This window comes from Phascolarctos cinereus, unplaced genomic scaffold (genome assembly GCF_003287225.1).
Source record: "Phascolarctos cinereus isolate Bilbo 61053 unplaced genomic scaffold, phaCin_HiC Scaffold_3;HRSCAF=262, whole genome shotgun sequence".
NCBI classification, from domain to species: Eukaryota; Metazoa; Chordata; class Mammalia; order Diprotodontia; family Phascolarctidae; genus Phascolarctos; species Phascolarctos cinereus.
In genome coordinates this window covers 165,017,517-165,134,084 of record NW_027555736.1, presented here as the reverse complement: position 1 = coordinate 165,134,084, position 116,568 = coordinate 165,017,517, and the positions used below count along the sequence as shown (strand labels likewise).

The window sequence follows — 116,568 nt, the reverse complement described above, 5'->3', positions numbered from 1 at the left end:
TCAGGCCCCTGTCCTTTTTCCCTCGGGGGTAACAAATTGAGTCACCAAGGGGCAGCAGGCCACTGACCTCTGCCCAGCCCAGCTCCAGCAAAGGGAATATCTTGACATAAAATAAGGGGCCATCAGGACACTCTAAGCCTGGCTTGGGGCTAGAAGCCTCATATATTTCCCCTTATACCCATGTAAAAGTCCCCCATCCAGGCTTTCAAATGTCCCTCTCTTTCCCCTCCAAAAAAAAAGGCAAACAGAATGGGAGACTGAAGTCTGAATCATCAAAGCTACAAAGACCCTGGAGAAGAAAAAGGCCAGTGTACATTTTTTCTTAAATTAAAAAGCTCTTCTCAAGGCAAAAGCAGCTTGGGGGTTGGGCAAGTAGGAGCAAACAGGGATAGACGGGAAGGTGAAACTGTAGTTTCATAGTGTGGGTAGTCAGTGTGTGGGTACCCATAAAGGACAAAAGAGCCTTAGTCCAAGAGAAAATGTAGCCTCCAGCCCTTTTGAAGAGTATAAAAGGAAGCTGTGTCTCCCAGAGGACTCAGGCCCACATTTGTCTTCTGTGTCCCTGTCAAAAGGAGGTTAAAGAGGGATCCTGCTGCCTTGTCCCCTTCCCCTATCATGGATTGGATTGATAGGGGAGCCAAGTTCTTCTCCCCAGTGAGCTTAGTCAGGAACTCAGATGAAAATAGAATTTTCCAGGCTCTGCCCTGGGTCCTCTGTTGGCCTTTTCAAAGAAGCATGGGCTGGATAGCAGTGTCCTCTGATCTAGGTTTCTTGCTCAGCTATGCCTTCTCTTCTGGTTGGAAAGGGATGCAACACACAGTTCTGTCTCCTTTGATGAAGCCCACATCCTTACCCAAGGGCTGAGTTCACATTATGAACAAAGGTCAGTGATGGGGGTGGGGCCCAAGCCAAGATCTTTGCCCCTTGCCCCAAAGGGAATCTGACTCCCTCTTGTCTACAGACCCCAGCTCCTCATCTCCCTTTGAAAGCCTTAGCCTTACCTTTTAATCTTATTCAGATGCACCTTTGCCCCTTGCCCTAAAAAGAATCTGGCTCCTGTTTGTCTTCAGGACCCAGAAAACCCTTAAACTTTCAGGTTCCTTGTCGACTCCCCTTATATCCCTTTGAAAGCCCTAGCTCTACCCTTTGATCTTAGGCCTTTCAAACTTCTTCCTTCCAGTTCCTCTCATTATCTATTCCCATTGTCTGTTCAATCTCTCAGACTTTCCAATTGGAATTCTCACCTAGACTCATTTCCCAGCCCTCTTCTCTGGCCACCCAAAGTTACTTCAGTGTATAAAAATTCCACCCTGGCCCCCATTCAGACGCTGAGAATCTCAAGCTCAAAAGGCTGAGAACTTCTCATGCCCGCTAGTCCCCCTCCATGGGCGTTACTAGGCCTGAGAATCTCTCAAGCCCAAAAGGCTGAGTCTTTCTCATGCTCACTCGTCCTTACGGGTGTCACCTGGCCTATGAGATTTATCACTAATAAACTTTTCCTCTGGCTTGAAGAAGATTTGAGGTGAATTCATTCAGGCAGGGCCTGGTACCGCGATTTTGTGGTTGCAGCACCCCAAAAGTCCTAGACCTCTTCAGTCAGAGGTAGAAAATTAGAGATCATTATTCTTTCTTTTTGACCTCTCTAATCTTTCCTGGCCACTTGTCATATCTTCAGTGCTCCCTGGCTATGTGTCTATTGGCAGTTACAGTTAAGGGGGAAATATTCTTGCTGACATAATCCAAGCAATTCTCTACAAGGCCAGGACAAATAGTCTCCCTGCCTAATTGTTATGCCATTCATATCTACTACCCAATCAAAATCCTGGTAACTGTTGTCTACAGATCTCCTGGTCACTCCCCTTCCCTCTCAATGAGTTCGATACCTGGCTCACAATTTTTCTTCCCTCCCAAACTCCTGCCCTCACACTAGGGGACTTCAACATACATAGATTCCCCCTCAAACACCCTAACCATTCAATTACTCAACCTATTAATTTCCCATGACCTAATCCTCCACCCTACCTCAGCCATACAAAAAGATAAGTCTTACCCTTGATTTTGCCATCAGCCACAAATCTACCACCTCCATGTTCAAGAATTCTGAAATTCCCTTATCTGACCATTTGCTTCTCACCTTTCCCTCTAGCTTCCCTTATAAGACCCCACTCTTTGTCCACACCATGACCTCCCATCCCATGGCCCCTCAAGTCTCTCCTAGGACATCTTCCCTGCACTAGTCACTCTCCCATCTTTTCCCCACCTTGACCCCTTGTTAAACCAATTCAATTCCACACTGTCCTTTTCACTTGAATTTCCAGCTCCCTTAACATTTCACTGATTGCACCCTGCTAAGTCTCAACCTTGGATCATTCCCACAGTTCTCAGCCTTCACTCTTACACATGTGCTGCTGTATAACCTTTCTGATTGGGTCCACTATAAATCTATGTTACATAAACTCAGCTGGGTCCTCACTGCTGCTGGGCAATCCTACATCTCCCTTATCAATTCACCATCCCACTCTCCTCAGGGGCTCTTCCAAACCTTTTTTCCCTCCTCAAGCCTCCCCATGTCCCCCCACCCTACTCTCTCAGCTGAGAATCTCACCTCATATTTTACAGAAGGAAAAAAAATGAAGCCATTTACCGTAAGCTTCCTCTTCTCCCCTCTTTATTTTGCATCATTCATATACCTTCTGCCACAGTCTCCTCTTTAACCTCTGTTTCAGAGTGGCCTTTCTCCTTATCAAGGCTAACCCCTCTATCTGCTCAAGTGATCCCATTCCATTGCATCGCCTTCTACAGATTGCCCCCCTCTGTCACCCCCACTTTACCACTTATTTTCAATCTCTCCCTGACTACTGGCTCATTTCTTTCTACCTACAAACATGGTCATGTCTCCTGACGAAATCCTCACTTGATCTTTCTATTCCTGTTAACTATAGTCTTATACATCTTCTGTCCTTTGTGTCCAAACACCTTGAAAAGGATGTCTATGATAGGCACCACCATTTTCTTTCCTCTTTATCTCTCTTCTTAAGCCCTTACAACCCAACTTCTGATCTTATCATTCCACCAAAACCACTCTTTCCAGAGTTACCGGTGATCAAATCCAATGGCCTTTTCTCAATACTCACTCTCCTTGACCTCTCTGCAGCCTTGTCCTTGTCCATCCCTCTCTCCTTCTTGCTACTCTCTTTTCTCTAGGTTTTCAGGGCTCCCCTCTCTCCTGGTTCTCCTCCTACCTACCTGACCATTTCTCTCTCTCCTTTGCTGGATCTAAGCATTCTGTGTTGAGTCTTCTTCTCTCCTCCCTCTATCCAGGGGTGGGGAACCTGCAGCTTCAAGGCCACATGAGGCCCTCAAGGTCCTCAGGTACACCCCTGTGAATGAATCCAAACTTTGCAGAACAAATCCTTTTATTAAGGGGTTTATTGTTATAGACTGAGTTTATACTATTTCACTTGATGAGATCATCAGCTCCCATGGATTTAATTATTATGCTGATGACCAATTCTCAAATCTACCTATCCTGCCCCAAACTCTCTGCTGACCTCCAATCGCCTTTCAGAAATCTCAAACTGGATGTCCAATAGACATCTTGAACACAACACAGCCAAAACAGTACTCATTATCTTTCCCCCTAAACCTTTCCAATCTCCTACCTTCCCTGTTATTGTAAAGGGTAATGTCATCCTCCCAGTCCCTCAGGTTTACAACGTAGGTGTCACTCTGAATTCTTCACTCTCACCATTGCCAAAACCTGCCAATTTCACCTTTGCAACATCTCTCAAAGGCACCCTCTTCTCTTACACTGCCATTTCTCTGGTACAGGCCTTCGGTACCTCACACCTGGACTATTGCAATAGCCTATGGATGGGTCTGCCTGTCTCAAGTCTTTCTCCACTCTATCCTCCATTTAGCCATTAAGTTGATTTTCCTAAAGCATGGGTCTGATCAAGTCACCCCCCCCCCTTTTCCTTCAACACACACATACACTTAGTGAACTCCAGTGGTTCCCTATCATTTTCAGGAACAAATATACAATCTTCTTCTTTTTTTAAAATTAATTAATTTATTTTTAGTTTTTAACATTCACTTCCATAAGCTCTTGAGTTTTAAATTTTCTCTCCCTCCTTTCCTGCCTCCCTCCCCAGTGCTTGCAATCTGATATAGGCTCTACATATACATTCCTATTAAACATATTTTCGCATTAGTCATGTTGAAATATACATTCTTCTGTTTAGAATTCATAGTCCCTTCCCATCTCCCCAGTCTTCTTACAACTTATTCCCCACCACATACTCTTCATTCCAGTAACTGGCCCCCTTGCTATTCCAGGAACAAACTCTATCCTCTCAGCTGTAGGCATTTTCTCTGGTTGTCCCCCATGCCTGGAATGCTCTCCTTCCTCACGTCCACTCACCAGCTTCCCTGGCTTCCTTTAAGTCTCAATTAAAATCCTATTTTTTAAAAGAAGCTTTTCAGGGGCAGAGCCAAGTTGGTGGAGTGAAAGCAGCAACTTGCTTGAGCTCTCGCCCAAACTCCTCCAAATACCTATAAAAATGGCTCTAAACAAATTCTAAGGCACCAGAACTCACAAAAAGACAGAGTGAAACAAATTTCCAGCCCAAGACAACCTGGAAAGGTATATCGCGCTAGGCTTAAAACAGAGCACAGCGCAGCATGGGCACGCAGGCTACAGTGAACCTGCAGTAGGCCTCAGAGAACTGAATCATGGGCAGCTGTGGCAGTTTCCAGACTCCTCAATCCATGAATGCCAAAGACAACTTAGAAAGTCAGTGGGAAAAGTCTTTCTGCGGTGCTGAGAGAGGAAAGTGGGGTCTCAGTTCCAGTTCCCTGAGAACGTGGCCCTAGGGTGAGCAGCTGCTTCCCGAGCTTCCAGCCCACAGACTGAGGGGGAATCAAGTGGCTGATCAAAGTGGGATTGCAGGGATCTCTCTGCTCCTGTGGAGGCAGGAATCGCTTGCTTTGCCCGTGCTTGGATCTGGGTCACAGTTCTGGATGGGGGTCCTGGAGTGAGGAGGAGCACTGGCGTAGTGGAACTTGTAGTGGCTGTGGACAGGAAACCTTCCTCACAGTTCCAGGACAGAAAGGAGTGCTTGTGGTCACTAACAGACCAGAGCACAGGCCAGGAAAGGAGTAAACAGCTCGCCCCTTATCATACCACCTTTCAAGAACTGAAAATTTACAGGTCCCCACAAGTATCTCTGAAAACAGCTATATAAACCCCTGAAGCTTGGGACAGTACATTCTCCACATTGGAAGCAGACTCTTACCTTAACAAAGAGTTTAAAACTCAAGTAATTGGCCAGGATCATGAGCAAGCAGCGAAAAAAGAGTCAGACTATATTATCTTACTTTGGTGACAAAGAAGATCAAAATATACAACCAGAAGAAGACAACAAAGTCAGAGTTCCTACATCCAAAGCCTCCAAGAAAAATATGAATCAGTCCCAGGCCTTGGAAGAGCTCAAAAGGGATTTTGAGAAGCAAGTAAGAGAAGTAGAGGAAAAACTGGGAAGAGAAATGAGAGTGATGCAAGAAAATCATGAAAAACAAGTCAACAGCTTGCTAAAGGAGACCCAAAAAATACTGAAGAAAATAACACCTTAAAAAATAGCCTAACCCAAATGGCAAAAGAGGTCCAAAAAGCCAATGAGGAGAAGAATGCCCTAAAAAGAAAAATTGGCCAAATGGAAAAGGAAGTCCAAAAGATTACTGAAGAAAATACTTCCTTAAAAATTAGAATAGAGCAATTGGAAGCTAGTGACTTTATGAGAAATCAAGACACTGTAAAACAAATCCAAAAGAATGAAAAATTAGAAACAATGTGAAATATCTCATTGGAAAAACAACTGACCTGGAAAATAGATCCAGGAGAGAGAATTTAAAAATTATTGGACTATCTGAAAGCCATGATCAAAAAAGAGCCTAGACATCATCTTTCAAGAAATTATCAAGGAAAACTGCCCTGATATTAGAACCAGAGGGCAAAATAGAAATTGAAAGAATCCACAGATCTCCTCCTGAAAGAGATCCCCAAAGGAAAACTCCTAGGAATATTACAGCCAAATTCCAGAGTTCCCAGGTCAAGGAGAAAATATTACAAGCTGCCAGAAAGAAACAATTCAAGTACTGTGGAAACACAATCAGGATAACACAAGATTTAGCAGCTTCTACATTAAAGGACCGCAGGGCATGGAATATAATATTCCGGAGGGCAAAGGAGATAGGATTACAACCAAGAATCACCTACCCAGCAAAACTGAGTATAATCCTTCAGGGGAAAAAATGGTCATTCAGTGAAATAGAGGACTTTCAAGCATTCTTGATGAAAAGACCAGAGCTGAATAGAAAATTTGACTTTCAAATACAAGACTCAAGTGGAACATGAAGAGGTAAACAGGAAAGAGAAATCATAAGAGACTTATTAAGGTTGAACTGTTTACATTCCTGCATGGAAAGATGATATTTATAACTCATGAGACCTTTGTCAGTATTAGGGTAGTTGGAGGAAAAAAATTATATGTATGTAGATAGATAGATAGATAGATAGATAGATAGATAGATAGAGGGCACAGGGTGAGTTGAAGATTAAGGGGTCATATCTGGAGAATAAAATTAAGGGATGAGAGAGGATTATACTGGAGAAAAGAAAGGGAGAGGTAGAATGGGGTAAATTATCTCACAAAAAAACAGAAAAGAAAATCTCTTACAGTGGAGGGGAAATGGGGAAGGTGAGAGGGAATGAGTGAATCTTATTCTCATAGGATTTGGCTTAAGGAGGGAATAACATACACATTCAATTGGGTATGGAAATCTGTCTTACCCTACAGGAAAATAGGGGGAGAAGGGGACAAGAGAGCAGGGGGATGATAGAGAGGAGGGCAGATTGGGAAAGGGGTAATCAGAAGCAAATACTTCTGAGGAGGGACAGGGTCAAAAGAAAGAATAGAATAAATGGGAGGGCAGGATAGGATTAAGGGAAATAGAGTTAGTTTTTCACAACATGTCTACTATGGAAGTGTTTTGCATAACTGCACATGTACAACCTATATTGAGTTGCTTGCCTTTTCAATGAGGGTGGGTAGGGAGGGAGGAAGGGAGAAGATTTGAAATCTAAAGTTTTAAAAACATATGTTTAAAAAAATGTTTTCACATGCAACTGGGAAATAAGAAATACAGGAAATGGGTACAGAAGTCTATCCTGCCCTACAGGAAAATAGAAGGGGAAGGGGATAAGAGAAGGGGGGAGAGATAGAAGAGAGGGCAGACTAGGGGAAGGGATATTCAGAATGCATGCCATCTTGGGGGTTGGGGGAGGGGTGAGATGGGGTGAAAATTTTGAACTCAGAAATCTTGTGGAAGTAAATATTGAAAACTGAAAATAAATAAATTTATATTAAAAAAATAAATAAAAGCAGCTTTTCCCAACCCCTCTCAATTCTTGTGCCTTCCCTCTGGTATTTCCTATTTTTTCTATGTATGTTTGTTTGTTGTCTGCCCCATTAGATTGTGAGCTCCTTGAGGGCAGGGACAGTCTTTTTCCTCTTTTCATATCCTCAGTGCTTAGCACAGTGCCTGGCACATAGTAGGTACTTAATAAATATTTATTGATTCATATGTCACCTTAAAAAACTGTAGGTAGGAACTATATTTTGTAGGGTTTGTATAATGTAGATACTTACCATTGCTAACATTTATATATAATATTATTAAGATTTGCAATGTGATTTATATGCCGGGGTGAGTTGGTGAATGTTTAACAACAGGGTTGGGAGAAAGGGAAAGGTAGGAACACACAATTTGGAGTTTAATCTGCATTATTAACACTTTCTTATATCTAGACAATCAACAAAACAAATCAATCAAACCCTAATTTGAAGGTATTATAAATTTCTGAGGTGTAATTGCTTATACTGAAAATTTAAGAAGATGGTTCAGCACATCTCTGTATATGTGTGTGTACATATGTGTGTGTATGCATATACACACACATGCACACAATGTATGTTATAAATTATATATGCATATAGTATATAATATGTATATATATGCATATATGCATATAAACACACATGTATGCATGTGTGTATATACACACATATATACATTCTAATAGATCTCTGATCTCATCAACATGGATATTCTATCTAGTGATGAATATTGCAACTAATCCATCCCTTATCTTGTGTAATTCTCATCCACATCCTCCTGTAAATCCAGAAAATATGCTAGGCAACACTCTCTCCTTAGTTACTACACTCTTAGCTCCATCCTCCCTAGTGTTCCTGCACAGAAATATTCTCTATATACGTACACATGTACATGTGCATGCATGTATGTGTAAACATGTACATTACATAGTGTAAATAGTATGTGTATATATCATATACAATGTATATGCTATGTACTCATATACATATATGTGTATGTGAATACATCTATACTATATATAGTCTGCATATATACATATATGCAATGTATATGTTATCCATTGTATATGTACACATATACATGGGTATATATGTGTGTACATATATACTATATAGTGTGTATATATATGTGTATATATATATATATATATACACATATACATACATACATATATAGTGTATTATTACATTTGAGCCTCACACTAGCCCTGTGAAGTAGGTGCTACTATTAGCCCCATTTTACTGAGGCCCTGAGGTCAAGTGATTTGCTAATAAGGGTTACACAGCTAATAAGTGTCTGAGGTAGAATTCAAATGCTTATGCATTAGTTTTATTCATTTATGAGCCAGAAATGGGCTGACAGGAAATAGAATAATAATTGGTCAGTTAAGAAGCATTTACTAAGGGCCTTCCATATGCCAAGCATTGGGCTCAGTGCTGGAGCTCCAAAGAAAGGCAAAATAGATCCTACCTTCAAGGAGTTCACATTCTAATGGAGGAGATAACATGAAAACAACTATATACCTACCAAATACATGCAGTATAAATGGGAGGTGATCTCAGAGGGAAAGTACTAGCAAGAGGGGGAGGGCAGGGCCAGGAAAGGCCTCTTGTGGAAAGTGGGACTTGAGTCAAATCTTGAAAATAGCCAGGGAAGCCTGGAGGTGTAGGTAAGGAAGAAGAGCAATCTAGGTAAGTGGGACATCCAGTGAAAAAAGCACATAGTTTGAAGATGGAATGTCTTATGACTGGAGCAGTAAGGATTTCAGTGATATTGGATCATACACAGAAGGGAGCAGAGTATAAGAAGACTGGAAAGGCAAGAAGACAAGCTGGGCCTAAACAAATATAGAAAGGAGAGAAATGTGGAAACAAAAATGCCTGATTAATAATAAAGTTAAAATGGGGAAAAACAGGAGAATGGAGAATCTGGGCTTTGGGGAAAGTTACCTTCTACTGGCTACCTAAAAAACAATGTGGAATGATATTTCTGGGCAGGAGCATTAGAGAGAATGGAGCTAAGAATGTAGGGGCTGAGGAGAGAGTGTTTTCTAGCAAATTTTCTGGATTTATGAGAGAATATGGATGAGAATTACATAAGATAAGGATGGATTAGTTGCAATATGCATCACTGGAAGGAATATCCATGTTGATGAGATCACAGATTCATTGGAATATATGTATGTATACATATGTACACACACATATGTGTGTATGTTTATATGTATGCGTGAATGTGTATATATCCTTGATTTCTAACACTCTTCTGCCACAAAAAATATCCTTAAACATCAGATGAATACAATTCCAAAATCACAACATAATGAAATAGGCACTGGATCAGACTGGATTGGAGTCATTGGACCCAAGTTTAAATTTAGACTCAGCTACTTGTGTGGCCTTGGTTACTTAACCTATCTGGGCCTTGGTTTCCTTCCTAGCAAATAACTAGATCATTTCTAGTGGGAGGTTGGATTATATAACATTTAAGTTACTTCAAAAGTAACCAGTGAGAGAAGAGGGCCATAGGAGTGGAAGGAGAATGCAACTGAAACATAGTAGCCAAGTTTGAAAGCGCTTAATTTCTCTGGGCCTCAATTTCTTTATTTTTAAAATGGTAACACCTTCAAAGGCTTTGAAGAACACATACTTAATGTATACCAAAGTGCTTTATGAATTTTAAATGACCACACAAATGGAAGGTATTTGTTAATAAGGTATAAAGTAAGCTGGGGGCGGTGACCCAAAGTAATTAGTAGGTATTAATATGTCCCTCTCTCTATATGTCTTACAGAATGGAAATTATCACTCTTGGACCCCACTGAGGACACAGAATCATAGAATCTTAAAACTGAAAGGAGCTTCAAAGGTCATCTTTTCCAAAACATACATGAACAGGAATTTCTACAATATCTCTAGTATGTGTTCATTCAGCCTTTGCTTGGAGACCCTTGGTGACAGGCAGCCTACTATTTCCAGAAGTAGTCCATCCCATTTTTTGGATAGCTGTAATTATTAGGATGTTTTCCCTAAGCAGGATCCAAAAAGGTCTTAGATTTAGAGCTAGAAGGGACCTTGGACGTCATCTATGCCAAATCTCTCATTTTACAGATGAGGAAATTAAAATGCAGAGAGGTGAAGGATCCTACATAGGATCATAGGACTTGTCCAACGTCACACAGGTAGTAAGTACAGATCCAGTGTTAAATACCAAGTCCTCTGGCTCTAAATGCCATTGTATCATGCTGCCTATCTGTGGCAAAGCCCCCCTGAAATAAATGCTTACTTAGCATTTAGCATAGCTTACTATGCCTTAAACTTGAGTTTAAAAAAATCAGTTCCAAAACTACATGATTAAGAAAGAATAGCAAAATGGTAGCTCTTTTGAAAAAGTTCTGGAGATTTTAACAGACTGCAGGCTTAACCTAAGTCAATAGCATAGCTTTGGCAGGCAAAAAGATTAACATTTTGGGGGGCCACCTTGAGGGAGAATGACTATTATAACAAGTGAACTTATAGTCCCACTGTGCTCTGCCATGGTTAGACCACACCTGGAGAACCGTGTTCCATCCTGGGTGCCACATGAGAACAGTGTACACTCGAGCATACTAACAAGCTAGGCAATGTCCAGGGGAGGGCAATTATCATGGTGATGGACCTCAAGAGCATGTCACCAGAAGTAATATTAACATAGAAAAAAATATATGAGAGCTGCTTTCAAGTATTTGAAAAGCATCATATGGAAAAGGGATTAGAATTATCCTCCTTGACCCCACATGGTAAAACTAGGAACAGTGGGTGGGAAATGCCAAGAGGTAGATGTCAGCTCAATGTAAGGACTTCTTACCAATGAGAGCTGTCCAAAAGGGGCATGAGGCAATTGGGTTCTCCTTAGAAAACTGGAGACTTCCCTGACATGGGCGCTGTAAAAGGGGTTTCAGGCTAGTTACAGGTAGGAGGAAATTTTCTCTGAGATCTCTTCTGATTCTGTGAAAACCCTGCCAGAACCTTCCTTCTGTCAATACCCAATTCATATTTGACTTGCTTGGTTCAGTCTTTGGGCCCTAAACTGAACTATAGTCCTCTGGGGAGTACCTAGAGGAGATGAGTAAAAATGATGCAAGGGTTAGAAAATGTGCTTCCTTCATCTACAAAGGAATACTGTTCATTTCCCATTAGCAAGGAGGTATGCATTCTGAAAGATTTCTGAATCCTGGATTTTGTGCCAATCCATCTATAAACTGGCCCTATTTCTTATGTGGCCTGTGGCAAATGTTTTTAGGATAACTGTTTTAATGTGGTCTGGGACTAGAGAACAGAGCGTTTCTTGGGCAAAATTGGCTTGTCTGACAAATGAACTAGCAACCTCATTAATGCTTTGCTTTAAGCAACTAAGTTAAGTGGGCCAGACAGCTAAGCAGAGAATAGAGAACTGGGCTTATTTAGGAAGAAAAAAGGCTGAGAGGAACCTAACAACCCCTCATGCTCCTGTTAGTCCTTTGGACAAATGAATTTATCATCCGAGTTGGCAGTTTGAGCTCCTCACCCCATGATTCCTCCCCCTAGCCCAAATCCTCTCAGATCCATAGCCCATGAATTGACAGAACTGGTAGTTCCTTGCGTTACAATCTGAGGGATTCTTTCCCAAACATGTCTCCCAACTGGCTTGAAATTCAATTATTAGAGATTATTCCCATGGCTCTTGATGGATCATAGATTTGAAGTTGGACCAAGAAAGGGAAAAAGGGAACTAAAAAGGTATGAAGAAGTGTGGCAAGGACAAACTTGGCTGACCACCATTTTGCTAAGGATCACGTTTGCCATAGCTTCAGTACCTTCTGAAGGTTCCTAAGGTCATGGGGATCCAGGTTAGGAGGCCCTAACAATGTGGCTCCAGCATAGGATACAAATGAGTGCTCATTAGTGAGCTGTCATGGTTAGTCCAGTATTGGTTTCAGTGTTGGTCTTCAAGACTAGGGTTCTAAAATCAACGCAACCAAAATTAACAGGAAAGCAGAAAACTGGGGGAAAATGTTTGCAAGCAGTAGCTCTGATAAAGGCCTCATTTCTCAAATTCATAGAGAACTGAGTGAAATTCATAAGAATACAAGTCATTCCCTAATTGATAAATGGTCAAAGGATAAGAACAGGCAGTTTTCAGACAAAGAAATCAAGGCTATCTATAGTCATATGAAAAAGTGCTGTAAATCACTATTGATCAGAGAAATGCAAATTAAAACAGCTCTGAGGCACCACCTCACACCTAACAGAGAAGCTAATATGACAAAAACAGAAAATGTTGGATGTTGAAGGGGATATGGGAAAGCCGGGACTAATGTACTGCTGGTGGAGTTGTAAAATGATCCAACCATTCTGGAGAGCAATTTGGAACTACACCAAAAGGGCTATAAAACTATGCATACCCTTTGATCTAGCAATACCACTGCTAGGCCTGTATCCCAAAGACATCCACAAAAAGGGAAAATGACCTAAATGTACAAAAATATTCATAGCAGCTCTTTTTGTGGTATCTAAGAACTGGAAATTGAAGGGATGCCCATCAATTGGGGAGTGGCTAAACAAGCTGTGGTATAGGATTGCAATGGAATATTATTGTGCTATAAGAAATGACAAGCAGGATGATTTCAGAAAACCCTGGACTTACACGAACCGATGCATAGTGAAGTGAACAGAACCAGGAGAACATTGTATACAGTAACAGCAATATTGTTTGATGAAGACTTGGGAATGACATAGCTCTTCTCAGCAAAACAATGAACCGAGACAATCCCAAAAGACTAATGACAAAGCATGCCATCCACCTCCAGAGAAAGAACTGCTAGGTTTGAATACAGACTGAAGCATGCTATTTTTTCACTTTCTTTCTTTTTTCTTTTATTTGCGTCTTCTTGTACAAAATGACTAATATGGAAATGTTTTACATGATTGCACCTATATAACCTATAACTAATTGCTTACCATCTCAGGGAGGGGGGAAGGGGAGAGAGGGAGGGATAGAATTTCTATCTCAAAACTAAATAGAAATGCTTTTTAAAATGTTAAAAAGAAAAAACTAACTTTTTATTTCAGCGAGCATGACCTACCATTTGACCCACTTCTAATGTTCCCATGGGGGCTCACTTGTCCAGATATTTTCAGATAAAATAAGCTTTTACTGACTTAGCTCTGGCAGAAGACTACTTGGTCACAAGCGCATGCATGCCTCTCTCTCCCTCTGTCATGCATTTATTTCAGTCACGTGTGGAGGTTTGTGAGTAGTCGTGGTTCAGGAAAGTACCCCAAGAGATGTCCTACTCAGTTGAGAATTGACAGGAAACAATAAATGCAGAGAATATGCTCTCTAGGCACTAACTTTCCATTTTAATTAGGCAGCTCTTATGAAAAAAGGATTGTTTGGATTTTTATAAGACACTTAGTCAAGAAACGCCACCTGTCTTAAATGTCCCTAGAGAAGATGAGTCAGAGCTGATGTGTGCTACATCTTCTTCTTTTAAATAAAAACAGTATATATGGGTCTTCTGAATGGCTGCACTGGAAAGCAATCCAGTGATAGACAAATAACAAAAAAGAAATGCCAGGCACCATGCTATATGCTAGGGATATAAATACAAAGGAAAAAGAGGTTTTTTTCCTTTCCCCTCAAGGAACTTATATACTAATAGAGAGAGAACACACATATAGAGGAGTGGGGGGCGGGGAGAGAGTTTTGGCCTGAAGACAGTCACAGGGATGGTGAGTGGATGAATAAAGTAGTCACTTGTCATGGCCTTTCCAGGAGCACTGGCATTATTGTTTTAATTACCGTTTCCAAGCAAGAAGTAAAAAGCAGAGGCTATTTGAGGATGAGGGAAAAAGCAAGCCCCTGCAGAGCACATGGCAAGTTGCCCAGGTAGGCTTTGGTTTCCTAGTGGATGGCTAGATATAGATATAGGTATAAAATTGACAAAGCAGCCCTTTCCCATCAGAGTGACCCAGAAAAGAGAAAGTCCCCTCCCAAGGATATCTGTTTATTTGGCCATCAGTAAAACATAACAATCCTGTTCATTTTCATTATTGAACAACTAGTGTGTGCTCAGCTAGATGCTGGAGGAATAAATACTCTGGAAGCATGCTGCCCCCCCCCCGATGGATAAATAATGGACTCGGGATGTAGAGCAAGACAGACATTTTTAGACATGGATAAGTTATCAAAAGCCACGTGAAAAAAATGCTGCAGATTACTAATAATTAGAGAAATGCAAATAAAATCAACTGCACTTATACCTTATCCATCAGATCGGCTAACTTGACAAAAAAAAAGGGGGGGGAACCAAATGTTATAAGGGAAAAGGGAAAACAAGTACATCGAAATAGTGTTGTTGGAACTGTGAAATGGCCCACCCATTCTGGAAAGGAATTTGGAACAATGTCCAAAGAGTTATTAAAAAGTTCATACTCTTCAACCCTGAAATCCTACTACTAGGCCTAAAAGGATCAAAGAAAGAGGAAAAGGTCCTATATGCCCCAAAGTATTGATAGCAGTTCTTTTTGCAGTGGCAAACACTTGGAAGTCATGGGCGTGCCTAACGATAGGGGAATGGCTAAATAAATTATATCAATGTAATGGAAATTCCATCATGTAATGGGAAATATTGAAGTTCGGGAAGGCTTCAGAGATATTTGGAAAGACTTGTACCAACTGAGGCAAAGTCAAATGATCAAAACCAGGAAAACAATTTATAATACAATAATAGCAATATAAAAATGATGATGATGAAAAATGCTACCTACACACCTTCTGACAGAGAAATGATAGACTAAATATACAGAATGAGACACTTATCTTTCCCCAATACTTTGAATGGACCTGCCCTCTTATGATTTATCACAGGATCATAGATTCAGCACTGGACGACCATGGAGGTCTTCTAGTCCAACCCACTAATTTTAGAAATGAAGACATTTAGACCCACAGATTAAGTGATTTGCCCAAGGTTACACTGGAAGAAAATGACAGAGCCTGGATTTGAGCCAAGGTCTGTTTCACAAATCTAGCATCCTCTCTCCCATACTACACTGCTTCCTATTTTTCTGACTTGGTTTGAGTTCATAGTCATCTAAACAAGTAGGAATGCAGCTCTTCCTCCACCCACCTCTCCCCACCCTCCAAGTCAGTTGATATAGTCATTAAAAAAGAACAGAATGTAACAATAATACATAAAATACTTGTTAAGGATTTTTTTGCTCCAACCCTAGAAAAATGTAATCACACATGATGAAGTTTTCATGTGTAAACAAAATGAGTCTAGCCAGGAATGCTTCATTTTTTTGTACCACAGACCCCTGTGGAAGCCTAAGAACTCCTTCTCAGTATGATGTTTACAGATGCTTAAAATACGCTACATAGGATTACAAGAGAAACCAATTATATTGAAATTGTATTGGAATACATTTATCAAAATATTTTTTAAAAAGTTCATGGACCTTGGGTTGAGCCCTTGTTCAAAAAAAAAAAAAGAGCCCTTGATCTTATGTCCTATGATATCTTTAGAGGGTGTCAATCTCTTTGATTGGGAAACATCAAGAACCATAGATAAACATAAACATACATACATATATGGTTTTATATATGTATGTGCATATCTATACATGTATACATATGCACATGTAACATACATATTTGTATTGTATACATATATATATTTGTATAATATATATGCAGATACAAATGATATCAATATTGATATGTACTCCTTTCTTCCCCAATGAATTTAGTGTCTGGCTCACAATTTCTCTGTCCTTCATAATAGGGATCTTCAGTATACATGTTGACACTCTCTCAGACACCTTAACATCCCCGTTCCTCTATCTTCTTAATTGCTGTTATCTGCTTTTCCACTTCACCTCAGCCATAAGGGGGAGCTAGAGATGGTCATACTCTTGATCTTGCCATCATCCACAAGTGTGCCACTCCCATGTTCATGAAGTTTGACATTGATTTAACACAGGCCTGCACAACATATGGCGTGGTCCACTTGCAGCCCACCAAAGGATTTCGGGGGACCCTCAAAAAATGTAGAGGATGTAAAAGAAAATAAAGACATAACAAGCGCTTTGTCTCCGCCCTGCTTAACCTGCCTTCCGCTAGTCATTATTGTGCCCGTCATATAACTTGGTGGGTGGGTTGCCACTGCGCACTCTCCTGTTTGTCATGTGACCCTTGGCAACCAACCATCGTCTGTCTCTAGTCTGAGAGAAGGTAGAGTCATATCTTTTTGCTGTGTTTTCGGTTGTTACTAAATGTAAACAGTAAGAAAACCTGAAAAATGTATTAAAACTTGTACTGCTTAGCAAAGTAATTTTTTAAATATTAATGTGATTTCATGATAAATAAAAATCTTAAGTAATAGGTATAATTAATTGATGCTAATTGAAATTTCCCTTTTCTTATATGGTTTATTTGCAAAATAGTTTAAGTATTAATTATACCTTTACTTGGAAAGTGAGCCTCTATAAAAAGGCTATATACATATATATATATATATATATATATATATATATATACACATATAATCTTTTTAAATTTTGGCCTCTACCTACTGCTAAGTTGTGCAGGTCTGCTTTAACTAAAAATAACATTTTTATAACATTGCTTTCTCTCACCTTACCACCTCAACCCTTTTCTTTATCCCTATTTGACCTCCATTCTCTTCAACTCTGCAGCTCTTTTATAGTTCTTCACCCCTGCACTAACTAAACTCTCCTCCCTTCCCTGTCTTAACCCCTTTATGTACCATCTCAGTTCTATACTATCCTCCATCCTAAGATCCCTTGACCCCTTGTCCTTTTGCCAACTATATCTTGACAACCCCCAATTATGAATCACTCTCACCTCTTTCACTCTTATTCATGGTGCAACTGAACAGAGCTGGAGGAACAGAATGAATACGCTTCACAGGTGGCATTGGACAAAGATGCCAACAATTAAAATTCTATAAGATGACGCATACTTACCAACCATGCATCCTCCTCGTCATTTCATTTTTTGCTTTGCTGCTATTCCATTCTCCAAACTGTACCAGGGATCATGCCCAGGAAGAGCTAAGTTACTCAATACTTCTCTTCCTGGAACCATGCATCCTCATTTTCATTTTGTCATTTACTGCTCTGTTGCTAAGTACACATCTCACATCCCTGCCCCTCCCCTCATCTTCTCTAACTTCAACTTCCTACTCTGAGAATTATAATCAAATGCAATCAACTTTACCTTTGCTTAGAGAAGGGACACATCAATGGACTGCTCCATTGTTCAATTCACCATCTTCCAGACTTCCAAAACATGCTTCCCTGGCCACTATTACCCTATATGTGCTATCTTCCCTGGTTAGAATGTAAGCTCCTTGGGGGCAAGGAATGTTTTCCTTTGGTATTTGTATCTCTCACACTTAGCATAGTGATTTTGCACACATTAGGCATTTATTAAATGCTTTTTTTCCCCCATTCATTTATTTACTCACTGGTGGGCCCCATGAGCCAGAAGGGAAACCTGACTGTTCAGGTTTTCCTGTACATAGGCAAAAGTTCACATGTAAAAAACTAGCCCAGGTAGGGGACCAACCCACCTTGCATCTCTGAATAATAGATCAGGGTCCTACTCATAAAAGAGAAACCACAAATCAGCCTTACAACTCCATCACTGGTAACCACCTTTTCAAGGATACACTTGCACTCCATGTGGCCTGAACTGCTCTGCCCAGTCGCTTCTCAACCTGGGCCTTGAAATGTCAGAAAAGTTACCACTTACCCTAAAGCTCCCTTCACATTCTTCCTTGACAGCTAGGTGGTGCAGTGAATACAGTGCTGATCTTGGGGTCAGGGAGACCTGTTCCAGACCTGTGACCCTGGGCAAGTCATTTAATCTGTTTCAGTTTCCTCACCTGTGAAACAGGAATAATAATAGCATGTCCTTCATAGGACTGTTGTGAGGATCAAATGAGCCAACATGTGTAGAGCATTTTGCAAACCTTAAAACACATATATCAGTAATTATCATTCTACCTTCAGGACAGATGAACTGCTACAAGATATGTCTATAACGGATCAGGCATTGGTAAACATTTTGTACAAGTAATGCATCGGATCATTCTGAATAGGGAGAACATTCTAAAGAAGTCTGGGTGGCACTTACTGCTATGTGGCTATTGAAAGTTATCTGCTGACTCAGTATCCCGCCGTTTCCAGTCTTGCTTGTCCACCAGTATTAGGGGAGGTGCCTTCTAGTCCCCTGATAATTGGTCAAGTAGCCAAGTCATGTCCTGCCTGTGACCTTTGTACCCCTATCTGCCAATTGTCTCCTTCTTGCTATCTTGGGGAACTCTTCTGCTGAAGTGATTCTAGCTAAATTGCCTTAAAGTTACCTATAAACACTGTTCCTGCCTTGAAGCCATCCCTAATCTTCAGTGATCAGCCAGTCAATGTGTTACTGCCTTGACTACCCATAATCATCTCCTTTTAATTTTCTTTGTCTTGAGTTTTTCCTCTTTAATCAGGATGAAGCCCCAAAGGAAGAATTTTCCTTTCAACATCTCCACGAGCAAGTGATTTAAGCTTTCTTTGCCTCGGGTTCCTCATCCATAAAATTGTGATGATACCTCTAAGTACTTGTTTCATAGGGTTGTTGCAACATAATGAAATAACAGGCAATCGGGGTTAAGTGACTTGCCCAGAGTCACACAGCTAGTGTCAAGTGTCTGAGGTTGGATTTGAACTCAGTTCTTCCTGACTCCAAGGCTGGAGCTCTATCCACTACACCACCTAGCTGTCCCCTGGTTATTGTTTAAAATGCACTGCTTCTAGCCCAAATCTAGCTTGTGTAAAACTTGAGGGCAGCCTACAATTTTTTAGGACAGGTAGGTGGTGCACTGCATACAATGCCTGGAGTCAGGAAGACCTGAATTCAAATCCAGCCTCAGATACTAGCTGGGTGACCCTGGGCAACTTACTTAACCCTCATTGTCCCAGTTTCTTTATCTGTAAAATAAGCTGGAGAAGGAAATGAAAAACTGCTGAGGTCAGATTTGGGAGAGGGGTTCAGGTGTGAAAGAATTCACTTAGACTTTTTCTGTAGCCATTTATTTGGAGTTTTATTTAATATGTAAGCAGCATAGGCCCTATTAGCAAGAAACTAAGTGAGACCCCAATATTTGGGGGAATTATGCTTAGAGATTTCAGAATGGTGATGTCGTTTTAGAGCTTTTTATGGGGGTTAAAGATTAAAGAAAGGACTTTATGACATAGCGTGAGAGAGACAAGGGGAATTTATGGTTTAAGGATTTAAGGACAGGGCATGAGGACACAGGTTAAAAATGAAAGGACAGGGGTAACACAGGATAAGAGGCACAAAAGCAATTCTTTTGGTACACGTTTAAGATAAGGGGGAAAGGACTTTAGGATGCCTTCAAGTTACAGAATAAGCTATGGGGGTTCACAAAGTACTGGAAAAGCACCCCTTAATATTGTCCTTAACCCTTAGGGCACCATTTGTATCCACATCAAAACCACTCTAACATCTCTGCCAAGAAAGCCCTAAATGGGGTCACAAAGAGTTGGAAACAACTGAACAACAAAAATAATTTTCTCAGTGTTTCTATATAACATTCCTTTCACCAAGATTACATTGTAAAGGGTGTTCTGTATTCAGAGGAATGCAACATATTGGCAGTGACACCAAGATTTGTGGCAAAGGTCAGGAAACTCCTAGTGGGATGAGGGCTGTCTCCAATTTGTCTCCTCCCTTTTTTTCCTTCTTCCCCTCAAAGTGAAAAGGCAGCACATGGAGTAGAAAAGACCTCTAGATTTGGAGTCTGGGAATTTGGGTTTGCATCCTGGCTCTGCTCTTTCACTCCCCGTGTGATCTCCTGACTTTCCTCACTGATAGAATTGAAGAGACTGGACTAGATGATTTCTAAGAGTGTAGTCTGGGGAAATGCACACTGATGTGGGGTTGGAAGACCAGGGTCCAAATCCCAGCTCTGATAATTAAACTCCTGTGTGACCTTGAGTATACTACTTAAACCAATCATAATTAAACTCCTGTGTGACCTTGAGTATACTACTTAAACCAATCTGGCCCTCAGTTTCCTCATCTATAAAATAAAAGGGTTTTACTAGATGGCCTCTGAAGGTCCTCTCTCACTCTAAATGTATGATTCTGTGATAGCTTTCAGATCTAAGTCCTATAAAAATCACTGTCTTGGGAAGGGTCATTACCCCCTGGAGAGCTATTTTTAAATTGAGCTTACCACATTTTTCTGGACTCTAAGGAGAGTATTTTTGGAAGAAAAAAGTTTAACTTAGGGACTCTGACCTCTAATGCATGTGAAATTGAGCTTCCACTTTTGAGTTTACTGAACAATATCAGAGATGTGATTATGCTTGGGTGCTTATGCTTGGGTGCTTATGTTTAGGTGCTTGTACTCAGACCCCAATTTCTCCCTAGCCTCAGAAACACTGTCCCTTGATAATCATTTAAGCTCTGAGTGAACTAAAAACACCCCTTCCTGTGTCAAGCAAATTCCAGGAGCAGATAGAGCTGATCAGTATTCTTCCTGTTTGTTATCACTGGGCCCAGGATGTCTGGGACCAGATACTCTCTAGAATAATGGGATTTTTCTTATCTTGAGTTTCAATTGAGAACTAACCTCTCCTTAACCACTCCCTCATCCCACCCTGAATCCCCTAGTTAGCATATTTGACATATGTTTTATTGTATTTTATCCTATATAAACTTTAACTGTACCTCTCTAAGGTTGCAGGATCCTTTAAGAATCCTTGCCGGCTGAAACGCGTAACAATAAAACTTTGCCACCTTGGCTTAAAGAATGCTTGAGTCTGTGAATTCATTCCAGACTACCTGCCCTGTACTCCGGTCTTTGAGGGGTCACAAACTCTCAACCTCTCAGCCTGCAACAACATACTATATGTGGAGGGATAACATTTATTGCCACATGGAGCCTCAAAGACGGCAATACAATCTGCTCAATTTACCCATGGGAAGGCCTAGAATGAGGAAGTCAGGAAGCCCCACAGGTGGCAGGGCTAAAGTTTAATCCTGCTATTCTGACTTCAAATCTAGTGATCTTTTTACTACACTGTATCTTGTAAGAAAAGCTGGCTGGTAAAAAAACCCAAAAAAACAAAGACAAAAAACCCAACTCCTTAGCTGCTCGGTTCAATCCCACTAAACCTCTGAGGTCACATTCTCCTCCTACTTTCCTCCATTTGGAGACTGATCAGAGTACACCCCATAGCCAAAGCAGTTGGGGTACCAGCATTTAACAGTGTTGGGTCCCTGGACTACACTTAGAAGCTGCTGCTGCTTAACCTGCCTCTGCTGGCAAGAGCTACTAAGGAGACTTTTCAGAGCACTTAGATGCAATCCCTGTGCCCCAAACACCACTGGTGAGCCCTGCTGTGTCCTCCTAGTTCCACTTTTGGTTCTTTCAAAGGCTTTGCAATTTTCTCATAAGTATTTTTTTAAATCTCTTTAGAAGCAGTGTTTCTTCCCTCCTCCTTCTCCTACTTCTTTTTTTGGTACCATAAACTCCTTTGGCAATTCTGGTGAAGCCTGACAGTATTACAAAGGAAATCATTTATACTGAAATAGAATATTCAATATATTTTAAAAACCAGTTCACAGACCCCAGGTTAAGAACTTCTGATCTAGAGTCCCTGGCAAACATCTTGAGTGTTATGAAAATTATAAGCATGGAGAAATAACTAACATGCTTTACACACAGACATCTTTATGTCTCTTTTCCAGATTTGTAAAAGTTTCCTCACTCCATGCACCCTTTTAAATAGGAATTATACATGGATTAGGAACAACAAATTTTCTATAGATTGGTACTAGGGAGAGGGAGGTGGCTTGGAAAAGTGACTGGTAGCACAGGAAGCTAAAATTACAGATACTCTAAAAACCAATAGTTTCAGTCTCATCCATTTTGACTAGAGCAGTTATTAAGAAAGAACTAATTATCTCACACTACTCCTGGGCAAAGGTCTTTATGGACAGTAAAACTGTACTAAAGTCAGGCAAACAAATGGACCAATGGGAACAGAATGAGAAGTGTGAGTAAAAAGCAAGGAACCTAGATAATTCATAATTAAATAATCAATCCCTGAGTCAATCAGTCAATCAATTAAAATTTATTAAGCACCTACTACGTTCCAGGCATTATGCTAAGCACTGGGGCTACAAAAAGAGGCGAGAGATGGTCCCTGCCCTCCAGGAGCTTACAATATAATGGAGGAGATGACATGCAAACAAAAAAAAAATACATATATATAAAACGAGTTATATGCAGGATAAATAAGAAATAATTACCAGAGAGAAGGCACTGGAATTGGGGAAGGCTTCCTGTAAGTAGGATTTTAGTTGTGACTTAAAGGAAGCCAGGGAGGTCAATAGGCAAAGATTGGAGGAAGAACATTCCAGGCATGGGGGATGGCCAGAGTATGCCTGGAGCCAAGAAATGGGATGTCTTGATCATGAGACAGCCAGGAGTCCAGTGTCACTGGATTGAAGAGTATGTGTTGGAGAGTTAAAGTGTAATTAGACTGGAAAGGTAGGAGTGAGCTAGGTTATGAAGGGCTTTGAATGGCAGAGCAGTTTGTATTTGCTTTTGCAGGCAATACGAAGTTAATGAAGTTTATCAAGTGGTGGGAGGGGGAGGGAGTGATATGATCAGACCTGCAGAGTCATGACTTCAGAAAGCATGTACCATCTCTATAACGATTCCTAGATCTACTTAGCCAGCCCTAACCTCTCTCCTGATCTCTAGTCTCACATTTCAAAATGTCTGCTGGAGGGGCAGCTAGATGGCACGGTGGATACAGCATCGGCCCTTGATTCAGGAGGACACGAGAGTTCAAATGTGACTTTAGACACATAACACTTATTAGCTGTGTGACCCTGGGCAAATCACTTAACCACACTGCCCAGCCAAAAAAAAAAAGTCTGCTGGACATCTTAAACTGGATATCCTGTAGGCATCTTAAACTCAATATTGGGCCATCTCCAGTGGTCCTGATCTATATCTGGCCAGTGGACCCAGATAACTCTGGAGGAGAAAGCGAAGCTGGTGACTTTGCACAGCCCTCCCTCACTCAAATCCAATCTACTTGCAAGTCATGGCATCGGCTTCCTGATGTCATGGTCCTCTTCAAGAATGAAAAACAAACCACACACAAACTTAATAGGTCCAAAAGTTAACTCATTATCCTCCTCCCAAACTCTTCCCTCTCCTTGTTTCCTGTTATGGTCCAGGGCACCATCACCTTTCCATGCACCCAGGTTTACAGCACAGGCACCATTCTCAACTCTTCCCTCTCATCCTTCATATCAGATTTTTTGCTAAGTCCTGTCATTTCTACCTTTGTATTATCTGTCGTGTATGCTCCCTTCTCTCCTCTGACACTCAGCACTCTGGTACGACCCCTCAACACCTCACACCTGTATTATTGCAATAGCCTTCTAGTTGTTCTCCCTCCTTCAAGCCTCCCCACTGCAGCCCATCCTTCACTCAGGTGTCAAAATTGATCTTCCTAAAACAAAGGTCTATGTCACTCCCTCCTCCCCCATATAATAGTAGCTCCATATTACTTCCAGGATCAAGTATAAAATCCTCTTTTCAGCTTTCACAGTTCACAACCTGACCCACTCCTAATTTTCCAGTCTTCTTACCTTACTCACTTTCTACTTCTCTACAATCCATTAATATTGCCTTTCTTGCTGCTATCCCTCATTTCCCACCTCCAGGCATTTTCACTGGTTATCCCTCCTGTCTAGAATTCTCTCCCTCCTCATCTCCATCTTCTTGCCTCCCTGGCTTTCCTCAAGCCCCAGGTAAAATCCCACCTTCTACAAGAAGCCTTTGCCAATACTTCTCAATGCTAGTTTCTTCTTTCTGTTACTTCCAACTTATCCTGTGTTACATTTTGTTCATAGTTGTATGCATGTTGTCTCTCCCAATAGACTGTGAGATCCTTGAGAACCGGAACTAGTTTTTGTTTCTTGCCTTTTTTTTTCTGTATTCCCAGTACTTATTACAGTGGCTGGCACACAAAGGTGCTTACTAAATACTTGTTGACTAGCTACCATTTTAAAATTATGTAATTTCTCCTTTAATGTGTACTAGCATAATTATATTGCTTACCTTATCAAGGGGTGGGGGAGGGACAAGAGGAAGGGAATTTGGAACTCAAAACTTTAAAAAATGAATGTTAAAATTTTTTACATGTAATTGGGAGATATTTTCATGAAATAAATAAAAATATATTAAGAAAAAAATAAGTACCAGCACAGAGGCACTGTTGTACCAATGCAGAGACACACTGCAGGGGGCAGTGGGGAAGACACGATCTCTTCCTAGAAAAAGAACACCCATACTGTTTACCCATAAATTATAAAAATACATACTTCACAAGATTACAGTTCTCACTTGTGATCCCAAAGTCCTTTAAATCAAAGTGTGCAAAAGGCAAAACACAGATAACTTTATTTATTTCCTGGTCTTTTGGCAACTGGGGTTGAGGCAATTGGAAATATCAACTAGGAGTCCTTAAGTTCACTTCAGCCCTTCCTAAGACCAAAGCCCTGGACATAAGGGGCATTAAATGCAACAGACAAACTATATTCACATAGACATTGAGTGTACTGCTCATTAGTCACTTCATGCCTGTGTCCAATGTGGCAGGCACCATTACAAAATTGTGAGCTTGTTGTTTTAACTACCACAAATGTCAGCAAATTAGGACAGGCATAGGGTGGTAAGTATAAAGGTTTTGGAATGTGAACAGAAAGGCTAAGGAGGTCCCCACTTTCCTATATATGTGATCTCTTAGGACTTTGCTGGGGCATCTTTCCATTGGCCCTGAAATTCACTAAGCTGTCCACTCTTAGAAGCTGAAGTAAACAAAATCTGAACTGCCAATATCAGAAACATCAGTCTTCATCCTTTACTAGGGTAGTCTCTAAATAAGTACTAGATAAACCAAACTTAATATATAAAGGAAAACACACATGACCAAAGACCTGAAGGAACTGATGGTAACATCATGTAAGGAAATAATAGGTTGCCCTGAGAATCTGAATAGCTCTGCTGTAATAGAAAGACTTCAGGGAGAATGACTTACTCTACTTGGATCTATTTCATCTTCTGTAAATTAAAGCAGTTTAGGTAAATGAGCTCTCTTCAGCTCTAACATTCTGTGAATTGATGAAATATAAATAAAAAGACTGTAGTTTAAACTAAATGGTGTTTTGTCACGATCACACCAGCACTATAGCAACTTGATCTTCCGTGGGGTGCGGTGGGATGGGTGAAGGGAACCCACACCACTGATTTCATTGGTACAGAAAACTCCTGGTAAGGAAATTATCTGCTACTAGACTCCCTCTACTAATGCAGATCAGCAACTGACCTACAGTTTCAGCTGCTTTGTTCCCAAATCCAAAATTCAAAGTAACAACTAAGCTACTAACACCACAGAGAAGCTAGTATTTTAGGATTAATGCCCAGTTTTTGCACTGTTGGTATCCTGTGGCTGACTGCAGGTGTCATGTACACCACCTTCTGGTTGGTTTGTAGAAAAACAATTACATCTGTTGGGGGAAATGGACAGAAGTTGTTTGCATTCTGGGTAGTAACTACAGATTGAGAGTTTGGGGGGTCTACTCTAATTGGTTCTGTCAAAGCACAGCTCCCCTGCTCTCTTACCTCAAACAGCAAAATAATGCCAAATAAAGTAAAACTAAAATGGTGGAGAAGGGCAGTGGGAAGAAAGAAACTCATAACGAAAACCGGGCAGAAAAAAAAAATGGTAAAAACTAAATAACAAACAAAAAGAAAGATCTCATAATACACGAAGAAATGCTAACGGGTAAAAGAATTCTAGGAGAAATCTCAAGCAGTAATAATATAGAAGGAAGGAAGAAGGACAGGGAAAGTAGGGAGGGAAGAGAAGAGAAGGAAGAGAAGTATTTGTTAAGCACCTACTATGCGCCGGGCACTTTGTATTTGTATTCCTAGAGCCTAGCACACTGCCTGGTACACAATAAATTCTTATTAATTACATAATTATTAGTACAGTGGTACATGTACATAACTTATAAACAAACACACATTTATGTGACATACATGCTCAAAAATTACTAATAGGAGTGTCCAGCCAAAAAAGTTTATAAAGACTACCTTACTAGGATGGGGGTCTCCAAATTTTTTTCATTATACAAATTCAGCTACTATTTTGACTGCCTGAGTAAGGTTAGGTTACAACTTCACTGAGAGGTTGTTAAGGCCTGGGAAAGAATGTTGGGAGCTAGTACAGTCTTGGGAGGTGAAGGAGTTGAGGAGTGTTGAGCTGTAATGGATGAAGGACAGGTGAGGGCAAGTTGGAAATGAGCTCCATTGACTACCCGGGGAGTGTGTATGATTGGCTGATAATACATCCCTTGGGTTCTAGCCCCAACCCCCAATCCAAACTTTGGAGACCAATAGAATAGAAGACACCCAACACAAAGTCTAACTCAGGAGATTTTTTGAGGAGCTGCTGTTGGCCTAGAGCCAAAGCACCTTCAGCACACTGACTAGAATGCTATGGGTATTGTTCTGAAGGAATTTCAGAAACATTCAACAACATTCTTCTGGAAACCTGTTTCAGTGTTTAACAACCCTACAATCAAGATTTTCCCATATTTATTCTATATTCATGATGCTAATGAATAATTACATCTTCATCTATTTATAACTATAATAAATGACCAAATTCCTACAATCATTTTATTGGTTATGTAAGAGTCCCCACTAATATTTACATAGTGCAAAAAGCTGTTATTACTCCAAATTGATTAACAGAACACTTATCCTGAATATAGCAAAGAACCAAAAGAATTTTTAAAACCTTCATGTTCTAATTCATACTAAATTTATACCAGAGTATAAGTTTAAAGACATTAAATTATAGATAAATGTGGCATTTCATTAGGAACTATTTAAAATAATAGAACACACTATTACAGGCAACAAATGAACACTTTGAAGGTGAGATGTGCCAACAGTAAGTTTTCAGTACTTGGGATTCAAATTTCAAGTTAAACAGACATTTTGGTAGTTTCTGTGGTGTGTGGTTGGGTTGAAAACCCTATAGTTTTTCATTATGGCTTCACTCTGCTTGTTGAGGGAAAGAAAGGGAAGGAAAGGGTTTGTTTGTAAATAAATCTATTTCATTGCAATTTTTAAAAAAAATCATTAAACCTGGTCCATATTTTAAATAGATTAAGCTAATATTCTGAGGAGTTGGCACAACTTAGAGTAAATACTTAAAATGACAGTTTTTTTTAAAGCAAACAGCAGCTTTTCAACCAGTAATACTCTGTATACATATATTTAAAATAACATTGTATTAAATTTAAATTTTATGTTAAAGAAATTAACTCAATCGTGTATAGCTCATCACCCATTTGCACATAACATTTCCCACTCCTCCCCTATCCCACCCCAGCTTATGTTAAGAAATCAAACAAGTGCATTTTTCTGACATGAACAGTTTCTGAATATTTAATTGACAAACTCCATGAATTACCTTTTGACTAAATTTCTTTCCCAAGTATTGGAGGCATATAAAATACCTTTTCTGTAAAAATGACCTCCAGTCAGCTCCTTTAAAAACTGTTCTTTCAACTATATCCTCACATTATTTTCCCCGTATTTAGCCAAAAGAAATATATTACAGGATTTACAAATGGCTTAAACTAAAAATTAAAACTAATATGAACATTTCTTTTATGAGTAGTTATCTTCACAGCAAACAAAGCTACGTTAGCAAGAAAATCTGTTTTGGGGAGTGTAATAATAACCCACATAGTAAATCATATACTTATATGCTGAAACAGAAATATAACATTTCAAATAATTAATCCCAATAAAATAACCTATCCAAAAATTAGGAAAAAAGCTATGCTTTGAGCGTTGACAGAATCACAATTTCACTATCATGAATTCTCTTCCTTGTTCTTCAAACCTCTCCCCCCCAAACTCCTAATTTTTGGATACCAGACAACCTTCTCCACATACTGTAGTTATTACAATTATAACATTATTATAATTTATCAAAAGAAAAAAGTCCTAAGCACATTATTAATACTTAAGCATAATCTCTCAGCATGGTAGCACATCCTTTGCCAAATTTTGGTTTAGCCTCTAGAGGTGACCTGTCTCCTATTATAAAAAGGCCATGGTCCCTTGGGGTGTGTTGGCAGAATGGGTACCACAACTGTGAGAGGATCTATTGCACACATTATAGAACACTTCTGAAATCTATAGCAAAATTACAAGTAATTGGTGGTCTGAGGATTACCCGAACGTTTCCTGTATACAAAGTCAAAAAACTTTAAAATGACAATTCAAGTTCAGAAAAGATATATAAAATATAAGAAACCATTGCAGTATTTATCTCAAGATCAAGAGTTATCTGAATCACTGACACTGACTAATCAAAGGAAATATACATCACAGAAAGTACTAAAATCTTTAAATTCACTTTTTGAGGGGAAGAGAGATTGTCAGTAGTTCAAAACCTCTATCATCTCCCATACTGGCTAATATTTCTACATGTGTAGAGACAGTAAGATCTGCCACGTAACTATCCATGACTACAATTTTAAGAGGCGTCATTCCTTACACACGGCATTCTTAAATGCCCATTACTTAGTGCCTAGGAGTCTGTACTGGGGAACAAAAGAAAAGACAATAGTGTTCCCCCTTCATACAGCAACAAGGTTAAAAGATTATCAACATTTTTTAGACATATACGTCTCTCAACTGTATTTTCTATAATCCACAAATTTTCTGTGGGTCTCAAACACTCGCTAACATTAATCATTAACCCTAGAACGTTCCAAGAACTAAAAACTGTAAAATACCAAAACTAATACAGTAGTTCCAACGAGTTAAATAAATATTCTGCCCAATTCTCCTCTTCTGGCTCTGTGAGGCACAACCTGCCAGGCAGTAGTGTGGCAAGGAGAGAACTCTATCTCTTCCCATCCCTAGATTTCATGTTTGAACCAGTCTTATTGCCTACGTAGTTATAGCTGGTGAGCAAAAAGTTGATTTGGTTTTAAGAGGTGGGGACGGGATGGTCTGATTCTCCTACCATCACAAACCTGAAATGGTTCATGAGAGCCTGTTAGGGGTCTGACTAGAGGTGGAGAATTGAGCTCAGTAAGTTTAACTCCTCAAAGCAGGTAGTTTCTATGCACACATTGCTAAAGAAGGGCAGTGACATGAACTTTTTTTTTTTAAAGTGATCAGGGAGTAAATATACAGTACATAGAACTGCTTACTCTGGATCATCATCTGGTAAATTTCACTACAACTAAGACAACTTCCTCTCTTCTTCTATATTTGCTCTTCTGAATTTTAAGTCACCAGAATACCTGCTGCAGTTCTGTAAATGCCTTGTCTCTCTCCTCTATGTTAGTAGCTACGGTCTTCCTTCTTTATTATGCAGGAGATATATCACTAGGCTAGTGCAACTGACATGCAAAGATTTCAGTCTACACAAGATCTTATGTGCCAAACCAGATCCTTAACTCAAATTAAGAGGGTCAAGATCTAGAAACATGCAAGATAATATCAGCATCTATCAATATCCAAGCTTTGCCTTTGAATACTTTACATCAAGTGTTTCATATACAGTTACACTTAACTATTAAATATTTACCTGTCAAAACATGCCAAATTCTGTATAATATAGATCATGTACAACAGCATTCCTGAGGTATGTGAGTAAAAAACAAATATCAGAATGAGGGTGATCATGGTTTACTTTACCATAATTGTAGAAAATTAGTATTAGCTGTGACAAGCACAGACCATCATTGGTCACCATGGTTTAAGTTTCCTCCTCTATCATAAAAGTTTTAGAGGTATTATTTCTTCTCATTACAATCTGCATCTTTTTAAATGGATGAATAGCCTTTGAAATATGCTTCCAAAGGCCAAATAACAGCTTCATCAAACTTATCATGAAACATTTCTGGTACTAGTCATCCTTTTCCTTTCAATGGGGTGGGTTGTTTTCTTTTTGATGCATTATCTCCACTTTTTTTTATAGCAGCCAGAAAAGACCCCCCCCCCCCATTGCTTTCATTAGAACAACATGGGCAGAGAAATCAAAATTACAGTGGGATACTCTGAATGAAAATGCCGGTAAGCTGTTGTTGATCTTAAAACTTGTATCTTCTGCTTTCAAAATATGAGCCTAAATAGGCATTTTAAAATTATTTCCCTTAAAACTTATCTTTTAACATTAGTTTCTATCACAGAAAAAGCTGGAACTTATCTGCCAAAATTTTCATAGATAGCTCTTAAAAATACATTTTGATGTTAATTAAAAGCTAAGCTACAGATCATAATGAAACAAGTAACAAAGACAACTACAAAAATATTTCTGTTGGGAATTAAATACACTTATTAAACATTTAACAGTGCAAAATGTTGAGATGAAGCATAAAAGGTAATGGCTGCAACCCTTACAGTTAATTTTATGTATATATACATATACATATATATATATATACATATATATATATAGAGTACATATGTTTTTCTTTTAATTTCCTGAGTTATGCATTTTTATGTTGTAATAGAATCAGAATGCTCTTTATTAAGAGAACTGCAGCTCTTAGGTTTCTCTTGGACATTGCTTGCTTGTTTATCATCTGTCCATTCCTCACTGTCAGTTACTGGATCTGTCTGCTCTGGAACCTCTATTTCCTCTTCTCCACTTTGTTCTGTATTGTCTTCCTCTGCTCCATTAAGGGTTTTCCCAAGGTGAAGGGTTTCCATAGTTCTCTGGGTTTCTGAGACCCATGATTCAATTCTACTGTTGAGTTGCACTTCTACAGATATGGGTTCATGGGGGTAATCTTCATCATCATCATCATCTTCCTCCTCTTCTTCCTCAAGCATCCCTGGTACAAGAGTACTTGTGGTGCTGGTGATAGAAGAATTCAAAATATCTCGACAGCTCCCATCTAAAGACCCTGTCTCTGTACTCTGCTGTGATGCCCACTCGAGGTCATCTGGTTTCACTTCTTCTTTGTCACTCACTGTACATTTCCCAGGGTTTGTAGTTGAGGCAGTGCTGCTGGTAGTCACTGAGGGTAGCTGCTTATTAACAGGAACCTTGTCATTTGGAACTTTATTGGATGTTTCGGGTGCAAGAACTTTATATGAAGCATCTCTCTCATTTTCGGATGTTTCCAGTCCATCTGAGGTTTCTACCATGTTTCTCCAATTTGTTTCTGTAAGTAGCAAAACAGATATTTTCATCAGGAGGTTATTTCAAAACCTATCAACTCTCTATAACCCTAAGTAAGCAACAGGAACTGAACAAATTAAGGGTTGTGTTGGCTCACAATACAGAAATTAAGAATTTTAGTGTTGCAAGGGATTTCAGCAGTCCAACCTATACCCAGAAGAAGTTCCCACCATAAGATACACATCAAATGGTCATCCAACCTCTGCTTGAAGACCTCCAAGGAAGAACCGCCCACCACCAAGGCAGCCCTTTCCACTTTGGGGCAGCTCTAATTGGGAGAAAATCTTATCCTGACAAACAGCCTAAACTGGTCTCTGCAATACCACCTACTACTCCTAGTTCTTCCTTCTGGGGCCAAAGAGAACAAGGCTGATCCCTCTGCATCATAGCCTTTCACATATCTGAATATAGCTATCATACCCCCTTGGTGGGTTTTCCTTCTCAGACTAAACATCCTAGGTTCCTTCAACTAATCTCCATATGGTAAGGACTGAAGACTTCTCCTCACCCTGGTTCTCCTCCTCTGGATGCTACCCATTTTTTCAGTGTCCTTCTTAAAATGTGGGGTACAGAAATGAACACAATAACCCAAATTTAGTGTTATCAGAACAAAATACAGTGGGCTTATCACCTCCTTATTCCTAGAAGTTTTGCTTATACAAAGCATAAGTTACTGCTGCCATAATGGCAAGGTGCCTTTAGCTTTTCTGGCTGCCACATTACATTGCTGATTCATCTTAACCATGTCTCTCCCATTTTTTATTTGTGAAGTTGATTTCTGAACCCAATTCCCTATTGAATTTCATTTTTTTAGATTCACAGCAATGTTCTAAATCTGTTGAAATTTATCTAGGTCCTGACTCTTATCTTCTGGTATGCTAGCTATCCTTCTCAGCTCTGTGTCACCTAAAAATTTGATGAGCTTGCCATTTATGCTTTTATCCAATCAACTGATATAAATGTTACAACACCCAGGGAAAGTCAAGGCCCCAGAGGCACCCTGCTGGAGAGGTCCTGCCAAATCAACCTTGAACTTTTAATGACTATCCTGGGTCCCTGGTGATTTCAGCAGTTCTGAATCCATCCAGCTGTATTACTGTCCAGCCAACATCTCTCCACTTTTTCATAAGAGAAATATGAAAGACTTTACTCTATGCTTTACTAGAATCTAGGTAAAAGTTTGTTACAAAGTTGGGCTTTTATTGGAGAAATGAAAAGAGTTGTGAGTAGCAGCAGTGATAGTGGTACCAAAAAAAAAAAAAAAGAAAGAAAGAAAAGAGAATCAATGAAACCTTAAAATACAAAGAAGAAAACAGATGAAAGTTCAGAAGAGGACACATACAGGAAGGGTAGCATTTGTATTATTAACAATGTTGAAGCTGATACATACTTCAAAAAAACCCTGAACATTGTAGATTCATAGCTTCATAAACAATCCTCTTTTTTTATTGACCTTCTCTGTATACAGAAATATTTACATCTGTTAATTACTATCAAGTTCATAACTTATTTTTCTTAATCTAGGTAAAAAAGTGAAATAGTAGTCCCCCCATCTACCAGTTTAGAAACTCTATCAACAAAAGGAAATAAAATTGACTTGTTCTTGATGAAGCCATGCTGGCTCCTTTCAATATCTTAAGGATCCATAATTCCCCCAGTCTGGTTTACTCCTGTTATTGATTCAGATTTCAAACCCTCTGTGTCTTACAAAGCTTTACGAGTTACTATGGCCAAAATTTAAAAAAAAAATTATCTCATGGCCCACCCCTTCTCTGCACTTAGCTAAGCTCAATCTCTGAGCAAATATAGATATGAATATGACATAAAGTTTGCTGCTGAGCAGATGCTCAAGGCCATTCTAGCTTTGGGCCTTCTGAGAAGGTGCTATACAAAGAGAGCCTTCAAGAACCCAGGATACCCTGCACACCATGATGATGACACTTTGTGGTAAGACTTCAGGGGAGAGATCATGGTCACAGGAGGAAAAAAAAGAACTTCACATTTAATTAGAAGCTAATTTAATCTCATGCCATAAAACCAATATATGCATTAGAATAATAGAATCACAGGATTTTAGAATGAGAAGGATAATCTCATTGTCTAGATAAAAAAACTTAAAGCCAGCAAAATTAAGTGCCTTATTTAAGGCCACATAGCTCACTAGTTGCTAAACCAAGACTAGAAACTACACCTCCTAATTCCAAATAAAATGTTCTTTCCCTTAGCTAAATAAATGAATGAGTAAATTTTTGCATTAGTTTTATCCGCAGTAAGGCTCAACAAGTAATTCTACAGTAGAGAAGATAAATAAGTGAGATCAAGAAAAAGAATAACAGAATGTCATTGTTGGAGGGGACAATCTAATCCAACTCATACCTGAACAAAAATTTTGCAACATACCTGAAAAAAGGTCAACTGGCTTTTGCCTAAAGCTCTCTAGTAGGGGCAGCTAGGTAGCACAGTGGATAGAGTGACAGGCCCAGAATCAGGAGAACCAGAGTTCAAATCCAGCCTCAACTACTTACTAGCTGTGTGACCCTGGGCAAGTCATTTAACCCAAATTGCCTCAAAAAAATTTTTTAAAAAGGAACCCACTTCCCTTCTTAAGTAGCCCCTTCTACTTTAGAAGGTCTAATTGAGAGGAAATCTTTTCCTTACATCAAGCCTAAACTTGTCTCTTTGCAACTTTCAACTATTGCTTCCAGTTTTGTCCACTGAGGCCAAGAAGAACAAGCCTAACTTCTTCAATATGATAGCTCTGAAATACTAGAAGACAAGTATCATATCCCCCCTCCAAGTCTTCTCTTCTTCAGGATAATTATATTCAAATTAATTATTTTTTTACTCCAAAGGAGTCAGTACATGTACAGGGCCAGATCTGAGGAGGCTAAAATGGGATAAGGAATTTAGGTCAGAGTTTGACTCTTTCCTGTTCCTACCCTTAAGGGCTCACTACTCAGGATATTTGGCTCACCATTCTTCCATGCATAGGGAGGTTTCAGAACATTCTGACCAGATCCTTGAACCCTGATAACAAGCAGGTGTGTACAATAGAAAGTCACACATCATGTGGGAAAATTGGAACACTGATACATTGTTGGTGGAGTTGTGAAATGAGCCAACCATTTTGGAGAACAATTTAGAACTATGCCCAAAGGGCTACAAAAATGTGCATACCCTTTGATCCAGCAATAGCACTTCTAGGGCTATATCCCAAAGACATCAAACAAATGGGAAAAGGACCCACACGTGCAAAAATATTCATAGCAGCTCTTTTTGTGGTGGCAAAGAACTGGAAATTGAGAGGATGCCCATCAATTGGGGAATGGCTGAGCAAGTTGTGGTATATGAATGTAATAGAATACTATTGTGCTATAAGAAACGATGAACAGGCTGACTGCAGAAAAACCTGGAAAGACTTATATGGTCTGATGCTGAGTGAAGTGAGCAGAACCAATTTGTACACAATAACAGCCACGTTATGCGATGACTAATATTGTTAAACTGAACCCTTCTCAGCATTACGAGGATCTAAGACGTCTCCAGAGGCCTCGGGATGGAAAATGCTGTCCACATCCAAAGAAAGAACTATGGAAGTCAAATCGCTATCACTTATTTTTACCTTCTGTTGAGTTTTGTTTCATCTTTCTGATGGTTCCTCCTATTGGTTTTAATTTTTACTTACAACTTCACTAACGTGAAAATATGTTTAATGGGTATGTAAATGTAAAGCCTATATCAGATTTTGTGCTGTCTTGGGGAGGGTGGGGGGGAGGAAAAGGGAGAAAAAATTTTCAACTCAAAAGCATATGGAAAAAAATAATAATAATATTATTTTTTTTTTTAAAAGTCACACATGAGGGCTAGGGGGTATGGGAGTCAGTCACGAAGAATCTTGGGAATGCCTCAGGGGTGATTGTTAGCAACTATGCAGCTTTTACTATTTAAACTGTGACCCTCAGATGAATAAACAACTCAGTCTTCACTGACCCACCTGGCCTAGTCTCTTTATTTCGAGCTCTCCCATGAGATGCCTCACTTGTTGCAAGCAACAAATATAGTAAAGTAAAACAACAGAAATCAGGAGACTGGGCTCTGATATTATCTCTGTGATCTTTAGAGTATTATTAATCTTCATTTTACAAATGAGGAAGCATGAAGGATTAGTATTTCAGCTTCCTCATCTGTAAAATGGGACTAAGAATTCCTGCCTTACCTACCTCACAGAGATTTTGAGATGATCAAATAATCAAATATACGTAAAAATGACTTGGAAAATATAAAACTCTAAATAAATATATTATTATTATTATACAGAAATATTTGCTAAGAAAGTAGTGATCTGTCTCATGACAAAAAAAAACCCCATCGAATTATGGGTGAGTAAATGTCAAGAGAGACTTAGTGAAATAAAACACAACAAATAATGGCATTCATTTAAATAGCACTTTACAGTATTTTATATACTTTACTCATTTGATCCTTACAACAGCCTTTACAACGTAAGTTGTACAGATTATCCCTAATTTACAGCTGAGGAAATGGGTTGAGAGTACTGAAATAACTTGCCCACAATCCTATTGCCACAATATGAACAAGGGTCTTTTAATTCAAAAGCCCAGTCCTCTTGCTACTTACTATACCACAGTTAATAAACACCACCATTAGAAGAAAGGGAAATATATTACTTAGGAAAGAACTACCTATTTGATTATAGGTAAGAGATAATTCTTAACCAAATGAGAGAAGCAATTACAAAACACAAAACTGACAAATCTGATTACCTCAAATTGAAAAGGAGGGAATGAGAAGATAATTAATGAGTAAGGTCTCAGAGGAGAGAGGAAGAGATGAGATCAAAGGCATAGACCAAAGGCTCTGCAAGAAGGACGGAGAAAGAATGAGAAATGGAACAAGAAGCAAACCTTTATCAAGTTCATAATGTTATTTATTCTGGGTTTTATGTCTGATGTTCTTACAGGTTCATGCCACCTATATGTATCTACCCTTCTTTTAATCTTTTATAAATGATCTTTTTTTGGGGGGGGGGGCAATTGGGTTTAAGTGACTTGCCCTGAGTCACAAAGCTAGTGGGTGTCTGAGGTCAAATTTGAACTCATGACCTCCTGACTCCTAGGCCAGTGCTCTATCCACTGTATCACCTAACTGCCCCTATAAATGTCCTTTTAAAATATGAGTTCATCAGAAGATTACCTACGTAATCACACTGATTTCTTCAGATGCCTGATCCTTCTTGTTCATCCTGACAGTGATTGGTTTTCAAAATGCCTGTTTCTATCTCTTAGGGTTTTCCTAGCCATCTTGAGGCACATTTTTCTTAAGTAACTAGACAATTAAATAGATAATTAAATAATTCCATGTAATTATTGTTATCTTTTTCTGAATTCTTTTGAAATATGCCTTCCTAATGTCTAGCTTAAAGAGAATACCCAGTATTTGTCTAGACCAAGGGTCAGTGGCATTATAGCCCACATTCCTCAAATTTCAGTTTAAGGCCCTCATTAGGTGAGCAAATCTCTTGCTAAATATCTTCTTCACATCTGAGAAATGCACTTGTCTCTGGTATCCTAAGCCATGCACCAGCAAACCAAACCCTATTTGTGACTGTCCCTTCAGACAGCTATTTATTTTTCATATCTCTCTCCTTGAAAGGTTTTTAGTGTTTTAAAAACTGGACATAATAAGAATGTAAATAAAATATCTTGGGGGAAAAATCCTCCTCTTCCTTTGCTATGTAAGTTAAAAGGCATCAAAAGGAACTTAGGAAAATGGAGTTGGTAAACTAAGGTGGGTTGACCATTTATTCTACCAGTTTAGGGAATATGTCATTTCTCCTCTGAAAATGAGCCCTAATTGTCCTCCAAATTGGAAACAGGAACTTAGCAAACAACCCAAAGGGAGCAGACTTTAATAAGGAAAGATACAATGTTGAAGTAAAAATGGTGTCCACTAGAAAGATAAGACCAAGTATTGGCTCAGAAAAATAAAACTATACTGCTCCTGAACATGTTTATAGTGTTTTACAGTTTAAAAAAATGTTCCCATATATGGATTTTCATAAAAGAAGAGAACAAACTTTAATAATCAGTTAGTGATCACAATTTAGAAAAACAGGAAATATCTATGATGACCAGAGTAAAGATCTTTCCACATTCAAGGGAAATTCAAGAAATCAGAGCAAGACCCCAGGCGATGTAGGGTTTCAATACAGTGGTGGTAGTCTGCTGAGCCATGCTTACAGATGAGAAAACTAAGAAAAAAGGCTACATTGTCTCCCAGGATAGAACGTAAGTCTTAAGGGTAGGGATGGTTGTCTTTGTATCCTCACTGTCCAACACAGTGCCTAACACATACTAAGTGCTTACCTAAAGGTTTGTTGACTGATAAAAGCCTCCCTAATCTGGCTCCCACCTGTCTTATTTCATATCACTCCCTTCTACATAGTCTATTTTCCAGTCAAACAATCTTGTTGGCTATTCCATGAGCTCATCATTTTAGTACCTGTCTCTGTGCCTTTCTATAGGACGACTCCTGTGCATGGAAGTTCCCCCTCATCTCCAGTCTCAGCATCCCTAGTCTCCTTCACAATTCAGCTCAACTAACAATTGCTATTTGAAATCCTTCCTGACTGCTCCTCCTCTGTTGTTAGTGCTTTCTTCCTCTTCAAAATATCTTGCATTTATTTAACTGTATGTATAGCGTACCAATCCCAGCCCAGGAACAGGTAAATTCCTTTAAGTTTACTTAGAAAGTAGCTGTATTCTATACCTTGGGCAGTATAGAAGAAGGAAAGTAGTAGTATATCCAGAGTGGCTGAGAAGTAGGGAAGCAGAACTGATGATTATACTAACTCCAGGGTAGACTATGAAAATTAAGAGCAAGAGAAACAGAGTAGTAGTTAGCAATGGAGTCTGAAGCCCCAATCTCTTTGGGCCCTTCCCTCACACCAGCATTTAGTCAAGATCGTTACATGCTTAGCACTACTGCTAAGCACTGTGAAAGACAGAAAATAAGACCTTTGTCTTCAAAGAGTTTACAAGCTAATTGGGAAGACAAGACAAATATACATGAAACAAGTAAAAACAATTTAAAGGGTTAATATGTGCAATGAGAAGCAGCATGGTAGCAGATAAATGATTGGCTTTGGACACATAAGGCCTGAGTTATACTCTTGCTTCTGATACATACTAGCTTTATGAACATGAGCAATTCACTTAACCTCTAACTGTCCCAGGCACTGTTCTAAGACTAGTTCCTGATCTGCATCAATGGAGGAATTACCATACTGGGAATTCCTTACACCAATGAAATCTTAAGCAATGGTCCCTCTTGTCCCCCAAAAGTATGTAAGACATGAGGAGTCAGAGAAGAGGGTGGTGGGGGTAGAACAGTTAGGGATGGTTTTATGGATAAAGTGAGATTGGAGCTAGGCCTTGAAGTATGAATAGGTAAATAAGTGAAGGGAAAATACCAGCACAGACAGGAATGAATATTTGGTGTGCATATGGTAACACTGAATTTTTTTCAAGTCTACTTTCATACATCAGGGGCCAGTCATTCCTTGTGGTCCTTTGTACTGTTCCCAACTGTTATGTCTGAAAATGTACAAAACAAGGGTGTCCTATAATTCTGGCTGCTACAAGGGCAGAATAGAATTTCTATCCCACATCCAATGGTTCCCATCATTTACCTGGCTTTTTTGGCCAAAGCAACATTTTAATTTGAGCAAGTAGAATTTATTATTTTTCTTTCTCCTCAAACTGACTTATCAGTTCTTGTATTTTTCCCCCCTGGAAGCTTGACATTTTTTATGCAAAAGGGTTTAATTGTCATCTACAAACCTAGAGATATTACCACATAAAATATTTCAGATCACTTGTGAAAATGCTAAATAAAATCTACCTAGTGCTATCTCTGGGAACCTCAAGGTTTTATACTCTCCTTATTTAGTCTATTTGTATATGTAAGCCAGCTTCCATCCTTGACACCATCATTCCTATCAATCCTATTGTACCTTAAAAATAAAAGTAACATAAGATAGGGCAAAAGATTTTAAAAACTAAATAAATCATATCCACTGGTTCCTCCTGGACTATAAGCTTACTTACTCTCAACTGCTCTAGGTAGATTATTTTAGACCCAAATTTCACTTGCAGAAGCCATGAAGGTTTTCTTTTAATACAGAGGTTCTTAACCTTTTCTTGAATCACAGACTCTTGTGGCAAATTGGTAAAGCCAACAGACCTTCTAATTTCATAAGAATGTTTTTTAAAATGCATAAAATATAATAAGATCACAAAAGAAACCAATGACATTGAAATATAATCACAGAAATATTTTTAAAAACAAGTTCACAAACCCCATGTTAAGAACTCTTAGTCTAAAAGGTTATGTATATTTAAGTGATCCTGTTCTTAATTTTGGATTCCAGTACCTTGATCTATCCCTGTATGATCTTCTGAGGAATTTTCAAGTAGCTCTTAATTGGCAGAAAAATTCTCCTTACATCAGAATCGCAATTTTTATGTAATTTGCATACAGTGCTCCCAATAATATCCTCTGCAGCCAAGAACAAACCTAATCCTACTTCTACATAACAGTTCTTCAGAAACTTGAAGGCAATTACCATATTGCTTGAGCTACTATTAACAACTCTTTCAAAGAATTAATTTAGTCTTGGCTATAATTTTCATCCCTGAGTACTGCTTTTGTACTGTCATCAAAAAGTCATTTGTGGTTCTCCAGCTAGCTTCTAGCCTTTGAATTTCTCCTGTAACATGTCTGTCCGCTTTTTCTTGGGACATATTTATTCTGGAATTCCAGTAAGTATTTTTTAGTCTCCAAACTTTACTATGGGTAATATTTTTCTTGCAGCAACTTTCAATTTTTCCCTCTACAGAGTGTTCATATTTTATCGTATTTCCCTTTCCATGAATTAAAGCAATTTTCTGAAGACTTAAGATCAAAAAATTTAGAGCTAGAAAAGCCCTTGGGTATTTCACAATCTAATTCCATTATTTTACTTCTACAAGGCAAGGTTTTGTTTGTCTAATTTGCATTAATATATGTACTTTAAGAATAATAAAATTTCCATGTACAAAAACATTTATAGCCGCTCTTATTATGGTGGCAAAGAATTGGTAATTGAGGGATGCCTATCAACTGGGGAATGGCTAAACAAGTTGAGGTATATGAATGTAATGGAATACTATTGTGCTATAAGAAATGATGAGCAAGCACACTTCAGAAAAACCTGGAAAGACTTGTATGGACTGATGCTGAGTGAAGTGAGCAGAACCAGGAGAACACTGTCCACAGTAACAGCCACGTTGTACGATGACTAACTTTGATAGACTCAGCTCTTCTCAGCAATACAAGGATCTAAGACATCTCCAAAAGTCTCATGATGGAAAATGCTATCCATTATGGAGTTTGAATGCAGATCAAAGCATACTATATGCTCTTTTTTTCCCCCTTCTGTTTTGTTTTTTCTTTCTTGTGGTTCTGCCTATTGGTTTTATTCTTCTTTACAACATGACTAATGTGAAAATATTTTTAATATGAATGTATATGTAGAGCCTATATCAAACTGCATGCTATCTTGGGGAGGGAGGCAAGGAGGAAGGAGGAGAAAATTGAAAATTCAAAAGCTTATGGAAGTGAATGCTGAAAACTAAAAATAAATTAATAAAAAAAAAGAATAATAAAATTTCCAAAAGTGTTCCAAAATTTAAACTTTCCACTAATTAAGGCTGGCTTTCTCACCAATTTTTCTAAATAAAAATGTTATTAGATGTTTTACTCTTTTCACAGAACACTTTAAACACAGAGTAAAGGAAGAGTCAGAGGAGATTTGAGTCAATTAGCAAAGGTTTTCTGGAGGATATAATTTTAAAAAATAGGTAAATAGGAGAAGAGGAGGAATGAGTAGGGCATTCTAGGCCAGGAAAATACATAGGATAAAATTATATGTATGAGATAAGTAGATATGTTTGGTTAGAGAGTTAATTATAGGGAAAATAAGAAGATAGAAAATATATTTATAGCGACAGAGAGACAACATAGTGTGCTAGACAGAAACCCAGTTTTACCTCTGACACATATGGACTATGTGACCCTAGACAAGCCATTTACTTCTCTGTGCAGAGGAGAGGACTATAAGATGCAGAGCAGTTTCTGACAAACATTGGTAAAGGAGTTCCCTAAACCAGAGATGTCAATCACACTGCCTGTGGGCTACATGTGGCCTACAACACTTCCAAATGCAGCCCAAACCAAAATAAAATGAAGTTCTCACTGGATTTTATAGAACTTGATGTATTAATTTTAAAAAGTAACACATAAACATATATGGTTTCCTAAGTCAATATGTGGTCTCCTTGGGAATGGTTTTGTGGCCCCTGTTTCTATTTGAGTTTGATGTCACTGCTGCAGACTAAGCTAATTTGTGAAATCGATTTATATTTGGTTTCTTTAACACTTTTTTGAGGTAGTTCTATTAGCTGTCTCACCAGTCAACATGGATGTCTCCTATGACTTAACTCACATCACTCAACAAGCTTGGGAAACTCACCTTCCTATCTGTATGTAGATGATTCCTAAATCTTCATCCCTAATTCTAACCATTCAATGTGTTTCTAATTTCTTCTTGTATATACCTGAAACTTAATATTCATAGAAAACCAAGCCCTTCATTCTTTTGTTTCAACACCCTGCTTCCTTTTCTAGTTTTCCACAACACTACCATCTTCCTAGTTTTTCAAGTTGGAAATCTCCATCATGTTAGTCTCCATCCAACTCAAGCCCAGGGCCCATATCCTTACCTCATACATCAGAATTACTGCTGCACAATCTCACTTTTTCTCAACTTCCCTTTCTTCTTTCCCATTTTACTTTATGCCATATTCCTAAAATAATCTGACCTGAACATTGTTTTAATTGTACTACTGCTCCCAGACCTACAATGGCTACATTATCAAATCTAAGCTACTGTGTTGAGCTTTCAGGAATCTATCAACCTATCTATAGGTATAAATATATACATGCTTAGGCTAAATGGGTTTTCGGGATTTCTATTAAAAAAAAAGCCCAAATAATTTAAAGCTAAAACTGACTAGAATACTACGCATCTATTTGATTAGTCTGACAAATTCTAAAATTCAGAAATTTATTTAGAAGATATCAAATCACTGTGATATTTCTCACCTTACAAAATTTCTCCATTATTTAAGTTTCTTAATATGAGTCACAAAAAGATTCTATGAGAGCTTTTAAAAAAACATTTCACTGATAGGTAAAGTCATTTTTCTGATGTTCCTTGAAGCACTTCTTTATAGAAGAGAAACAGGATAATCACAGCATCAAATCTTAAATCAAAATTTTACCCTTAAACACAAAGTATTCACCTGATAATTTGTAATTTGAAAACTAGAGCTTAAATTTAAATCAAACAATTAATTAACAAGAGGAAGCATAGAAGACAAAGGATAAATCTGACAAAGAACTCTAGGAAGATCTGATATGGGAGAAAGCACTAGCACCTGGAGGAATGAAGGAAAATCTCAAGAAGGTATCACCTAATATGAGCCTTGAAGGAAGTTAAGAAATCTAAGCAGGAGAGTTGAGAAACCAGTGCATTATAAGCATGAGGGGTCAACCTGTGTGAATATACTGGAGTGGGAGACAAAATTTTTAATTTAAGGATAAGCAAACTATCTCAATTGACTAGTACATAGAACTCATAAACTAGAGCATTGTGAAGTAAAACTGGAGAGAAAGGAAGATTGGAGCTAGACTATGGAAGACCTTATTCCAGCCAAAGAAATTTGTATTTTACTCCAGGCAGAGTGCCACACTGAAGGTTTCTGAGCAGGGGAGTGATATTGTGATGAGTTCTATTTTGGACATAATAAGTTTGAGTTATCATCAATGGGACATCCAATAGGAGATGTCCAGAAGGCTTTAGGATTACATTTTGGATCCGTCTGAACAGATAACTGAATGCATGGGAGCAAAAATAAGGTCACCAAAGAAAAGGGGCTGATAGACATCCTTACATTGGAATTTGGGGGCAGATGATGAATGACCAAAAGAAAACAAGAAGAATTAGTCAAACAGGTAGGAACAGCATGTGGAAAAAGCAGAGTCACAAAAGTCAAGGGAGAAGAGAGTATCTAGGAAGAGTATCCTGAATAGAGTATCCAAGAATGACTCATTCTTCTGATGCATTCAGGAAAAAGTTTATGGACTTCATCATCCAGAATAACAAAATATAGGGTAAGGGTTGTGGAGTAGAGAGGAGGATTTAAATAGCTGGAATAGTTACTGAAATAATGGAGGAAGAGGAGAAGAAATTCAGAAGAAGCTCGCAGGTCACAGGATTCATTAATCCCAAAGGAAAGAACAATATGTGAGAGTCTAGGGAGGAAAACAAGAGTGTCCCAATAGGAAAAAATAAACTGAATAAATCACTTAGTAGATTCTTGGATTAAGTCTCTGGGAACGACATTTCCAGAAAGGAAAAAGACATGAAAGGAGATTACTGTGCTGAGGAGCACACAGCTTCAAGGGTCAGTTCCAGAACCCTAACAATTGGATTCCTAGGAATCCTAAGTTGTCTGATTCCTAAGACTAGTGTGGTATAGAAAACAGAGTAATAGATTTGCAAAGGACTTTGCTTTGAAACTTAGCTCTGCCAGTTACTGCCTGTGTGATCTTGTGTAAATCACTTAACCTCTGTGAACCTGTTTTCTCATCCTTAAAATGAGGAGGCTGAATTAAATAACTCCCTTCCACCACTAGGTATATGATACTATGAACCTCTGGAATTAATTGGGTGCAGTTCTAAATAATGCTGAAGTCTAGAGTACTAATTAAGCTATAATCCCATCTATCCATTCAATCTCAGCCCCAAATCAATTTTTGATTTTCTGTTTAAAAGAAAAATGCATTTTTAAGCCAAATTTAACAAGTTCATTTTTTTAAATATATATGTAATTTTAATTTTGGGAAATCTGATTCTGATTATAAACATAATGAAAAGAGGTAAGACTTTTAAAAAACCTTTTAAAGCACTTCTCCATATTAAGGTAAATGAGTAATTAACTCCCCCAAATTTTTTTTAGACATTTAAAGTTAAAATTAATAGATAAAACCACTTACCATATTCCTTTTCATTTACTTCAGAGATGGGTTCAGAAATAACACTGCAAAAAGAAATTGCACTTGCTGCAGAGGGATTCCTGGAATGGCCCATGTGGTGGGGTACCTTCTTAACATTCTTCAAGGCTTCCTCAGCCTGTTCTTGTTCCATTGCAGCCACCATGTCTTTATAAGCTTTCCTGGCTTCCTCAGTCAGTTCTACCAACTTATTAAACAAGCTCTAAGTAGAGAAAAAGATTTTAGTTAATAGTTCTTCTTGTTACAAAGTTTTATTCAAGTTAATTAAAAACACCTACACTATTTTACTTAATCAAACTAAGGTATACTCTGAGATAGTATATTCAAAGAATAAAGTTATATTCAGTTCTGACACATTCTTGGATCAAACATCCTAATGAACCACTTCCATAAAACATGTATTAATATGTGTATGTAAATACACACACACATACACATATATCCTCTCCCTACAAAAACAAAGACATATTAACACACACAGATTTTCACACACACAAAAGTGTGTGTATAAACACTAAGCCATGAATAACCTGAAAAATAAGACAGACATTGGTCAAAGGGTTAATAGTTTCCTAACTGAAAGGTTAAATGGGTAGATGAAACCAGTGATCAGGGAAAAAAGGTAGTGACTTTATAGACAGGAAGGTAGGTCATTAGGTAGGGGACAGTAGGTAAGAAGTAGAAAAAAAGGCAATTTGGAACTATGCCCAAAGGGCCAGGTTTGTATCCCAAAGAGATCATAAAAATGGGAAAAGGGCCCATATGTATAAAAACATGTATAGCAGCTCTTATTGTGGTGGCAAAGAACTGGAAATTGAGGGAATGCCATCAACTGGGGAATGGCTAAACAAGTTGTGGTATATGAATGCAATGGAATACTACTGTTCCAAAAGAAATGATGAGCAGGCAGATTTCAGAAAAAAACTGGAAAGACTTGTATGGACTGATGCTGAGTGAAATGAGCAGAACCAGGAGAACATTGTACACAGTAACAACCACACTACGTGATGACTGACTTTCAATTCTACAAACACTTAAATGTATTCTATATATTATATTTAGTAAGAGATACAAGGATGTAAAACAATGTAATCCCTACTCTCAGTCTTAGCATGAGTTATACACATACTTTACAAGATAGAACATGATTAAGTGCATGAGAGGGGTCACACAGAATGACTTTGAACTCATCACAATATCACTCCCCTGCTCAGAAACCTTCAGTGTGGCACTCTACCTGGAGTAAAATACAAATTCCTTTGGTTGGAATAAGGCCTTCCATACTCTAGCTCCAATTTTCCTTCCTCTCCAGTTTTACTTCACAATACTCTAGTTTATGAGTTCTATGTACTAGTCAATTGAGATAGTTTGCTTACCCCTAAATTAAAAATTTTGTCTCCCACTCCAATATATTCACACAGGTTGATCCCTCATGCCTATAACAGAATAACTGGAAAGATTCAAGGAGAGATCATTTCCAGTTGGGAGGTAAAGCAAAAGTGGCTCCTTAGCTGGGCCTTGAAGGAGGAGAAAGATGTCAACAGATGAAAATAGGAGAAAAGAAGTCTTTTCCACTCATAAGGACAGGACAAACAAAGGCAAGGAAGCAAAAGTGGACAGAGCAAAAATATTAGATTTTCCCTAAAGTGTCGGAGAGGGAATTATATGGTGAAGCCAAAAAAATAAAAAAGACCATCGGAACATTTTTTTTAAATGCATGGAAGAGAACTGAAAGAAGTTCAGAAGTAACCACAACTGGAATCATTTTGAAAATAACATGCAGAATTTATTATATATATATGTATTTTTAAAAAGTGATATGAAATGGATTCAGTTTCATATAGAATCCTCACCTTGTGTTCTGTTACACATATAAACATTCTTGGTGTTTAAAGTCTAAAAGAAAATTTTTTTTTTAAAAAACACGCAATGGGGCGGGCAGCTAGGTGGTGAAGTAGATAGAGCTCCAGCCTTGGAGTCAGGAGGACCTGAGTTCAAATCCAGCCTCAGACACTTGACACTTACTAGCTGTGCAACCCTGGGCAAGTCACTTAACCCGACTGCCTCACCAAAAAGCAAAAAAACAAAAACAGGCAATGAGGAATGACTTAAAGATTTTTTTTTTTTAGCAGACTGGTGCAGTTTATAAATTACTTTGGCAGTAGCTTGAAATAGAATGAGAAAGGCTGGAGAGAAGAAAAACAGTTAGAAGGTCATTACAATAAGCTATAATGAGAATCAGAAAGAGAAAAGGAATAGCACAAGTAATAGTGACAACAAGCACACATATGAGAAGAAGGGAGAGGATGAAAGGCTAGGAAAGGAAAGTATCAATATGAGAGAAATCTCAGAACAGAGGATGAAGGAAAGGTCAAGAATGACCTCAAGTGTTAGAAGCTTCAGTGACTTCAGTAATATCTATGGAAGAAGGCCAGTATTCATAATCCAGTCTATTTTCCAGATATATCACTACTGTGGAGAAGACTACAACAGGATGTCACAGCATGATGAAAATCTCATAAAATTAACACTCTTTGTCTATGAAAAATACCAGTGAATAACCTTCTAATGTTGATTTATTTTCCCCAGGATGCTTTTCTATCGGGAAAAGAATGCACTGACAGTTGACAAGCATTCTGAACTACTTGGCAAACATTCTGCTTATTTTAAATTGATTCCAGCTTACAAATCAGTTGTTTCAGTAGGCTCAGTGTAAGTAGCCAGCTAGCCTCTCTTTCTCTAATGCTACCTTAATCACAACAAATTCAATATACTGAAATAAATTAATCACACACAAAGACTTGAAACATATAATATCCTCTGAATACATAAACTGAGTACTTTGATAACTACCCTACAAGAAAAATACATGATAGCAACTAACTTGAGATGATCTAAAATAATAATGCTATTTTCTATAATGTTACAGATTTAGAGGAAGGGAAAGGAATTAGCATTTAGATAGTGCCTACTATGTACCAGGTGCTTTTTCACAAATATTATCCTCACAACAACCCTGCAAGGTAGCTGCTGTTATTATCCCCATTTTACAATCAAGGAAACTGAAGAAAAGAGGTTAAGTGATTTGCCCAGGGTCACAGCTAACATGTGTTTGAGACCAGATTTGAACTTAGGTCCACTGTACCACCAGCTACTTCTACAGAGATAGATTTAGTCTACTCATTGCTGTAAATGGATTTATTTCCATAAAAATTCTCTCAAGATTGGGGGAAAAGTATATAGTAACTTTGGAATTTTCTATTTACTCTTTGAAATTCATTAACTCATTTTTTCAAACAAATATTACATTGACATGTGCCTCCAAAATATGCTACGTATAACTGTATATCTTCTGAATTCTTATTACCTCAGCACCACAGTAGTTGAATATCCCAACAACACTGACAGGCACCAGCTTGTTTACACAACGGCCTAGAGCTTTCCGTCCAAGTGCAAAGACAAAAGGGATTTCTTGTTCCCGTGCCATAGCTATAACATTATAAAGTGCCTCATCTAGGCCACCTAAAGAAAAAAGTCCAGTTAACAAATTTAAGTGATTTTACTCCCTAAACTGAGCTAATACTCTACATCTAATATTCCATATGTTCTAAATTGAGCTAATATTCCATTTTTTAAGTGGAAAAAAAAACTTTAAATGACTCAAGTTCTTAGAGCACACTGTAACATAAAATCTCACATCAATAATATTACATTCTATTCTACATCTTTTCCATGTATGTATATCTTGCTTCCTCAACTAAACTGTAAGCTTCTCAAAAGTAGGATTCTTTTCTTCTATGTCTTTTGTAGGTATCTTTTGCCTAGCAAAGTGCCTGGGAGCTGAATAAACTTCAAATCAACAAGCATTTAACTTTTCATAACAAACTACAAATTAGTTTGCTGTTATAAATAGACAAACATTCTTTTTCTCTCGTTCTCAGCTCAATTAATAAACACACTATGAAGTAATAAAGAAAATCACAGACAAATGTTGTCAACATGGTGCCTATGGACAAGCCTACGGTTTATGGCTCCAACCTATTATTCCATTTGAGCAAAAGAAAACCAATGGCACTTCTCTGCTCATTAAGCAAACAAAGTATATAAAAAGGGCAAAATTGCATTTGTTCCATAGACCATAAGTTTGTAACAACAGATTTCATAGTACTAAACCTTTACTAATGACGTTAAGGGTAACATTCCTTCTGTTCCTTTTAGCAGAAAGAACATAAAGGAGAAGAAAAAGAAGCATTTGGAAAGCAGATGGCTTCAAATGGGTTGAGAAACACACTTACTAGATACTGCTACTATTCTTATTTTTATGGTCTTAAGATGGTTGAGCAAATATGTATCCTCATTAACAAAAATGAGTATTTTCTTTGAAATGCAAGCTCCACATTTTAATTAGGAATCCAGGTTTTGAAAGACTCTTATTTTTCTCTTCAATATTTTATAACAATGTCAATCGAGAAAAAGCTATGTCCTCCTTCACTGTGTACCACACTACACACTACAGTCACATGCATATATACCTAGGCACTTCAATAAGTAGGCAAACCACATTCCTACCTTTTGACTGTATTTTTTCACAATTGGGAGAAATAATAACACACTTGATCTTGTTTAACTTCATATGCTTGGTAACCTCCCGAAGGCCCATAACTAGACGTCTTCTTGCTTTTGCTCTTACAGGATCCTTCTGGTAAATGCGCTCCTGAAAACTAACAAGCTCTTGAAGAAGCAGAGTCACACATTCATCAATTTCTTTACAGAGAACCTGATTACAGTACCTGTTAAGAAAAACATTTTTTAAAAGTTACATCTTTGAACACTGGCCCTAAATTTATTTTCTTGCATCTTTCTTCTTACAATGACTCTTAGGAAACATTTACTATAGAAAACCTTAACTATAATACTAAATGAAACATTCCCTTCATCCAACAAATAAAAAAGTATACTATCATTAGATTTGATCAAAAAAACCATAATATTGAAGCTTCTTATATCCTTTAAGAAACTCTTTACTTATATACAAAAAGAGGAAAACCCCAAAATAATGAATTGAACTTTATTGTTTTCAAATTACAATTCTAGCTGTCTTTTGGTTGGGTGACAGATAAGATATCTCACAAATAAAACCAAATTATTCTAATTATGATCCAAATCAAATGTTAAGAGATGTGGTACAAATTCTTGAGTCATGTGGGATAAAAGACATTTTTATTTCATTCCAGAGGGATACTCATAAATGAAACAAACAAACAAAAAAACCTCAACACATTTCAACAACAGAGTTTCATGGTGGAGAGATAGTTGCTCTTAAAATACTAGCACATCTCCCAAAATGGTTCTACAGCCAATTTCAAATACATGATCAACAGGGCCCACTGACTCGTAAATTTATATATTCCTCTTAATGTCATTGGTAAAGGTTTAATTCTATGGAGACTATTGTTAACAAACTTATGGTATGGGACAAATGCGGTTCTGCCCTTTTATATACCTTCTTTGCCCCAGGATCAGAGAAGTATCATTGACTCTGTGTTTAAAGCCACTGCCAGAAAGGGAGTCTGTGGTCCAGAAGGGGATTAAATAATTCCTAAATCACCAGAGAAGCCTTGGGGTGAGACAGAAGGTTACTAAGTTCCCTTACATCCAATGAAAGCATAGACCCAGAAGTAGGGAACCTGTGGCCTTGAGGCCACATGTAGCCCCCTAGGTCCTCAAGTGAGGCCTTTTAACTGAACTGAAACTTCACAGAACAAGTCCCCTTAATAAAAGAACTTGGACTCAGTCAAAAGGCTGCACCCAAGGACCTAGAAGGCCATATCACAGGTTCCCCACCCTGGCACAGAATGTGAAATCAGGGGTGGTCTCAGTGTAGAAAACAGGGAGAAAAATGGACAGGAAGGAAAGAGTCAGGAACGTGCTGTACAACTGCAGAGGACAGCCAACATACAGATTAAGTAAGCTTGAACTTATCTATTCTAGTTTTCGCACATATATCCCACCTTGAGAAGCAGCATGGCATATTGGATAGACAGCCAGCTCAAGGCAAGGAAGATCTTGGTTCAAGTCTCAACTCACCTTTCATACATACTGGCTATGCGACCCTGAGCAGGTCAATTAACTTCTCAGTGCTCTAGGCAACTCTCAAAGACTATAAATTGCAAAGGTTCCTATCTACATAAGTAGAGGAAGTGTCCTAATCCAGGAGTTCCCTATACTAACAAAGTCTTAGGTTCAGTCCCTCTTTCTTTATCCCACCATATTCAGCCATTTGTCAAAGAAAATTAAATTGACTTGATCTGAGGACAGCTATATTTTCCAATTAAAAATGGTAATTTCTAGCTTTATGATGGACAAAATCAAGAAAAAGCATGTTAATAAAATGGTAAAACTGTGTCCCATTCTCTGTTGCAAACCAACATTTTATATGGCAAGCAAATTTTAAAACGTATAAGCAAAAGTTTAATCAATAAGAATAAAAAATATAACTGGATTGACTAGGGAATTGAAAAAAAGATGGACTTTTAATTCAGATAAATAAAGTCAAATCAATTCAACAAGCATTTATTAAAGGCAATGTGCCAGGCACTCTCCTAAGGGATGAGGGAACACAAAGACAGACAAAAATAGTGCCTATTCTCAAGGAACTCATATCCTAATGGGAAGACAACGTGCAAACAACTACATACATATAAGATATATACAAGGAAAACTGGAGGTGTTATTAAGAATTATGTATAACCATGAAAGCAATTTAGCTATTCTTTATTCTACTTCTATCAGTCCTTTTGTGGTGTTTGACTTTATGCAACATTTTACTCTGCATTTGTCAGTCAGCATTTGACATTTTTCTAATCTAAGCAGGAATAATTTGACAATGGCATTAGGAGAAGGAAGAAAAGACAATATAGTTCAAATAAGTATCTAAGTTCCTAAAATATAAAGGGAGAAGATTTCAAGTATAAGTTGCAATATTTTTAACACATAAAACTGAGTTCAGTAGGCTCTTCTTTCATTTTAGGAAGTAATTCATTCCACATATTATTACTAATGGTTCATAGGAAATTACTCTCAGTTGACACATGTGCTGATGATGCACAATGGTCAATTCCTTAAGAGTTTACATGATAGTTTTGAAAACCTAACAAAGGTCTACAAAAAATACCAAAAAAGCTTTTGTAGAAAGTATTTTTTGTAGTGGGGAGAGTTTGTCTCAAAGGTTGATACAAAGTACACAATAGCAAAAGGATTTCATGGAAAATCCAAGATAATCCTAAAAGTAAGACACTGACAAGGTATCCCAGGCATGCAGATCAACAAAGTTTTATATAAAGAATAAATTCATTGTTAAATTATTTCTATGTGAAATACATTTTGATAACTGATGGAAAAGGTAAATGCTTTAACTTAATGAAATTGTTCATTAAAAACAATTTTTCAAATAAGTATTTCCAAAGGACATTAAAAAAATATTTGTGAATTAAAGGCAAATTTTATTCAGAGTTCAATGAAAATACAATACTATACTCAATAAATTCTTGCATATGCACACACAGTAACAACAAAATAATAATATTTAAATTCAGGACTGCCATCAGGATACTACATCCTGATAACGTAGTCACTCTGGTTCACTGTAACTCTTCACATGAATTATTACCAAAACACATTTCATAAGGCACTATAGTGCCTTACGATAAAGACCTTCCCGTTGTAACAAAGAAAAATATCTAAGATCTTACTCTCTAAATCTTTTGCTGTGGATTTTGGTAATTGCTGAAGATGCCATTGGACTGCCTATCCCTGAGCTGGCAGGAGAGCCCTGTGACACAGGTGTCATGCAGTATGGAGAATTCTGACTTGCTGGAGAGAGTGAAGTATCACTAGGCACACTTAGTCCAGTATCTGAAATTTTAAAAAAAATTAGTTTAAAATCTTTCCAAACTCTAAAACTCCAAGCAAACTAAAAAATTTAGTATGGTAGATGGTTACCTCTTCAAAATGTTCAGAAATTATCGACAATACATTAACATCTTTTAGATTACAAAAAAGGAAACATTAATTTTATACTATTAAAATGTGAAATTTTCCTATTTCTACTTAAATAATTTTTAAAACTTTCTAATGGCCTGAAATTAATCTATGTAGAAATATCAAAGGCATGTGGATGTTAAACTCTAAAATATGAATACCCAGATTTACTGCTAGGAACAAAAGGTGTTAAATCCTTTAGCCATTGACTTTCTTCCCATATTTCACCTTTCCTAGCCTTTTCTTTGTACTGCTTCAAACACTTATTCTTCCCATCTACTCCTCAGACTTTAGTCTACTTTATTTGATTTAATAACTTAAAACTCCACAGAACAGAACAAAGCACCAATACAACCATATAATGGTAACTAGGAACAAAAATATGTTTTAGCAAACAAATAATACGTCTCCCTCCAATCTCTGTTATTTTGCAACCATTTTTACATACTCAGTCAACCTGCATACTATTTGAACTTTACTCTGCAGTATTTCCCATCCTTTTTCTAACCTCTCAAAACACTTACTTCAATTGAATAGCAAAGCTTTATCTCAATCTTTCTCTTCCATTTGGCTTTTTTACTTTTTATTCAGACCTTCCCATTTTGTAAGTCACACTTTCTCCTAGTGATTACTTTTCTATTTTCCCTTAACAACTAAAACCAATGGAAAATGCTCTCTCTCCATATCTCTATCTACTGCCTGCTGCCCTTTACTCACTTCAATACTCAGGATTTTAGAGAGCAGCCAAACACTACTCTTTCTAGTACCTTTCTTTCTAGATCTCTTGAATAAGATACTGCATGTGAAAAAGTTTTATATATTATAAAGAGTTATTGAAAGCTAAGTTTACTATTGTTACCTCGGGCACAGTCAACCACTCACTTCTCTGACCAATTTAATGTTTTTTCTTTCTAAAGACAGTATTCCACTTTGAATGAAGCACTTCCTTCAGCTACTCCTCCTTCATCAACCCCAATTTGACTTCATTTTCCCTCCTGGATTCAGTTCTTGATACTCTGCCACATATATAACTCCTCAGGGATCTTATCTTCTACTAATAAATACGATCTAATCTAATTTACAGAACAGTACCTCTTGCTCTCTAGAACAGTACCAGATTATCTTTCTAGATCACAAATAGGCAAACTATGGCCTATAGGTCCAATCCAGCCCTTTACCTGTTTTTGTATAGCACAATTGCTAAGAATGGTTTTTACATTTTTAAATAAAATTATATTTGCTTTTCACTCTGTTCCAGTTGCTTAATGGTAGCAGCCATCTGATTAGTCTTATGCTTCAAGTGATTGTTTAATTCATTTTTTTTCACTCCCAAATTTGAACCCTGCAGCTTAAAGGCTAATTCATGCTTCATTTATTATTTATTAAAAAAAAAAAAAGGAGCAGGTCAGATTTGGTCCACAGGTTATAGTGTGTTGACCCTTGTTCTAGATGACTGGGTACCACATCTAGCTAACTAGAGTAAAAAGAAATTTCCTATTTTCTTGACTATACTTCTACTGACCAGTTCTTCAGTTCCTTTTTTTTCTTTTTAAACAAATAAATTAAATTGATGCCTTTTGTTTTTTACATAAGTCATTTGTAGGTATATTCTTCTACCTCTACTTCTGCCGTTTAAGAATCAAACTCTCCCTTGTTAATAAAGAAAAACAATGAATCAAAAACAACATGATATAGTGATCTTATCTGACAATCTAAGTAATATTCTGCCCTTAAAATTCCACATCTCTAGTGAGAAGATAGAGGTATTTTTCATTAACTGTTCTCTGGGACCATTATTTTTTTTTCCTGTTACACAAAGTTCATTTTCCTTTTAGTAATCTTTTCATTTACATTACCGTAGTCAGTCAAAATTGTTGTTCTGGTTCTGTTTATTTCACTCTACATTAAGTACACATAAATCTTCCCATTGTTTCTATGAATTCTTCATATTCATAATTTTTGGGGATCCAGGTCTATAATTTCATTACAGTAGAGAACTTCCAATGAGGCAACTCCTACCAATGCAACAACTTGGGCCCTTCTCTGCCTCTTATAATCTTAAGTGTATTGCCTAGGACACTGAGAAGCTGTGTGAACTAGACAAGATCAAAAAGGACCTCGATTCACACCCTCCCGACTCAGGTGCCAGCTCTACTGCCTCTCATTTCTAACTGCATTGTAATATTCCATTACATTCATATAACACAGCTCCTTCAGCCCTTCCCCAGTTAATGGACACCCACTTTGTTTCTAGTTCTTTGCTAATACAAAAAGCGTTGTTGTAGATATCCTGCTCTCTGTTGAAATTTTCTGTTTTTTATCTCTTTGGCGTATGAACAGATTAATAACTTTTCTCATATAATTCTGTAATTAGTAATGTAATTTTAAACATGTTATATGTAGTAACTTTTCTCATAAAATTCTGTAATATTATGAAATTAGTAAGAGAGGGTATGATAAGATTAGCTTTTCTCACATAATTCTGAATTGTTTTACAAAATAGTTGGACCAATTCACAATTCTACCTTGCAATACTGACTGATTCCATTTTTATGACCTTTGCTAATGTGCAGAGTGACAGCTAAAAACTGTGACTTATTTTAATTTGCATTTATCTTTTTATTGGGGTTTAGGTCATATTTTCACACGGATACTGATAATCTGCAATTCTATTTATCCATATTCTTTAATAATTTATCCACTAGGCAAAGGTTTTTGATCTTAGATGTTTGTGTCAATTCTATTTCTTCGAATATCAGATTTTTTATCCAACTGATCCAAGATTCTCCCCCACCCCCAACAAATTAAACAGTTTCCCTTATTTTGATTTTGCATTTACAAAACTTTTTCAATTTAATTTTAATTTAATGTAATTGAAATGATCTATTTTGTCTTTTATGGTTACCTCTATCCTTTGTTTGGTTAAGAATTATCTTATTGAGAAACATAGCTCCTTCAGTTCCCTTATAATTTTTTTTTTATGCTGTGACCTGGATATTCAGGCCAATTTCCTATTTAGAAACTATTGTATTATATGGTGTTCCACTGTTTCTGACACTACCACCAACTAGATGGTCCCCTCAACCAGCACTGAAAGAAAGTCATGAGTGGGAAAAGTTTAAGAAGCCCTGCCCTAGACTAAAGCTGAACTGTTCACCATTGCTCTTCACTAAGTCAAATGTAAAAATCAATTACTCTTGTTCCAAGAGAAGCTGCATAAATCTGCCCTTTCCTTTCCATTCCAACCATAAAAGTAGGTCCTCCTGAAATTCTAGCTGAAGTTATCACCTCTTCACCAGCTTCTTCACTTCTATCTAAAAAGTTACTGTCAAATATCAAGTATACTTTGATCTTGTCAGTTCTGCATCAAAACTGTAATTCATCTCAACTGTTTTTCAAATAAATTTCAAACTCTTGACAAAGTTGAACTTCAAGCTATTATGCCAGCTGACTACGGTTAACGGTCTTCATGTTCTGCTAGTCATATGTATCCACCTAAAGTCCCCAGAGTTCATTAAAGGATGATAGAGGATACAGGTTATTGGGCTAGTGGAAAAATTCTCTTCCCAATGGCTCCAGCCTAAAATCTGCTCATTTGGAGCAGAGTGTCACCAGTTAAGGGAAGCTCTTTCTACAATGGTCCCAGTCAATTGCACAGAGCTATCCAGTAAAACAGAGGCCCACAAGACTTATGATCTTCCTTGACAGCAGGTCCAAAGGCTCATTTACACTCTAGGATCACTGAGCCTTTTCATCCACACTGCTGTTTATTCTCCCCCAACTAGAATGTAAGTTCTTGGAAACAGAGACCTTTCCTGTTTGTATTCTAAGCACTCTGCTCAATGCTAGATACAGTCAGCACTCAATAAGTGCTTTTCCATTTCATTCCAAGGCCTAGCACAAATATTACTTAGTCCATGAAGTTTTCACTGAAGCTACCTATGATTTTTCTCCTTCCAATCTTGCATAACCCTTTATATCTCTTATGTGATGGATTAGTTATAAAAATATCAAGTAATTAATGAACATATAAATAAACTATATGTAACAGCAATACTATACAACCATCAACTGTGAGTGACTTAGCTATTCTCGGCAATACAACGATTCAAGACAATTCCAAAGGACTCATGAAGAAAAATGCTATCCACCTCCAGAGAAAGAACTAACGGAGTCTGGATGCAGATCAAAGTATACTATTTTTCACTTAAATTTTTTTTACCTATGTTTTTTTTTCACAACATGACTAATATGGAAACATGTTTTACATGACTGTACATGTATAACCTTTATCAAACTGCTTATCTTCACAGGGAGGGAGAAGAGGAGGGAAAGAAGGAGAGAATTTGGGACTCAAAATTTTAAAAAACAAATGTTTAAAAATGTTATATGCGGGGCAGCTAGGTGGCACAGTGCATAGATTACCAGCCCTGGAGTTCCTGAGTTCAAATCTGGCCTTAGACACATAGGACCTGAGTTCAAATCCAGCCTCAGACCAAACACTTGACACTTACTAGCTGTGTGACCCTGGGCAAGTCACTTAACCCCAACTGACTAAAAATTAAAAAAAAAATTAAATTAAAATTTAAAAAATAAACAAAAATGTTACATGCAAATGGGAAAAAATAAAATATTAGAAAAAAATATACTGTACTATGTCATATATTTGAGCGCATATATATATAAATATATATATATATATATTTTAACCATACTAGACTGTAAGGGACAGGGACCAGGTCTTACTTATCTCTGTAGCTCACATAATGCCTTATAAATAGGTACCAAATAAATCAAAGGTCACTTTACCTGAAAAATCTTTCTTACACTTTTTGTCAGTCAGGATATTCAGGACACATTCTGGGAACAGTGAGTTAACAGTTTGGCTGCAGCAGAGGTTGATGTAAGGGAGTAGTGAGAGAATGGAAAGGTGAGCCTGGGCCAAATTGAAAAACGCTTTGAATTTGAGTGGAGAGTAGAAGCTCTAGTCCCATAAACATAAAGGAAGATTTGTGGTTGGGAGACAGACATGAGGAAAACTTTTTTTTTTTTAAGAAAGACTACTCTGGCAGCAGTGTTGTGCAGCGTTGTGGCATAGCAGATAAAGAGCTAGCCTCTACATGAAGAATCAATCGACAAGCATTTCATAAGTGCCTGGGATACAAAGAAAAAAACAAAACAGCTCCTGCCCTCAAGGTACCTAACGAATACAGGCTATGTAACTCTGGGCAAGTCACTTAACTTCTCAGTGCACCCAAGAACAGGGGCTGAGCTGTTTGATGGAAGCAGTTTTCCATCAACTCTAGACCATGCTTCATATCCTATCCAACTGTCTATCCTGGTCATCTCTTTGCCATCTGCCCTGCACTGTACACATGATGTGAAACATAAAAAAGAAACACAGGAAAGCAAGAATCTGCTGGTGACCAAATAAAAAGGGTTAAATCAAAGGTGATTCCTCTAAGTCTCTGATCCTCTCTGACTAGAAAAATGTTAAAGATGGTTTGAAGAATAAAATTTCTGTTTTAGACAAACTGAATTTGAAATGCTGACAAAACATAACACTGTTATGTTTTGTGCTCATCATGTCTGGTGCACATTCAAAAGCATGGGTGAATCAACGGTGGTACAGGAGAAAGCACTAAATTTGGATTCAAAAGACCAGCTTGGAAGTCCCATTTCTGACACTGATTGAGCTTTGCAACTGCGGACAAGTCATAATCTTTTTCATTCTGTTTCTTCATTTTTCACATACCATTCTGGTTTAAACACAGACAATATCTCAAAATGATGCTTGAAAGGAAAATAACTGTACATAATTAACATACCATACCCTGTTGTCTCCAAGATCAAATCCAAAATCATTCCAAACCCTTTATAATCTAGCTCTCTCCTACTTTTCCAGTCTTCTTTATTCCCCTCTACATACTCTGATCCAGTGACACTGGCCTCCTGGCTGTTTCGTGAACAAGATGCTCCATCTCTTGTCTCCAGGCATTTTCTCTGGCTGTCCTTCATCCCTGGGATGTTCTCCCTCCTCATCTCTGCCTACTGGCTTCCCTGGCTTCCTTTAGTCTCAACTAAATCTTATCTTTTACAGCAAGACTTTCCCAACCCCTCTAATTTCTAATGCCTTCCATCTGTTAATTGTTTATCCTATTTATCCTGTAGAGAGCTTGTTTACACACACACACACACACACACACACACACACACACACACACACACACACACACACACACACACACACTTGTCTGCATGTTGTCCTCCCCATTAGATCATGCATTCCTTGAAGGCAGAGACTATTTTTTGCCTCTTTTTGTATCTTCAGTGCTTAGCATAGCATCTGGCACATAGCAGGCACTTAATAAATGTTTAATGATTGGTTAATACCGAAAAATATATTGTTAAAGCTTTAAAAAACTCAAGTCAAATTAAGTCATTCTATTTAATCATAACTTAATTTCTGTCGTAATTTTCAGTGTATAAGATTTTTGTACAAGCAAAAGTCTGAACTATGTTAGGTGTAATACTTTGTGTCAATCAGTCAACAAGCATTTATTAAGTGCTTTCTCTGTGCCAGGCATTGTGCTAAGTTCTGGAGATACAAAGAAAGGCAAAAACACTGTTATCTGCTCTTGAAAAAAACACATTCCAAATAGGAGAAACTTCATGTATAAAATGATACATATAAGATACATATAATGTAAATGGAAGGCAATCTCAGAGACAAGCATTAAGGAGTAAGGAGAACCTGGAAAGGCCTTCTCTAGAAGGTGAGATTTAATCTGAGTCTTAAAGGAAGTCAGGGAAGCTAGGAGTTGTAAACAATGAGAGAAAGCATTTGAGGCATGACATTCAGTGAAAAGGCATGGAGTTGATAGATGGAATGTCTTATGTAAAGAATAGCAAAGTCACTGTATTTCTACAGCATATGAAGAAGAGTAAAGTATAAGAAAAGTGGTCATCTAGCCTCTGCTTTAAGACTTCAATAGGAGGAATCCATTAACCCTTGAGGTGGTCCCTTCCACTTTTGGATAAATCTAATTGGCAGGAAGTTTTTGTTTACATCAAGCCTAAATGTGTCCCTTTACAACTTTTATTCATTGTTCCTATTTGTACTTCATGGGATCCAGAAGGTCAATATAATCCGTCTTCTATGTCACAACATAAGTGAAAACAGCTATCATATCCCTCCTTGGTTTTTTCTTACTCAGACTAAATAGCCTCACTTCCTTTAACTAACCTTTGGGCAGCATGATGACTATGCCTTACAACCCATTCAGCCATCCAACCAGGCCATTTTACCATCTGTCCTGTTACTACACATGTACCCTCAACTCCATCCCCACCAGTTTTCCACCTCTTGCTCTAAGCACAGTAATCAATTAATACTACCATTTCTTCAGGAAAGAATGTGTCAATTGAATGTCCTATGGCTCAACTCACCATCCCTATGACTCACCAGACCGAAATCCGCCTTCTCAGCTACCATTTCCCTACATATTGTTTCCCTCTATTAGAATGCTCCTTGAGGAAAGGGACTGTCTCAGTGCTTTTAACTGCTTATCTAGTGCTAAACTAGCACAATGCCTGATGCATAGTGTTTCATACGTGCTTTCTGTGGATTCATTCATGATCTAAAACCATTCACTGTTCTGGACTAGCCTTTTCAAGATTTATCTAGCATTATTTTTCTTAGCTCCTATATGATCATTTGTGCTGAGTTTGCAGTACAGTAAATCCTCCAGAACTTCTTCAGATGAACTACTATCTAGTCATGCTATTTCTTCAATCTTGTGCTTGTGAAACTGATTCTTTAAACCCAAGTGTAAGATTTTATACTTATCCCTACTAAATTTCACCTTATCCGATCTGGCCCAATGTTTAAATCTGTCAAGATCATGAATTTTACCAAGTATGTTAGCTATTTGCAAATTTGTTCTCTCTGTCTTTATTCCAAGTCAGTGAATACAATTTTAAACAGCATATGACTAAGCAAGATGCCTAGGGCATGCCACTGGAAACCTGCTAACTAACTGACAAAGCATGGTGTATTGGGTAGAATTCCAACCAGAGACTTAAGTTCAAATCACATATATGTACAACTATGGTCAAGTATTTAACTTCTGTAAGCCTCAGTGTCCTCATCTGTGAAATATGGATAATAATAATAATAGCTACCTCACAGGGTTGCTGTATGGTTTAAATGGAATTAAGTCTGTAAAGAGCTTTGCAAACTTTAAAGTACCATAGAATGTCAACTATTACCATTACTAACATTGTCATTAATGACAACATTTTGGAATTAGGTGTTCAATAGTTTCCAAATCCAGTTAATTTCTGACTAGCCTTTACCTTCCTATCTTTTTCAATAAGAATAACTTGAAAGACTATTAAATGCTTTGATAAAATCTGAGTTAACAATGCTACAGTACTTCCTTGATTAACCAGTTCAGTGACACTGTAAAATAAACAACTGAAGTCAGTCAGGTCTGTTATGTGTTATTCCTGATAAATCCATGCAAATTCTCTGTGATCCCTGTATCCTTTTCTAAATGTTTACAAAATATTCCTTTAATAATATGCTGCAAAAATTTAAAGTTAAATTTAGAAGGCTTTAAGTTAGGTATCTCATTCTGTTCCTTTTTTTGAAAATTAGAACACTATTTGCCCTTTTGCAAACTTGCAGTATTTCTCCAGTTCCCTGTGATCTTTTTGAGGTCACTGGCAGCGGCTTAGTGATAATATCTACCAGTCCTTTCAGTACCCAAGGACATAGTTTTATCTGGGCCAGATGACAAACTCAAAGACTGCTAGGTCCTCTCTTATTATTTTCATCCCTATATCTGGCATCAATTTCCTATTAACCACTTTTATCCCTCTCAGGCCAAAGAACATTCTCCTTAGCAGAGGAAAGAGAAGCAAGAGATGCTCTTCACAACTGTCTTTGAATTTCATCCTAACCCAGAGCAGTAGTCATATTCCTTATTTGGTTCTCTTATTTTTCTCCCAGTAAAACAAAAAACAAAAGACACTGATCCTTTCTTTTATTACACCTGGCAATCAGTGCCAAGTTCAGCCCAAACCTTAATACTTCTAACCCTATTTCTATAGGTCTGTCCTGTTACCTGCACTTGCTTTTATCTTCTGTACTTGTCTTTAAAAAAATTTAAGTTGTGCTGAGTTCCCTCTTCATAAAACTGGTAAGCCTCCTTAAAGAATCCTTTTTTCTACTCCTTATTAGAATGGTTTCTCAATGTAATTATCTTCAGAAATTCATTCCTGAGTGATTCCCATCACTCCTGGGCCAACTCCCACAGTAGAAGATTAAGCCATGAAAGCCTGCTTATACTTTTCTTCAACACCTGCTCTCCCCAAAACTTGGATATATGTCAAACTACTCCCAGCCTTCCCCTTTCTCTTTATCAAAAAATTCTATGCTGGAATTTCTATGATACTTCATCTAAGTTTCTCATCATTTCTACTTCATCAACCAGTTCTTTCCTGCTGTTGAGGATCAAATCCAGAATATGATTTCCCTACTTTGCTTCCCTTGCCTTTTGAAAGATGAAATTATCATTAAATCAGGTTGAGAAACTATTAGCTACTCTACTTCTGGCAGAAAGGAAATGTTCTGACAGATGTTAAATAATGGAAATCTTTCATCACTATCATATCATGCCAAACTTATGATATTCATTCAATTTCTAAGTTATTTTCATCTTTTGGGTCCTCCAATAAGAATATTACTTCTGTTTCTTTCTCCAGTGATCATCACTCAAATGTTTTCCAGTATGTTTCCCTCCTCTAGCTCCTGGATTTACTCTACCCCTCTCCATCCCCACCCCTGTTTTTACATCTCCTGTCTCCTTTTAAATAAAGTCCTTCTAGAGCTACATTATAGCCAGAAGTGGTATCCCACAGTCTCAGTAATAATTACAAAGTAAAATTTTCCTCCTTTCATTAGGATCTCAAATTCACCTTGTTGCTTACTTTGTGCATAGACATTTGACACTATAGGTTTTTGTTTCCTAGAAATTTCCGGGCATTTCTATTGCTCTTCTTTTTCCAACATTCTAGTCACCCTCTAACACAAGGTTCAGCAATCTATGGCCCAAAGGCCAAATCCAGCCTGCCATCTGTTTTGGTATAGCCCACGAAAAAAATAGTTTTTACACTTTTATACCTAATTTTACTTAAAATTAAAATATAAGCTTTACTTAAGCTACAAAGTTCAGATTTGAGGATTAAACAAGAAAGCAAATTAAAAAGTCACTTGGAAAAAGAAAACTAATCAGATGGCTATAACCATAAACAACTGAAACACAGCAAAAAGTGAATAAAACTTCATTTAAAAATGTAAAAAACATTGTTGGCATGTGGGTCATACAACAATAAGTGGCAGGCCTGATTTAGAACGCGGGCTACAGTTCGTTGACCCAACTGCTCTAATGTATCTAATCTGGTGGTGATGTGTGTGTATACATATAATATCACGTGTATATCTTTTTGTTGTTCATATTTCATACATATCATATGTCATAGTATTCCCACTTTTTTAAGGATCATAGGTAGGGGCTATGTGTTTCTTCAACTTTAGATACGAAATATCCTTTGCACTTAAAAACATGTTGAATTCAGCTGAATTTTGTTAGTCAGTATTTTTTTCTCTAGTTATATATAAAATCAAGGGCAGATACTAAAAACCCAGTATAATTCTACATATTCCTACATATTCCCTCAGCTCTACTGATAACCTACTTAGCCATCAAGGCTTAAATCAAACACTACCTTCTCCATAAAATAAGACACAATTTTCCCCTCCTTTGTTTGTACCAATCCTACAGCAATGTTTTATAGCATCTTCTCATCTTTCCTAATAAATTCTAGAATCTTTAGAGGATAGGGATCATGTCTTACACATTTATTTTTACATAGCATTTAGCATGATACCTTAATAATATTGTAAATCTTCTTAGTACAGAAAAAGTTTCAAAGTGCTTTCACCTATGTTACCTCATTAAAGCCTAATAACTTCAAGCAGGAGAGGCCACATGGCAAAGTAGACAGAGAGCTGGCCTCAGTCAGGCAGACCTGGATTCCAGTCCTGCCTCTGACACATACTACTAAGCAAATCATGGAAGTTCTTGGTGCTTCAGGCAATTCTCTAAGACTCTAAATTGTACAACAGTTGCTAAATAGCATTAATAAAGTAAATTTCGTTGGTATCAACGAAATTACAGATCCAGACATCCCCCCAAAGAAAATCAACAACAAGCAAACAACAAAACGACTCCAAGCTAGACATTATCTCTCTCCTCAATCTTACAGATGAGGAAACTAAAGATCAAAGTCTTTAAATAATATATCAGAGGAACTCTCAATATTTGCTGAAATGTTAAATAAATGAATGTGCCTAAGAACTTCTCAAAGGAGAATGGTGAAATCAGATATAAAGGATAATCCCGATAAGATGTATGGAAGATGAACCATCATTAGGAGTAATTTTTCAAAACTATGGAAAGTATGCCAGTAGAGAAGGATCAAAGATCACACACATTCTCAAAGAAATCACTATCAAAAGTAAATAAATGTGGAGATCCAACATGGTACGTGCTCTAATCAGCCTCCAATAAGCACCTATACATGGTTTCTTTCTCTATAAATTACTAATGTCCTATGAACAATTCCATTAAAAAAAAAAAGGAAAAAGTCAAACTCTTTACCTTCCTGGGAGGCAATCTCCTGTGGCAAATCATCAATAAAATCTAAAGGCATCTCTATTGGCTCCTCAGATCCCAGAAGACTATGGTCTACAGTGAAACGCCCTTTCTTTTCCTCTCTCTCTTTCAAAATAACCTAAAAGCAAATACCAGTCTTCAGTTACTAATCAAACAAATATGTCTCTAGTGCCTAAAAAGTACACTATTTAAAAGTACAGAATGGAAAAGACTCAGCTGAACAATATAACAGTTCATATAAAACAGACCTGGGTGTTTTAGTTGACCATAAGCTCATTAAGAAACAGAAACACATTTAATTTTTACTTACAACTTCACTAATGTGAAAATATATTCAATGGGTATGTAAATGGAAAGCCTATATCAGATTGTGCGCTGTCTTGGGGAGGGCAGGGGGGAGGAAGGGGGAGAAAAATTTTCAACTCAAAAGCATATGGAAGTGATTGTTGATAAATCAAAATAAATTAATAAAAATTTTTTTAAAAATTAAAAAAAAAGAAACAGAAACACAATATGGTTACTGGAAAAGCAAATATAATCCTTAGCTAAATTAAAAGAAGTACATCTCTACTGGTTAGATTATATTTCAAAGTCCAGTGATCAGTTCTGGGAATCATATTTTACGAAAGATGCCGACATAATGAAACATGCTCACAGGAGAATGACCATGACAATAAATGGCAAGAAAATCATTTCATGTGAGGAAGATTGAATAACATTTTACACATGTAAGGCAATTTGTTTTGGGGGGATTATAAAATGTTTTTATTCAAATAATCACACTTTAAAGTACACTGGGCAGCCACTATTTGTCTCATTTTATAGATGAGCGATATTATTTTCAGAAAGGTCACATGACTTGGCCATAATTACACAACTGCTACATTGTATGAATGAGACTAGAACCCAATCTAAGAGTAATCTAATTTTAGGCCCAATGTTCATTGAATACTGTTTAGCTTGAATAACAAAAATCTTAAGATTATGACAGGATAGTGATTAGAACTGTGAGTTCACTGGTCCAGGGAACCCCCTTTACCAATGCTGGTTTGTACCTTCTCTGCAATTTAGGGCCTCAGAGAGATGCTTAGAACCCTGAGAGGTAAAGCATCTTGCCTAGGGTTACACAGCCAGTATGGATGCAAGAAGTGGGACTGGGGTCTTCCTAATTTCAAGGCCAGCTTTCAATCTATAATTCCTCCCTGCTTCTCAGAACTGATAGGTACCTTCAAATACTTGAGAGGAAATCACCTGGAAGAGGGCTTGGACTTGATTATATAAGCATCAGAAAATTGAATCTGAACCTTTGGGAAGAATTTAGAGGGAGTCAAATTTCAGATATTTTCTAACAATTAGATTTGGCTAACAATAGAACAAACTACCTTCAACAGTCTACCACAAGAAGTACTCATGCAGAAGTTAGATAAGCACCTAATGGAGATGTTATATAAGTGATTCCTTCATCAGTTGAGAAGCTAAGCTTGTCCCCTCTAACTTTAAGATTCTATGAATTTATGATATAGCACTGCACTGGAGATTTGGGCTTATAAATTACATATACTTCAAAGATGGGATGAAGTTAAAAGACTGACTGGTAATTGAAACAAAAAAAATGCACTTTCAAATTATTCTGATACAGAAGTCTAAAAAAGGACTTGGAACTAGAGCTTAAAATGTGCTTGACAATTTCAAATCGATATTGGCCAGAAAAGGTTGCTTATCATATGGCATTCTTAAAATATTAAAGGCCTCAAGAATCATACATATGAAATTTCCATAACTATATGTACATCCCAGAAGTGGCAGATTACTTCTAATTAATTAATATTTGGACATGAAATATTAGCTCAAATATTCTATAAATAGGATTAGTTTTATACCAGAATTCATTATACTACAGCAGAGAGCTTGGGTTCTTTTTGAATGCTTAGTATTCTACCATTTATTTAATCTTTAAGAAAGTAGCACCAACTTTCCAGTCTTTTACTCCCACAGGATTAAAGTTAGCTATAATAATTTTCTTCAATCCCAAATCAAACAGCCAAAATATGGAAGCAAACATCTAAGGAAAATCCAAAAAGCAGCTGAAAATACTACTACTACTACTTGGTAATTTAGCCCAAATGTATATATACTATCAGTATTCTGAGGATTAGTTTGAGAGGCAACGTGTCCTGATAGAGGGCTGGCCTTGGGAGTCAGGAATCCCAGGGTTCAAGTTTGGCTTCTGCCTCATATTAGCAGGTAACCAAAGGCTGAAATCACTTAACTGCTCAAAACTCTGGGCAACTCTCTAAGGGAAAGGTAAACTACTAACTTCTGGGGAAGAGTTTCCATACTAGGAGCTCTCTACAGTGATGAAACCATAGGTCTAGATAAAAAAAAAAAAGTTTCGGTTTACCTTTTTAAGTGCTGTGGGTCGTTTAAGTTTTGCAATTTCTTTCTCTTTTCCTCTTTTAATTTTGGGGGAAGTAGTGTCCAAAGGGTTAAGAGGTGCCAAACAGGGTTGACTTTTGGTTAAAGACTTTCTGTTGGCAGAATCTTTAGACTGTAAAGGAACAGCACTGACCACTGAAAACAAACAAGGACATTAGTTTCACTACAGAACATTCCTGGAGCCAGTTTCACACGCTTTCAAAATTCCCAGTGACAAAACTACAAAAACAAGAACATCCTCTTCCTGTGGGGGAAAAAAGGCAGATAATGACAGTAGGAAGCAGCCTGACCCAATGATGCTTTTATCCACCTTTCTTATCCTTGCTAAGGATAAAACAAGACAACTGTTATGGGCCTGGTATCCTAAGCCAATGTGGCACCACAGAAAAGTTTTCCTAAGTGGGTATGAAAGTGTAAAATGCAATGGAATTATGGAAGTCAGAGGTGAAAAGTACAAAAAAGCCTGTCCTGCCTCAAAAACCTGCTTAATCACTGTGCTTCTTTTAGCCTTAACTCCTGCAATCCTGATCCTGACCATCCATTCAGTGTCAACCATTTGACACTTAAGTTCTGTATCTGTATCAGGATGACACCTGACAAGTCAAAGGAGTCTACCTTTTCAGTGTCACTGTATACTACCTCCTTTTGATTCAATCCAGCAAGAATGGATTAAGCACCTACTCTGTGCCAGGTACTACGCTAGGCACTGGGGATAAAAAGCCCCTGCTCTCATGGAGCTAACATTCTATTAGAAGTTATGTAGAAAATTAAGTACAAAGTCAATGAAGAGGGAAGAGCACTTACACCCAGGGCAGAGGTGGGGGAAGACTAAGGAGGACAGGCTTCTTAATAGGTGGTGCTTCTTGAATCCTAGGTTCCAGCTCAACTGGATAACAAGCTGTTCACTGTACTCTATATCTGGTCTCCCACATCTGTGCCTTTGCATAAGCTACTCTCCATGTCCAGATTGCACTCCTTACTCCTCTCTACCTCACAGATTCCTTCCTCATCCTCTTTTTCAAGGCTCAACTTGGATGCCACTTTGTGATCTATGATCCATCCCAGTTGTTGGTTTGCACACTCCTAAATTCTCTACGCACTATTCTTATTTGTAATATTCTACATCTCTCCCAACTCCACACCTGGCACTCCTCAGCAGAATGTAAGCGCCTTGAGGGCATAGATGGTTTTGTTGCTTTGTTTTTGTCTTTGCATCTCTAGTACAGTGTATATACTGAGCACTTAATAAATGTTTGTTGAAATGAACCAAATCTTCTTGGGGCTGCCTGGGATAAAAAAATATTCAAGACCTAGAATAAAGTCTAGCATATGACATTTCTAAATCATTAATCTTTCTAGTCCTCTAGAAATAAAGCTCTGTATCTTAATAACATCTTATTACATATGCTATTATGCACACTATTACATATACAATATGCATGCTATTGTGTACATATTATGTATGTAATGCTGTCTTAAGCATCAAATATTAAAAGCAAAGCCTCATATCCAAAGAACCCACAGAATAAAAAACTAGATACTAAATTAGATGTTCAAACTTTTTGCCCCAGTTCAGCTCTTATTATCACTTAATTATGACTTAAGTTGCAAGTAAATAATAGTCCCTATACAAAGAACAAAGGGATAAAAAAAAGAAATTTCAATGCTATTTCACATCAATGGTAATTTTTTGTTAATGGGGAAAAAAAAAGAGAAAGAGAAAGAATGGAGAAAAAAAATTAAAGAACACATAATAATGCTGAGGTAAAGTTCTAAACCAACGACCAAATCTGCCAGTGCCCCTTTCAGGTTCTCTCAATGACATTTCATTGAAGACACAGGTATATAAAATTCAGACGGCACATTTTACAACAGAAATTGTTTCGGCAGAAGACAAGCCAATTTCCACACAAATATCTGATGAATACATTTTAAATCACCAGTTAGCTTGCACTTAATTAATTAAACCTGGCCAAATTAATGCGATTTAAAATTTATGAGATTTCAATCTACTAAATCACTTTCAAAGAAAATATACAACATCCCAAAAGTCTTAGTGTAGTTTTAAGCTCTAATGGGTTTCTGACACTCTCTGTTAATACATACTTGAAAAACAAATACATCAATATAAACACACATAAATTTAAATACTTCTAAATATTGGCACCACTTGAGTATATATCACTAAAGCAAGATCTTTCTTTCTTCCACATAAATAATGTTATCACCTGTATATGACAATGGTCTGGTGTTTGTGATCTGCCGAGCTCTCATTGCCTGCTGTTGCTTTTCCAGAGCTGCTAACATATCCCCTAAATCAAGCTGCACAGGAGTCTTACTCTTTTTGCCAGCTGCCTTTGATAAAGCTTCCTGCAACATGAACAAAAAATGTTTACCTATACATACAATATAATATATTGGCAAATTTAAGCCTGTTATATTTATTATATCCCTCCCAACCTTTTTTCACTTAGCATTTGGCAAATTAAATATTAAAAACCCACGAATGAAAATTATTTTTAACAAACCTGTATTTTTTTTTGCTCCATACTGATTTCTGAATATTCCTGAGCTGTGGCAAGTGCTGCTGCTAAAGCCTTCTTCTTTTGACTTTTTGCACGTTTAGGTACAGAGGTTGTAATAGGAATTGGAGTCTGAACTATGTTAATTGGTGAATTTTCAGGTAAGTCATCCAACTAAGATTTCCAAAACAAAAATGTAAAAAAAAAAAAAAGAATGAGGTGTTCAATTTAAGGATTACTTAAGGATTCCTGATACCTATTAGAAGAGTTATTTCCTATAAATTAAACTGACTAAAATAAAATAGCTACAATAAATCAAAGTGTCAATATGGATATAATTAAGATAATTTATCAAGATGTTTTCTAAGACATGAGTTTATCTAATGACACTTTGCAATACTTCCATTCTCCACCTCTTAACTTCAAATATGTATAAACAAAAACAAATTCTGTGTATTTTGTTGACTACAAATATTGACTATAAAAATCTACTTTAAAATCAGTATCAAGAAACTATCATGTGACCTATACTATAGGTTTTGCCAATTATAAGATAAATTATATATTAATATGTAAAAAATATACTTGATCTGTTTTATTAATGAAACACTGGTTCAAAAAAATGTGCCTGATAAGGGGATTTAATACTTGTGTCAATGGCTATATATAAAATCAACATTAGTCAGCAATTACGCTAGTCTGTCCATATTTAGGAACAAATTATTGCAAGAGTCAATCTTACTACTTTTGCAGAAATTTTTTGTTGAATGTTCTCATCTTTAGCACTTCCAGTCTCATTCAGTTCTGTAAATTCATCTTCATCCTAAAACAAAGTAATGAATTTTGAAGTAAAAACCTAAACAGTACAAAGCAACAACAAACTAACTTAGGTGATTTTTTAATTCTTTAAAAGCATTGAAAAAGTCTAAGTTTCTTTTCCAATAGCTTTTGCCACTATTCAGGCCCTCATTATCTATAGCCAAGTATACTTTAACAGCCTCTCAACTGTTCTCTTTGCTGTCATATTCTTCCTCTATGTGAGCCCTCCCTTCTACACACTGTAACTATAATAATCCTCCTAAAACAAAGTTCCTCTTCCCCTGATCAAAGACATTCAATGGCTCCCCGAGGCCAAAATGAAATATGTCCAAATACAGCCTAGAATTTATGGCCCTATATAATGTGAGCCTAACTTTGTTTTAATCTCATTCTCTTTGACTTCTCTGTAGCCTTTGACACTTAATCATCCTCTTGTCCTTGGTATTCTTCTGTAGGTTTTCAGTACACCACTATCTCCTGGTTTTCCTTCTAGGTATCAGACTACTACTTTTCAGTTTCCTCTGCTGGATTCTCATCCAGATCACATCCTCTAATCATAGGTGTTCCAGGGTTCTGTCCTGGACTCTCTTCTTTTCTCCCTTTAAACTACTTCACTTGGTGATCTCATTAGCTCCCATGGATATTTACCATCTCTATGATGATGATTCTTTTTTTTAAAATTCAATTTTATTATACTTTCAGTTCCAAATTTTCTCCCTTCCTCCTCCTCTACCCATTGAGAAGGCAATAAAAATAGAACTCATCAAAAATACGTATGGTCATGCCAAACAAATTTCCATATTGGCCATGATGATGATTCCCAAATCTACCTATCCTGTACTAACCTCTCTGCTGTTATCCAATCTCCTATCTTCAAATGCCTTCAGACATTTCAAACTTGTTGTCCAGTAAACATCTCAGCTTAAACTAAACATGTCTAAAATAGAACTCATTATTTTACCCTCTCTAAACCCCATCCCCAACTTCCCTATTACTTCAGAGGGCTACATCATCCTCAGTTTCTTAGGCTTAACCTAGGTATCATCCTCAATTCCTTATCAATCTGTTGCCAACGTCTGTAGATTTCACCTTTGCAATATCTCAAGAACATCCCCCTTTCCTCTGACACCACCGCTACTGATGAAGGCCCTCATCACTTCACACCTACATTATTGCAATCGACTATTAGTGGGTCTGCCTGCCTCAAATTTCTCCTCCACTCCACATTCTACTCAGCCACTAAGGTGATTTTCCTAAAGTGCAGGTCCAACCATGTCATCTCCTTACTCAATAAATTCTAATAGCTCCCTATAGCTCTCCAGATCAAATAGGAAATCCTGTTTGGCATTCAAAGCCCTTCATGAACTAGCCCCCTGCTAGCTTTCCAGTCTTCTTACACCTTGCTCCCCACGACATATTCTATCCAGTGACAATGGCTGCCTGGCTGTTCCACAAGACACTCCACCTCCTGGCTCTGGGAATTTTTTTTTGGTTGTCCCCCATGCCTAGAACGCTCTCCCCTCCTCATCTCTGCCTCCTGGCTTCCTTTAAGTCCCAACTAAAATCCTATTTTGTATAGGAAGCCTATCCCAGTCTCCCTTAATTCTAGTGCCTTCCCTCTATTAATTACTTCCTACTTACGCTCTACACAATTTGTTTGTGTACATGTCTGTTTGCTTGTTTTCTTCCTCAACAGATTGTGAGATCCTAGAGGACAGAGAGTGAATTTTGCCTCTTTTTGTATCCCTAGCGCTTAGCACAGTGTCTGGGACAAAGGAGGCAATTAATAAATGTTTACTGATTGACTGACCTTCAAGATTACTTCAAATGCCATCTCATATTTCCCTTCTCTGAACCCCCATAGCACTTTCATCTTGTCTTCTATCAGTTAATTACTGTATTTGACTTATCCTCCTACCAAACCATAACTTCTTCAAATACAATTTCTTTACCCTTAACTTACAGTGGTGCCCTGCATATGATGCTTAATAAGTACTGGATGATTCAAAATAAAAAATATTTGGAAAAGGAAACACATTTAATTCTACTCATAAGTGTTCTAAACAAATATTTATTGAAATAAATAGGCAAGACACTGTGCTTAACAGTGTTCGAAAAATTCTGACATTTTCTGTCTCTTCAAATACTTTTAATATTCTACTTTTCTATACGACTTATCCATTTCCTAAATCCTTGCCCTCACTGTGACATCCAATCTCCAGCCCTCAGTACTTATTGAAATTCTGTTCTAACTTGAGTTTTCTACTTTCTTAATCTTAATCCTATAGTTAACCAGTTCAACACCACAATGTCTTCTACTCTCACATTCCTTGCTCTCCCCCACACCTCCTCCCCCATGTGATTACCATGCTGTACCAATCCTTAACCCTGGACTACTGACTTCATTCACTTGCTCTTTGTACTCTACTAAAGAGAGCTGGAGGAAGCCCTAAGAGGATGATATCTGAGGGCAACCCTTGACATCATCTTCCACTATTTCCTCATTTATTCCGTTCTGACGAAGACGAAGGTCTTCTCCCTACCAAGGCTTTACATATGTTTTAAACCCCAAGCCCTCCCATTTGCGCCAGCAAATTGCCCCTCCTCAATCATCCCCAATCTCTCTTTTTCTCTCTCCCCTCCCCCCTTCTCCTTCATTTTCCTTACCCCTTCTCCTTTCCTCTCTTCTCCTCTCTCTCTCTCTCTCTCTCTCTCTCTCTCTCTTCTCTCTCTCTCTCTCTCTCTCTCTCTCTCTCTCTTTCTTCAGTATCTCCTAAACTCCTGGTTTTTCTCTCCTCTTTCTCCCAATATGCCCAAATCTCCCCAACCCTTAAAAAAAACATCCTTGGAGTTCCTACCATCTCCCACTAGTTAACTATCCCTACTAACGAGCATTCTATCTCTCTTTTTCTATCATAGCCAAACTCCTTGAAAAAGCCTTCTTTCTCTTCTCTCAGCTCTCTTCTAAACTGTCTGTAACTTTGCTTCTGACCTCACTCAATAGAACATGTTTTCTCCCAAGTTTCCAGTGCTATATTCACTGCAAATATGATAGCCTTTTCCTCAATCCTTAGTCTTCTTAACACTGTTGACCACACTCTCCTCTACTGGAAGCTCTCTTTTCTCTGGCCTTTTTCTGGCATTATTCTTGTATGGTTCTCTTCCTTCCTGTCTAACTTCCCTTTCTCAGTCTCTTGTGCTTGGATCATCATCCGTATCATACCCACTATGGATAAACCCCAAACCTCTGTCTTGGACCCACTTCTCTTCTTTTCTCCCTACACTATCTCACTTGGTAGTTTCTCATCAGTTTATCCATCCAGATCTAAATATTCAGTCCCAGACTCTCACCTAAGTTCCAGTCCCATATCACTGTCTAATTTCAAACTGTACATACCAAATCTAATATATCCTAAAAAAACCCAGCTTGTTATCTTTCCCTCCAAAAAATCCTGCCCTTTTCCAAACTGTCCAATTTCTACTGTAGGCATCACCATCTTTCTAGCCTTCCAGGTAACTTTAACTCCTCATTTTCTCTCTCTGCACATATCCAACTAGCTGCCAAATCCTTCTACTTCTATCTCTACAACATCTCTTGCACTGGTCCCCCTTTCACAACTCAGCCCTAATCACCTATTAAATGGATTATTTGAATAACCTTCTAACTGGTCTCCCTGCCTCAAGCCTCTTCACTCTCTAGCATCTGCTCCATGCAGCTGCCAAACTTTACCTTTAAATGTAGGTCTGCCTATGTTACTCCCCTAATCAATAAATTCCTCTGGCTCCCAATTGCCTTTAGGGTCAAATACAAATTTTTGTTTGGCTTTTAAAACTTTTTATCATCTGGACCCAACCAACTTTTTCAACTATTTCTTAATACACATAATTTCTCTTCCCATGCTCTAGAGTCCAATGCAAGGCCTTCCTGCAGTTCCTAACATGTGGGACTCCTCTATTCTCCAAGACTTTGCACTGACTGTCTTCAATGCCTAAAATGTGCTCTCTCCTTCCAACCTCCATAATCTTTCAGCATACCTTACTTCCATCAGCACTCAGCTCAGGCACTACCACATACCCAAAGATTTACCGAATCCCCATACCTGCTGGTAGCATCCCTCCCTAAACTAACTTGCATTTATTTTGTAGTGACTTATATGTGTGCACATTGTCTCCTTCTGCTAGAATGTAAGCTAAGCTCTTTGAAACACTGTCACTAAGCTAAGACTGGAACTAACATGAAATCATTGTAGTCCTTGTAGATACCAAGAATGTTATCTACAAAACAATAATTGGTGTAGCCAACTGAAAAAAATGGATTGTAAGCAGCATTAACCTTCACATCTTAAATGATGATATCTGTAATCTCTTTATCTCACTTGTTCTTCAGTCTTCACAAAAAGAAAACACTAAAAGTTAGTTCCTATTTGCCATTTTCAAGTTGGGATTTTTTGGGTTTGCTTTTTAATGGCTTGATAATGCAGTGGTTGCTACATTAAAATTGGCCTATTAAGCATAACCTGTATTTCAATTTTGAATCAACACATAAAAAAAGAAACAAAATAATGGAAAGAATACAGAATTTGGAATCCAAGAACCATGTGGCCTACGCAATCAGTTACGTTTTATGAGCTTCAGTCCCTTCATCTGTAAGATGAGGAAACTGGCTCTCATATCTAAGGTTTCTTCTGCCACTAACATTATGACCCTAAAAAGGTACTTCTTTTAACCTCAAGAAATTTAAAATCTAATACAGGATGTATGTTTAAAAATATCATATGATCAGTGTACTCATACAACAACAACAACCACTTATTAATTACCTCTGTATCAGGTGTCACATAAGTGCTAGGGATATAAATAACAAAAATTAAACAATTGTCGAGAGAGTAATGAAAGTAAAATCCAAAATAAATGTCCCATGGTACAAATCACCAGCATCATACAGAGGAAAAAAGAATACCTCAAAATACAATGGGTCGGGACTTGGTTCTACTCTGTGAGATTGGCTGCTTAATGGTTTATTGTCTTGTCTCTTCTGCAAACTCTGTCTTCTTTCTGAGGATGTGCTATGTCCACGGCATCTGAATCCAACCTAAATACACCCCAAGAACAAAAAAAAAACAAACTAGGATTTCATACTACTAACCTTTAAAAATTACTTAATTTAATACAATAATCACAAATGAAAATGTTAATAAAAATGTTTTTTTCAATATTCACTATCACCACCATTTTTAAATTATACTTTAAAAAAATCTTTTTAAATCTGGAATTTCCAAGAAAGCCGATATATTAAAATAGCTTTTTCATTAAAACACACTCAAGTAAAATGCTGTTACTGTTTACAATACAGCAAAATGCTCAGCTTTAAAAAGGGCCAAAATAAACAGCACATTAAACAGTAATTCTATAATTAATACCTATTTTCAAATCACGTCTTTTGAAGTACTCAATTTTTTACAGTGTTAGACACTTTCCTTATGTAGAAAAAAATTAAAGGATTAAAAACTATAGTCTCTAGGTTCCCTCAGCTACCAAAACTTTTAACTAAACTCAAACAGTGCGATTACCAGATCAAGAAAGACCTTAAGATGAAAAGCTTTTACACATGCCTTGAATTCTTTAATCTGAAGCAAACCCAAGAGGGCTCTGAAACTTTTTTACACTCTTAGGAGCTAATTCTTATTTCTAAGAGATAAGCTGATAAGGGTACTGAGTCTTTGTGTTGCAGGCTCCTGTCACATTAACAGTGAGGATACACGACCAGACATTGTTATAGTCAATATGGCTCCCACTGGGCTATAAAATACATGATGACAGACTAATGAAAATATCAGGCTCCAGAAAGCAGAGTACATAGATTGCAAAATATGGCATCAAATTAGCTAGGATGTAATCCTAGCTCTGAGACTTTAGAGAAGTCATTTAATTTTTCTGGGACTCAGTTGCCTCATCATGTAAAATATAAGAACTGGACTAGATGACATTTAAGATCTCTTCTGCTTCTAAAACTATGAGCCTATGAGCTTAAAAATGGTAGATTTGTATCAATTTGGGTTTCTCTATACAAAGTATTGATCTAATATTTCATCATGTGGAGGTGACCATGAGTCCTAAAAGCAAAAACTAAACTTATTCATTTATAGGTTTGAGAACCCTTAATAAAGATGAAAGATATCATTTATAAAAATCATTAAACTGAAAATATAAGTTTCACTGAAGGTAAACATCTATAATTTCCAGATTGTTATTTAAAACATTAATGTTCTTGTTAAATGTTGTATGTTAAAGTGGTTTAAATCCTTTTTTTTAAAGGATTTTTTTTTTTGCACAAACAAAGCCAATGCAACCAAGATCAGGAGGGAAGCAGAAAACCGGGAAAGAATTTTTACAACCAGTGGGTCTGATAAGAGCCTCATTTCTAAAACATATAGAGAACTAAGTCAAATTTATAAGAATATAAGTCATTCCCCAATTGGTCAATGGTTAAAGGATATTAACAGGAAATTTTCAGATGAAGAAATTAAAAAGCAATGTACAGTCATATAAAAAAATGTTCTAAATCACTATCGATTACAGAAATGCAAATCAAAACAACTCTGAGGTACCACATCACAGTTATCAGGTTGACTAACATGACAAACCAGGAAAATGATAAATGCTAGAGAAGATGTGGGAAAATTCAAACACTAATACATTGTTGGTGGATTTGTGAATTGATCCAACCATTTTGGAGAGCAATTTGGAACTATGCCCAAAGGGCTATAAAAATATGCATACCCTTTGACCCAGCAATAGCACCTCTAGGGCTGTATCCCAAAGAGATCATAAAAATGGGAAAGTGACTCACATGTATTCATAGCAGCTCTTTCTATGGTGGCAAAGAACTGGAAATTGGAAATTGAGGACATGTCCATCAATTGGGGAATGGCTGAACAACTTGTGGTATATGAATGTAATGGAATACTATTGTACTATAAGAAATGATGAGCAGGCAGACTTCAGAAAAACCTGGAAAGACTTGTATGGACTGATGCTGAGTGAAATGAGCAGAACCAGAAAAACACTGTACACACAGCAACAGCCATACTGTGCAATGATCAATTTTGATAGACTTAGCTCCTCTCAGCAATGCAAGGATCTAAGACATCTCCAAAAGTCTCATGACAGAAAATGCTATCCACATCCAGAGAAAGAAATATGGAGTTTGAATGTAGATTGAAGCATACTATTTGCTCTTTTTTTTTTCTTCTAGTTTGTTTTTTTTCTTTTTTCTGGCTCCCGCTATTGTTTGCAATTCTTCACACATGACTAATGTGTAAATGTATCTAACAGGAATGTGTTTGTAGAGTCTATATCACATTACATACCATCTTAGGAAAGGAAGTAGGGAGGGATGGGAAGAAAATTTAAAATTCAAAAGCTTATGGAAGTGATTGTTGAAAACTAAAAATAAATTAATTAAAACAATAAAATATGCATTTAAACTGCCCACAGAAAACACTAGAAAGAGTAAAGAAAAAGTCCAATTGACTACAAAATAAAATTATCTGCTTGTGAAATAAATTTAAAAAATTATTTTTTCAGCTTTGCAAAATAAATTCTTCCTGGTTGAGACAAAATATATACAACAATATAAAATCAATAACAAAAGTTGTTTGTGAGCTTTATTGTTCAATTATAAAGCCTAAAGTAGAGTAGGTCAGAATAAAGGGTTGCATAGAGCTTCTTAAGAAAACAATTAAAGACATGATTTGACTACTATGATAAATAATGAGATAAGACAAAAAAAACAACACACACACTAATCTTTAGGTATCAATATTAGAAATATTCTGTTCAACATGATATTCACTAACACACTATACTTCTCCCAACCTTGCCAGTTTTATATTTCTTATCCTTCCCACTGAGGAAAAAATACAAGATTTTTTTTCTCCCCTCCATAGACTTTCTCAGAGGCAGGCTGCCAGCTCAAAACTGAAGCCTTCAATTTCTGAAAAGCTTGGTAAAATCAGAATTTATAACCTGAAGGTAGGAATCTGTGTTTTTAAAATATGGCAATGAAACTTAATAAAGTTAATAAAGTCTTTCATCTGGGTTTAAAAAACTGATTTTATAAGTACTTGGGCTTGCTAAACAGCAGTTTATCTAAGAAAGATCTACAAGTTTTAGTGGCCTTTAAGCTTAATGAATCAACAGAATGATCTGGCAATAACTTTAGGCTGCATTAAGAGTCGAAAACTACGAGGTAAGAGCCACATTGTACTTAGCTATGGATAGACTACACTTGAAATATTCCATTCTTCTGTGGGTGCCACATTTAAGAATGATACTGATAAGCTATAGACTAATCAGAGGAGTATTGAGGATTGCTAAGGACCTTGAGTCCATGCCATCTGAGAATCAGGTGAAGGAACTAGGGATATATATGATAGAGAAGAACAGGACAGTTGTCTTTAAGTATTTAAAGGGCTGCTACATGGAAAAATAATCAGACTTGTTTTGTTTGCCCCAGAAGGCAGACCTAGAACAACTGGTGAAACTGCAAAGAAGTAAATTTAAGCTTGATTAAAGAAGGAATTCTTTTTTGTTTGTTTGTTCATTTTGTTTTGTTTTTGGTTAGGCAGTGGGGTTAAGTGACTTGCCCAGGGTCACACAGCTAATAAGTGTTATGTGTCTGAGGCCAGATTTGAACTCAGGTTCTCCTGAATCCAGGGCCAGTCTCTATCCGCTGTGCCACCTAGCTGCCCCTAAAGAAGGAATTCTTAACAATTCAAGCTTATCTACAAACATGGACAAGGCTCTCTTGGAATGCAGCAGATTCCCCCTCATTTGAGGTCTTCAAGGAAAGGCTGAATGACCTTTTGTTGGATTATAGGAATTCTTTTTCAGCTACCAGCACTGGAAAAGACCACAGACCATGAGGACTCTCAAGTCTGACATTCTACCGATATTTATCTGTTAACAGAAACTAGAGAGTTGCTTACAATTCCTGCTTTAAAAAAAAAAAAAGGCAGATCTTTGCCTAATAGGTTTTCCATAAACAACAATTTGTTCTTACAGAAGTAACCACAGGTCAGTTTTCCAGTGTGAATTCACAGTAAAGATACCTTAGTATCAGCTTTCCTAAATTTCACCAAGACCAGACTAAAGCAAAGATTCAGATCAGTAAGTCATTTAGGCAGCCTATCACCCTACTGACATCAAAGAATGTGATTTTTTTTCTTTAGAAATAAAAATGGAATTTAAAAATTCTAGGTAAGTTCATTACAAATCAGGGCTAGTTACCAGTTTAGCAATTTAATAAGCATTTGTTGCCAGGGGATTTAAAAGCCTAAACCCCTCAGACAAAGAAGTTCCAGGTGGCATTAATTCTGCTTCCTGGAAAACAGCTGATTCTTCCTAATAAGGACAAGCTGGCTGCTAAAGCAGAAATGATGGGAAACAACTGGAGGAAGTGACCATGCCATGTTAGAGTTCATAATAATCAGTAAAGAGAAAGCTGGGCAGAGTTTGATGCCCACTAGATTTTGGATATTCAATTTTCAAAGTTCTAGTTAAAGCAAGCAGAATACTATGACCTAAAATTCTACAAGGAAAGCTAGCCAAAGAGAGATAAAATAGAAAAAATTTTAAAATCCTGACAATTCTTGCAAAGAAAAAAACAGAAGTTCTATTTAGAAACTAATGTAAACACACAGGGAACTCACCAAACAACTTTGGTTTTAAAAATACACATAACATAAAATGGAAGCAAGGGCAAATAAATGACAATGAATACAAAAAGAACAGCATTGTACTGTCCTATGAAAAGTCAAGAATGCTAAAGCTTAGAACAAGTTAAAGTGGATAACTGCTGAAGGTAAGAAACAGATTTTTTAAAAAGCTATTTTGCAGGCAAAATGAAGACCTAAGAAGGGATAGAAATGATGTTCTGTCCCCTAAAGAGAAGGGAGCTTTACACTCTAAAGAGGAAGCAGCTGCTTGTTCTCCAAGGAGTGATACGATCAAGTTAGTAGAGAGATTATCCAATGAAGATCACAGGAAAACGTGACTACTAGCAGTACTTAGTAACTCCTTGCTGAAGGGTACTGAAACAGATATTTATAAATCTGATAAGAGATGTCTGGTATCTTCCCGAGTAGTCTGCTCCTTTCCCAGGCAAACCCGAGACATTTAAAAGAACCATCCAAGACTTGTCAAATCAGATTACCACTACCAACTTGTCACCACTCACATAGGCAGTCAAAAAGAACAACCTAAAAACAATTATCAAATATTGCAAAGCCCTGGGTAAAAAAAAAATTGAAGGCCTTAGGGTTATAAGCAGTGTTTCTATCACTTCTGCTCATCAAAGGCAAGGGATTAAAAAAGAAAAAAGCAGATTTATGAAGTGAAAAGCTGGTTAAATATGATTATCTCTGAGAATGGATTTCAGAACTGGATCTGGACTATGGCTAAAAGTATAGGAATGACAAGTTCCTAAACAAGGACGGCACCTAACAAGTGCTAATAAGGATATTCTTGCTTAAAGTCTTACAAATCTAATCAAAAGAACTTTAAACTGAAAAGGAAGAGTGAAGTAGAAAATTTCTTAAGCATATCTACCAAGCTAAATAGAGAACTGCTAGAAATATAGGAAAAATAGTTGAAGCTGAAATGCTCAGAGGATAAATACAAAAAAGAAGCCAATAATACAACCCTAGGCCTCAGGTGTCAAAACATAAATGCACAAAGTATAGATATTGGCAAGATTTACTAGGGGACCTAATATACAGAGGCAAATTTGACCTCACAAGTATCATATAAGACCCATGAGCAGAATATGGCTTTAGAAAAATCTCAGCCAAAAGAAAGATGATAGATTAAGGAGTGGAAAGCAAGGGAATAGGGACAAGGGAGTAGAACAGTACTGTATATTAAAAATATCTAATCAGAGAAGGAAATCCAAGAATCCGAGAAATAAACACAGTTAAGAACATCTGAATAAAAATCAATGAAAAGCATGGGGAAAGAAATTAAATCAAAGAAATCAATCAAAAGAAATGGAGGCCAGATTTTTACTGGATAAAAAAATAATAAATGAGGAGTCTGGAAAAGAACCAACAAGGGAAGAATATCTAAAAGATGCAGTAGAAAAAGGGGATGAATAAAGGAATCAGAGTCCTATAAGAAGTGGGAAACAATAAGATCAGGTAGAGGAGATTAACCTTACTGAAGAGTAAGGACACCTTGGTCTTTGGTTTAGAAAAATAAATGAAGATGTTGAGATAGTATTCCCCATTCAATGGCCTCAATCTTTTAGTGAAGTAGGTTAGATCACTTATCAATTTGAAGGGTTAAAGTACAGTTGGGTTTGGAAGAGTCTCTATGAAGAATAAGATAGAAAGCTGATAAGGGTAGAATAGGATTTTTGAATAGCACAGATTTTTAACTTGGATTCTACGAATATGTGAAATAGAAGTTACCTGTGAATTATTTCTTTGCTCAGTTTGCCTTCCACCTCTAGAAAACAGCTGATTTTTTTCCATCCAAGGTTTTTTCTGAGTTGCCTGAGAAGTTACATTGGACCAACTTGTTCCACCTACAAGTTATGATAAAAGATTCAGAAAAAGAAACAAGAAGGTCAGGGGGATGGGAGTAGGGGAAGGAGGAGAGGAGAATTATTTCCTATGTTTCATAATTTAATTAAATTCCATGTCATAAAAGTCAGACAGACTTTTTAATCCCATATTTAAACATAGAATATAACATAAAGTTGGGAAAATTATCAAAAATTTTTTATAACATTCTCATTTTGAACACATGCTGTAACTTGCCACATACTTTCAAAGTTTTTTAATTTGCTCAGGGCAATCATCTGAGTTAATTTTAACTTTCTGGGAAGACTTCTAGTTTTTTAGGTTTTTTTTTTTCCATTTTCAAGTCTCATCTCTAAAAGCTAAAACCCTTAAAGGATCTAAAAGGAGGAAAGAAGAGCAAGAAGGATGAAACAATATGGAGATTAGTAGCAAGCAGATAATAGTATCAGAACTTAGATAAATACCTGAACATAACGATGGTTCCACAAGCTAAAAATAAGGAAAAAAAGTGTTAGAGGTTGCACTTTAAAATAAACACTTTCAATTCTGCAAAAAGCTTCACACCATAAATATAGCACACTCATTACAATTTTAAGAAAAATAAATCTCACTCTATTCATTACTTTAACAATAAATTTAAAAGGAAAAGTAAATTCAATGTAAAATAAATTTTCAACTAACATCCTCTCGTTTCCATAGCAACTATTAGAGAAAGTAAAAACTTAAGCACAGTTACATGCAATAAGTGTATAAATCTAGGCAATGGTCACATACATTAATTGTTCCAGAATCAGTATTTCTGGAAGTCATTGCTGTAGCCTGATTGTTGCTGTGTTTGGGACTGCAGTAACCACTATCGCTGTCAATGTCAGCTTCACTAGCTCCTTGCTCACTAGAGGATTCTGCTGTAGGGTGGGATGATCTTCTCCTTCTTCCTTTTGATTTCCAGAGCATTGTAGAAGTGCTCTCTGAAAGAGACTTATTAGCAATATCTGATGGGAAATCTGAAAGGTAAAGAAAGCATAACAATTCTTTGTGACAAAATGTCATTTTTATGAATATCAAAGTTTATAAATCATCCCAAAATAAAATATCTGGCTGTAAAAGAAAAATGCAAGTATGTATCAACCCTTTAAAATGGAGGCCCAGGGGCAGGTAGGTGGCTCAGTGGATAGAGCACTGACCCTGAAGTCAGGAGGACCTGAGTTCAAATCTGACCTCAGACCAAACACTTAACACTTACTAGCTGTGTGATCTTGGGCAAGTCACTTAACCCCGACTGCCTTAAAAAAATAAATAAATAATTACATTTAAAAATAAGAAAAAATAAAATGGAGGCCAAAAGGTCACTGTACCTTCTAAAGTTACGCATCAATGCCTCATCATAGCAAGAAGGTGGTTTTTTAAGGCATTCTGGCACAGCATAGCTCTGAAAGATCTTGACTAAATTAGGAAAACTTTTGGTATGGATGTGGTATGGATTATATTGGTCCTCTGAAAACTCTCCTAACCAAATACAGAAAGATTCAACATCAAGATAAACACTCAAAAGGTCACTCAGCCCCAGATAACCCCATGGTATAGTGTATAAAACACTACACTTGGAGTCAAGAAGCCCTAGGTTTGAATCCTGTCTTCAGTAACTACTACTTGTAAGACTGTGGGCTCGACATCTCTGAACCTCAGTTTCCCATTTATAAGATAAGGAGGTTAGAATTATCAGTAACCTTTAAGGTCCCTTCCAGCTATAAATCTATGATCTACATTCTATAGTGATGATGATGAAGCATCAAAAAAGCATAAAATGCCAAGAATTACAGTTTCAGACAATCTACAAAACATTAATTTAATCGTTGGTACTTAAAATGTGATTTTTCGGGGGCAGCTAGGTGGTGCAGTGGATAGAGCTCTGGCCTTGAAGTCAGGAGGACCTGAGTTCAAATCTGTTCTCAGACACTTGACATTTACTAGCTGTGTGACCCTGGGCAAGTCACTTAACCCCAACTGCCTCACCAAAAAGCAAAAAAAATAAATAAAAATGAAATAAAATGTGATCTTTGTCCAAAACAAATGAGTTAAAATAGACAAAAAATAATTAATTTCAGGAATGACATAATTACAGATTCAGTTACCTGTAAGATTCTTAATTAGTAAACACCAATTACATCACATGCAATTATGGAAGCTCCAATCAGAACAAGATGTTGACATTTTAAAAATGGAAAATGGACAAGAGTAAAGGCATTGACTTTTAACTGATGCTAAACAGTTAAAATGAGGCAGTCACAAAGCCCTAGAAAGGCCCTCAGCCTCCCTGCTAAGAAAAGAGAAGAAGTAGCCAAGGATAACACTGGTTTAGAGCACAAGCTTATTTGCAAAACGCTACCAAAGACAATGAGCAAAATTTTTGTCAAAACAGCAAAAAGTAGTTGAAAAAGTGACTTGATAGATAGCTTGGTATTATATACAAATTATTCCAAGAATATTTGTTGATGAAACTGGAAGTAGGACAAAAAAGATGTTAAATTGAACAGGTTATCCAGAATTTTTATAGTCATCTATTGTCTTTAATAAAAGTCAAATATCATCACACTATTCTCATCAGAAGTAGAACCTCAATACCCAATGTACAATGTAAGTAAGTGACAACAGTAAAGAAAAAAAATGAAGTTGGGAAGAATGGATGGACCTGATCAAATACATATGGAAGAAATTAGTAAGAGAAGCAGTCCAATTTAAAAAAAACTCAGGGAGCTCAATATTATTTTATACTCCGCGACTACAGAATGCCTTTGCCAAAAAAAAGAGACCAAAACATTAGCAACTATCAACTCACAGTTCTCTCATCTAAATAAAATATAAATTTCTGTGAGAATGCAATATACATGCATTACAACCATACTTGATATATGGAGTAGAAGTAAGCTTTTGCAAACTATTTTCTTACATAAACTATATTTTTATGATCACACAAATGAAAGAAAAATATAGAAAATAAGATTCCATTTTATTATAAAATAGCATTATACACTGTAGCACAAAATGCAGTTTTGAAGGCTTAAGCAAGAGAACACTTAAATTACACAAAGTTATGATAGTTGCAATTATGGAAATAACATTGCTCAATGATGTGACACCATGAAAGCTGTGTGAAACTATGGAAAAAGTACTTAATCTATAATGAGAAAAACCTGTTTTCAAAAAACTCCTTTACAGTTTTACCACCTGTATAACCTTGTGTTGTATAACTCACATAAACTCCAAAGGCCTCAGAGACTTTGTACATATACAAAATGAGGTTGAATTTGATGGACTCTGAGGTCTCTTCCACTCTAGAACTACAATCTGCCTAATGTGTTTGCCATTGTCAAGGAAAAAGTCCCACATAAAATTCAAACAAAAGGATTCACAGGTTCTAACTATTTGAGCCCTAGAACACTTTTATAAAGACTCCTCAATGAAATCCACTGGAGTGCAGACAAAACAAAGTGGATGAAAAACACACACCAATTCTACTATATGGCCAGACCTGCAGCTGTACAGACAGTCTCTCAAGTTTGTCCAAAAATGTGTGTATTGTATCTGGGATAGGCACTGCAAATAGAAAATCTAGGCTCAGAATTGAGGAGGAAGAGGAAAAAATAAGACTAGATTGAATCTGAAAAACTTAAATTATTTCCAATAATCTCTACTTGTTCCCAGCTACAAAAGCCCATCTTTAATAAAAGCATTCCTCCCAATGATGAGACACTCCAATACCAGAAGAATTAAAATTACCAATAACCCAAAGGGCAATGGAAAGATGTGTAGTGGGCGTAAGTAAGGTATACACAGCATGTTAATTGTGATTTGTAAGGAAGTGGTATAAAAGATAATATTGAAAGGATCCACACTCAAGGACCTAGAAGGCCACATGTGGCTGCAGTTTCCCCACCCCAGGAAAAGATCATTTCTTTTGAGATGCAGGAAAGGGGGTGGGGTATTTAGGGAGCCTTAGGACTGACTAAAGGCGGGGAAAGTGGGTGGGCCTTCAGGTGTGGCTGAACATATTTCCCTTGAACAGTAACTGGCATGCTAATTGCTTTATGGGCCTCAACTACCGCTAGCAATCTTAACTAGAAAAAAAAATCACCTAAATCAGGGCCCCCTCTTTAGCTGTCCCCTTGGGGGAGATCACACCATCCCTATAAGCACAAGGAAGGGCAAGGACGAAGACCTCTCCATGGGGAGGGGCTCCAGTTTAAGCTGGTCCACTGTTTACAAACAACAAACAGAAGTCCCAGGTTAACCCAGTAGGCAAGCAAATGTCTCAGGGGCTAGTTGCAGGAGTTCATTCCCTTTCTACTCTTAACACTGGGAGAGACCTCATTTTGAACAGGTGAGTTCAGGCAGATGCTAACCATTATAAAAATCAATACAGTATAAAATCATTACATTGCAAAATCAGTACAGTAGAAATCAGAGGAAATATTAATTTCTATCTTTTCAAATTTCTGATTGGTTTCTCTGCCTCAAATAAAGACTCCAATTCATGTTCCATACAGCTGCCAAAGCAATTTTCCTGAAGCACAGGTTTGACTGCACCACTCACTTTCTACTCACTATAGTCTCTAGTAGCTTTCTATTTTCTTTAGGATAAATATAAACATCCCTCTTTGACATTTAAAATTCCTCACAATCTGGTCCAATTCTAATTTTCTCACCTTATGTCTCAATTTATTCTTTTTCCTTTAAGGAAATTAAATATAATTTCATTATTTAAAATTTTATATAAACCAATGGTTCTTTAAAAAAAAAAAAGTCAGTGCCAAAAGCCTAGTACATAACAACCACCTTAAAATAACAAAACAATCTGTGCAGACAATGGAGGAAATAAGTTTAAAAAATAAAGGAAACAGATTGTAACTCCCTACTTCCAAGGAATTTTATAAACTGGCAGACCAAAATAAGGAAAGAATGGGGAGGCTTTCTATAATAGTAAAGTACTATTTTACCATATACTTTAAAAATGACATAAGCAATTTTTAAAATTAAGATTCCACCTCCAGAAGTCTAGAACCTCCACATGTACCGCTTTCTCTTACCTGTTTGCTGGGCAGCATCCACCAGAAGCACAATTTTTGACCGATTATCAGGTCCTGCTGCACTGGTTTCTTTCTGAGTAGCTACACTTTTTACTGGTGGCCTTTTACTTTTTACTTGTTGCTGTAAAAGCTGCTGCTGCTGATTTAAATTGAAAAAATAATATACTACTTCAATAAAATAATACTGTGAAAATAAATACAAGTAAAATGAGGAGAATGGACTAAATCAGAGGTGTCAAGTTGGAGGCCCATAAAACTCTGGAGTGCCAACCAGATTAAAATGCATTGTTTAACAGAATAAATAAAAAAGACAATATGACATAAAGCTAATTGGTGATTTTCTAAGTCACTATTAAGTCAGGGTTCCTTAATAACTGACTGATGATTCCTAAACCCCCTTTTAACTACAGAATTCTATTATACTAAGTACTTGACACAGAAACTTACGATCTAATATTAAAATAGATCACCCTTACCAAGAAGCTGACTTTTTGTTTTACTAAAATATACTTATCATGGGGTAAGAATTTTCTGCTGAGAACAAAAAAGCATAAAATGATTTCTGCCAAAAAAGGAAAAAAAAGGAAAACTCTGAATTCCTATTATATGGCTATTCTTTGCTTAACAATAACTGACTTGATAGAATTCTGAATTTAAGGAACTGAACCTAGTTATTAATTCCCTCTAACATAGCATCTCTCATTTTTTGGAATGTGTGCTTCATGTGCTCTCACCTTATTTTCACCATCTCACAGCTTCCATTCCTTAGAAATTCCAAACGGACAACTATCAATGCAGTGTAGATTTATTTGGGACAGAGACACACCCAATGTTTTTTTTTTTACAGCAACTGCCTACTTCTGGTTTCTATCCCCCTCCCCCTCCAAGCACACTGTAATCAATGCAAGTCTTTTCATGGGTCAGGGAGAAAGTAATGGCTTGCTGTGCTGATAGACATGGCAACTGAGAAGTCATCTTTTAGGCTTCTAGCTCTATTCAAGATTAATTCTGTCAACTCTAAGTGACTGAGCAGGACAGGATTTTTATTTGCCAGTTGAAAAATTAAGGCTTCAAGATAGGAAAGTATCCTTTACCTAAAAACCCTTAAAACAGAATTTGTTGTCTTGTTTGCTATAACTTAGATTCAACAAATTCATTTATGCTCTCAATGACTCCATTAATTCAAGGATATTTAGTCAAAAGTGGGGGGGAAGAAAGAGAGAGGAACTGTTCTATTTCAAAAGACTATCTTGATCATTTATCTTTAGTCTCCATCATAAACGGAGCAAATGACTCACCTTCCCTACTCACCTGCTAGCCAGCTTCAAATTTTCATTTTGAAGCTACTCAAAGTTGTACTGAGAAGGTATGATTCTATGGTATTGTTAATACTGAGTAATACCATTAATGATTTAATCAGTTTAAAAAAAAAGGGAAAAAACTCTTCCTAGTGTATGTATCCAAAGTCTTCATGCAGATGTCTGTTTACTTTGCACATCAAACAGACCCATACAGAAGGTCAACCTGAACTACCTCTAATTGATGAGTAACCACAGATGATGGAATATATAAGAAGGGAAGGAAAAGACAAAAACCTAATCCTTGGGATGGGGAAAAAAAAGTTGGACCAAAAGGAATAGTTTAGGATGGCACAGAAGCAAAAGGAATAAGCAAGATATTCTCAAACTACCTGATTTCCTCTGAAAGGTTATTCAACATTCTAAAGTTTGATTTCATTTTCTAAGGTTTAGGAAAATTTATTTTCTGCTAAATATGGTGGAATTTTTATTTAAATAAATGAGAAAAACAAGATGTTAACAAAAATTCACTTTTGTAACTAAACTTTGAAGAAAATGTATTATTCCCAATATAAAGCAGCTATAGAAATGCTTCTTTACTTATATTGTCCAGCATTTTATGCAACATATTTTTTTTCAATTCTATGCAATAATACAAACAGAATCAACATAAGAGTGGAAGGGAAGAACTTAAGAGAAATTCATAAAAACAACATTACAAGAGGCAGCTAGGTGGCAGAGTGGATAGAGCACTGGCCCTAGAGTTAGGAGGACTTGAGTTCAAATCCAGCCTCAGACACTTAACACTTACCAGCTGTGTGATCTTGGACAAGTCACTTAACCCCAACTGCCTCACCAAAAAACAAAACAAAACAAAAAACCCATCACAGCAGATATGGGTGCCAGTCAGGCACCTTTTAGAATCCCAGATATTGTTTAAGTTTCAATTTTCATTACTAAATTTAGCGAATTGCATTAATAATGTATAAAATATTTATTTTTTTTGCTTAGCATGACCCTAAGCATATATTAAGTAACTGCTTCACAAGTGATTACATTTAAATCCTTTGGAAGCACAAGGATATTATGATTACATAAATTTATTTGAAAGACTATGAGAGGTAACAAAAAAGTACTCATAAAGAGTTCATTGAAAATAACTGAAAGGCAGAGGAAAAAAAATTTAATAAATGTTATTTGTCCTTGTATATGATACAACACATGTCTTTTGTCCAAGGACCAGTCTAGCTAAATTTGGAAAGGCGCATGCATCACCAGGTTGGTGACAGCACCAAATAAACTCTCAGAAACTATCAACCAAGTCAGAGAAAGGCTAGACTTTGGGATGGTGGCAGAAGTGCCTATGCTGACAAAAATCAGACAAAAATTGAAATAACTGATATTTGCCCTGGATCATGGCAGAAGAGCCTTTCAAAAGATTTCACTTACTACATTTTTTTTTAATTTTAGTGAGTAATTGGGGTTATGTGGCTTGCTTGGAGTCATACAGCTAGGAAGTATTATGTGTCTGAGGGCACATTTGAACTCAGGTCCTCCTGACTCCAGGGTCAGTGCTCTATCAACTGTGCCACCTAGCGGCCCCTACATTCTTTAATATAGTTTTAAACTGTAAATGATAAGTTATTTGCACCAACAATAACAAAACATATTCACACTTTTGAAGAAGTCAAGGAAGTTACTTACTTTCTGCACAATGGGACCTTTGTTACTACTTCTACTTCTGTGGCTGGACAGTGGGAAGACTTGTCCAAGTTGATTTGGACGGTCTGTGCATTCTGTGGGAACAGTATTTAAAGTATTTGCTGCTGGAAAGGTGTTCGAGTAAGGTGTAGGAAAAGGATGATAAAATCCCATAACTTGGGCACATGGAGCGGGCATCAACTGGTAATATGTATATTCTGTAGAGACAGGTGGCTGAGCAGATATAATGGGATAAGCAAGGTATGGTCCTGGAGGATTTGGATTTGGTTGCTGCCATCGTAGGTCATTGTTATATAGTGGAAATTGTCTGTAAAGCCAATAGAAAAGGAGAACAAATTTATTCAATAAACAAGTCTAAAAAATCATGTTTAAGGTCTAAAAGTTTTGGTCTAAATTTAAAATCTAAAGTAAAAACAAGGAACTTTTTCTATCGTGAAAAAGAAAATAGTTCAGTAGAACCTCCAGGTAATGCTATCATGGGAAACAAAGTTTACCTTGCCTTGCTCTAGTGACTCAAATGTTATATATACGTGAAAAGATTTATTCTGTATTAAACATAAATCCAATATGGCTTCTAACAGAGTTCAACTGCATCACAAAATACTGAACAGAATCTACCACATTTACTTAAGCCTACCATTTTCTTGAGTTCTCACTGTTTTCATCTTAAAATCTAGGAAATATAATTTTATTTAAGCAACTAACTCTTAGATCTACCAAGGACAGCATCCCCAACCCCCAACAAATTCCAAAAGCTATAGCAGTATTCTGTAAAGACTTATGCTAAGGTCATCATATAAAGATCATATAAGATTCTACTTTTGCTTTTTTACTCCTTTCTCAATACTCCTTCCTTAATAACATGGATAGACACTCTCTTGTGTGCCACTTCCCTCCTCTAGCAATAGAAATGCTACCTAAGCGCAAGAAGAGAAGTAAAAATAAAAGCAATAAGCCTGTCTATTCCAGCAGCACTAATCTCAGTAGGGCACACTTTTGAGGTTCTCAAATACAATGGAGGAAGAGGGACATGCCTCCTATTTTATATTTACAGCCTCTTCAAGGATTCTTCTGATGAGGTGTGCAAGGGGCTTAGGTCTAGGACTTCATATAAAACAAGGTGGCTGGGAAGTAGGGGAAGGAGGCAAGGGGCAGATGTTAGAAGAGGAAAAGAGAGAACATTATAAAGAAAATCTTTTTTTCTTTATTTTACTTTCCCAAATATAGGAGATATGCAAGCATATAGGAGATATGCATGCACAAAAGATACTGGCTTTTAAAAAAACTACTATTCAATATAATTTCAAAAATATTAACAAATATTTATTATTATTGCTTTGTTTATGAATTCTCCAGGATAATATGCTAAGGTTGTTAAAAACGATGCCCTTAATAAAAACAAAATATATGCTGTCAAAAGTTAACTAAAATCCAGAAAAAGCACTCAATCACATGTAAATGACTATATTAACATATATCCCATCAAAGGAAAAGTTAAATGCTGTCCTTAATTTTCTGTTATTTCTTTTAAAATTGTTTTCTGTTACTTCTATCACTCAGTAACATTTATGAAATACTAGCAAAATCCCAACTAAAACAATTCCTTCAGACCCCATTATATAACCAGCACAACAATACTCAAAATCTAAGAGTCTTCAACATTTGGGGACAATTAACTTGAGTGCATAATATTTCTGGAGTACAGATTTACCGTCTTCAGCTCACATATTTTGTGTAATAAATGGACAAATTGAGTAGCAATGACATTGCTAGTTATGACTAGAAAAGTCTATACAGATGCAAAAACAAGTAAGTTCTAATCATTAGACTGTAAAATAGCTGATTGAGAAGTAAATATTGCACTAGCACCCAATACCTAGAGCTTATGATAAATGTTTTCTGACTGAAAATAAATGCTAAATATTCATACAAGATCTTATTGCTAAATCAAAGATTGGGAATAATTTATCACTGTATTAAAACTTATCTTAGTGGGATGAAATAGAATACAGACCCAAGAAGTTTTTATTGGCTTCTTCCTCCATCTTTCATTTCTCTCCTCTCATCAATTCAATTTTTAATTTAAAAAAGACTGAAGAATTTCATGGAATGATGAAAAAACATTCCTATGGTCATCACTTTAACATGAGGTGTATATCTACATATACACATAGAAACATTTCTGTTTGTACTTTATAATATAAAAATACTTTTAAAAATTGATTTTTCAAGCTTCAAGCAAAAGTTTAATTCTATAAGGATCGTCAGTCATTTTTATGAACCAGAAAAAGTGCCAATGTTATGTCACCAATAACGACAATTAAGCCTAAGAAACATACTCTGCTTTCCCCCAAAAATACACACACACACACACACACACACACACACACACACACACACACACACACACTCTCTCTCCAAAAGTACCTATTAGACTGGTTTTCCTGCACAAAGGGATAACAAGTTATCAGGTAGCTGGGAATTGGAGTTGGTTCCACTCCACTCACACTTCCACTATCACCAGGAAGTGCCATTGGGATCATAAGTGTATCAGGAGTCTTTTTCTGAGGAACAAACGGCTCTACTTCGGCAGACAGCTTGACATTCTTAAGAGAAAAATAGAAAAATGAATTAAAATCTGATTAAAAGAAATGTAAAAACCAATACAAATTTGACAAAAGAGAAAGTCTTTCAGAATAACAATGAATTCTCTTTATTCAGAACCTTCACAGAACATTTAAGAGAAACAGTTGTGTCACTTTAAAATAGCTGAACAACCACCGAGTTATTCATGCAAATCCATCAATTAAAACAATGGAAAATGCATAAAAGGTCACCAAGTTTCAATGAAATCACTTCTTCTTGCGCAATCAAAGCTGTTAAAGCAATCAAGAATACAAGGAAGTCATACTTCAGAGACTAAAAATAAACTTAGTAGTAAGATATTTAATTCCACAGACAAAATAGTTTGGGCTTTACTAACTTCTGCCTTTTGCATTGGGATTAAGGCTAAAATAGTTACTTCAAAAATATAAAAGCATGCATTGAGATTTCAATACACAATATAGACATCTAACTCAAAAGAAAGCAACTAAGGTGAAATAAAACTTAAATATTTAACACAAAGAAACAACTTTCTTAAATTGATAAAAATTGCTGGAAAACTGAAGATGAATTCAGTATAAAAATTCTGAAACTTCAAAAAGTATATATTCTATATTAAATGTTTATTTTTTCTAAAAAAACTTGGATGAATTAAAATATGGTATCTTTCTTTGAACGGCAAAGTGTCACTAATGTAACAATACACATTTTAGAATATTTAATGTTACATTACTGTAGGAAAATTCTGAATTATTATCAAGTTCATTAACTTGAATGTGAAATCTTCAGCAATTATAAAATCACAAAAGATTTTATGCCACAAAATTTCAATGAAATTTGTGAGAGAAGAAAGTTTCAGCACCCATTACTTGATATCAATTTAATTCATTTGGGTCAGAGATTAATTAGAGACTCCTTTTGAAGTCTGGGGAAACCTCTGGATCTTTTCTCAGAATAATGTTTTTAAAAGCATAAAAGAATATACATAGGATCACAATGGAAATCAATTATATTGAAATATAATTTTTTTAAAGTTCAAAGACCCAGATAAAAAGCTTGATTTAGGTTTTAAAAATCTGTGAAAACCTGACTTACAATGTCATTAGCTATTTTTTTTAAATTTTTTTTATTTTTAGGCAATTGGGGTTAAGTGACTTGCCCAGAGGTCACACAGCTAGTAAGTCTCGAGTGTATGGTCTGAGGGTGGATTTGAATTCAGGTCCTCCTGACTTCAGGGCCGGTGCTCTATCCACTTCGCTACCTAGCTGCCCCTGTTGTTAGCTATTAAAACCTACATGGCACAGGCTTCTCAACACCATTATGAGTTAGTGTCAGGCAATGCTGTCAAAAAAATATTACGAGGTCCCTGTACAAAACATAAGAATCTGTAGTAGAGTAGTAGCCCTAGACTCAGAGTGAAGAAATGCGTGTAAGTCCTACCTATGACACTTCCTAACTATGAGGCCCTTTAACATCTATGAGCTTGTTTCTTCAACCCTAAAATGGGCTTGAAGAGCACCTGTAGTACCTAACAGGGCTACTGTAAATTTCAAAAGATAATCTCTAAAAACCAGTTTGCAAATGTCAAAAGACCACGTTAATTAATACAAATAGTAATTGACATTGATATAGATCATATTCTTCTTTCTTATATAGAAGTCAAACAATATTTACTTAAAAAAAGGAAGCGCAAAAAACCAGATCATTAATTTGATATTTTTTTCCTTAACAATCTTCAAGCTCCTTACTCAATTTTGCTCTTCTCCCTAACACTAACTCTCAAGTAACTGAAGTAGATATAATATTAACGATATGCTATCTATAGTGGTATAAAAAATGCTGTAAATCACTACTGATTAGAGAAATGCAAATTAAAACAACTCTGAGGTACCACCTCACACCTATCAGATTGGTTAATGTGACAAAATAGGAAAATGTTGGATATTGGAGAGGGATGTGTGAAAATTGGGACACTAATGTACTGCTGGTAGAGTTGTAAATCGATTCAACCATTCTGGAAAGCAATTTGGAACTATGGCCAAAGGGCTATAAAACTGTGTATACCTTTGATCCAGCAATACTACCGCTAGGTCTATATCCCAAAGACATCCAAAAAAAAGGGAAAAGAACCTATTCGTAGAAAAATATGTACAGCAGCTCTTTTTATGGTGGCTAAGAATTGGAAATCAAAGGGGTGTCCAACAAGTGGGGAAAGGCTAAATAAGCTGTGGTATATGATTGCAATAGAATATTACTGTGTTATAAGAAATGACTAGCAGGATGATTTCAGAAAAACCTGGAAAAATTTACATGAACTGATGCATAGTGAACAGAGCCAAGAGAACATTGTACACAGTAACAGCAATATCGTTCAATGAAGAACTGTGAATGACTTGGCTAATCTCAGCAATATAATTATCCAAAACAATCCCAAGGGACTAATGGTGAATATCTGCCTCCAGAGAAATAACCAATATTGTCTGAATACAGACTGAAGCATACTATTTTTCATTTTATTTTTTCCCCTTTTATTCAAGTCTTATTGTACAAAATGACTAGTATGAAAATGTTTTACATAATTGCACCTGTATAACCAATATCTGATTGCTTACCGTCCCAAGGAGGGAGGAGTGGAGGGAGAGATAGAATTTGGAGCTCAAAACTTTAAATAAAAATATTTTTAAAAGTATTAATGTTTTAAAGTGGTTAAATTCAGTGCTTAAAATTCTCATTTGATTTAAGGACCTTTAAGAAGGCAAAATTTAGACTATAGCTTACCTTAACCATAGGTAAACAGAGGGCAAAATGTCACTACCAAACTATCGTCCAAAAAGTTAGCACTTCTTACCAACAGAATTTTAAGTGGTAGGAGAAACACATCAAATGGCTCACCAATGAACAGATAGCAAGGGACTATTATAATAATTGAAAGTTTCTCTAAATCAAAAAAAAGTCATACCTTCAAATATAGTTGAAAGAGTAGTAGACACGGGAGTTGAAGAATATGGCTTCAAGTTCTGTCTCTACTTACTATCAGACCTTGTGCTACCTTTCTAAAGTCACCAAAGCCTCTCTTAGCCTCAGTTTCCTCATCTCTAACTGAACTAGACAACTTCTAAAGTCCTTTCCAACTCCAAATTTATGCTCCTATGAACAAGAAATTCAAAGATTTGGGTTCCCTCTGCTTTGATAATGCACATGTTCCTGCAGAGTTGTGTTTAAATAATTTTTTAAAAGAAACAAACTGTTTAATGAACCAGAAATAAGTTTAAAATCCTCTTGCAAAACAATAAATTGTTTTGAAATGTGAATAATCATAATCTAACAGGACTGTTTTGTAAATCTGCATTTGTGCATATTAATGTATTTTTAAAGCAAGGAATATTTCCAGATCAAATGGACTATATTTTAGCGATACTAAAAACTAATAAAAACAAAACTCCCAAATGAAAATAATCAATATAAATGGTAGTAACCTCTCTACAAAAAAATATATCTCTGCAAAATATTTCTTTTATTTGCGGTTAAAGTCTTGTTCAGTTCAGAATAAGAAACAGTTCTCACTCATTTCAGTTTGTGGTGCCCAAAGTACATTTTATAAGACTTTTACCAACCTGATCAATGAAATGCTCAATAGGTCACATGTATAATTTAGAACAAAATTTTTTGCAAGCAAAGAAAATTCATATTTATTCAGTTTTAAGCTTGTTTCTCCTTTGATTTGATATGCTTTTTTCAATAGCACTAGTTATATATATTTCATTCCAACAATTAAAATAACAATAAATACAAATGACTCCTTTGTTCTTTGCCTCAAAGAAAGCTACTGTAGTCATCACCAGCTGCAAACACAGAAGATGTCACTAGTAGGAACAGACTGGTAAACTATATTCTACAGTTACAGCACTGGATAGTTTTTTTTTAAAAAGATCTTGTTTGTTTTTAAAGATCTTTAGGAAGTTCCATATCTCAAATTAAAATGTATTATCTCCCCTCCCCCAACCCAGAGATCAGGAAAGCCAACATTAAAATTTCTAATTGTTCTCTCATATACCACAATTTGATAAAGCAGATATAAACAATATGTTGGGAGTGATTATAGCACTAAACTAGAGAAAACTAGAGAAATAATCCACTTGTATTTGTTTGAAAGTGAAAAGGAAAATTTTGAAGCCAGCAAGAAAATGTAGTGTGCTACGGGAATGTAAGGGAAGGAACATGCTACATAGGTATGTTAAAATTTGGTTTTATTACTACATATTTGAATTTGGGTTTTAATTAGAGGTTAGAGAATAGTCATTATTTTTCAAGATCTATTTTTCAGACGTCAGAAATCTCACATCAAGAATCTGACTCTCTGAAACACAGCTCTAAAAATACAGTAATACATCCAGGGAAAAAACTAGTATTACTAATGCTAAATTATACTTTTGCCTTAAGTTATCTAAAAAAAAACCAACTATGAAATTTAATTATCTTTCATTCTCCAAAGTTCTTCAGACTCAGTATATCTTAAATGAAATTATTTCATAATTTAAAAACTATCACTGTAAAAATTATGTCCATATAATTACACCTATAGTAGGTACATTAGGGAGTTTACTCATTTCTTCATTGTAAACTATCTTATGGGGAAATTACAGAAGTAGAGGCTATTAATGACATTCTTTCTGCAGCTAGCATATTCAAGTTACCACTTCCCAAAATTGAGAACTTAGAAAGAGATAAAAGTCTTACTTCAAATCCATTTCATTAGTCTACTCAAACATATTCAATGGGCTACTAAGAGCCCACTTAAATTCAACAATTGCTCACAGAGGCAGCTAATGCTAGGCCTGCTGTGGGAGGGGATAAATACCATCTATATATTTATTATTTGTTGGTAATCTACAATGCACATTTTTTGGTGATGAAATTACAAAAAAAGAAGGTAGACTTTTCCTCTATACCAAACAATGTAAAACTAAGTCTCAATGTTTGCATTAGAAAATAATGTCTCACAATGAAGTTTCAGAAGAAATTATACCTCCCACTTAAAGAAAAGGAAAAAAGTCAGATCACAAAAACACTTTGTATTTTGTCCATTTTAGAATGGAAATTGAAGTCACTCTTTAAGATATTTTGCCTCTTGTAGCCAAAAGTACATTCTGAAGGAAAGTGTGATATAATGAAGTAAAGAGTACTCAAGAAAATCCCAGAAGCTATCCTCCTAACTGCCTGGAGATTTACTCAAAATGTTTACACTGACTAAATAAAGCACTTGCCAAAACAAACTACAGGAGTAACTTCAGTCTAAATGTAAAACTTTTGCAAGACTTCAGAACACATTTAGAAAAATCAAAGTCTGAAACTTTAACTTGTTAACAATCAGTTTTCCTACCCACTTGCATTCCTATTCACTTGCTTTTTTTTGCTTAAAAAAAAAAACCAAGTAAGTAGACATAACCTAATCCAATTCAAATAAAATATGGGATGTAGTACAGTATGTATACATACTATTTACTAGTACTATTTATTAGTCTGTATTTACTAATTATTGACACAGTGACAGAACAGCCTTGAAATCTGTGTCATTTACTTTTACATTCAGACATAGAAGCCAGTACTGGCTACCCTAACTCTACAGTTTAAAAATGAACACATTTTGGGTTAGTATTTTTAAAGCACTGGGAATTATGAAAACGCACTTTTAAAGGGAAGACATCATAAGAAATTCCACTCCCTTATAATTCCTGCTATATGCATACATAGACCTCACAGCATTACTGCTTTCTTTAATTCTTAGAAAGTAACAAAACAGTCAACAAATTCTAAGTGCAGAATTCTCCATTAGTTACTCATTGGAAAGCAGGCCAATTTTTTAACTTTGCGTACTCAGTTCTTATGTCTGTGTAAATAAATTGGTTCATACTTCAATTTCCAGAAACAAGATTTCTTTCACTGTGCGTAACAGATTATGATCTGCAATTTTTGTTGCCATGTTTGAAATCAAACATTTAATAAAATAAAATCTAGTTATTAATTCTTCCTATCTCTCCTCACACTACTTTTTTCAAGAAAAAGCTACACATTGTACCTACTGTTCTAGAACACAAATGAAATCTAGAAATCTGCCTGTTTTTCTTGGCAATTACAATCAAAATATATGCTTTTATATAAAAGTATCTTAAAAACTACTAGAATTTTCTAGGACATAGTCTCTTCCAAATGTTGTAGTCATTATTACAATTAATAATATTTACAGAATCACAGTACTTTTAATGGCTAATAGGTTTATATTCTTAGAAATCACTTACTCCAAATCCCTCATCAGAAACTCTTAAATATACTCTTTTACATTAAGCAAAAAACATCACAGGCCAGTCTAACCAGATAGAGAATTAAGAGAATACTTATCAAGAAAAGAACCAACTAAGTTTTTGGGTAGAAAGATAAACACACACACAGAATACACACACTTGGTACCAATCTCCAGCCTTCACCAGAAATTATTTCCTCATACACTTCATGTTACAAAGATGATCACATTCAATTAAATAGCTATGTTAAAAGTTGTTGTTTAAATGGTTAATTGCACTTCCTTTAGGATGAAAGGGATTTTAAGTACACACTAGCATTACTAGTTACTGCTCTGGCATCCTGGTGAATAACCAAAATATTTAACCCTCTCATTAGCTTACACCTATAAACAAGGAAATGGTTCAACAATCTCTTATTTTGTCACACTTCAAAAAGTCAGCCATCTTTGATAAATACTTTTCATACTTGAGTCAGACAAGCCACAAAAATTAAGGCAAAGGTATTAACAAGGTCAACAGAACACAAAATATATTTGCCAAAGCCCTTTCCTATGAATATTCCCTTATGTAATTCCATATATTATTCTACCAAATCCATTCATGTTTTTAGATATGTGTGTGCATATACACATCTAAAAGTGAGAGGGGGAAAGGAGAGAAAAAAGAGAGGGGGGGAGGGAGAGAGGAGGAAAAGGTGAGAAGAAAGAGTGGGAGCGAAAAGAGAGGGGGGAGAAAAAGTGAGGGGGAGGGAAGAGAGGGAGGGAGGGATCGGAAAGAGGAAAAGAGAGGGAAAGAGGGAGAGAGAGGCAGGCAAAGACAGAAAGGGAGACAGGGAGAAAGAAAGGGAGGAGAGGAAGAGAAGAGTGCCTAGATCATAAAGTCCTAGGAAGTTGGGAACCCCTTTATTAATTTGCCTCATGCTTTCCTACCCCCAAGAAAGATCCACATTGAATCTCTCTTCTTCCTCCATCCTATTACTAACCATTTCATTACTTAGTTAAGGACTTCAGCAAAAGACACGCATGGAAACGAAGTATATCCATCAAATTTGCTTCTCGTTAACAGCTCTAGGAGGAAGTTTTGGGGAAGGGAGAAAAAAAGGCTAAAACTTTTGACTGAAATCCCCCCCTTTTTTTTTGGACTGTGCATTTCAATTGTTCCTGTCAACCAGTCACTATCATCGCTCTACAATTACTAATCAAGACTTCGGAATAAAAACAAATAAACCAAACCAAAATAAGTCCTTCTCGGATTTAATTTAAAAAAAAAACCACCAAGTAACAAATTAATTTGGTTCGCTGAATGCCCCATCTCTTTACAAACCACCATTCCGAACTTTCAAAACAACCAGGTTTGTTTTGCTATTTTTTAAGTGTGCCCTACAATCCCTCCTGTTTAGGGTCTGTACCCGCTCCCCCACAGAGGGGAGCGCGAGAGGACGTCACTATGCAAGAGGTGGACCGCAGGACCACCTAAAATACCCGCAAGCACCTAGGTGCAGGTATCCCCCAGACTGACATTTCTTTCTAGGACACCTCCGCTGAAATGCCCTCTTTCTCATGTGTGCCCGCCTTCTGACGACACATCCCTCGGACTGTCCTTTCGAAGCTCAACACTATTGGGGTGGGGGTGGGGGTGGGGGGACTGGGGGAACTAAAGACAAGCCCACGGAAGGGGGGGGGTACCTGAAATCACGCAGGTGCCCAAATCAGCTGTCAGACCCGCCCCCTAAGGAGAACCCTCGGGGCGGGGGGCGCGGTGAGCCCCCCACCCTCCGGCCGGCCCGAGGTTGGAGCACTAGAGGGGCTGCGGGCACCAGGCGGGGGTAGGGAGGGGGCCGGGAGAACCAGCCCAGAACGACGGGAGAGCCCGGGGAGGGGGAGCTGTCAGACGCGGCCCCGGAACGAGGCTTTCTTTCCGCATCCACACCGGGCCTCGGGCCTTTGCAGGCTCCGGGGCTCGCCCGGCCTGGCCCCGCGTACCTGGTCCCCGGCTGCGGCGGCTCGGTCCATGGCGCCTCCTGCGGTAGCGGGAGCCGCTCTCAGTCAGCGTCGAGAAAGCCCAGGGCCGCTTCCCCCATGGCCCCCGCCCGGGACGTGACAGCGATCCGGGCCCTCCCGTCCCTCTCGGTCTAGCCCAGACACAGAGTCCGGCTACGCCACTGACCGTGGCGGCAGCTCCTGCTCCGGGAGATGATGGAGAAGGAGGAGGAGGTGCGGGGAGGGGCGGGAGCAGGGGGAACAACCGTGTAAGGAGGAGGCGGAGGGAAAGAAGAGGCAGAGGGAAAGGCGGGGAGACGGGGGAGGGGGGGGAAGAGATTATCTGGGACGGGAGCCCAGGAGGCTCAAACGATTGCGGAAGGCGTTGTCAGATCAAGAAAGAAGCCGCCTTCTGAGGAAAGAACGGGGCGGGACCCAGGCGTCTGGAGTGACAGAGTTTCCCGGCCAATGGATGGGACTCACAGCAGAAGGCTCAGCACCCTGTAGGCTGGGGCCTGGTCAAGGTACAAGGCTCGTGATAAAAAATGCTATCCACCTCCAGGGAGAGAACTCGTGAACTTTGAGTGCATACTGACGCATACTTTTTTCATTTTCTTTATTTTTTTCTTGCAACGTGGCTAATATGGAAATAATGTTTTGCATGACTTCACGTGTATAATTGATATCTCAATGGATGGGGAGGGGCTGGATGGAAGGAGCAAATTGAGGCTGAACTGGGGACGGGTGACTCGTATTTGAACGTGGATTTCATGCCTGTTGGCGCCCGTATTGTAAAGGTCTGTGGTTTGGGAGGTGCCCCCAGGGCCTTGGTATCTAGGACACTGTGATTCTGCCCCAGAGTACACTCAGGATCCTCTCCTGTCCCTTCTCTGTGTCGTAGGAAGGAATAATTTGTTAAGTTAATAGTGTTCAATAAGTTAATATATAAAAGACATTCTTTATTCAGTTCAGCAAACATTGGTTGAGCACCTGCTCCATGCCTCACCTGGTTCTTGATTATGGGTATCTGAAGATTTATCGGCATAGTTTTCACCCTCAAGCAAGTCTAGTAGAGGAATGAGACATGCAATTCCACTCTACAGACGTTTATTTATTGGGGCCCTACTATGTGCAAGACAAGGTGCCGCTTGCTACAGTGTGGCTCTCATGGGACAAGGAGGGGTCAGTGACCTGAAGACAAGTCCCCAGACTGACACTTAAAATTTCAGTGACTTTAGTAAGGTCACTTGACTTATACCTCAGTTTCTTCACCTGTCAAATGAAGAAATTGAACTAGATGATTTTGTAGTATCCCTTCTTACTTTAAACTGAAGATCCTGCTATCAAACTCTTCTTAAACTTACCATTGGAGAGGAAATGACATGTACACAAGAGAGAATGAGATAAGGGCAAAAGAGAGGCCCAGAGTGCTAGAAGAAATTTGAGGAGGGAGAGATCACTTTCAGTTCATGGAGGAGGTGGCACTTGAGTTGGACCTTGAAGGAAGGAAGGAATCTCAATAGATAAAAGAATTGGGGGGTGGGGTAGTCCATTGAAGGCTTGAAAAGCTATGTACTATATGGACAAAGGCACAGAAAGAGAAGAAGGTACAAATGACAAATAGACAAAATACTATACTACAAGGTTACAATATGACCAAACACATTTGCATTTTTATTATCAAAGCTTACCATTTATTTATTTTAAATTAAATGTTGTACTTTACCTAAACAAATGAAAATAAGCTTGAATTTCACAATTATTTTATAATATCCCATTTGGCCTTGCATTTCACAAATCTGACTCTAGGTTCAGCCTGTTACATGGTAGTTAAAAGATATAACTTTAGTAGATAAACAGATACTAATTCTTCTCATTGGAAGGATTAGTGGAATCCTGAATTTCCTAATTTGTTTTTTCAGTGCTGCCAAAAAATTATACTCTACTGGCCTTTGGTCATAACATAACTAATCCAATGCAATCTAATCCACAGTTTACTGAAATATTTTACCTTTTTAGGAAAAAAAGTTCAGTTATCCTATTAAGGGAATGAGCTAAAGAAAAATACTATAAATGACTTTTATGTTTTACTACTTTTATTTCAAAATATATTTGTAAATATGTGAATTAATAAGTTTCTGAGTGTAAATGAAAACAGAACTAAAATTAAATTAATATATTCTCCTTTTTATGATCTATTTAAATTTTCATTTGTGGAAGGGAGAAAACTTTAACTACATTTGCTGCAGATATATTGAAAGTAACAGAATTACAGAGGTGGAAGTAACTTCAGAAGTCTTCTAGTCCAACTCATACCTGAAATTAAATCTTCCCTATAACACCCTAACAAGCAATTATTCAGCCTTTTCTTTAAGATCTCTAATGGAGGGGTGGAAGGTGGCAACTACTTCCAGGGAGGTCCATTCCACTTTGGGACAGCGCTAATTTTTAAGAATGTGTTCCTTACACAGAATTAAAATCTGCCTCTCTGTAGCTTCTAAACTTTGGTCCTGGTTGTATCTGTTGAGCCCAAGTAAAGCAAATCTAGTTCTCTTTTCACATGGTAGACCTTCAAATATTTGAAAACAAGTATTGTCTTCAAAAAACCCCAAGTCTTTTCTTCTCCAGGCTTAACCTCCCTAATTCCTTCAATCAATCATCTTATAGCATGATTTCCAGTCTCCTCACTGTTAAAGTTGTCCTTTGAATTTTCTCCAGATTGTCAATATCTTCCTAAAAATATGGCACCCAGAATTGAATCCTGCAGATGTGGTTTGACTATTGCAGAGGACATTGAGGTTATCATCTCTCTTGTTATGAACACTATTTTTCTATTAACATAGCCTGAGTGTCCGGTTTTTGGTTTTGGGGGTTTTTTTGGCTGCTTTATCATACTGTTAGGTCAAATTGAACTTACAATCCACTAGACCTCCTTCATAATAAATGTTTATTGATTTATTGATATGAACTATTGCCTAAACATGCCTCCACCATCCTGTAATTATACAGTTTTCTTGAACCCATGTAGGAATTTTTTATTTACCCCTATTAAATTTCATTTGATTATACCCAGCCCATTCTTATAGTCTGTCAAGACTTTTTTGTGTCCTAATAATGTTGCCTACTATTTTAACTCTCCCTCTCATCTTCCTATTATCTACAAATTTGATTAAATAAATATACCACATATCTCTTGATTTGTCATTGATTAAAAGATTGAAAAAAACAAGGACAAGGAAAGATGCTAGACAGAACTCTGAATCTGGCCATTCATGTGTTTCCAAATACATCTAACTTTACTAAAACCTAGCTTCCATCACTTCATCTTGTCCATAGGGATATTATGAGAGAGACTCTGTCAAATGCTTTGCAGAAATCTATATATGCAAACTGCATTCCCCTCACTAATCAGTCTAATAAACTTTAAGACCTGTTCTTGATGAACTCATGTTAGCTCTTAGTGATCATCACTCTCCTTTTTAAGTGTTTACAAACCATTTCTTTAATCCTTTTAAATAATATGTTCCAGAAATTTGCCAGAAACCCCATAGATTTCTGAGTTCTCTTAATTTCATTATATTGGAAGATATGTACACATGACTAGAAAGAGGGAGGTTGTATGCAAAAATATTTATAGCAGCACTTTTTGTTTTTGCCAAGAAAACAAGAGGAGTATACATCAAATGGGGGAATTTCCCTTTACCACTATGCCATAACTCCATCTCTGGAGGGGGCTTTTGAGGTCACTTAATCCAACCTTCCACCACAACATTCCTAACAGGAATTTAGATTCTACTTGGACATTTAGATTCTGCTTGAACAATAAACTACTTCAGAAACAAAATGCAAATCTAGAAAGATAACAGTCTACATCCAAAAACCAATTATGGCAATGTAAAAGTAAAAGTATGTCCTGTCAGGACTTGGAAGAAGACATGCAAGGTAATTAAAGTAGAATTGCAACAATTGCAAAAGAAAATTCATAGACAAGTGCCACAGGATTTACACCAACTGATTGTAAAGAGGCAAGAAGAAATAATGATTGCAAAATACTGAAAGACAAAGATTACACTAGAGAGAAGCTGAAAACAAAAATGAAATTGCAAAGTGAACTAAGCACTGAAGATACAAAGAGAAAAAAATTCCAACTTGTAAGGGGCTCACAATCTATTCAGGGAGACATGGCATGTGTGTGTGTGTGTGTGCATGAATGATGTATAGTCTTAGAAGGCACTTAGATTAAGGAGGACTGCGAATGTCTTCTTGCAAAAGGTGGGACATCTGGTGCAAACATTCAGTGTGGGGAAATTAAGTGTTGTGTTCCACGAGGCCAGGGTCACTGGACTTCAGGGTATATACAGAAGGGAGTAAGGTATAAGAAGACTGGAAAGGAAAGAAAGGGCCTGGTTATGAAGGGCTTTAAAAGCTGAATAGTGGATTTTATATTCAATCATGTAGGTAACATGGAGCCACTGGAGTTTATTAAATGGTTTAGGAAGCTCAGTTTGACAGATGAGTGGAAGATGAGCTAGAGTAAAGAGACTTGAGGCAGTGAGAAAAACCAGCAAGGTATTGCAGTCATCTACAATGAGGTCGTTAGGGTCTGTACCAGGGAGCAGAATTGATGGAATAGAACAAATAAATTGTTGTGGACAACTAGTTCACTTGGCTACAGAGCCTACCTAGGACCTAGGATTTCCCAATCACCTGAAGAATCAAGACCAGCTTGATCTTTCACTCCCAGCACACATTGATGAGGCGGGAGAAAAGATGGCAGCAACTCCGTTTATTTTTAGCAAAGCATTTACTTATATAGCAAAATAACAGGAACTCTTTCTCAAGTTACAATGACGTAAAACCCATGCTGTGCTCAAGGACAGTGCATGCACAGTCCGTGCACTTACCTACCACCAATCACAAATGCACTGCTGATGACTAATGAGTAACTAGGGAAGTTAGAGATGCATAGAATGGAACACCGAACCAGGCGACCTTTGCTCATAGATCAATCACCCAAGAGGGGCCTCCACCCATCAGTAAGACCTCATGAACAGCCTGTGGTCCTCTACATCCTTACAGATCCCCAACAATAAATCAAGCATACTATCACAGAACTTTAAAGCTGGAAAAGATCCCAGAGATCATCTAATCTAATGGTTCATAATAAAGGGCCTAAGACCCTTGGGTGATGGCAGATTTTTCTTTATAAGGTATTCATTAATCTACATGCCAGTCTATAACTAAGCAAACATATTTTCTATAGACCTAGTAAATAATATGTCCGTTGTAGCCTTTATAGACTATGGGGTCATTCTCCCAATCTCATACTTCAAACTGTCCCCAGAGATTGGTTTAATCTTCATTGTGACCTTTCTCCAAGTTACATACCAACTCAAGACTTTGAATGTTTTTCTCTACAGATGAAAACAAAGACCATACCCCCAACCTCATGCCCTTTATTGAGTGGAAAAACAAAAATTTTCAGTTTTACTATCCCACGGTCCTATTTGTGTTGTTTCAGAATATCCCATATGGGGTCTCTCCTCCTCACCTTTCCTGCTCTCCCCAGAATTGCTTATGGGTGGATTTCCTTGCTGCTACCCAAATCCATTCAGTATTATAGAAATTCTCTTGCTGAAGCCTGAGGGCTTTGAACTATTTTCTTTTTCATTTTTCTTTTTTTTCTTTTTTGCTTAGGCTGTTGGGGTTAAGTGATTTGCCCAGGGTCACACAGCTAGTAAGTGTTATGTGTCTGAGGCCAGATTTGAACTCATCTCCTCCTGACGCCAGGGCCAATGCTCTATCCACTGTGCCACCTAGCTGCCCCAACTTTGAGCTATTTTCAAAAATATTTTTGTAACTGTATTTCAATATAACTCATTTTCTTTGTAATATTATTCTGAGGAAGAGTCTATAGGCTTCACCAGACTGGCAACAGGGGTCTAAGACACAAAGATGTTAAGAATCCTGTACTAATCTTTCCCTTAGAGTTGAGGTCAAGTGACTTGTCCCAAGGTGATGACCTCCTCTGCTACCAAGCCAAGATTATTCATAGTCTGTAGGTAGTACCTACCTATGGTAGTGTAGTCTATAGAGTCCCTTCTAGTCTCAGATGTCTCCTAGTCTTCCATTGGGAAGTTCTGGTCTTACTGTTCTACCACTTCCCAGATTTCAAAAGGGAATGTTGACAAATTCCAAGTCCCATTTTGGTTTGAAGAGGTGGGCAAGGAAACTGGCTGAGTCATAGTTTCTGCTCTGTCCACCCCTTCCTAACCTGTCTTCTCATTTGTTCATTCTTACCATATGGTCAGCTAACAGACTGACTATATATGTGTATGTGCATGCGTGTGTGTATGTGTGTATGCATGTATGTATGTTTATATATGTACACACATATATATCGGGTTATATAAACACAAACAGGAAGTATAAGGTCAATTTATATATATATATATATGTATATGTGTATGTGTTTGTGTGTATATCAGGTTATATAGACACAGGCAGGAAGTATAAGGTCAATTTATGAATATATATGTATACGTGTGTGTGTTTGTGTGTATATCAGGTTATATAGACACAAGCAGGAAATATAAGGTCAGTTTCAGCAACCTCTTCCACTCTTCCATGAGGCTTATTCCTTCTAGGTGAAAAGGGATAAAATATATTTAAAAAATTCTTAGTCTATGAGCTCTATCTCACAGTACAGCTTTTGGGAAGGAAGGTTCCTTCAATATTGGCAAACCCTCAGGATTGCCAATAGGAAAAAGTAATTTTTATTCAAGGCCCCCATTGGTGGACCAGGCAAAAATATAGCTAATATAACTTTCAGTGATTGGGAGGCCCTATTTCTAACCCATCAGGGAAGAAAGTCAGCCTAATACTACCTGTGCAACATTGGGCGAGTCCGTTAGTCTTCTTCCTAAACCTCCATTTCCTTACCTATAAAATGAGATAGTTGGACGAGATGGCTTCTAAGATCCCTTTCAGCTCTAAAGCTATGATCCTATGAGCTTATGAATCCTCACTAGGGCATGATTCGGAGCTGCTGTATCTGATACAATGAACCTCATCCTTGGTCAGCATTAGCCCTTGATGTCAGGGTCCTTGCCATCCCTTGGCTCAGGACCTCTTCCATTCCTCTAGGTAGCTGAAGGTTTCCTAAATGGAGATGCAGTAGCTCTCAATGCAATAACAATTACAGAAATGTTCTTCCAACAAAGGAAAGGTAAGGCACAAAAAAACCAACAGGAATAGAGCTACTAGTAATACAGTGCTACAAATCACTTTCCTGGAATCAACTCAGTCCTCACCAACCCTGTGAGGTAGACCCTACAGATAGTATTATCTTAACTTTACAGATGGGGAAACTGAGGCCCAGAGAAATTAAAGTGTCATGACCATGGCCAAACTGTTAGCTAGTGACAGGTATGGGATTCAAACCCAAGTCTTATGATTCATTGTCATTGTATTATAGCTACTTCTATTTTTGCCATTGTATTATAGCTACTTCTATTTTTATATCCCTGAGCCCAGTACAGTAATTTTCACAAAGTCTGTATACATCTAGTAAATTAAATTAAGTAAGCATTTACTGAGCACCTACTATGTGTCATGCCCTGTAGTAGATGATGGGAATACAAAGATAAAAACAAAAACCATCCATACGCTCAAAGAACTTAAATTCTACTAGGGAGAAATAATGTGTACAGATAAGGAAATACCAAAAAATATGCAAAATAAATATAAAGTAATTTGGGGTAAGGGGAGTACTAACAACTTGGAGGATTAAGAAAGGCTTACTGAAGGAAGTGTCTTCTGAGTTGAGACTTGAACGAAGCTAAGGATTTCAAAAAGCAGAAATGAGGAGGAAGAGGATGTGGGATGGAGATGGCGCCTGAGGGGGACAATCTGTTAAAAGGTGTGGAGGAAGGAGATGGGATGCTGTGTATGGGGAACTGCAAAAGGCCAGTTTGACAGGAACACACATGATGCAAAGGATGTGTAATCATCCAGGAAAAAATAGGCTGGAGTCAGAATGGGAAGGATTTTTGAACACCAGACATTGAAGAGTTGCATTTTATCTTAGAAGCAATAGAGAGACATTGGAGCTACTTGAACAGAGGAGTATCTAGACCTGTACTTTAGGAAAATCAGTTTGGTATCTGTGCAGAAGATGGATTGGGAAAAGGAGAAACAAAGTACAGAGACCAATTATAAGGCTCTTGCAATTGTCCAGCTAAAATGTGATGAAGGCCTGAATTAGGGTAGTGGTCATGTGAGAGAACAGAAAGTAGCATGAGGGCCAAATTTCTGTTGAATCAGAACCTTTTAAAGTCCTGATTTAAACTCTTTTTTTAAAAAAAAGTTTTATTGATGTTTTTAATCTTTACAGAATACCTTTTTCTTTCAGATACATCTCAAGCATCACCTTTTTACATGAAGATATTCCCAGCTGCTGGTCCTTTCTCCCAAATTACCTTGCATTTAACTACTTTGTATTTACTTGTATTTATTCTCCTCATATTTATTCCGTATCACTTATATATGTACTTTTTATCTTCCCCATTAGAATGTAAGTTGCTTTCGAGTAGGGATTGTTTAGCTCTTTATATTTGTGTCCTCAGTGCTAACACAGTGACTGACACTTAGTGGTCATTCAATAAATGCTTGTCTGTAGATTGTATAATTGATTTACATTAAAGTCCTTTCCTTCCCCACCACTCTCCAGTGCCCTCTCTTATAACGCATAAAAATAATGAATCAGCAATATGCAATTCAGAATTTTTTCTCTCATAGTGTATATTCCATCCTAATTTCTCACCTCCACAAGGAAGAAACTATATCTGTATCTATGTACATATATATACACACACATGTATATTCATGTGCACATATGTAAGTATATATAATTCTCTTTTTCTAAGACTTTAGTTGTTGATATTTTTAATTATTCAGAGTTGAAGTTATAGTGATTTTTTATCTTTTTTATGCTGCTATAATAGTTTTGTATACTGTTCTCTTGGTTCTGTTTACAGCCAGCAATTAATGCAAGTTCAAATAATGCAATTTAGTGTGAATTATAAAATGATATTGGGTCTCATTTTATGCAAACCCAAATTCAATTGAAGTGACACCATGGGTGATAGTGGAGGGTTGTCTTCAGTTTGCACTTTCTTATCGTTGTGTGTGGATGTGATATAGTACTTCATACTATATTGCCAATAGGTTGTGTTAATCTTTTTTAAAAAGAGCCCTTATGTGTGACCCCGGGCAAGTCACTTAACCCCAACTGCCTTAAAAAAACAAAAGCCCTTAACAAAATGGACAAGAAGAATATTTCAGATAGAAACGCTGTAATACAAAAGGAAGAGGAGGAGGAAAAGGAAGAGAAAGAAAAGGAAAAGGTGGAAAAAGAAGACTAGGAGAAGGAGGAGAAAGAGAAGGCGAAGAAACTGCTTGCTATTACGTTAGAGCAGGTTATCTGATGTAACTGATCGGCATAGACATGGTCTTAATAACTCTAAAACAGGACAAGATGTCAGAATGCTTGAACCTGTGGTACAGAATGTTATAAAGCACAGAGGAGAAGTAAAAGAAAAAGGCAAAGTTGTGTCGGCTTTTGTTGGTTTGTAAACAACTACGAGGAACAGAAGTGTAACAATGATAGAAATGGAGTCTTTTAGCTCTCTGGTTTGACAATTGTGGGAAAAGCCCATTCCTCTTAGTAGAGCAGCCATTTAGGCGAAAGCTTCAAGTTTATTTAAGGTAGGGGAAGAACACATTAATGAAGCAGATAATGAAAAAACTTTTACTACAAGAGTTGGTTGGTTTAACCGCTTCAAAAATCAAATTCTATTGCATAAGATTAAAATTACTGGAGAAGTGGCCAGTACATATAAGAATATCATAGCTGAATATCCTGATGAAAATAATCAAAGTTGTATATACACTGATCAGCAATTTTTAATGTGAATGAGACTGGTTTATTCTGGAAAAGGATGCCTTCCATTGCATAAGAAAAAACAATCCAACCTGGATTTCAAGTGTCTAAGTATTGCTTACCACTTTTGTTGGGAGGTAATGCAGAAGTAAGGGAATTTTAAGTTAAAATCAATGCTTGTTCACAGGTCTCAAAATCCGTGAGCTCCTGAGAGGCCATACCTGTCTATTGCTTCCAATTCTTTGGCATAGATGACTAAAGCTGTTTTCAAAGACTCATTTTCAAGTTATTTTAACCCAGCTGTTGAAAAATATTGCAAGGACAACAGTATCATGTTGAAAGTATTACTGACTTTAGATTATGCCCTAGGTCATCTAACTGCACTTGGTTCTTTGTGTGAGAATGTCAGCATGCAAATTTACTGATATGTGGATACAGTCCTTTGTACCTACCAGCATATTTACATAGATTTAAAGAAAGTGAAGACAGTTCAGCCCATGCTGCTAAAATATTTTAAGTGATGGTAACAATGTTTTCATCATATTGTCATTGTAGAACATATCTTTAGGTACAATATTCAGGTACTTTAATTTTTTAAATTTTGCTTTCTATGACTATTACTTTGTAATAAGCTTGATCAGAAATATGCTTTTCTTATCCTTTGCTCTTATATTGCATTGATAAACAGATGAAAACTTATCTTTAACATTTTTTCGTTGGGTATTTTCATTGAGCTGGAACCAATTAGCACATTTTACTTACAGTTATAACTTAAAATTAGTGCTAGTTTAAATGTGACCACTTCATGGGACTGATTATTTGCACTTATTTGGACTGAGCTGTATTTCTTTCTGTCATAAATTCATACAGATTTCATGTGCCTCTGAATTCTTGATATCCATAATTTCTTACTGTATGGTAATATTTTATTTTCCTTTTCCTTGGTGATCAGTGCCCCAGATCAGTGGACACCCATTTCATTTCCAACTCTCTGAGTTGGGGGGAGGAGGGTGGAGAGGGAGGAATAAGCATTTATATATCACCTACTATATGCCAGGCACCATGACAAATGCTTTACAAAAATTATTTTACTTGATTTTCACATCAGTCCTGCAAGGTAAGTGTTTGTTATTATCCCCATTTTTTGGTTGGAGAAACCAAGGCAGAAAGAAGTTAGGTGACTTGCCCAAGGTCATAAAGCTGGCATCTGAGACTGGACTTGAACTCAGGTCTTCCTGATTCCAACCTAGTGCTCCACCCACTTTGCCACCTAACTGCCTACTATGAATATTTGGGAACACACTGAATCTTTGTTTTCTATCTTTGGTTTCCTTGAAGTATATGCTTGTTAATGGAATTGCTGAGTTGAAGAGTATGACAGGTTAGTCATTTATGATAGTGAAGGCAGATTAGCCCTGGCATTTCACTTACATATGGAAAATTGTATAATTTTATTTTGTAAAAACTCTTTCCACTGCATGTGCTCATTTTATCATTTCATCAACAGCTTTTTTGCTCTTGCTTGGACTATTTTAATAATCATTTAACTAATCTCCCAATCTCCACTCCTTTCCCTCTTTGCCCCCATTCCCTTAAATACAGAGTGAGAATGACCTCTCCTTCCCAAAGTTCCTTTTACTTTGTACATTGACGGAGGGGAAGATAATAGCTTCCAAATCAAATTAACACCAGCAAACAGACATTTAAGCAGCCACAGAGAAACAAAAAAGAAATTGAGCACTCAAATTTAATATTAAAACATAATACTCATTTGCTAATTTTCTCCAACTTGATCTTTCTTACACCATTTTCTTCCCTTTTCTAATCCATCCTTTTTTTGCAAGTAGTTCCCTGCTCAAAAGCCTTCCATGATTGTCCATTATCAACTAAATAAAATATAAACTCCTTAGTATTGAATCCAAAGCCTTTCACCATCTGGTGCCACACTCCCTTTCCAGTCTTATTTCGCATTACTGTCCTTCACTCACTTGACTTTGCAGCCCAACTATCCAGAGTACAGGCTTAAAAATTCCTATTTTATTTAATAAGTAATGGAGGGCCATTGACTTTTTGTTACCCTTTCCAGAGGCCATTCTCTAGGCTTGGAATGGACTCTTCACTCCACCAATAACCTATCTCCATGTATTGACTCCTTCCCTTATTTCTATTCCCAGTTCAAGTACTTCCTTGAAGTCCTTTGTGGCTCTCTCACCCACACCATAGCAGGAAATGAAAAAGGATTTGATGTCCTATCAGATAACCTGTATTCCAACTCCTAGGCCTCTGTGACCTTGGGCAAGCCAATTAACTTCTCTGGGTTTCAGTTTTTTCATCTACAAAATAAAGGAATTGTACAAGACAATCTGGAAGTCTCAACTTTAAATCCTATATATTCAGTTTCTAACCTGTGTTATTTGTATATATGCCTCATTCCTCCATACAAGATTGTAAAATTCCTTAAAGAGTTAGAACAATATTTTCATCTTTATGTCTCCAGTACCTAGTACCATACTGTACACATAGATGTTTTTGACATTTGTTAAATTGCATTACATTTCTTACTTTTTCACTAAGAATATAACACATCTTTACTTACAGGTCAGAAAACATCAGGCTTTTTCTTCCTTCCCCCTCCCCACCCCCCCTTTTTTTTTAAGTATAGTAAGATAACCAGTAAAACGTGATTTTCAGAGTTAGGATTAAATGAAGCCAGATCTGCCGATGTGTAACACTTGGTGTTGGTCCATCACCAAGTTTCCCTAAGGCTTCCAGTCTTACTGACCTGACAACCAGCAGCACCAGGCCCAACAAGGCAAAAATAAGAAAAGGCTCCAAAGACACTAGGGAAAGTAGCTACTGTTCTGGATTAGTTTACAGAAGCAGAAATATAATTCAGGAAATGTGGACGAGACAAATACTAGGACATACCATCCCGTTATGTCTTCCATGTCTCTTCAGTGGAGAATATTTATGGAATAGCTTGGGGAAATGTTAGGGAATTTTTTTTTTCTAAAATCGTCTTCATCTTCTTCTACTTCTTCTGCTTCTTCCTTCTTCCTCCTCTTCCTCTTCTCTTCTCCCCACCATCTTCTCATCAGCCTTATTTCACGGACCACAGGCTAAGCTCTGGATAACTTAACTCAGCCACAGAGCTCTTGCCTTAAAGTGTCCAGGTTCTGATTAGTTACTACCTCGTGGTCCACTATATGGTCCACTATATCAGTCCAGCTGCTCCATCAGGTCTTCTCTGGTCTCTCTTACCATCCTCTTATTAGCACTTTTTTGGCCTTGCACATTCCTTCTTTGCTTCCCCTGCTTCCTCTCTTCACACGCACACACCTCTCTCCACCCAGCCCCTAAAAAATGTCTAGTTTTGGAACCAGACTGAATCAGCACTTCCACTGCTACTGGAAATAGTGTTACAATCTATTTTTCCCTTGAGTCCACTCATTATCTCTATCACATCATGAACCACAATGTACCTCCCTGGCCACCACTGCTCTCTGTGTATCACTTTTCCTTCTAAGGATGTAAGCTCTTTGTAATCAAGGGCTGTCTTTGTATTCATAGCATTTAGCAGAGTGCTTGGAACATAGTAGGATCATACGATTGTAGATTTAGAAATCACTAAGGCAGTAAATGGCAAAACCAAGGTTTGAACCCAGGTCCTCCTACTACAAATGTAGCATTTTCCCACCATGCCATACTGCCTCAAGTGCTTAAGAAATGCTTTTTCATTCATTCATTCATTCCTCATTCCTCTAGGATCACAGATTTAGAACTAGAAGGTAGCATAGTGGCCATGTAGTCTAATCCTAGAATATTAAAGATAAGAAAATAAAAACTTGAGAGGTTCAGTGGTTGGTCCAGGGTTTTTTTCCTTTTTTGATTTTTTCCCCTTTCTTATTCTCTGTCTCTGTCTCTTTTTAGAAGAACCATCAATCTTCAGGGAATTAGACAAACTGAACTGAATTGGGAAATTCTGCATTCTCTTCACACAAAAGTACTGCAGACACTGTAGGATATGCTTGCCATAGCGGGTAGAAAAAAAATTAAGCAAAGTCAGGTATGACGTCTTATCACATTTTCACGTTGCAGGATTACTGTGAGGAGAAATAAGATTATATATGTGAAGTACTTTGAGATGCCCTGAAGAAATATGCTATATTACATTAATATTATGATTTGGGGGAATTAAATCAACAAGAAAGCTTTTAGACCAGGTTTTAAAAAAAGATTTTTACAAATCACATTATTTTGGAAAAGAGAGTTTAACAGAGCAAACAGCTGTTGCTGTGACAGACCTGAAACCACAGAGAAAAAATTAAGAATGCTTAGTGACTGATTTCTACTTTGTTTCAACTCTCTGGAGTGCATATGTAATCAGGTTATATACCATATTAGTTTGCATGAAGTTGCATGCTCTGGAATCTTATTTGCCTGATTTATTGCATTGTGCATAATAAGGGCTTAATAAATGCCTTTTCTATCCTTAGCTAGGCTGTAAGTACCCTGAGTTTAGTGACCACACATTTTATTTCTTTGTGTATTCATATAAAACCTAGTATAAGTCTTAGGACAATGGTGCATTTAAAAAAAGCAATTTATAGTTTGATTGATAGGTGAAGTTTCACTGATCCCTCCCTCAATTTAAAAGTTGTTTAGGCAATTGTTGGCTGTGTGAAAGGAGAAAAGCCAGAAATAATTTCTCTGGTCTCTACTATGAAGGGAAGGATGAGTCTGAGAGGATTTGGGGAATCTTTAACTCATCTTTCTCTTCAACCGTAAGTCTTGATGCTTCCTTTGAAACATTTTGTATCTATCTTTTTCCATTCCCACTGATAACCATTCTCATCCCCTCACACTTAAATTATGGCAATAGCCTAGTAGCTTGTCTTCCAGCCTCATTTCTCTCTATCCAACCCATCTTGTACACCATTGCCAGAAGAATCTTCCTAAGACATTGCTTTCATCATTTCACTCCTCTGCTCAAAAGCCTTCATTATCTCCTTTTGCCCACTACATCAAGGACTAACTCTCCCACCTTTCTTTCCAGGACCTCCAACACTAGACCAACCCTGCCTATAAAACCATATTTTTCCCTACTTCCCATTATATATTCCATGCCCCAGTTAGGTCACCCCTCCCCATTAACCTGCTTAATTGCATTGCTTATTCCTTCCTCCATGGATTGACCGTGCCCACCACCGGAAATGCCCTCCCTTTGCTCTACTTATTCAAATTTTGTCCACCTTTAAAGGTTTATTTTTAAGGGCCATGTCCTTTATTAAATCTTCCCTGAGTACTGCATCCCACATTGACCTTTCCCTTAATTTCCATAGAACTCAGAATTTGTAGTACTTAATAGTATCATATTAATTCTCTCTAATGGTTTTATGTGTGAAAGTCTTACTTAATGTGATTTGGAGGCTTTTTCAGGGCAAAGGAT

The 116,568-nt window shown here is 37.1% G+C and overlaps 1 protein-coding gene across 3 annotated transcripts; it reads right to left on the bottom strand.

Annotated features, from left to right (window-relative positions):
* Positions 1-22,648: 22,648 nt before the first annotated feature.
* SECISBP2L (SECIS binding protein 2 like) lies at positions 22,649-101,538 on the bottom strand. Of its 3 annotated transcripts, none has more exons than XM_020977641.2 (18): positions 101,180-101,537; positions 92,722-92,900; positions 90,277-90,601; positions 87,275-87,410; positions 82,965-83,194; positions 82,655-82,679; positions 82,077-82,192; positions 75,566-75,697; positions 70,529-70,609; positions 69,793-69,960; positions 69,493-69,634; positions 67,230-67,399; positions 64,814-64,946; positions 52,796-52,958; positions 49,614-49,834; positions 48,412-48,566; positions 45,027-45,246; positions 22,649-31,827 (listed from the first exon to the last, which is right to left on the bottom strand). In XM_020977641.2, exons 1-18 carry the CDS (start codon positions 101,207-101,209, stop codon positions 31,157-31,159), a joined length of 3,297 nt encoding a protein of 1,098 aa, XP_020833300.1. In that variant the 5' UTR covers positions 101,210-101,537; the 3' UTR covers positions 22,649-31,156. The 3 variants fall into 3 exon arrangements, with proteins under 3 accessions (XP_020833300.1, XP_020833212.1, XP_020833356.1); XM_020977553.2 differs by having other exon boundaries at positions 87,275-87,413; positions 101,180-101,536; XM_020977697.2 differs by lacking the exons at positions 64,814-64,946; positions 67,230-67,399 and having other exon boundaries at positions 87,275-87,413; positions 101,180-101,538.
* Between the last annotated feature and the right edge of the window lie 15,030 nt (positions 101,539-116,568).

Bases quoted from the DNA above. Each gene is read 5' to 3' on its own strand.
- SECISBP2L (XM_020977553.2), bottom strand. From the start codon at position 101,209: ATGGACCGAGCCGCCGCAGCCGGGGACCAG. The intron at 67,400-69,492 runs GTGATAACATTA...GTTTGTTTTCAG, and splicing joins CAGACCATTGTCATATACAG to TGGTCAGTGCTGTTCCTTTA. The intron at 48,567-49,613 runs GTAGGAATGTGG...TTTTTTCTTTAG, and splicing joins TGAAAAAATACAGTCAAAAG to GTGGCCTAGATGAGGCACTT.